Source organism: Pelobates fuscus, chromosome 1 (assembly GCF_036172605.1).
Source record: "Pelobates fuscus isolate aPelFus1 chromosome 1, aPelFus1.pri, whole genome shotgun sequence".
Lineage (NCBI taxonomy): Eukaryota > Metazoa > Chordata > Amphibia > Anura > Pelobatidae > Pelobates > Pelobates fuscus.
Window position 1 is genome coordinate 30,094,503 of NC_086317.1, and position 126,966 is coordinate 30,221,468.

Here is a 126,966-nt window from a genome sequence, read left to right on the forward strand (position 1 = left end):
CTTAAAGGACCAGTGAAGGTACCCAGACCACTGTATCTCAATGTAGTGGTCTGGGTGCAGTGGACCTGTTGTTCCAATTTTGTGGATATGACAATGCTTTCATTGCAGGGCTAAACACACCTCTTATGGCTGTTTTCATGACAGCCAATGGAAGGTGTTTTTTCTCCGAAGACCAAGTCAAACTTGGCTATGTGACGGTCGACATCCTCATGCATTGCATGAGAATGTCAAACTTCCTCAAATGCGTATTGAGAAGTGTTGTATTCAATGCTTCCCTATGAGAGGCATTGGATTGAACGAGAAGAGGAGTACGCCTGTGGGACAATGTCATCAGAGGCAAAGCAAGTGGCTGCACAGAGTGAGTTTCGTTTCTGGAGAAAAGGTATGTACAATATTTTTCTCCTTTCCTTTTTTTCATTTCATTTAGGGAGGCACTGAATCTAAATAGGGAGTTGAACAGTTGAGCGCTAGGAATACACGTTTATATGAACATAGCAGGGATTTCTGGGAATTGTCAGCCATTTGTCAGTTTTCTACTGGAGAAACTGAAGTCTTGACATTATAGCTTGCAATATTTGTGGAGAAAAATGGAAGCACTGCAATGTGGGAGAGAGGGATGGAAATGGGCAGCTGGAAATAAACTAATGATTATTTTTTACAAAATTTTGTAATCATTGAGGAAAACTGCAACCACCATAACCACTACAGATTAATGCAGTGGTGGCATCCTAAGGCATGCAGGCTGTCAGACCTAAACAGGCTTGCCTTTCAGATCAGCAGATCTCCCCAGAGAAAATCCAAAATAAGTCCCTCTAGGACCAATAGCCAAAGGGGAACTTGAATTGGGGGAGGGGGGATGCTATTGCGGCATTGAATACTGACAACTCAGTCACATTACACTAACAGAAACTCATCATATAAGCTTCCCATTAGCTCGTATGGGACTAAATGTAAATTTATGCTCAGGGATTAGCTCCTTCCACATTGTGCTGATGCTGCAGGGTGACAAATATGGACCTGCTCCACATTTGGTGGGGCTGTGCCCTTGTTGAGAGGTTTAGGAGGTTGGTTTATACCATCCTGGAAGGATTTCTGGACAACCCACAAGCCTTTGAACCTGTGGTTTTGCTTTTACATCACACACCATTGTCACTTGTAACATGCAAATGCTCAGTAGTCACAACTGCTCAACTCTGCAAAGACAGTGATCCCATTGTATTGGCATCAATCCTGCACACCATCAGTGGTCCATTGGGTAAGGTAGAAGATATTTGACAAACCAAGGACCTTGCAGCTATTACGGTTTGGGCTAGGGAACCACACACATGGAAATGGTTCTATTGGCTGGATTTCCTCTCCACCCCAGAAGCTGTCAGATAGCATGATGAACACTGCAATGGTTGTAGGGGTAGTGGGGATCAGACATGGGGTTGTCCACTTGGGGATGTGAGTGGAAGGCATTTTTTGGCAATGGGATTCTTCTTTACCTGCCCTCTTTATCCTTCCTCCCCCCTTTTTTCTCTTTTCTTCTCGTCTCCCCTCTCTTTTTCCTTTTGCTTCTCTCACTCATTTTTCTTTCTAATTCCTTCTTCTTCTTGTTTACACAAACACAATTTTCTGACTGTTCAATGGGCTATTCCTCAGCTTGTGTCTGAACTTGGTGGTTAGGTGTCATGATGGGTCTGTGGCCCAACACACAGAATCAAGTCAAACACGTGTATTACTGGGCCTTATAATGGCCAGATTTAACATAAAAAGAATAGTCAGTAACAAAGCGGACATCAGGGACACAGACAGAAGCATAAACGAGAAGACAAAGACAAAGGTATACCAGGATACCAGAAATATGGATTGTCAGGAACAAGCCAAGATCAAAACCCAGGTAGCAATAAACAGATTGTGCTCTCAGATACCCAAATTAGGTGGAAACCACAACAGGGCTCTGTTAACAAGCAGGTTTGGGTTTAAAGAACCCTAATACCCTGCTTATGTGACAGAATGGGTCCTATGACCCCAGAACATGTGTGCATTGAAAATGCAATGATACACGCACATTTATGTCATAAATGATGGTTTCTGGAGCTTTGCTATAAAGTAGCGTGGTACTGCAGCGGCCAGTGGCTTTTATAATGCAGGATACGGGGTGCTGCATCAGACATATCTCGGATGGAGAGGCTGCGTATTTGATGAGTAACCTCTCCCTTCTTCAGCGTGAGTGCACCGATTGGGTGTAAACACATGGCGGTGCTGATCAGGCACTGTAATAGTACCCACCGCACGAAGACCACCCACTAGGCAGTTAGAACCAGGTTTACCAGGGAACCGAGCATGGAAGGAGTGGAGAAGCCGACAAGCATTAACGTCTGCAGTAGGAACCCAGGAACATTTCTTATAACCCTTCCAGTCAACTAAATACTGAAAAAACCATGAGGAAACCTAAAATCCAAGATAGAACATGTTTCATATTACTCCTGATCTGCAATCACTAATGAAGGAGGAGGACTACAAGGAGAAGTGTATCTATTGCAGAGGAGAGGTTTGAGCAAAGATACATGGAAGCAGAGGCGTGACTAGAAACTACGGGGCCTTGGTGTGAAAATTTCCCTGGGCCCCCCCATATGTCTACCCCCCACCCCATACGTTCCCGCCTCCCATACATCTGCCCGCAACCCAATATGTCTCTGCCCCCCCACAAATGAAGACAAACAGATACACATGTTGACACACGCATACACACACAGTCACAGACACACACTTACATACAAACACACATACATACAGACACACAAACACACACTTACATACAGACACATATACACACAGCCACATACATACAAACACACACACATAGAGACCAATACATACAGACACACATATAGGAAACAGGGTTGACCTTACACACAACATGAAAGGACTTATATACCATGGGGCGAATTTCATAGGTGGCACCTTGAGTTTTATGTACCGTGTGGCAACCAAACCCTGTCACCTACTTGATAAGAAGGTGTAGTGCCACACCGCTTATCAGTCTGCAGTTTGTAACGTGAACATGCCTTCTCTAAGGTGTTATGAAGCTGATTCCAGGACCTACGCATGGTGGTCAGGTGTTCATGCAAGACAGGGATAGTGGTACCCGAGAACTCAGAAGGCAAGATAGTATGATGAAGACCATTAGTGACATAGAATGGACTAAAACCAGAAGAGTCATGTGTAGCATTGTTTCTAGCAAAGGGTAAGAGTTCTGACCAATTGCCTTGAGCACTATTGACAAAACATCTTATGTATACTTCCAGGGATTGATTGGCCCTTTCTGCAGCACTGTTCATTTGGTGATGGTATGAGGAAGAAAGAGACAATTCTATACCAAATTCTTTACAAAAAGATCTCCAGAACCAAGATACAAACTGTGTACCCTTGTCAGATACAATATTGTGAGGAACACCATGCAACCTGATCACCTCTTAAGTGAATATACGAGCAAGCTCAAGGGAGGATTGCAACTTTTTGAGTGGAATAAAGTGAGCCATTAGTGAGAATCATTCAACAACCATTAGAATCATATTATATCCATTGAACACAAGTATATCAACAATGAAGTCCATTGCTAAATGAGATCAAGGAATATGCAGCACAGGAAGAGGATGTAACAATCCATATTTGAGTTGGTGAGGAACCTTAAAAACAGCACACGTCTTGCAAGCGCTGACATACGCCACTATATCGTGCCACCAGAACCTTCTACAGACTGCAGAAAAGGTTTTGCATTTACCTGGATGCCCAGCAGTCATATTGTCATGGAAAATACTTAATATCAACTTTCTTTTGGATACTGGAATGGACAATGTTTCTAGAGATTTATTAATAGGTGCCTGAGCCTGAACTGCTATTATGACACCAAGAAGAGCTGAGGACAAAGCAAGAATCGTGGATGCAATGATACAACCAGGATTTCATACTTACCCATTCCGGAGCTCCCCGATCCGGCGACGGCTCAGACGCTGCACGCTCTGCATGTGCATCTATTTTTACTGAGTCACGCCAACGTCATAACTAGGGCCGGACTGGGAAAAAAATTCGGCCCGGGCATTTTTTTATCGCAGCGGCCCACTAAGAAGGGGGCGGGGCAGAGAGAGTGTGTTTTGTCATCATTAATGACAAACACGCCCCCTCTCAAAGTGAGCATGTTGGTTCAATGCTCTTCCAGGGCAGACCATGCGCAGAGCTCTGCTGAAGAGCTCTAGCATGAGAAAAAAGCCCTGTATTTGTTCTGCACAGCGCAAGCAAATTTAATAACATGCTTGCACTGTGTTTCTTTGCAACTTGTCTCTGGTGTCTCTATAAATGGATACCAGGAGACAAAAATGCCAGGAAAGAGTATTGTGCATGTTTTTGGAGCCTGCCATTGTGTGTGTGCAGAGTGAGCTGATTGTGGTGTGGTATTGTGTTATAAGGTCGGTTTTAGTCGTGTTGTGTTTGTGGTGTAATGTAATGCATATGTGGCTAGGGGCTGAAGAGAATGTGTGTATAGGGGATGTAGCAAGAGTGTGCATACAGGCTATAGTGTGTGTGTGTGTGTGTGTGTGTGTGTGTGTGTGTGTGTGTGTGTGAATATTTATATTTATATATATATATATATTATATAAATATGTTTGGAAGTATTGTGTATGTGTGTGTGGTGCAGTGTGTCGGGGGGGTTCTGTGTGTATGTGAGGGGTGCAGTATGTGTATGTGAGGTGTGATGTGTGTGAGGGTGCTGTGTGTGATTGATTTGTGTGAGGATGCTGTGTGATGTGTGTGAGGGTGCTGTGGGTGATTTGTGTGTGTGGGTGCTGTGTATGATGTGTGTGTGATGTGTGTGTGAGAGTGCTGTGTGTGATGTGTGTGTGGGAGTGCTGTGTGTGATGTGTATGTTAGAGTGCTGTGTGTGTGAGAGTGCTGTGGATGATGGGTGTGAGAGTGCTGTGTGTGTGAGAGTGCTGTGGATGATGGGTGTGAGAGTGCTGTGTATGTTAGAGTGCTGTGGATGACGGGTGTGAGAGTGCTGTGTGTGATGTATGTTAGAGTGCTGTGTGTGAGAGTGCTGTGGATGATGAGTGTGAGAGTGCTGTGTGTGATGTGTATGTTAGAGTGCTGTATGTGAGAGTGCTGTGTGTGATGTGTATGTTAGAGTGCTGTGTGTGAGAGTGCTGTGTGTGATGTGTATGTTAGAGTGCTGTGTGAGAGAGTGCTGTGTGTGAGAGTGCTGTGTGTGATGTGTATGTTAGAGTGCTGTGTGTGAGAGTCCTGTGGATGATGGGTGTGAGAGTGCTGTGTGTGATGTGTATGTTAGAGTGCTGTGTGTGAGAGTGCTGTGTGTGATGTGTATGTTAGAGTGCTGTGTGTGAGAGTGCTGTGGATGATGGGTGTGAGAGTGGTGTGTGTGTTTGCCATGGCAACGCGCCGGATCTCTTGAGAGGAACCCAGCGGAGCTGCAAGATAGAGCTCCGCCGGGTCCTCTCCCTCCCTCTCTCCCCGCTGGCGGCCGGAATACACTGTATGTGGGCCGGTGAGGGAGATCTTTGATCTCCCCACCGGCCTATCATTGAAAACAGCGGGGCCGGCGCTCGGATAGTGCCGGCCCTGCATAGACCGGCAGGGGAGATCCTGGGACTTCCCCTGCCGGCCTCGGCCCCACGGCCATCGCGGCCCACCGGGCATTTGCCCGGTGTGCCCGATGGCCAGTCCGGGCCTGGTCATAACAGTACGACTCAAAGTGCCGAACCAATCAGTTTGCATGAATTGAACTTCCAGAATTCGTCTTTCGGCCGAATTCAGGTGTTAAGTTGCTCTACAGTGATGCAGACCAATGGTCTGCATCACTGACCAGACAGGGTATAAACTCTTCCTTTAGGATGCATTGTACCGGGCAATAGAGCATAGAGCAATCATATGATCTATGCGGAGGTAGAGTATCGGGGTGTACCTTATTAAACACCTCCTTTACATCCATGTATTGGAGGGGAACCTTAGTAGAAAGCGGAGAAGTTGTAGGCACGCTGATGGTGCCCAATTGTTTGGTCAATGGCAAAAGGCATATGTTACTACACTCATCGCCCCAAGCCAATATTTCCCCTTTCCTCCAGTCAATACGAGGATCATGTTTGGCTACAATTGGACTCAAAGGGGAGGAAATAACCTGGAAGGTAATGAGTTCCTGATGTCAAGCACCTACCGACAATGAAATTGGGAAGGTCTCATGGGTTATAAGAGGCTTCGTAAGAGATCTATCATCTAGGTGTTCATCTCTCCTTTAGAGGAATAACATATACAGACATAAAGTGTGCATCAACAGTTCTCTTATTCTACCAAATCTATTAGAGCATCACAAGAAACCTCTAAGTTGTTAGACAAGAGGAAAACAGAAAGGAAGAGTCTATTAAGAGGCATAACCGGGGACATATGCAAAACACATAAGGCTGGTCACCGTACGTTCCCAAGGAGCATGAGTTTTCCGGGCGTACTGGACAGTTGTTTCTCAGTTTATGACTCATTTTGATAGGAATACATACAAAGACCCTCACTTCTCCTAAACTGTTTCTCTGCCTCAGACAATCTTAATACCACTAATTGCATGGGTTCTGCTACCACAGGAAGCTTTTGGAAAACAGGGTTAGGGAAACGTGGTGCAAGAGGTACGACAGTACGTCTTGCCTTATGTCTAATTCTCTCTCAGTCTGTTGTTGAATGGCTTGGTTTATCTGGTAAATCTCTGGCAGCTGTCTCATCAAGAATAGCATCGGACAATCCTTCTGAGAAGGCGTTAACCATGCAACTATTTGTCCAATCTACCTCTGAAGCGAGAGTACCGAACTCGATGGTGTAATCAGCTATTGTAGGACTGCCTTGCTTGATGCCCATTATCGCCTTAGCAGCATTCTTCTCGTTCCCTAATGGTTCAAATGTTAGTTTAAATTCGGCAAGGAATTCAGCGTAGTTATAGAGCATAGATTGACATGTTGCTCCCCCATAAAGGATTAGCCCAGGTCAGATCTTAGATCTGTCAGAAGGGAATGAGCAGTATATAGCTGCTGTACCCAGAGAAAATCAAAATACAAACTTTCCCTATTGTGCTGCTGACAGCTCCAAGCAGGGTTAAGTAATCGACAAAAATTATTTACAAGGACATAAAGTACAAACCTTTCGGGTTATCCCCTTTATCAATGTATGTCAGGAGATGCTTCGACGTGATATTCGATTTGGTTTGTAAATCCACAGCATTCCTGCGCATCACTTGCTCTGCATCAGATTCGTCTCAGAGTGAGAAGCACTGCATATTAGGAGAGTAACCTCTCTTTCCTGCAGCGTGGCCACACCGATCAGCAGTGCTGATTGGGCAACGTGCATTAGGTGGTGCCGAAATTAGTTATACATTCTTGTCACAATTGTCTAGCTTAGACGATAACACATATGGGCTTGGTATGGTTTGATGTTTTTTTCTCTGAAGTTGCCAAAAGGACTACCACTGATTTGTCAATTTACGATGTATACTCTTATCATGCCTGTCGTGTTCAGATAAGACTTTCTGTACTCTATCGGGTTCTCACTAAACTGCTATTTAAAACACTAACAGGTACTCATGCAGAGGAGTGGATGTGAACCCTAATTGCTTGTAGATCCAGCTGGTCTATATCTGCCCCAGGTTGTGCAGTGGAGCCTCCACTCTGTTTGCATCTGGTGCAGTTTTACAGGCAACACAGCCCTAATGCAGGACCTCTGCAAACTCAGGACAATGAAGCAAGCCCCCAACTGCATGACTGCCCCCACCGAACACTAGACTACTGAGAGATATGATTAGGTTCCAATCATATTCCTCCGAGGTGATCTGGGAGTATTTCACACCAGTCACAGCATTCTCTCAGGGTCTGTCTGGGATGTTGCAGGAAGAGGTAGCTGCTAGAGCTTCACAAGAGAACCTAAAGGAATTAAAACTTTCCTCTTACACATGAACAACAGACTTAGCGAGGCAAAATACAAAGGAAAACCTTAAATATCCTTTTATCAAGTTTGCATAAGTTATTTAATAATCATACTCTCCCCTTACTTGCTCCTGAGCCTGGGCAAATCAGAGGCAGATAAAAAGTACAACGAGAGGAAGGGTCTTTGTCTATATTGCTAGGGTACTAACAGTCACCTTGTTATGCCATACTACCCATTGTATTAAGCAGTGCCATTAATGATAATGTATAAATAAAAAATAGAAAGATAGCCAGGAGAAAATATTTAGGCTAAGCAAAGTTATAGACAGCACAGTCAATAGCAGTAAAAATCACATCAAAACCAATTGCAGCAGTTAAGGGACAGCTGTACACATACATACAGTATAAAGTATAAATAAAGATGCATGTCCTAAATGTGCTGCAGAATATTAGTAACCAGTAGTCACTCAAAGCTTTCGATTGAGAGCCTACGAAAACACTGGAGCTTATTTGTATTTTCATATTCCTTTATATGGTAATACTCAGGATCTTGTACTTTCCTGGATAAACGTTTAGTACCTTACAATTTAGCAAGGTCTGATTATTACAACAGCGCACATTGCTGTAACATTGCTGTAACACTATATGTTGCAACATTATTCAGATCAAAAGGCTACATTTATTTTATATAATTTTTTGCGGTTCTACTGAATACTAATATTCTGCAGTGTATTCTGGTCTTTCTTACTCTGGACATTTATATATATTTAATTGCACAAGAAGTATAGTGAGTCTCCTAGTTGTCACCAACACCCTGGTTAACTCCAAAAACCGTGATAAACACAAAAAAACAAACAAAATGGTGTGGTGTGCTACAATTACATGTGCGAGGATCACCAATGAGATAATATACATACACTGGTTATCGGTCTTGCTAAATATACTGGTAGTACTCCAGTTAGGAAATAATATTCCAGCTTTTAATCACATAAAAACATAAAACAAAACATAGTGTAAAACTGTTGGATTTAATGATAAAAGATAAGGTGATTGATGCACTCACAAGTGGTCCGCCACTAACAGTGGCCATCAAGGCACATCAGAAGGTCCAAAGACCTGCCACAAAGGGACTCCAAGGTGTTCTCAGTCAGCTCCTGAATACACCAAGGTTCCGGTTCCCAAGGGGTAAAAAATAGCGAGTTCTAGATAAGGATGTCCCAAATGGAGTGAATAGAGAGTTAAAGAGGCTCCACATGCATCCAAGTGCAATAATCACCTTATCTTTTATTATTGTATCCAACAGTTTTACACTATATTTTGTTTTATGTTTATGTTTTTTTTTTTAATTCTTTATTTTTGAGTGCATGAATGAAACAAGACAGCTTACCTCGCCACAATAGCGTTCGTAAGCATAAACAGATCATGTTGATATCACAATTGTGGCATTTAAACAGTGCACATTTTTTATGTATAGATGCATAAACAGATCTTGGATTAATATTGGTTACTCATTTCAATGGTACTTGCTGGCTTAATCTGCGCTTTTTGTGAAGGGTGTGCATGCTGGATTAGTACAGTGCTTGCAGGTGAACAGTGTGTAACAAGATGTGTGAACGCTGCTAAGTGTGCAAGGTTATGATATAGGCCACTGAAGTCTATTTCGCTGTGTTGCAGGTACCCAGCTAGGTCGGCTTTACAGATAAGCATAGCGCGAATTAAGTGCTCAATACAATTTAAGGCCGTTTTAAGTGGGTGACCTAGTGCAACATGAGAGGCTAAGGCATGCGGTCACTAGACAGGCTAATCCACACTATAAAAACATATAATAACATGAACGAGTGTTACATTGACAAAACGATTGACCAGGGTAATAGACATTTGAGAAATCATGCTTATTCTAAGTGTGCTAAGTTTCGTCTATCTCAGGGATGCATTGCTTGAAAGTATTGCGGGAAGTCCTCCGTGGCTGGATGGACGTGGTGGCGTGGCAGCAGTCCGGGCCGCCGTGCGGCAGTGAGAGTCAGTGGAAATCAGCCTATTCCTGTTATCGGCACTAGCAGGGCACATATCAGAAAATCCTGTGGGGCCTCTGTGTTGCGGAGCATGGACGTTGGAGGGGCTCTGTCGCTGCCATCCAGTCCTGCGTGAGTGCCTTGGGTGGTGAAGGTGTGTGCTCGGTGGTGTGTGAGTTTCTCTGCTCTCCGTGTTTTTTGGTGAGAGTGAGTCTCTGTATGCCCCCTCAAAGTAGCGGCACAGCTCTCCGGGGTGCTGTTTGCGGCAGTGTCTCGCTGCTTGTGGGTTGAGCGTTGGCAGGTTTTTTTGGCTTCGTCTGGTGTAGACTGGGCATAGGCCCCTCGAGTGCGCCATTTTAGTTTGTGGGGCGGCAGGTTGTGTATAGTAGCTCTACGAGTCCGTCGGTACCCGGGCTTGCGGTATCGGGTGCTTGGTCTGCGGCTGTTAGGGTTAAGTGAGGCTCTTGTTGCCTTCTGCTGCTTCATGTTGGTCGGTGGCATTGTTATGCGTTTCTGTGCCGGTACCCTTGCAGGGGAGGTGGCGGACAGTTGGGTGACCACTGTGGTTGCTCGATTTTGTGCCAGTATGGTTTGCCACCGTGTCCAGAAAAGGTTGAAGGCTGCCGCTATGCGGTCCTCTTGAGGGTGCCCGCTTGCCAGCTGCGTTGATAGAGGTTGGGCCGGTAGGGGCCTAGAGGCTCGGTCGGCAGCCGCCATCTTGGCCTCTGGGTACATGCTGTTGCAGTTTTGGAGGTTTGTGGGGCTCTGTATCCCTGTGAAGTCCGGACCAGGATAACCCCCGCTGGTCCATGGGGGGGGGGGGAACAGGGGCCCGCAGTTTTCATGGTGGCTAGTCGCGGCAGTGGTATACCGGTCGTCCCTCCTGTGCTCGCCACGTGAGTAGGCCTCACTTGCTCAATCGGTGAAAGTCGCTTGTAATGCCGTTTGTGGGGTATCATTCTATTCTGCTTAGTATCCCCTTACAGTCAGTGGCCTTTGTGGCCAGATTAGTCGCCTTTTGGAGCAGAAAAATTGCTTTTAAGTGTAGCTTTTGCAGGAGCTCTTGTGGTTCATGTCTTTCCAGCTCTGCTGTCAGGTCCCGCCCCCTATGTTTATGTTTTTAAATGATTAAAACCTGGAAAAGTATTTCCTAACTGGAGTACTACCAGAATATTTCGGGAGACCAATAACCAGTGTATGTATATTATCATTGGTCTCATTGGTGATCCTCACACATGCAATTGTAGCACACCACACCATTTATTTTGTTTTTTTGTATATATATTTGATTGATTTGTTTATACTCTATTTTTTATACACACTCACAATTGCATACAGTCATGGGAAAAAGAAAGTATACCCTGTTTGAATTCTATGGTTTTACATATCAGGACAATAATAATTGTATGTTCCTTAGCAGGTCTTGAAATTAGATAACTTCAATCTCAGATGAACAAAAACATCTAACATATTACACAGTGTCGTGATGTATTTAACAAAAATAAAGCCAAAATGGAGAAGCCATAAGTACACCTTATGATTCAATAGATTGTTGAACCACCTTTTGCAGCAGTAACTTGAAGTAACCATTTTCTGTATAACATTAACAGTCTCTCACATTGTTGTGGAGGAATTTTGGCCCACTCTCCTTTAAAATGTTGCTTCAGTTCATTGAGGAATGCTGGCATTTATTTATGGACAGCTCTCTTAAGGTCCCGGAACAGTATTTCAATCTGGTTGAGGTCTGGACTTTGACAGGGTCACTGCATTCTGGTCTTTCTGTTGTGGATTTGCTTGTGTGCTTGGGATCATTGTCCTGTTGTATGACCCAATTTCAGCCAAGCTTTAGCTGTCTGACAGATGGCCGCACATTTGACTCAACTCGTGTGGCTGCAAAACAAGTGAAATTATCACCCCTACATCACCATTCTTGACAGTTGATATGAGGGGGTTTGTGCTGATCAGCTATGTTCATTTTTCGCCAAACATGGTGCTGTGCATTATGGCCAAACATCTGCACTTTGGTCTGGTCTGTCCTAAGGACATTGTTCCAGAAGTCTTGTGGTTTGTTTAGATGCAACTTTGCAAACCTAAGCCTTGCTGCCATGTTCTTTTTAGAGAGAAGAAGATTTCTCCTGGCAACCCTCCAAACAAACCATATCTGTTCAGACCTTTTTTAATTGTACTGGCATGAACTTTAAAAGGAAACAATAGTGCAACTCAAAGACAAATTTGAAAGCCACAATAGAAGCCCTTGGCGTTTGAACGAAACACTGTTACACGACAAAACGTTCACAAAACACATAGAAAACATGCTCAAAAACTATTTTACGGAAAATACCACACTAGGGATCTCAGCAGAAAGCACCTGGCTAGCTCACAAGCCCGTCATATGAGGGGAACTGATAAAACGAGCCCACTACTTCAAACAGATGTCCCATACCCAACAGGTCACCTGGTACAAACAACTACATGACCTTAATAAGCTAAACCAAACAAACCCATCCCCGAAGTTGAAAAAACAAATCTCAGAAACATAGGATAAAATACAAACTTTGGCACTTACCAAAGTTGGCTACTCACTGAGGAAATTGAAAGCCACCCACTACTCTCAGGGTAATAACGCGAGCAAAGTACTAGCCCAAAGACTTCGAGACAGACAGGCCACGTCCAAAATAATGCATATACAGACACCAAATGGAGACAGACTAATGGCTCCGAAAGCTATAAGCGACAAATTCGCCACATACTATGAAACTTTATACAACCTTAAAAATGACCCACAAACACCCTCGATATCCCCCCTATCTATTGATGAATACTTACAGGATGCCAACCTGCCAACCCTTTCACAACAGCATAGAGAAGCCCTCTCGGCCCCTATCACCCGACAAGAAGTAAAGGACACAATAAAAACAGTCCCGGCAGGCAAAGCCCCAGGTCCTGACGGATTCGCGAACACATATTACCACCTCTTCGCTGACATCTTATCCCCTGCACTGACTACTTTATTCAATCACGCCATAGATAAACACTCAATACCCACAGAGCTCTTACAGGCACATATAACCACCCTCCCCAAAAGAGGGAAACCCCCAACCACATGCCTGAACTTCCGTCCAATCTCCCTTCTCAATACAGATGCCAAGCTATTTGCAAAACTGCAAGCAAACAGACTTAAAACTATCCTACCAGACCTAATACATGATGACCAAGTAGGGTTCGTAAGGGGATAATACTCGCAAAGTACTGGACCTCATGCATAGCTCTAGAAAACTAAGCATGGAGGGCCTCTTCGTGTCCCTTGACGCGGAGAAGGCCTTCGGTAGACTAAACTGGACATTTTTAAATAGAGTACTACACAAATTCAGTTTCCCTACGCAATTCATTGCAGCAGTAGATGCCTTATACAGCACGCCCTCTGCACAGGTCCTTTATGCAGGATTCCCCTCCCGGAAAATAAACATTTCCAATGGCTCCAGGCATGGATGTGCTGGCCTTGGAGCCACTGGCATCCAAAATGAGATCAGACCCGAAAATCCATGGTATTCTCTTGGGCGCTAAAGAATTCAAACTAAACATATTTGCAGATGACATCCTTCTCACTTTGACACAACCGTTCATAACCATGCCCAATTTAAATCGACAAATAGATCTGTTTGGCCACCACTCTTACTATAAATTGAATATTTCCAAAACACAGGCGCTAACGATAGGAGTGGCAAAGGAAGCAAGAAGCAGGCTAAAAGAGGCATATACTCTAGATTGGAGGTCAGACCACTTAACATACCTGGGAATCAAACTCACAAAAAAACCTGCAGGACTCTTCCATGCAAACTATGTAGGCCTCCTGAAGGACTTTGACACCACCCTGAAATCATGGGAGGGGAAATTCCTCTCATGGTTGGGGCGCATAGCAGCAATCAAACTGTCATTGCTACCAAAACTGCTGTACCTCTTTAGAACGCTACAAATACCCCTACCAAACACCTACCTCAAGTCGGTCACCTCATTATTTATGAAATTCACGTGGCAGCACAAAAAAAGCCCTATAGCCGCCAAAATCTTACACAGGCCAGTTGCGGAGGGTGGTCTGGGTGTCCCCAAACGGTATACATACCATGAAGCAGCACTATTGAGCACTATGCTAGCAGCACACGACTCACATTATATCCCACAATGGACAGGAATAGAGGCCTTCTGGCTCAAAATGAACCACATCGGCCCGATCTTTTGGATTGACAATACCCGGAGACCAAAACCATTTCCAGGCCTCCCAACTACTCGGTTGCTTGTAGACACCTGGGACGGGGTGAGGAAAACGCTGGTTAACCATCCAAAAATACCAATGGCAGCTCCCCTACAATCTATAAGCTTGATAATCCCCACTTTTAACTATAAGTTGTGGACCGAAAAAGGCATCACCCATATTCTCCACTTATACCTCAAAACCTTCCCATGCCTACAGGAACAATTTGATCTACCCACAAAATTCCTATTCCCTTACCTCCAAGTCAAATCTCTACTAGCAAACAACCCACCCACTAATCCCGAACCAGTGTCAAGCACACCAACCTCAAGGTTTGAAAATATATGCCTATCTAATAAGCCCATCATAAAACCTCTCTCCACATGCTACATAGAAACATAGAAACATAAAATGTGACGGCAGATAAGAACCATTCGGCCCATCTAGTCTGCCCAGTTTTCTAAATACTTTCATTAGTCCCTGGCCTTATATTATAGTTAGGATAGCCTTATGCCTATCCCACGCATGCTTAAACTCCTTTACTGTGTTAACCTCTACCACTTCAGCTGGAAGGCTATTCCATGCATCCTCTACCCTCTCAGTAAAGTAATACATCCTGATATTATTTATAAATCTTTGTCCCTCTAATTTAAGACTATGTCCTCTTGTTGTGGTAGTTTTTCTTCTTTTAAATATAGTCTCCTCCTTTACTGTGTTGATTCCCTTTATGTATTTGAATGTTTCTATCATATCCCCCCTGTCTCGTCTTTCCTCCAAGCTATACATGTTAAGATCCTTTAACCTTTCCTGGTAAGTTTTATCTTGCAATCCATGAACCAGTTTAGTAGCCCTTCTTTGGACTCTCTCTAAGGTATCAATATCCTTCTGAAGATATGGTCTTCAGTACTGTGTACAGTACTCCAAGTGAGGTCTCACCAGTGTTCTGTACAATGGCATGAGCACTTCCCTCTTTCTACTGCTAATACCTCTCTCTATACAACCAAGCATTCTGCTAGCATTTCCTGCTGCTCTATTACATTGTCTGCCTACCTTTAAGTCATCAGAAATTATCACCCCTAAATCCCTTTCCTCAGATGTTGAGGTTAGGACTCTATCAAATATTCTGTACTCTGCCCTTAGGTTTTTACGTCCAAGATGCATAATCTTGCACTTATCCACATTAAATGTCAGTTGCCACAACTCTGACCATTTTTCTAGTTTATCTAAATCATTTGCCATTTGGCTTATCCCTCCTGGAACATCAACCCTGTTACATATCTAAGTATCATCCTCAAAAAGAAACACCTTACCATCAAGACCTTCTGCAATATCACTAATAAAAATATTAAAGAGAATGGGTCCAAGTACAGATCCCCGAGGTACCCCACTGGTGACAAGCCCAGGCTTCGAATATACTCCATTGACTACAACCTTCTGTTGCCTGTCACTCAGCCACTGCCTAACCCATTCAACAATATTGGAATCCAAACTCAAAGATTGCAGTTTATTGATAAGCCTTCTATGTGCAACAGTGTCAAAAGCCTTACTGAAATCTAGGTAGGCAATGTCTACTGCACCACCCTGATCTATTATTTTAGTTACCCAATAAAAAAAAATCAATAAGATTAGTTTGGCATGATCTCCCTGAAGTAAACCCATGTTGTCTCTGATCTTGAAGTAAGGCTTACTGGCCTATAGTTGCCCGACTCCTCCCTATTACCTTTCTTGTGAATGGGCACAACATTCGCTAACTTCCAATCTTCTGGGACTACTCCTGTTAACAATGATTGGTTAAATAAATCTGTTAATGGTTTTGCTAGTACACCACTAAGCTCTTTTAATAGCTTTGGGTGTATTCCATCAGGTCCCATTGACTTATTTGTCTTTACTTTTGACAGTTGAAATAGAACCTCTTCCTCTCTAAACTCACGTGTAATAAATGACTCATTTATCCTTTTTCTTAACTGAGGTCCCTTTCCTTCATTTTCATCTGTAAATACTGAACAAAAATATTAATTGAGGCAGTCAGCTAGACCTTTATCCTCATCTACACACCTTCCTTCTTTTGTTTTTAATCTAACTAATCCTTGTTTTACTTTTCTTTTCTCATTTATGTATCTAAAAAAAGCTTTGTCCCCCTTTTTTACTGACTGTGCTATTTTCTCTTCTGTGTGTGATTTGGAAGCTCTTAGAACTTGCTTAGCCTCTTTCTGCCTAATCTTATAGGTCATTCTGTCTTCCTCACTCTGGTTTTTTTTATAATTACTAAATGCTAACTTTTAGTTTTTTACTATTTTGACCACATCTGTGGAGTACCACAGTGGTTTCTTGAATTGTTTGCTTTTACTGACAAGCCTAATGCAATTTTCTGTTGCCTTCCGTAGTGCAACTTTTAAATAATCCCATTTCTCTTGGACTCCATTTAAATTGCTCCAGTATGATAATGACTCCTTTACACATATTCTAATTTTAGAAAAGTCTGTTTTTCTAAAGTCTAAAACTTTTATTTTTGTGTGGTGTGACTCAGTCACTGTTCTTATATTAAACCACACTGACTGATCATCACTGGATGCTAAACTTTCACCTACAGTAATATCTGATACCAAATCTTCATTTGTTAACACTAAATCTAGTATGGCCTCTTTACGAGTTGGCTCCTCAACGACTTGTTTTAGAGACAATCCCAGTAGGGAGTTTAGAATATGTGTGCTCCTGGCACAAGTAGCTATTTTTGTTTTCCAATTCACATCAGGAAGATTAAAGACACCCATGATGATAACTTCCCCCTTCATTGTCATTTTAGCTATTTCTTCAACTAGTAGATTATCTAACTCTTCAATTTGTCCTGGGGGCCTATAAATCACACCTACACAAGTTACTGTGTGATTACCAAATTCTAACGTAACCCAAACGGACTCTATGTTCGCCTCACTATCCTTTATTAGGCTAGATTTTATGCTATCCTTCACATACAGGGCCACCCCTCCCCCTTTCTTGCCTTCCCTGTCTTTTCTATATAAAGAGTACCCTGGTATTGCTATGTCCCAGTCATTTTTCTTATTATACCATGTCTCAGTAACAGCGACTAAATCTACACTATCAGTTGCCATTATTGCCACAAGTTTATGGATCTTATTCCCTAAACTGCGAGCATTTGTAGACATGACTCTAAGCTTATCATTTTTTAACACACTTGCTACAGGCACCTTCTGTCCTTGTTTTGGGGGACAATTGGATTGATGTTTTATTACCCTTTTGCCCCCCCCCCCTCCTAGTTTAAATACATCCTAGCAAAACCTCTGAACTGCTCACTGAGAACATTTGTTCCCTTTTGAGAAAGATGAAAACCATCTTTTTTGTACAGTTTATTTCCATTCCAAACAGAGCTACCATGAGAAATAAAGCCAAACCTTGCTCCCGACATCATTCACCAAGCCACAAGTTAAAGTCCCTAATACGCATCCGCCTGTCATTCTGAGTGTTATGCACAGGCAGAACTTCAGAGAATGACAGTGTGGAAGCAACCTGCCGCATATCATTGTCAAAAACACTAAAAACTTCCGTAACCTCTGAAACCTCATTGCAAGCCAAGTCATTTGTCCCTAAATGGACAAGTACATCCAATTCCCCTTCCTGCTTTGCTTGCTTAACAATATTACAGATACGTCTCCTGTCTCTGTGAGCAGTAGCTCCGGGAAGACACCTCACAAGACCACCATTGCCCATCTCCACACCTCTTATGATGGAATCCCCCAACTACCACTTACTCCTTCACAGCCAGCCAATAACACTTGAGCACTACAAAAAAGCTTGGCACATAGATTTAGGCACCGAGTTAAGCACAGAGCAGTGCAAAAGAGCTTACACAGCACATAAAAGAATCACATCGTGCGCCCAACACTTAGAAATACAACGGAAAATATTATACCGTTGGTACTTAGTACTGGAAAAAATACACATCGCCGCCTACCTCCTTGTGCAGAAATGGATAAAAAAAAACTTCTGTAACTTACCTGATTGCAGCGTCGATGTCCCTCAGCTCTGGTTCAGGCTCTGACTTCGCTCCACCCCGGCCATCAGCCGTCGGGGAAGACCTCATGCACATGTGCGGCAATGGCCACACTTGCATTAGGACTTCCCCCATGGGAAAGCATTGTATAATGCTTTCCTATGGGGGTTTGGATGGCGCTGGATTTCCTCATGCATAGCATGAGGACGTCCAGCATCAGTTAGGTGACCAAAAGTCGCCTAACGTCCCGGGAACGCCCCTATTGTGGCTGTCTGGTAGTTTATAAAAAAAAACTGCAATAATTATCTGTGCAAGGTTACGGGACTTGGGACACTGCACCTAGACCACCTCAATGAGCTGAAGTGGTCTGAGTGCCTATAGTGACGCTTTAACATTTAATATACTGAGTTATGTAGAGTCTAAGATGTAACTTGGGTTTTTTTGCAATTTCTCTGAGGATTTTATGGTCTAACCTTGGGGTCAATTTGCTGGGACGTCCACTCCTGGGAAGACTGTCTTGAATGTTTTCCATTTTTGAATAATACTCTTACTGTAATGTAATATTGTTTGGAAATGGCCTTATAACCCTTCCCAGCTTGATGGGGAGCAGCAAACGCTTCTCTAAGAACATTGCTGATGTCTTTCTTCCTTGGCATTGTGTAAAAAACACATGAATGCACCAAAACAGCAAACTATTAAAACATCGGCTTTTGAAGAGGTGGTCACACTTGCTGCTGATCAATTAATCAAAGGCATTTGATTAGCAGCACCTGTCTGCTACTTAGACTCTTAATTCCTATGGAAGCAGTAAAGGGTGTACTTAGTTTTTTCACATATAACTTTTACACCTTGGCTTTATTTTTGTTAAATAAATCATGACACAGTGTAATATGTCATGTGCTGTTTTTCATCTGAGGTTTTAATTTCCCAATTTTAAGACCTGCTAAGGAACAGATGATCGTTATTATGTCCGGATATGTAAAACCATAGAAGTCAAAGAGGGTGTTATTTCTTTTTCCCATGACCGTATATATTTGTCATTTAACTTCTGCAATTTGTTTCGATGTGCTGTTTGCCCCTACTGACTGAAGTGTCTATACCAGTGGTAGTCAACCTTTTTCTAACTACCGCCCACTAATACATCTTTTTGGTTGAAAAATTTTCCTTACCGCCCACCAGTTTTCGCGCAAGTGCGGAATATTTTTTTCGAAAGGAGGGTGTTTTTAAAAAAAATAAATGTACGTTCATTTATCTTTTTATTTCCAATTAATGCATGTTTATAATGTTTTTAACTTTATAAAGTTTAATGAGAAAACAATAAAGTAAATTGAAATTACCTTTACTAGTGATTAATGAGATCCTTGAGGTTGATGCTGCAAGACTAAATATTTGATATCTGGTTCGATTTTCGTAAGGAACAAACAAAGGTCTCCTCTTTCGGTGATATTCAGACGACTTCTCTGTTTGCGCATAATAGGATTTCTCATCTGTGCGTCATCTCCCCTCTTCTCCCTCCTCAATTCCCCTCCCCACCTTTTTTTCCCCCCTTTTTTTAACCTTCCTTATAGCAATGCCCAGTAGGAAGGCTGAGCTAGGTATCCCACTATAACAGACTGGCACACGGGCGCCCGGGCCCCACGTGTATCAGCCGAACTGCCGCCGGTGCATCTCCACCGGGGCCCACACGCTTATGGGGCCCATCAGGTGGCCCAAGCATTTTGGGCCACCCAATGGGCCCTATTATCTTCAGGGGCCCGGTCAGCGCTGTAATAGCGCGACCGGGCCCCTTTAAAAAAATAAAAAATAAAATGCAGCCGGAAGCAAGTGCTGCTGGGAGGAAGTGACGTCCGGTCACTTCCTCCCAGTTTACTCCGTGCGGGAAGGAGGAGAGAAAGGCCGCGAGGAGAGGCAGCCGACTCACATCATCCCCAGCTACCCTCCTGCGACGAAATGGTAAGGAAGAGAGGAGGGTGGCTGAAAATGAGGTGTATGTGTGTATGCCAGTGTGTGTGTGTATGTGTGTATGTGTGTATGCCAGTGTATGTGTGTATGTGTGTATGCCAGTGTATGTGTGTATGTGTGTATGCCAGTGTGTGTGTATGCCAGTGTGTGTGTATGCCAGTGTGTGTGTATGCCTACGTGTGTATGTGTATATGTGTATGCCATTGTGTGTATGCCATTGTTTGTGCACTGTGTGTATGCCAGTGTGTATGCATGTGTGTATGTCTGTTTCAGTATTTGTATGTTAGTGTGTGTGTGTGTGTGTGTGTGTGTGTGTATTCCTGTGGGCAGGATTTGGAGGCGGGCCCTGTGGGCGGGCTTGAAGGGGGCCCAGACCTTGAGCTGTGCTAGGGGCCCAAAAATTTCTGATGGCGGCCCTGCTGGCACACATACATACACACATACATACATACAGACAGACAGGCACACATGCAGACACACACAAACAGACAGACAGGCACACATACATACACACATATATATATACAGACAGACACACACACACACACATATATATATATATATATATATATATATATATATACAAAGACACACACACACAAGACATACATACACACACAAGACACATACATAAGACACACATACACACACAAGACATACATACAAAGACACATACACAAACAAACACACATTATATTTAAGTCACCCTCCTGTTTCCTACCTTTAAGGTGCAGGAGAGTGACTTTCCCTGGGGTCCAGTGGTGGCTCAGGTGGATGGGAGTCAGAGTTCCCACTCTGACTCCCTCCTACTCCTTCCTCCCGCGCGGGCTCTCAGTATGCTGGGAGGAGTGACCGGGGAATCACTTCCTCCCAACGGAGATGATGTCATCAGAGGGGGCCGGTCGCGCTGTTAAAGTGCCCAGCGCTGACTGGGCCCTCTCACAATCCACATCCATCGGGTGGCCCTGACAGCATGGGCCACCCGATGGACCCCTCTATATGCGGCCCCGGCGGATTGCCGCCGGGGCCGCAAGTGGTGATGGCGGTACCCGGTCGCAGGGGTACCGCCGGCTCGCACCCGCCTGCTCACCCAATCTATAAAAAAATTTGAAAATCCCTACCGCCCACCTGGAATCCCGAAACGCCCACTAGTGGGCGGTAGGGACCAGGTTGACGACCCATGGTCTATACCTTTGCCTATCCTGAATATGTGCAAGTGGCTATCTTTCTATTTTTTTTAGTTTTACACTAAGTGGTGTGGTGTACGTACCGGTGTCCAGTGGGAGCACAATTCCCTACTTCCCCTATCTCTGAGGGCATTTCTTGTAGCTATACATTAGTTTATACTTTTCATTATGCAGTGTCATGCTACCTTGTGTTGTTCCAGCTTTGCCACACCACATTTGGTGATGCTGTGTCATTCCAGCATTTTTAATGATGCGGAGTGCTCTGTCTTTGCTCCCCTTATACAGAGAAAGACGCAGGCCCTGCATCATTCCTGTGATAGAGGTCATGTATGTTTTGGTGCTAGTTTTGCCCCTCTGGATCTTTGACTTTGGCTTGTCTTCCTGTATTATTGGTCTATTATCAAGATAAATAATGAGTGGAAGATAGCTGCTAACACGTGAACTAGGCAATACGAATACAATATAACACTGCTTGGTCTATTTAATGCTACCAGACTTCTTTTAGAATCTGTGTATTTAGACAAAATTCCAATACATTCACCAGTTCCTGAGATACCTCATATCCATGTGAGCATGAAGGTGCTGCAGAAAATCTTTGAAGTCGACTGTTTTGTAACAGAGGAGAAATGTTGACATGATCAATAACAGGTTACTTTCTAAAAGTGTCATCTATATAGTTTCAAATAGACCTCAATAAACTGCCCATTGTATTAAACTGCCCATTGGCATAAAGATTTACAGTCATAATGGTATTCATTGGCTTTGTCGATTATTACCAGTGTTTTATCAAAGGATTTTCCTCCATTATAGCACCCATAACAAATATGCCACAAAAGATAATAAAAAACAGATGTGGTCCACTGCAGTTGCGTAGACATTGGAAACATTGATAAAACGTCTTGTCACGTGTCTTGTCTTATTGCATACTGCTCCCAGTCATCCCCTCATTCTTAGAACTGATGCTTCAAAAATAGGATGGGAGCTGTATTCTGACAAACCGACCTCTACTTACGTGTGTGCTAAAATTCTAAAATACTAAGACAGAACAAAACTACGACAAAAGGAACAGAGAGCTGCTTGCCATGATTCTTGCATTCAAAAAGTGGAGACACCTCTTAAAGGGACAGTGCAGTAGAACCAAAATTATCTTCAACATTGAATGTTCTTAGCATGGACAATGATACCCGTCAATTTTAATTACAAAAATAAAATAAAAAGTTGCCAAATCCTAATAGTGTACAAGCAGGTGGACTAGTACTACAGACTCAATAGATAACTGTACAATAATGATGTTCCAGTGCAAGAGGAAAGAGTAAAAGGTGTTTGGGTTTTGTTGTTGTTTTTTCTTATTTATGAGTTAATTAGCATGGAACGTCTTGCAGTCTTCCATACATTTTGCATAATAGTAAAAAGTATGAAATGGCCCTTCAAAAAAAATACTGCCCTACTTGCCGACTACAGGGAATTTAATTCAGCCTTCAGTTAGGTGATTTTTTTTTTTTTTAAAACCGATATTACTAGCTGTTTTATACAAGCTATTATAATATGTACAATGTTGAGGTGTGCTGATAAAATTATGTATTGTACAGCAATGGAAGGGCCAAACAGATGTTGTAGAACAACTCCCACAATGCATTGCCATCCGTAGGAGAACTTAACGATTTACTGTGCATTCTAGTTGAACTAAGAAGGAAGATGGTTAGACATCGATGGAAGGTTGCATTATATTTTCCTTTATTGCATATAAAAACCCTCATTTCAAAAGTAATCCTACTATTTGAGAATATCCATGCACCAATTTATTTACCATTCACAAAAAAAACATGAATATAAAGCAATATTACTGATTTTCAAGAACAAAAAAATAGTACAGAAACAGAGTACATCATGCCTTGTGTTTTGTTTTGTGTTTTAATACAATTAAATTATATTTAAATAGTTCCTAATGTTCTGAAACCCTGCAAGCAATGGGTAAAGAAGCTGCTTGCAGTGTCATGCTTGGGTCCACATGCATACAGGTGTATTCAGATAGCAGCACTATGGAATGCCTTGTTAGCAGTCGGTCACTCGTCCTAGCTGATGGGATACAGCATTATAGCCACCACTTTGTTGCAAACTACCAGCCAACACGTTATTCCCACTCCACCTGGAATTGGAAATAAAAATAAAAAAAAGATATGTGAAAAGATCTTATGTGAATAGATACAATGATCAAAGATATATATCCTGAATGTTCTATGTGAGGACTCTTCGATATGACTTCTCTCGATTACGAAGGCATCCCATCGAGTTATTTACCCCACATGCCTTCACCGAGGAACTTAATAGGTCCACTTAAAAAAATACTTTATCTTCTGTTTGGAGATTGGTGGGAATAGTTTATAGCTATTTTAATGTTTTTTAGATACATTTGATCTTAGTTCGTAGTTGCTCTCATTGCCCACTAACCATTAGAAAACGTAACGTTAAAGGGACACTCCTAGCTCCTAGAATCTAGAGCACCTTAGCCTTTTTTTATTTTACAAGCAGTGCAGATTTCAATAGAAATTGGCACTTTTATAAATGAACCTTGCCTGTCATTCAGACAACGGGTCCTGTTACTTCCTGGTTGTTTGGCTCAGCAGAGCTAAAATCAAGACCCAGTAATTGTTAAGACTTCTCCTTGAGATGCATTGGGAAGTCTGTGATTAGACAGCCACAAAATTTCTAGGTGGGAAAAAAGAGTGCTATTTGCAATGAAATGTGATTTATTTTTGCACTTTGGCCAGGGAGTGTCCCTCTAAATGCTTTAAATGTCAAATTGAAAAGTTAATAAACGATGGCACAAAACAAGTCCACACACGTACTATGTTATTAATATTTATTTTTTTAAGATAAAACCAGTGTACACTATTGATAGTCAGAGACCAGGGCATTTTTAGGCTTCACAATGAAACCTCGATCCTTGACAGTGTATAAAATGGCATGCATCATAAAACATACATGTTACTTCCTAGGAAACAGGTGTAATCATTTAACTTTTGTAACAAATACATTTTGCAACTTTTCCCTGGCTTTAATTCATGCATTTAAGTTTAACCCCTTAAGGACACATGACATGTCTGACATGTCATGATTCCCTTTTATTCCAGAAGTTTGGTCCTTAAGGGGTTAAACTTTTTTTTATTGAGTAGAAAGTTATGATCACATGACACAGAATAACTCCAGCCTTACATTGTAAAACATATAAAGGAACAAAATAAAACACTACAAACACTACAAAGTTTGCCACAATCAGTCCAATGCAGAGTGGCTATGTTTCAGGTACTGCATTGCATTTAAACATTTAGAATCATTATGATACCACAAATATTACCTGCAATACCAGTAGGAAACGCTACGAGACGTTCCAACGGGGCAATCCATTTACTGGGTAACACGGTCACTGGCTCAGAGTAATATTTCCATATGAGGGAGATCATCAAGGCTGCCTGAGAACATCAAAGCACATGTTACGTGTGTGAAACAGTGAAATACAAATACAGCCTTAAAGGAACATGATAGGCACTCCGGCCACTTCATCTCATTGCAGAGCCCCGGTCCCCTTAACCCTGCAATGTTAATTATTGCCGTTTCTGAGAAACTGCAATAATTATACAGCAACATTAACTGCTCCTCTAGCGGCTGTCACCAGACAGCCAGTGGAGGTGCTTTATGTATTACATTAAAACAATGCATAATTAAATGAGATTTATTTTATTTGTATTTGTGGAGTGTAATTTTCTTTTAAATATAAAAATGAAAAGTTAATAAATTGTGGCACAAAACAGGTTAACACACTTGATTTGCTGCATATTAAATATCCATTAATTTAACTGCAGGTAATTAAATATATAAGCACAATAAGTACCATCTCATTTATGTTTATTTATTTTTTTAAGATAAAATCAGTGTGCACTATAATTTTAATCAGTGAAGTGAAACTGGACATCCTCACACTTTGATTACTGAAACCAGACATCTGACACTCTCAGCCAATTGCAGACAACCATTGCTGCTCAGATTAATGCTTTCTCATTAGCCCAAAACAGCACAGAGGGGATTGGTTGCTGGGGACTCTTGTTTTGCATTAAATCATTACAAATGGCTGAACACTAAACAGAAGGACAGCGTGAGTGGACTTCAGAAACTATAACTACTTCAATGACTGTAAGTTCGTTTGAGCAGGGTCCCCATCTACCTATTGTTTCTCTAACATTTTGTTATTATCTCATTTGTTAAATTCACCTTTAAATGTAAATCTTTGCAGATAATAATAATAAAATGAAGCAGGTACAATGCCTAGTGTCCCTTTAAGGCCACTAAGATGACAAAATGGTGGAATCCAAGTTCTGCAAGTTGAGAAGTCGGTGAGCTACAAATATGGTTTATGAGCTAGCTGTCTCAACACTTGTGATGTCAACCACCAGAGGGACCTTGGCGCTGGAATGGAGAGATTGTAAAAATGTTTTTTTAACCCTTTCATTTTCGGAGGGGATGAGCTACGAATGGTTGGGAAGAGGAACATTTTATTTATTTATTTTCCTTTTAACACTAAAGTGTTCCTTAAATAGGGAGCAATATGGGGCATACTGTTGTGTAGAATTTAAAAAGCAGACAAAACGCACATGAAAATTGCTCACAGACCTACATATTTACTAGCAATATCTCAGGTACTAGGTTACATTTTACGTCTTATCTAAAGAAGACCTTGTCTTTCATACCATCTGAAGATAACAGAGCTGCCTTTAATGCATGATTATCACTTGTGACTTAGTAAAAGACAACTATCTAGAACAATAAAACTGACTAGATAAGCATGGCCTGGGTATCTCTGCACTGTCAATACATTTCCATATATAAATGAAAGTGAAAAAAAAAAATCCACAGCAAAGATAAGTTATAGTACAGAAAATATGGGATACAGCTGAATACTTAGAATGAAAAATAACAAAATAATAGTGCTACACTGTATGATGATGTTAACAGTGCCCCCACCTAATATAGAACTCACAGACTCCCAAGTGATATAACGCCTTAAAGTTGCCTTCCCTTACAAGGGAGATTTGGATCCTCTATCGGCTTGTGGCTCTTTGGATAAAAATCAGGAGTCGGGTAGGTAAGTATAAAACTGATTTATTTGATATGTGAAAAACAAAATTCAGTTGCTAAAAATGTATAAAAGCAATAGTAGATCACCAGTTCTACACATTTTGTTTCCTTAGAGACTTCTTCAGGGACCAATTTTCATCCAATTACAATGAAAAAACACTATCAGTGACAATAAATCATCCTAACCATCCCCTAACCACATCTTCCTAAATAGGGCTGTTCTTGATTTCCTCCGGTGTGGGGGGAGTTCCCATCAATTCCGCCAATCAATTTCTCCATGGCTGTTTCGGTTTTTCAATTGCCGCTGTGTGTTCTTCCGCATTGTTAATCAACATCCGGCTTGCGTACCAACGCCTCCTTCCGTGCGTTCCAATTTCAAATCAAACTCTATTGTTTATGTAGTTCATGAGTTTACAAAAAAAAAATCACGTATTTACTTTCAACTCTTTAGTTTAGTGAAAAATTGAAGTTGTCTTAGTGAACAGTTATCATCTTCATATATTGGTCTTAAGATTTTTCCTTCTATATTTGGGTAAAGAATCAGTGCACTATAAATCAAAGTGCTAGGAATGTAAGCCCATTAATCATCACATACTTGTACTATATTAATTATCATCACCCTGTACGCACAAGCAACCACGCTCTGCAGAAAAGCCTAAGCAGAGACTGGACCCCCAATAACAGCATTAATTATCAACACCCAGTACGCACAAGCAACCAAGCCCTGCAGAAAAGCCTATGCAGAGATATCATCTCTGGAAGGCTGCCCACCCTCCCCATTGTCATTAGCATACTTATAGATAGTGCAGATCAGTTGATTTTCAAAATACACCAATTCACTAAACCTCTTCTCACCTGAAATCCCTCTGTTAACAAACTGCATCCTTAACAATGGTTTAAACACTCATAGTTATATATGTGTGTATATATAAGTCTATGATTATATATGTGCATATGTATAATCTTCATATCTATATAACAAAACACATTTTCTCTAAATATTAATTTCTCCCTCTCACCTCACTGCTCCTTCAAACCTCCACCACCACCTTGCTGTTATCTTTCTCAACCACATGTAGATCATGCCTTTCCTACCCTTCAGGTTTTCTCCCTGGCTACTGAACAAGAGGTGGCTGTGCTTCTCCTTTCCTCTCGCCCCACCACTTGCCTGCTCGATCCTGTCCCATTTCACCATATTAGATCTCTCTCCCCCTGTTTTGTGCCTTCATTAACACACATCTTCAACTGGTGCTGTCCCTGCTGACCTTAAACATGCCACTGTAGTACCTATCCTGAAAAAAACATCTCTTCACCCGTCCTCCCCCTCTAACTATCATCCCATATTTATGCTCCCTTTTTCCTCAAAGCTTCTGGAAAGACTTGTCTTTACCCGTTTGTCTCACTTCCTCGATTCCAACTCTCTCCTTGACCCTCTTCAATCTGTCTCGCGCTCTCCACTCTACTGAGACTGCTCTTATCAAAGTTACTAACGACCTAATCGCGGCTAAATCCAAAAGCCACTACTCCATACTAATTCTTCTTGACCTTTCTGCTGCCTTTGACACTGTTGATCATGCTCTCCTTCAAACTCTTCAATCACTCGGTCTCTGTGACACTGTCCTCTCGTGGTTTTCCCCTTTTCTCTCCCAACACTCAGTGTCTTCTTTTCTAATGATACCCCCAAGGCTCTGTCCTTGTTCCTCTTCCATTTTCTCTTTATACTGGCTCTCTTGGCAAATGTATTAACTCATTTGGATTCCACTACCACCTGTACCCAGATATATCTCTCCCCCCGGACCTCTTCCATGCCATCCTGCAACGTGTCACTGCTTGCGTTTCTTCCATCTCTGACTAGATGTCCTCCTGCTTTCAGAAACTCAATCTCTCTAAAACTGTTGGTGGCATACACATTTATTATGGGATTTTTTGAATTATAGAGGGTACCCAAGACGTATATCATTCCTCCTCCTTATACTGATCATCGTCTTTCCCTCTCCCTACAAGTCCATCCTTGCAAGCGCTCTGTCTTGGCGTCATACTTAATTCTGGCCTCACCTTTGAGCCTCACATCCAGTATGTTGCCAAATCCTGAGCCAGCATCCAGTGAGGAGGGGGAGCAAGCAGAGCCAGACCCCCAACTCCCAACTACCCCAGCCAGCACACTGCACCCCAGAGAAGGAAGCCTCTTGCAAAGGTAAGAAACTGAAGAGTGTCTGTCTGTGTGTGTGTGCCAGTATGTTTGTCTGTGTGCCAGTATGTCTGTGTGTGTGTGTCAGTATGTATGTCTATGTGTCAGTATGTATGTCTGTGTGTCAGTATGTATGTCTGTGTGTGTGTCAGTATGTATGTGTGTGTGTGTGTCAGTATGTATGTGTGTGTGTGTGTCAGTATGTATGTCTGTATGTCTGGTGTGTCAGTATGTATGTCTGGTGTGTGTCACTATGTATGTCTGTGTGTCAGTAGGTCTGTGTGTGTGTCAGTATGTCTGTGTGTGTTGAATGCAACACCGCCACTGTCACCCCACACTGCCACTGTCACAACTCACCGCCACTGTCACCCCACAATGTAACTGTCACCCCACACTGCCACAGTTTCACATAAAGTAAAACATAAGGGGAGTTGGAGGCTTTCCATGTTAATGCATTCTTTGCTATGTTATAAATGGTTTGTTTTTCTGACAATCAGATGAGAAACACGGATTTACCAAACCAGGAAACTGTGGAAACTGAGAATAAATTGCAAAGTTTAGGCTGAAATACCCAGACCGCATAAAAATTCTATATCTCAGTTACATAATTGAGTGTGTCAGTATGTATGTCTCAGTATGTATGTCTGTGTGTATGTCAGTATGTCTGTGTGTGTCAGTTTGTGTGTCTGTATGTATGTCGGTGTGCCAGTCAGTATGTCTGTGTATGTGTCAGTATGTATGTCTGTCACAGTGTCTGTGTGTGTCAGTATATCTTTTTGTGTGTGTGTCAGTGTGTACCTGTATGTTGTCAGTATGTATGTATCTGTGTGTGTGCCAGTGTGTATACCTGTGCATGTATCTGTATGTAGCCAATGTGTGTATCTGCATGTGTGTCAGTGTTTGTATCTGCATTTGTCAGGTTATGTATTTGTGTGTCTGTATGTTGTCATTGTGAGTGTCTGTGTATCTGTATGTTGTCAGTGTTTCTGCATGTGTGTCAGTGTGTCTGCATGTGTGCCAGGTTGTGTGTCTGTATGTGTATGTGTCAGTGTGTGTAAATGTGTCTGTATAGCTGCATCTGTATGATTGTGTATATCTGTGTATTTGCAAGTGTTTCTGTGCGTGTATGTGTATCACAGTGTGTGTGTGTGTGTGTTTGTGACAGTGCATGCCTTAGGGCGCACCGGCCCTGGGGGCGCAAAATCAGGCTGACTGGAAGGAGGGAAGCGCACTGCGCTCCCCTCCAACCGACGACCTATTGTAGCGTGGCCGAGCGTCCGGTTCTGCGGGCGCGCGAGGGAGCACTCTCCCATGTGTGCTTCCTCTTCAGCTCCCTCGCGCGCCGCATACTGATACCGGAGCCGAAAGTTGACGTCATCTTCCGGTGCCGGCATCCCTACGCGGTGCGCGAGGGAGCTGAAGAGGAAGCACACATGGGAGAGTGCTCCCTCGCACGCGCGTGCCCCGCCCGCCAGCCAGCCTGCCTACCCCCCCGCCCAGGAGCCCAGTAGCACCACTGGACCCCAGGGAATCCCTTCAGCACTCCAAAAGGTAAGGAGGCTGGGGGATTAAATTAAAAAAAAAAACATGAGTTAGTGTGAGTGTTAGTGTGTGTGTGTGTCTGCTAGTGAGTGTCAGTGAGTGTGTCTGCTAGTGTCAGTGTGTGTGTGTCTGCTAGTGAGTGTCAGTGTGTGTGTCTGCTAGTGTGTCTGCTAGTGAGTGTCAGTGAGTGTGTTACTGTGTGTCTCTTACTGAGTGTGTTTGTGTGTGTATTAGTGAGTCTGTTTGATGTCTGTTAGTGAGTGTGTGTTTGTCAGTGAGAGTGTATGTTTAGTAAGTGAGTGTGTATGTATGTCTGTCGCTGAGTGTGTCTGTCAGTAAATGTGTGTGTCTGTTAGCTGGTGTGTATGCATCTGTTCGTGAGAGTGTGTGTGTGTCTTCAGCACTTACCTTTCTCTAGCGCCGGACTCCCTTGGCGCTGGGGATCCCTCCTCCACCTCTCAGCTCCGAATGCTCTTGCCGCGCACGCATTCAAACCGCCCATAGGAAAGCATTACTCAATGCTTTCCTATGGACGTTCAGTGTTTTAGAATAAGCTCCTCTAGCGGCTGTCAGTGAGACATCCACTAGAGGCTGGATTAACCCTCGTGAAACATAGCAGTTTCTCTGAAACTGCTATGTTTTCAGCTGCAGGGTTAAAACTAGAGGGACCTGACACCCAAACCACTTCATTGAGCTGATGTGATCTGGGTGTCTGTAGTGGTCCTTTAAGTGTGTGTGCATCTGCATGCACTGCGTACATACCGCGGTCGTAGGGGTCACAGCCCTGCAACCCCTGCGACCAGGTGCCCGCCGCCATGTGTTGCGGCTCCGGCACGCGCAGAGTAAGCGCGAGAGGGGGGCGGGAGGCACGGATCAATTTGCGCACTGGGGCCCCATGGGTCATGTGTACGCCACTGCACCTACCCTGGTGTCTGCCGCAGGCTGTGTGGAGGGGGCGAGGATATGAATGACATCATATACCTGCTCCCTGTGTACCACACAGCGCGGCTGGCGCCCTGTGATGGGGCTGGGCTGCAGGACAGGACTCCAAGGAGCCAGACAGCATGCATCCAGGGGACAAGATTGAACTGATGTAAGTATGTAATTGTGTATGTCTCTGTATGTATGTATGTATGTATGTCTCTGTATGTATGTATGTATGTATGTATGTATGTAGGTCTCTGTATGCCTGTATGTCTTTGTATGTATGTTTCTGTATGCCTGTATGTCTCTGTATGCCTGTATGTCTCTGTACAAAATGTATGTGTCTGTATGTTTCTGTATGCCTGTATGTCTCTGTATGTACAAATGTATGTGTCCGTATGCCTGTATGTCTCTGTATGTACAAATGTATGTGTCTGTATGTCTTTGTACGTATGTGTCTGTATGCCTGTATGTCTCTGTATACCTGTATATATGTATGTGTCTGTATGACGGTATGTCTCTGTATGCGTGTATGTCTTTGTATGCCTGTATGTATGTATGTGTCTGTATGCCTGGATGTCTCTGTATGTTTCTGTATGTATGTATGTATGTATGTATGTATGTGTCTGTATGACGGTATGTATGCCTGCATGTCTCTGTATGCATGTATGTCTCTGTCTGTGTCTGTCTGTCTCTGTATGATTATTTCTGTGTTTGTATGAACCTTATTTTAAACGAGGGTGGGGGGCACCAAAATGCATCTTCGCCTGTGTAACTAAAAATCCTAGCACCGGTCCTGAGTGCATGTGTATTTGTGCATACATCTCAGCATTCAACACTACATATAAACACACCTCTTTTTTTAAACAACAAAATTATATATAAACACACCAGTGTATTCATAAAAAAAAACACTACACATAAATGCATACTTGCATTTAAATGCCATAAAAAATAGGCTTAAAGAGGGGCTTGGTTAAACATTGGCCTATCCTCTTACAAAACGCTGTGTTGAGTACCATATTACCCCCAAAAAACACAGTAATTGAAAAAAACTAATTGTTTTGGCTACCAGTTATGTAAAAGGTATACAAACCACCAGTCAATAAAAAGATCCTGGAGAACCAGGTTTTAAAGGTTGTGGGAAGTTTAAAAATTGCTAAAAAACTACTACTGTCAGGATTACAGAATGATCCAGCACTTAGAATTGTGTAACACGGGGCGGGGCCTGACAGCTAAGATGGCCAGTCGCACATTTTAAGAGCTCCTGCAACACCGGGCCAAAAAGCGATGCTACCGACTGTCATAATGGCACAAGCGGCAAACGGTGACCGGGAGCAGGCGCAGAACAGCATCCTGCATACAACGATACACACCCGGCACGGATGCTCCGAGGAAAAACTTCAACTGGCCATGCGGCCTAAACTAGTGCAGAACCTGAGGCCCGGGGGAGACGGCCGACTTCCCGGCACGGGACACGCTCCTACGCAACAGCCCATCGCAGCCCTGCTTCCCCCCCTATGGACCAGTGGGGACATCCCGGTCCTCGCTGGGGACGATTACCCCCATACTCACGCCTGAACAAGCAACAAAATCGCCAACCAAGCGAAACTCACAAGGCCCGGCCAAGATGGCGGCGAGGCCTAAGACCAAGCACCCACGCATCGCACCACCGAAGCACACAAGGGACTTCATAGACCTGCTACGCACTCATCGCTGTGCAAAGCTTAAAGCTTGGAGAAAACCCTACCGGCTGGCGATGAGAGAGGTGGCGGCGTGGATCCACCCGACCACCCGGCGCACCCTGCAATGGACTCCCCCTCACAACTCCAGGGTGGCCTCCAAACTGAATCGAAGCCCAAAAAGGTGGGAAATGGCGCCGGACCCCTTGAACACTGAAACTCCTGATTCCCCATCACAGAAGAAGACCCGACCTACCCCACACTCAGTGGTCCCACCAAAAAACGATAAGCAACACACCAACCTGCACACTGCCACCCACAAAGCCCGCCGTGACGCTGATCGAGGCGCAAAGAGGCTAGATCCCGGGGGACGACACGGGCACAGGAAGCGCATCATCCCAGTTGAAGCGACATCACAAGCAGCCACACGACTGCACAACACGGGGGGAACAGTTGAAGGGACTGATAAGTACAGCACATGGGACTTACCAATGCAAGGTATAGGCTGAAGCGCCTACCACGTTGCCTCACAGGTATTTCTGGCCTGAACTGTTCAAAAATCTTGCAACAGCGGAATACCCGGACTCAGGCGGCTACATAGGGCCAAAGGCGGACTATACCCCCATGCCATCGCAGATTTGATGTCTAGTTACCCATCAATGAAAACATAATGCAATTATGTTTAGACAACGTAGTAATGTTACACTACACTGTAGGCAAGACATAGCAAAGTTACTTTTTTTTATTTTTTATTATTATTTTTTTATTATTTTTTTTTTATTATTGCATCACAGCCTGCATGAGAATAGCACAACCTGTAGACACGTCACACAAGACCCAGCTACTGTTACATTGCAAACCATAAGGCCAGACTATAACTACAGTAGCAAAGCTATCCTAGCACCGTTAAGCGTTGACCACCTCACTGTTTAGTCAAGCCTGTTATAACTATAAAAATGTGCAATTGTTCATGCCACTGTCAAACTTATGTGCATCTTCAAACACGCTGTTGTGGCGTATGTCAATAATATGTATCAAACCGCACAACAACAAAAAAAGAATTAAAAAAGAATTGTGTAACACAGAGGACTGATAGGTAACGTATACCGGACCTTAGAATGGCCGGACTAACGTACCAAAGAATAGTCAGGAATAGCTGAGGTCATGGGATACAGAAAGAGACACAACGATAAGGAAAAGCCAGGAGTCAGCCATGCCAGAAAAGTCAAAAACAATGCCAAAGTCAAATAACCAGAATAACCAAAATCAATAACACGCTCTCGGACAACCACAAGGGAAACCACAACAGGGCACTGAGCAGGATGAGAACTGGGCCTAAATATCCCTCCTCTAGATCTGATAGGCTGTAACCGGCCTTTGACCCCAAAGGCAGTTACCAGGTTTCCATTTGCATAATTGCTGCTCAGCATTAACCCTTCTGTGGATTTGGTTGCTGCTCGGCACAACTTTTCATGTGTGGACAGTAAATGTCATTAACCACATTTATATAAGCGGATGAATACGTGACAACTACATTTAAAAGTACCACAACAGGAGAGACGTTTTCCATCAAGACACAGATTGATTGCCGCACGGACTCATTTTTGATAAAAAATTTCACATTTTTAAAAATATTTTTATATTTTTTTAATGTATATATTTTTTAACATATATATTTTTTTGTGATTGACATTTTTAGTGACACATGGCACACATATTCTCATGTGGTTGACAGTAATTTTGGCTTGTCAGGTGGGTCAACTCATATAATTATTAATATAGTAAAAATGTGTGATGAGTAATGGGGCTTACATTCACAGCACTTTGATTTATAGTGCACTTATTCTTCACCCAAATATATAAGGAACCCAGACTGATAATTGATTTATCAGCACCACATTCCTCCACTGTCCCCAGTCTTAACTCTCTAATACCCTCCGAAGAATTTTCACTTCACTACGCCACTATCGATAATGCCATAGGGGCCATTCTTCAAGCTGGCAAAGGGGCATGGCTAAGTTAAACCGACGTGGTAAACGCTTTTAAATTACTACCCATGCATCCTTCCCTATGGCATCTACACGGCATTAAATGGCAGGTGATGTATTATTTCTTCACCCGTCTAACATTTGGTTCCAAGAGTAGCCCACGTATTTTTGACACGTTTGCAGAAGCTTTATGTTGGTTGTTACTTAATGTGTGTAAATATCCTTCGGTTATGCACTATCTGGACGATTTCCTCACGATTGAGAATAACACACTCCCACCAAGTAGTTTGAAACACATGTTGGCTTTGTTTAAATCCCTCACTATTCCTGTCTCACCTCACAAAACTTTGGGTCCAGATACCAACATGCAATTTTTGGGGATCCAACTAGACACGATACACATGCAAGCTAGTCTCCCTCAGGACAAGATTGAACGTACCCTGAAAAGTATTGAACATTACCTGCTACAAGGTTATTGCAATCGCAAGGAACTTCAATCACTGCTAGGATCATGAGGATCATACCCCAAGGTAGATCCTTTATATCCCACCTGCTATCTTTGTTTCCACTATTCACCTCAGACACCTCACTTATCACATTAGATGTACACGCAACCTCAGACTTACGCATGTGGGGGCATTTTTTCACCTCTTGGAACGGGCGGACTATGTTTATACCACCCCCTTCCGACACTTCACCTACACTTTGGACAGATGCCGCAGCTAACACAGGTTTTGCGGCCATCTGGGGTGATCAATGGCTTTGGGGCCCTTGGCCGACTGAAGTCAAGACACTACCCAAATTCTCTGATACCTTGGCCTTATTCGAGTTGTACCCCATCGTGGCGGCAGCCATTGCTTGGGGACCATATTGGTCGGGCCACACGGTCAGGTGCTTCTCAGATAATATGGCCACATGCCATATTGTCAATAAAGGCCGATCGGCATCAATGGTCATCATGAGACTACTAAGACGACTCACATGGGTAGCGGCCACTAGTCAATTCTTCATAACATGTATACACATCCCTGGGCACACAAACACCTCGGCTGATCACTTGTCTCGGTTTCGTTTCCAGGCTTTCTTCTCAACACTACCCAGACGAGCGACACCTGCACCTCTATTCCAAGACATGATCATGGATTAAAGACTTTGTTAAATCACGCACGTCACATTTCTCATCTGGCTCTTTCAGTAAACACCAGGAACACTTATGATAGGGCTTTTCACGTTTTCACAAAATTTATCACCGAGTTCCACATCCACGACATGTTTGCGCTAGAAACTATATTAGGTTTTACCTCTTTTTGCCACATTAACCTCAAACTATCCTTTAATACCATTAAATTGTACCTTACCAGAATTCAGCACCATATGCTTATCCAACAACCTAACACTACGGGTTTCTTGACATCATATCAAATCAAAACATTACTTAAAGGCATTAAAAATTAGATACACATGTCCCCACCCAACGACTACCCATAGACAACAACATATTCCACTCTCTATCCAACTTATTAGATTCATCTCCTTTTGAACCTATGACCAATAATATAATAAAAACAGCCCTATATCTCGCTTTTTACGGGTTCCTACGTCCCAGTGAATTTACAACAATGACCATCATCGCCCACGACTACCTAAGAATTAAGGATTTACAAAGACATACCAACCATTACATTCTCTCCTTAAGAGAATCTAAAACCAGCACAGAAGGACATACTATTCAAATTCCGCTATACCCTACTCACAACAAATGGTGTCCAGTTAAAGTTTTGGATATGTATACCCTTTCAGTCCAAAAACAACCACAACAGCCTTTGTTTGAACTACATGGACACACACTGACCACAGCTAAATTCATGTTTTACATACGATTACTGTTAACCAGGCTCTGCCTAAACCCAAATCAATTTTCAGGCCACTCTTTCCGTATAGGGGCAGCATCTTCGGCTTCCGCTAACCACATACCCGCTCATATCATTAAGGCTATGGGACGCTGGAAATCCTCCGCCTACACGCTTTACATACCTAATCCCGTTAAAGAATTAAGACAAGCGTTTTGTGACTTATCTCAATAAATGAAGTTGTTAACGATTTACGTTTCCTGGTAATTTCTTTTTGCCCACTTTTATTACAGGCCTACTGCTTTGTCGGTTCCGGCACACCACAACCGACTGGTGCTAACTTATGGTTTATGTTTATAATATGCTAAGATTTCTCTGTTCGGCTATATTGCCCCGACTACAAATTTGAAGGCTTGGCCTGTAGTTGTGGGAGGGGCTTGGTTCCCCTTTAAAAGGGCTGCCAATCCACTCCCACCTTACCGTTGCTGGTCTGGCGAGTCAACCCTCCCACCACTCCCTCTATTCACAACACCATCTAAGGTGGACCCACTTTTATTACAGGCCTACTGCTTTGTCGGTTCCGGCACACCACAACCGACTGGTGCTAACTTATGGTTTATGTTTATAATATAATTTATAAGATTTCTCTGTTCGGGTATATTGCCCCGACTACAAATATATATATATATACTTTAAATAAATCATTTTACTTACCTACCCGATCCCTGATTTTGATCGGGAGAGCTTCAACCCGATAGAGGATCCAAACCTCCCTTGTAAGGGAAGGCAACTTTAAGGCATTATATCACTTGGAGTCTGTGAGTTCTATATTAAGTGGGGGCACTGTTAACATCATCATAAAGTGTTGCACTATTATTTTGTTATTTTTCATTCTAGGTATTCAGCTGTATCCCATATTTTCTTTACTATATCTTGATTATGTGAGGTCACCAGGAAAGGGACCTTGGGAAGCTGTACATATAAGCTAAGTAGCTTTTTTCCATATATTTCACTTTTGGTGTTTAGTGGGTATTTTGTGATTGTATGTAACAAAGATAAGTGTCTGTAACTATCCCATGTAACAAGCATTCAGATATAAAAACATGTATTCCTAACGCTATGGTGTCCTGCTACTTAGCTATGTTTTTTCTGAGAAAACAAGAGTATAATGTACACACTAAAAAGGTAGAATATTTCCTGTGTGAGAGTTTGAAAGGTGAGTATTACTTACCTTTTATCCCATGCCACATTGCTTTCCTCGCTGCTGCTATGCCTTTTAAGCTGAGATCATCATTTTGATGATCTAGGGCTCCAATGCTTCCCTATAGAGTAGTCGTAGGAGGCTAGTGCGCATGCACTGCACTGTAAGCAGCACTGCAATTCATTGTCTCCACCCTCTGCATGCAGACACTGAACTTTCCTCATAGAGATGCATTGATTTAATACATCTCTATGAGGAGATGCTGATTGACCAGGGCTGTGTTTAACTTGTGCTGGCTCTGCCCCTGATCTGCCTCCCTGACAGTCTCAGCGAAGATTTGTGATTGGCTCAGAACAACACTTCTGATGGTGTCAATCAAGGATGCATCTGAGAGGCAGAGCCAGCAGCTGCAGATTTGAACAAAAGTAAGATTGTACTATATTTAGGGGGAAATGAGGGTGAGGGGCTAGATGGTGGCTTTAACACTATAAGGTCAGGGATACATGTTTGTGTTCCAGACCCTATAGTGTTCCTTTAACTTTATTGTAGCAAACGGCACCATAATCTAGTTCAGACAAGGACATTTTGCAAATAAAGAGGAGAAATAGAAGTGGTATTTCCTTTCTCCTATTCTCTGTATGCTTTCGCTAAGATTTCTCTTCTGTTCACTAACATTGCATTTTGCTAATTGATCAAATTAAACTATTAACATTTCAATTTTTGAAAGCATTCTTACTTTACGGCATTTTTGCACACATGCCTGAAACATATGGATAGTAGTGAATATTATACAGTCAATGAAAAACGGTTGCTTGGAGCAACTAAACTTGTTTCTTTAACAATCTAAAGTTGCCGTGACTTAAAGGCTATGGCAGAAAGAAGCTGCTGTAAAGAGCTGCGTAAACAAAAATCTGAGTTATAATACCGATCTGTTAGTTCAAACATTGCTCTACAATCCATGGTTATAAAAAGTTAGTTACCGTGAAAATAACACACCTGACAGAAACCAAAAGATCTTGTCACTGTTTACACTAATAAATAGTACACTGCAAAGGAGTGTATAAAAACACATAACACTTCATTACCAAAAAGCCACACTTTCACCAGAACAGTTTGAATTGTTTGCAATATGGAGCCAAAAAAGTGCTGAATATTTTTGGGGATTTTTAAAACTTGCTAGATTTTTAAATTTGCACTTTTTGTTCTCACTCATTTCACTCTGTAAGCTGGAGATCTTGTAATGCACAGTCTTCATGTGTAAACTGAATCACTTTCATATTTGCAGAAGCAATTTGTAATTTAATTTTAGCTTGAAGGGTCATTATAGCCCCCAAAACTACTACAGCTTTTTTTAGTTGTACTGGTGAGTATAGTGAGTCCCGGCAGGCAGTTTTGTTGTAAACACTGTCTTTTCAGAGAAAAGACAATGTTTACATTACAGCCTAAGGCCACCTCCAGCGGCCACTACTTAGACAGCCACTAAAGGTGCTTCCTGGGACAGTGCTCCACACAGTGCAGCACTGATATTCAGTGTCTCCAAGTTCTGCATGGAGACACTGAACTTTCCTCATAGAGATGCATTGATATAACGCATCTCTATAAGGAGTTGCTGATTGGCCAGGGCAGTATTTGGCTCTGCCCCTGGCCAGCCTCCATGTCTAAGATCATCAATATTGACTATCTCAGCCAATCGAATACTTTCTATGAGAAAGCATTGTGATTGGCTGAGATCATAAAATTCTGATGATGTCAGCCAAGGAGGCAGATCAGGGCTGGAGCCTGTGCTGGCAGACTGGAATAAGATTTCATTATATTTTGGAAGGCAGGGGGATGTGCGGGGGCTAGATATTGATTTTAGGTCAGGAATACATGTTTGTGTTCCTGGCCCTATAGTTTTACTTTAATGAAGTGGTTTTAATGAATAAATCATGACCCTATAGTCTCACTGCTCAATTCTCTGCCATTTAGGAGTTAAATCACTTTGTTTCTACAGCACTAGTCCTGTCTCCATGCATGTGACTTACACAGCCTTCCCAAACACTTCCTGCAAAGAGAGGTCTAATTTTTAAACTTCCTTTATTGTACATTTTGTATAATTTAGAATTTATCTTGTGCTATGTTAATAGCCTTCTAGACCCTGCAGGAGCTTTGTTAGTTTAACAGCTGTAAGTAAATGACTGGTAACGTTTTAACCTCTGAGTGGTCTCAGATAAAGTAAAGATATAATCTTTAGAATCTGATGAGATGTGATCAATAGAAGAAATAGACAACCTTTGGCACACCAGATGTTGTGGACTACAGTGATGGAAAAGGAATTTGATCCCCTGCTGATTTTGAACATTGCCCATTGACAAAGAAATTATCAATCCATAATTTTAATGGTAGGTGTATTTTAACAGTGAGAGACAGAATAACAAAAACCAAAAAATCCAGAAAAACACATGTCAAAAAAGTTAGAAATTGATTTGCATGTCAATGAGTGAAATAAATATTTGACACCTTAGACTTAGTACTTGGTGGCAAAACCCTTGTTGGCAATCACAGAGGTCAGAGGTTTCTTGTAGTTGGCCACCAGGTTTGCACACATCTCAGGAGGGTTTTTTTTCCACTCCTCTTTGCAGATCCACTCCAAGTCATTAAGGTTTTGAGGCTGACGTTTGGCAACTCGAACCTTCAGCTACCTCCACAGATTTTCTATGGGCTTAAGGTCTGGAGACTGGCTAGGCCACTCCAAGACCTTAATGTGCTTCTTCTTGAGCCACTCCTTTGTTGCCTTGGCTGTGTGTTTTAGGTCTTTGTCATGCTAGAATAGTCATCCATTTTCAATGCCCTGGCTGAGGGAAGGAGGTTCTCACCCAAGGTTTGACGGTACATGGCCCCATCCATCGTTCCTTTGATGCGGTGCAGTTGTCCTGTCACCTAGCAGAAAAACACCCCCAAAGCATAATGTTTACACCTCCATGTCTGATGGTGGAGATGGTGTTCTTGGGGTCATAGGCAGCATTCCTCCTCCTCCTCCAAACATGGAGATGATGCCAAAGAGCTTGATTTTGGTCTCATCTTACCACTACACTTTCACCCAGTTATCCTCTGAATCATTCAGATGTTCATTGGCAAATTTCAGATGGGCCTGCATATGTGCTTTCTTGATCAGGGGGACCTTGCGGGCGCTGCAGGATTTCAGTCCTTCATGGCATAGTGTGTTACCAATTGTTTTCTTGGGGACTATGGTTCCAGGTGGCTTGAGATCATAAACAAGATCTTCCCGTGTAGTTCTGGGCTAATTCCTCACCGTTCTCATGATCACTGAAACTCCATGAGGCGAGATCTGGCATGGAGCACCAGACCGAAGGAGGCTAACAGTTTCTTTGTGCGAATAATAGCACTAACTGTTGTCACCTTCTCACCAAGCTGCTTGGCGATGGTCTTGTAGCCGATTCCAGCCTTGTGTAGGTCTACAATCTTGTCCCTGACATCCTTGGACAGTTTTTTGGTCTTGGCCATGGTGGAGAGTTTGGAACGTGACTGAGAACTTCGGTGAACAGGTGTCTTTTATACAGGTAACGAGCTGAGATTAGGAGCACTCCCTTTAAGAGAGTGCTCCTAATTTCAGCTTGTTACCTGTATAAAAGACACCTGGGAGCCAGAAATCTTGCTGATTGATAGGGGATCAAATACTTATTTCACTCATTGACATGCAAATCAATTTATAACTTTTTTGACATGCGTTTTTTTTTTTTTTTTGTTATTCTGTCTCTCACTGTTAAAATACACCTACTATTAAAATTATTGACTGATAATTTCTTTGTCAGTGGGCAAACGTTCAAAATCAGCAGGGGATCAAATACTTTTTTCCCTCACTGTATATCTCCCCTAATGCTTTGCCACAATTATGCAAAACATCTGGAGTGCCAAAGATTGCCAACCTCTGCATAAAAACATCTCTGGCAGAAGCCACTAGTAACACATTTAATGGATGCATTATTTTCAAATGCAGACAGACATCCTTCTTCTTATTATTATTGGCATTTATATTGCGTCAACTTATTCTGCAGCGCTTTACAATATTATGAATGGGGAAATTTAACAATAAATGAGAAAATTACAAAATGTTACAGGAACGATAGGTTGATGAGGACCCTGCTTACAAGAGTTTACAATCTAGTGGTTCTTCTTTATATTCTGTTGCAATTTTCAGCAAGCTGTACTGCTAGTAATGCCTCAGGATTCATACAAATACCTATAAACATATAATACCTTGGAACATTTTTATTTATTTTTGTCACACCTACTTCATGTGAGAAAAGTGTTTTTTTTTATTTTATTTTTTTTTTATAATTTTATACCATGTGCTAAATATTGTACATGGTCTATAGCTTTTCATTCCCCATAAAATTCTTTAAGGGATTAACAAATAAGTTAAAAATGAATCTAAAAGCTTGATTGTTAGGCTGATCAAATAAGCAAACTATATACAAAGATGCTGTTTTTATATATATATATATATATATATATATATACTTATGTGCTGACTATCAACTACCATTTCAAAGAAATGCTATACTTAACCCCTTAAGGACTGGACTTTTTTTGCGATGTTGTACATTTGCGACCAGGCATTTTTTTTACACTTTTGTGGTGTTTCTGTTTAGCTGTAATTTTCCGCTCTCTCATTTACTGTTCCCATACAAATTATATATTGTTTTTTTCAGGACAAAAGGGGCTTTCTTTACATACCATTATTTATATAACCTCATCTAATTTAATTTAAAAAAAATGAAAAAATATGATGAAAAATTGAAAAAAATACACGTTTTTTGAATTTTATGTGAAAAATCTTTTACTCATCTACAAAAGCGAATGAAAAAAACTGCTAAATAGATTAAAAATGTTGTCCTGAGTTCAAAAATACCCAGTGTTTACATGCTTTTTGCTTTTTTTTTGCATGTTATAGGGCTATAAGTACAAGTAGGATATTGCGGTTTCAAAACATACATTTTTAAAATGTATCAATAGTGACATTGTAACACTGTTATCTGTCATAAATTGCTAAATAACACCCCACATGTACATATTTTTTTTAAAGTAGACAACCTAGGGTATTCAATATGGGGTATGTCCAGACTTTTTTAGTAGCCACTTAGTCGCAAACACTGGCCAAAGTTAGCGTTCATATTTGTTTGTGTGTGAAAAAAGTAAAAAACTAAATTGAACGCTAATTTTGGCCAGTGTTTGTGACTAAGTGGTTACTAAAAACGACTGGACTTACCCCATTTGCAATACCTTGGGTTGTCTTCTTTTGCAAATGGTATGCCATCATGGGGGTAATTCTCATTCCTGGGCTACCATACGCTCTCAAAGGCAACGTAACCAACCTGGCCATTTTCAATGTAAAAATATTTGACCTATATATTTGACCCTGTAACTTTCAAAAACGCTATAAAACCTGTACATGGGGGGTCCTGTTCTACTCAGGAGACTTTGCTGAACACAAATATTAGTGTTTCAAAACTGGAAAATGTATCACAACAATTATATCATCAGTAAAAGTGCTGTTTGTGTGTGAAAAATGCAAAAAAAGTCACTTTCACTGACAATATCATCGCTGTGATATGTTTTACTGTTTTGAATCACTAATATTTGTGTTCAGCGAAGTCTCCCGAGTAAAACAGTACCCCCCATGTACATGTTTTAGGGTGTCGTAGAACGTTACAGGGTAAAATACAGTGATAGCAAATTAAATTCTCTGGTCTTTCGGCCTGGGTTGGCAGGCAGGTCCCTTAAATTGCAATCAATAAAATAACTTAATTATGTAAAAATATTACCTAAATATGCACGTAGAATTTAAATATATATGCATATTTATATATTTGAAGTCTACGTGTATATTTATATAATTATTTATGTAATTTTGTATATCGACATATGAATAGTTCGCATTCTTTTTATTTATTTAAATATACATAGATATATATACAATTTCATTCTAAGTGTATTTTGATATAAATATATATATATTAATATCAAAATACAGTTAGAATAAAATTTCGTATAGATATATAATTTTTTTGCAATTTTTTATTATTATTTTTAATTTTTTTAATTTAATTTAAATTATTTATTATTCGTATTTTATAATAATATATATATACAATATATATAGTTATTATATATATTATATATATACGTGTGCAAATTAATTATAAGTGTATTTTTATATTAATATATGTACATATTAATATAAAAATACACTTAGCATGACATTATATATATGATATATAGACATATATTATATAGGTATAATATATGTCTATATATCATATATATACACATATATAATAATATATATTTTTTTTATTAACTATAACTTTATTTTTTTTTATGATTTTACACATGCAGGGAGACTGCCTGTCAGCACAGACAGTCCCCCTGCAGGCAGATACTTGGACACCTATTGTGACCATGTGGTCGCCCTGTTGGGCGATCACATGGCCCCAGGGGTCCTAAACCGCCATGGGGAGACTGTCTGGGCTGCAGGCAGTCTCCCCACACCGGGAGCACCGCCGATCGCCGCCGGGGGAACGACGGCGATCGGGTAAGTACATTTTAAATTTAGGACGGTTCAGGACCGTCGTCGGTCGGCAACGCAAAAATGCCGATGACGGTCCTGAACCGTCCTGCGTCCTCAAGGGGTTAAAGTTTTCAAACTTGGTATGACAGGGTTAAACTGTAAAATATTTATGTAATAGAAATACTGTAGGTGATGCGTTTTAATGTGGTTTCTTTTTTGTATACATTTTTTAAAAGGATTAAATAAAGTTGGCGTTAAAAAAAAAATCTATTTTTTTTATGATCATTTTAAAATGGCTGCCAAACCACATAATATTGACCGCCCCCTAAACCAATCTGAATAAAGGTCGTAACTTCACATAGAGTTCCACATCTGTGACAAGATTTGTATAGTTTTTGAAAGACGTGCATAAAATCCAAAAGATCCACCACACGATATGAACTATAACCTACGTGTATCATGTACAACTTCTCACTGCAGACCTCTACAGTTGCCCAAGGTTTTATGAAATTTAAAAGGCTTTTACATTTAAAATGGCTGCTGACCTTTGACTGCATATAACGTTTCGCAATTATGTTGGTGCCATCTTGATATTAATATTGACTAGTATTGACCAACCCTGGAAGAGAACCTAGCAATTGACATGTACGACAAATTTCTCATTGTTCTGACCGTTTCAGAGAAGGAGATGGTCAAATATGTCAGCACTGTTCAAAATAGCTTTAAAACCATGTGACCAATTGACACTTCTATAAATGTTATCTAGGTCTCAATATACCTGGACAAAGCATGTTGTAGATCTGAAACATGAGTCGTTCTAGAGAAGAAGATTTTTATTTTATTTTTAATATTGAGCAAAACTACTAGCAAAAAAAAGGCTGCTAGACCCAGTGACCTATATCATTCATGATAATTAAGTTGTGGAACAACACAGGTCTACTCTTTCTACCATTCAACGTTGTAAACATGAAATTAATTTAAAATAAAAATAACTGAAAACAAACACACAATGCTGTAGTTACAACACAAGTCAAAGCCCACGCAGGAATAATACCATGTTTTAGGTCATAAAATAAATTTTCCTTAGGCTGTCCTTTATGAATTGGGGACGTCACTGTTTCTTTTAAAGGGATACTCCGGGCACCCAGACCACTTCTGCCCATTGGAGTGGTCTGGGTGCCAACTCCCACTACCCTTAACCCTGCAAGTGTAATTATTGCAGTGTTTACAAACTGCAATAATTACCTTGCCGGGTTTAGTCCTCCTCTTAGGGACTTCCGTGTTCTTAAAACACGAAAAGTGTTTTAAATGACGCTGGACGTCCTCACGCTATGCACGTTGGGTCTCCACCGCCGGCTGCCGGCTGATGGGGAGGAGCGTGGGCGGAGCCTGACCCAGCGCCGAGAGACATCAGCGCTGGATTCAGGAAAGTCACTGAATGGGTTTTAACCCCATTCAGCAACATGGGATGGGGGAGTGTAAGGGAGGGGGCACTGCAGGGGTTTGGAGACACTGGAGAGTTCCTTTAACCCCTTAAGGACACATGACATGTGTGACATGTCATGATTCCCTTTTATTCCAGAAGTTTGGTCCTTAAGGGGTTAAAGATTCTAAGGATTGTCTTTAGAAATTTTTTGCACATGATTTTCAAGTATTAGCCACATCGTTTTGCTTTCTGCATGTTAAATCATGCTTTCTGCATGTTAAATCAAATCAAATAAATAAGTGACATATGACATAATATTTGGGGGAAACTGTGTAAATCAGAGATTGTACCACTAAATTGTTCCCTATGTTTGGTAGTGGTTAATAAATTGTGGCCAACCAACACTTCGTCAAGAAGTGAGAACCATGGCTGCCTAAACAGAAGAAAGCCTTCTAATACTTACACTAATTGGTAATTGCAGATGAGACTGGAAGGATCCCTCTTGCTGAGAAGAGTAAGGAAGGAATGGGAGGATTTTACAAATTGCTGCAAAATCTGTCACCATAAAAAGGCAAACAGGGACAAGGGACTCCATTGCTCTATTACCTATGCAAAAAGCATACGTTTTTATGGTGTGGTTAATAGGGCAGCCCAAAATCTGATCTGCCTGTTATAACTTATTTCCAGATGTGGTCATTGGACAGCTCTGCAAATTTAAGGACCACTATAGCTTAATGAAGTGGTCTGGGTGCCAGGTCCATCTAGGGTTAACCCTGCAGCTGTAAACATAGCAGTTTCAGAGAAACTGCTATGTTTACATATAGGTTAATCCAGCCTCTAGTGGCCGTCTCATTGACAGCCGCTAGAGGCGTGAGAAGACCCAGCGTCCATAGGAAAGCATTGAGAATGCTTTCCTATAGATAGACTGACTAAATGCGCGCGCGGCTCTTGCCGCGCATGCGCATTCAGCTGATGACGTCAGAAGGAGGAGGAGAGTCCCCAGTGCCGGCGCTGGAGAAAGGTAAGATTTTAACCCCTTCCTCCCCCTTCAGCCAGGCGGGAGGGGACTCTGAGGGTGGGGGGGAACCTATTGACACTATAGTGCCAGGAAAACGAGTTTGTTTTCCTGGCACTATAGTGGTCCTTTAAATGTGAACTGGCTGTTTATAATTGATATTATTGGTGTAGAAACAAAGGGATGGGCTTCACACACAGTGGGATAGTACTTGGGATAGTACATGGCAATCTGCTAGACCCAATAGAAAATGTAAATATAATCATAGTATAAGCTACACAATGTATATGCAATATAAAGAGAAGACTATTGGGCTGAAATGTGATATTATTGGTGCTACGAATTTATAGAGCATTTCTACTAATCGTGTAATGAGTGAAACTGCTTAATCGGTGATAAACAACTAATCCTATAAACATCTGATGAAGAGGGGTTTATAGGGTAAGATCTGACCCCAAACACAAGAACGAGAGGCAGCTGATTGGTGAGCCTCTGCTTGAAGCTGCAGTCAGCTTATCTAAAGTTTGAGGATCCGAGAAGGGATATTATTTTTGCATTTCTTTTTTCAATTTTTTTTTTTTATTCTTTTCACATTTTTAAATATTATCCATATAAATGTATTCAAAAATAGGGGTTGGTTCCTACTTTTGCCTCTCGCTAATTGCTCTGCTAAATGCACTCTCATAATTATCTAGTCTTTCTGACTGTGCCGATATATGCACCAATGATTATCTGTTCTTTTTTGCTAATATTATTTGTTCTTGTGATTTATGGGTTTTGTGTTGTTCTTTCCTGTTCATCCATAACGCAGCATGTTTTTGTGACTTGCATTGCATATCTGTAAAACGCAATAAAATAAAAAACTAAAAATGGGGGATGGGGCCCTTTTTACGCAATGCTTCCATTAAAAACACAACGAAAACTAAGACAATTGGAGAGGTTACTTGTTGCTGAATCAGTATGGTCGCACTGTATAGCGCTATTGCATGTTGAGAATGAGTACATAATCTGCTTTCTTTAGAGTATAAACTATTTTGCATCAGTTTTACCTTTCCGTGCAGCTATGTGTGTTTCCTACAGCAGTACATCTCACACTGAGAAACTAGTTTAGTCTTATCTTCCTTAATATTAATTTACAGCTGTGATTAGATTTTTGTCTAGCGCCTAAAACTATTTATCCTAATTCTACATTTTTGGAAAAATGTTTAAATATTTTGTTTTTGCATTATAGGTGAAAGCACAAGTTTACACATGACCCAACCCACATGTGCCATAAACTGGTCCTGCTTTTGCCCAGGGGTTTGTAATGCAAATCCATCGAAGAATGTAAAGAGGAGCTAAGTTATTCAACATACTCATTGAAAAAAATTAAAAAAACATAAAATCCAAGTATATTTTCATGGGTTACATAACTACAACGCTATATAGGTTTTTAAGAAAAAAAAAAAGATTTAATATTCTAAGCACCATCACAACTTATCATATTTGCAAAGTTGATTGTCGAAAGAATCACTCTCAGCTCTGAAAGTGGCTTAGAATTGTTGTGACTTCTTCAAATCATTGTATCTATAAGTAAATCAGTTGGAATGTTTATTTCCAGGATCATGTGATCAGTTTTGTCCTGCTTGAGCATTTAGAAAGAGCCTATTTAGTTTACTAAATAGTGAACCAGGTTATGTATACATAGGTCACTGTTATCACTTTAGAGAACTGTTCCACTATCCTATGAGCCGAACTGCTCTAAATTTGACTGGCACAAAATGGGTGATGTTAAAAGAAGAGATAAAACTTTCTCCAACTGTTCGACACCCCAAGACACAGGTTCCTATCCTGTATGGTCCAGAGAGGACTGCACTATGCTTAGAGATTTTATTTGGAACTATGGAGACTTTCAACGAGGAAGTGGAGTCAAGTAAATAGTGAATGTTTCAACAAGAGCAAGAAGACCACTTAAAGCATGCGTACAATTATCAGTATGATGGGAACAGAGGAAGGATGCTATCAAATCATGTCAATGCAAGTTTACAGAGAAGGCAGCAATGTCCTCTTCTATTTTTAGGATTGGATCAGGACTCTTAAGAAGAGATCACAAAAAGTGGATGTCAAAGGCATAAAGCAAACAGAAACCACCGCTGAGGGTAGCACTGTCCAAATAAAGGAGTATAGTCAACATTTTGACTCTCAAGGACTTTTCCCTTGCAATAAAGTGAAAAAAATCTTGATTTAGAAATTGGTTCACGTTTCATAGAAAATTACTGATAATTGTTTTGGTTTTTTTTTATAAGGGGGATGATATATCAGAGGTTACCAATATACAATATATGCAATATGTCCAAAAAGAAACTTCTGGGAAGAATGTTTTCAAACATGTCATTTCGTCACATAAAGCAGATTATGCAGTAGAAATATACGTGACTTTGATTAATAGAAACATACTACAACATTGTGAACATGATCATTCTACCAGGTGCTCCATCAATATGACATAAGAGGAATGTGATGCCTTGTCAGGCTTAAAGCATAAATAAAGCAATTACTATAAAGCCAGCAGGCAAAGGTGAGCACCGATTGTGTTGAATTTACCTGATTATATGGCAGCAGTGTTACACCCTTCAACTGAGAGGTGCAACTGAAGATATGCAAGCTAAGATTGCACATGGGGTGGATTGGGCATTAACAGCTGGCATTATTGATGGAGATTAAAAACCACATCTAACTAAAAAAAAATCCAATAATCTCCAACATTTACAATTTACCAAAGACTCATAAACACATGACATATAGCGACATAGAAATATAGAATGTGACGGCAGAGAGGAAATATTCAGCCCACCTAGTCTTCCCAAATTTTCTAAATAAAATATCCACCTGGAAGACTGATAGAGGCAGGAATTCCTGAATACATTTTAGATAAAGGTTGTATTTTTTTTTTCTTTTTCTATAATCTTATTTAGTATATTAAAAATGTACATTTGCCACATTTATGTGTCATAACCGCCCATCACAATATGGCTGTTTTTTTTTTTTATATGTATTTTTAATAAAAGATGATTACAAGGAGCCAAAATAATTATAATAAAATATATTCACAAAATCTAAACGTAATGCGAAAGAGTATCTGTGCACAATCATGCAATTTAAACTACGGGTATGGCGGTAAATTGTAAGCTCCACTGCCAAAACAAAGAATTAGATGCAAATAATAGAACTGAAATTTAAGATGCGGGTGTGCAGATTCATCAATGGGGATCTCAAAAAAAAAAAAACTCAACATGAAATGCTTGAAACATGTGAATAACAAGAAGAAGAGGTTTTAAAAAAAAACAAAAAAAAATCTGAAATGTTGTTTTGTAAGTCATATCTTGCCACAGGCAAAAATTTCAACCGTCCCAATGCCTTTTATGCATGAATTCTTTAACATTAGGGAGGGGCAGATGTCTGGGCATAGGCTTCAGCGGAGGAATATGTGTTTTACCCACCCGCTATAAAGAGTGTACTGGGTGTGGCAGGAGTGTAGAGTCCAGGAATGAGTACGGTACAGATCAAGTTACCTGTTCCATTTTTTTTTTACACTCTGATTCAAATATCTATAGGCAGACTACCAGTTGATTTTCATACACGCTCATTTACAAAACATACAATGCTGATGAAATTGTATGAAAAGAAAAAAGGATGAGTGAAATGTTTATAGTGCAGGAAAAGGAAAAATGTGTAGACTATGATATAAAAGGATATAATGAGAATTCTACCTGGGTGAGAGGAGCATAGATACTATAAAAGTAAGCTTTGCTAGTAAGTTGCACTGGGCTGATTTCTGACTCACTAATGTAAACTAGTTCCAGTTAAATTGTCAGAGCTCTTTGATGGTGGGAATGATATTGTTGTTGGTGGCATGTTTTACACTTGTGGTTTCCGGATCGCAGAGTTTTGTCTGTACGCACCAGGCAGCGGTTAAGCACCTTTATTTATCACAGAGGTGTATTTGGAATGCGTAGGCATCTCAATATACTTCTCAACAGCAGGCTGAAACAATAATCAGTTTAACAATAAAAAAAAAGACTGAACAGGAACTGCCACTTGCACTTGTGGGATTTTTGTTTTTGCTAGGAGAACTCTAGGCACCCTTCTGTTTTGGAAGGGTCTAAACGAACACTAAAGTATTAGGAATACATAAGAGTATTGTTAACGCTTTAGTATCCCTGTCCCTATTTAAACATGTCCTCCCTCTTTGCCATATAAAATGAATGATTTTACTTTTTTTTTTTCACAGAGCCGAGGCACAGAGTAAGCTGTAATACCAGTCCACTATTACGATATAACCCAAAGCAATGACTGACTGTGAGTGTGAGTGAGTTTGTACTCTCAGCCTTTTAAGACAGCCCATGCCTGGAGTGTTTTGGTATGATTAACGTGGAGTTACACTCTGCCATAACTAAGCCTCCAGCGGGGAGCCGAACCACAGACGCCCACATGGGACCCTGATTTTAGTGTCAAACCATTTGGAAATGGCTTACCAATAAACAATGGAATGGTGCCAAGAGACTCCAGGCAATGAGATGAAGTGATTATATAAGTAAGACGTTTCACAAACTCAGTAGTTATGTCCAGACAGTGTATATTCACTCTAGATATCACCTGGGAACTTGTATTTGGAGTGCACAGGTTATAATACATATATTTGCAGTAAAAAAGCTACGGTATTTCCTCTTATAAGAATAAATTACATTTCACCTTCATTCTATTCAATACAGTTTATGTTATGTTTATATAAACATATTACATCAGAGGTGTGTTCACGCCCCAACATACTGGCTACGACTGACGGTTGTTACAATTACTTTCCATAACAACCACGTGCATTGAAAATATTACCAGCAATGTTATGTGGAAAGAGGTGTGTGCAGATACAAATACAGTCCTCAATAAAGAGAGTAGCAAATGCTTTACTCTGCAACAAACTGTCTCTTCCTTACATGCAAAAAAAATGTAATCCTTGATCTGTAAGTGGAGAGTAAATCATGTTTTTACATTTTTCCCATAAGGCTTCGTTATTCCCTTGCTCCCTGTTGTAACAGTCTCCACTCTGGGGAGGCATTACAGATGTAGAAAAATATATATATATATATATATTTTTTCAGTATAAATTGTCTTTTATTACATCTTCCTGTTTCATATTAAAATCAAAACAAAATAAATATTTGTATGGTCCATGCTTAGTGCAAGATGACGATGAAGTTCCAGAAACTGTTGCCATATAGATGGGAGCACATAATTATCAAGAATGTTATTAGTTCATCACCCTGAAGACAAAGGCTCTTCAAACAAGATTTCGGTGGGCAACGTATGAAATGTACTTTAAAGGATCACTACAGGGCCAGGAAAACAAACATGTATTCCTGATCCTATAGTGCTAAACCAACCATTTAGGTGGTTTGCCCCTCCCTCCCCTTACCCCCCTATAAAAGTTTAAAACTCAACTTATTTCCAGCACTGGCTCCGCCCCCTTTGTGACATCATCAAAATGGGCGATTTTTAGCCAATTCAATGCTTTCCCATAGGGAAAACGTTGGATTGGCTAAAATCGGCATGGGGCAGGGCCAAATGCCGTTTTCGCCAATCAGGACCTCGTGATAGAGATGCATTGAATCTCTATGAGGAAAATTCAGCGTCTCCATGCAGAGCGTGGGGACGCTGAACGGCAGGGCTGGTTACTGTGCAGTCCTGAGCCAGGGAGCCCCTCCAGTGGAGATCTAAGGAGTGGCCACATGGAGGTGTAAACACTGCCTTTTTTTCTGGAAAGGCAGTGTTTACATGAAAAGGCAGTGTTTACATGAAAATGCCTGAAGGGAGCTATTATATTCACCAGAACAACTACATTAAGCTGTAGTTGTTCTGGTGACTAATAGTGTCCCTTTAAGGAACACAAAGCTGTATCCCTAACAATACAGTGTCTCCCTGCCTCCGTGGCTGCTCCCTGGGGAATCAAAGGGTTAAAAAACATTTTAAATACTTACCTGATTCCAGCGCCGATTCGTGTCATCTCTGTTTCATGGAGACACCGTGAAACAGCAGGAAGCACCTCTAGTGCCTGTCTGGCAATTTTACCACAGCAATGAAAACCTTGCACTTTCTCTATAACAGCAATGTATTCAGCTGCAGGGTTAGGGGGACAGGGAGAGTGCCCTTAGTGGTCTGGGTGACTATAGTGTCTGTTTTAGAGATTTATTTTTATAAGTTAGAACATCAGGTAGGCAGGGTGCTTAGGTAAGTTGGTGGCTAGGAGTTTAGGGATTCCTGTTATCTGGTGGGGAGTTGGGGTTAACACTTTTGAACTAGGAGACTAGTCCTCCATAAAGGAAAGTGGGTAGAGGTTTTATAAGGCCTGGAAACTATTAGGACTGACAATTTGTAATTGCCCAATGTCAGGATTACTAATTGATCCTGCACATAGAACTGTATCACACCTAGGACTAGAAGGTAACGTCTTACCGCGCCTTAGAATGGCCGGACTTAACGTACCAAAGAAAAGAAAAGAATACTTGCTGAGGTCAGGGACACAGAATGGGACACAACGATAAGAGAGAGACAAAAGTCAGGGATACCAGAATACAGGGAAGCCAAACGAAGTCAAAGTCAAAATCCAAAAATAAACGCTCAGGAACACACTCTCGGACAACCACTAATGGAAACCACGACAGGGCAATGAGTAAAAGGAAAAAGAAGTTTAAATAAGCCTCCTTCAGATCCGATTGGCCGTACCCGGCCTTTGACCCCAGAACGTGCGTACGCGTCCTTTACGTGACGTCACATGCACGTTGACGTTTTCAGTAGCGTGGCCGGACGTGGGGCTACATCTTAGTGTGGATCCGCAGCGGCCAGCAGCCACCAAGATGTCGCAGGAGTCAGAGATATTGCCGCATGACCGCTGAACGGCACTTCCGTATTCATCAGAAAGCAACTACTGCTAATACCGCAAGGTGAGGCTGAACATGTTACACCCAATGAGTGGAAGAAGAGCAGTGTATTTTCCAGGCCCATATTCATTTATAAATTATCCACCACCCTAACACTAGCCCATACCTTCCCTCTACCCCACTGAACACAGAATGGAAGGAGAGGGCCTCCCATGATTAATTAAAGAATTTAAAACAATCCAATTTACTATTTTTATTATTTATTTATGTGTGAGAGAACCGTGCTGGGGTCTTTTTTTTTTCACCATTATTTTTTTCAGCAGTTTTATAATTACTTTTTACATGTAATGTAGCTTGACTTGTATTGTACTTCTACACAGACCATAGGAATACGTTTTATCACATAATCTCCCCCTGTTACTCCCAAATAAATGTCTGTTGACAAACAGCCACTCCATATTTTAAAGATAAAATTATGTCTCAGATTCTATTGTTTCCTATTGAGCATATTTTGATATTGGCACCAGTGAATAAATTGTCAAGACAGCAATTAAAAAAAACAACATCATCAGGCTATAATACATTTAACATTGTACACTAAATGGCTCACCCTGTATATTTTTTAAATACATTTTCAATGTTGTTAAGCCAGCTTTGAGGGATCCTTAGACTCATACTGAAATAAATTGCTTTATATTTTACATTTCATTCTAGATTTACATTTTATTTACCATCATAGCATACCTTCCATCACAGATGTGAGATCTAACCAGACCAGGAACTGACCAAGACAATTATGGTGTTCCAGCAGCTCTCTGTGACAGATGTTAGCATACCCCACAGCTATCAAGAATTGTATTGAAACCAGGGGAGGGATTCTTTTAAGACCGGCCGCGGTGGGCTGGTCCTAATGCTGCAGCCGCCTGAGCGCTCTGTAAAGAGCCTCAGGCGGCTGCAGTTGCTTCTCCCCTCCCCTCCCCTGTAGCGTGGCCGAGCTCCTGTCCGGTCCGCAGTGCCCGGCCTGGAGTGATAGGAAGATGCACACTCAGTGTGCACTTCCTGTCAGTCCGGCCGGTTACAGGAAACAGAAACTCCTGTTCCGCGCGGAGTTTCTGTTTCCTGTAACCGGCCGGACTGACAGGGGAGGAGGAGCTCGGCCATGCTACAGGGGAGGGGGTAAGAAGAAGGGAAGGGGGGAGTAAGAAGAGGGGAGGGAGGGAATAAGAAGAGGAGGGGGAGTAAGAGGGGAGGGGGGAATAAGAGGAGGGGGAGTAAGGGGAGGGGGGAATAAGAGGAGGGGGAGTAAGAGGAGGGGGAATAAGAAGAGGTGGGAGTAAGAAGGGAGGGGAGAGTAAGAAGAAGGGGGAGTAAGAAGAGGGGGGGAGTAAGAAGAGGGGAGGGGGGAGTAAGAGGGGAGGGTGGGGAGTAAGAAGAGGGGGGGAGAGTAAGAAGGAGAGATCAGAAAAAGAGGGGGGAAGAAGAGGGGGAGGGGGAGTAAGGAGAGGGGGAATAAGAAGAGGGGGAGGGGGGAGTAAGAAGGAGAGGAGATAAGAAAAAGAGGGGGGTAAGAAGAAGAAGAGTGGTGAGTAAGAAGAAGAAGAAGGGGTAAGAAGAAGAGGGGGGAGTAAGAAGAAGAAGGGGGAGTAAGAAGAAGAGGGAGTAGTAAGAAGAAGAAGGGGGAGTAAGAAGAAGGGGGAGTAAGAAGAAGGGGGGGTAAGAAGAAGAAGGGGGAGTAAGAAGAAGAGGGGGTAAGAAGAAGAGGGTGGAGTAAGAAGAAGAAGGGGTATTAAGAAGAAGAGGGAGTAGTAAGAAGAAGAAGGGGGAGTAAGAAGAAGGGGGAGTAAGAAGAAGGGGGGGTAAGAAGAAGAAGATGGGGTAAGAAGAAGAAGGGGGAGTAAGAAGAAGTAGGAGGGTTAAGAAGAAGAAGGGGGGAGTAAGAAGAAGAAGAGGGGGGTAAGAAGAAGGGGGAGCAATAAGAAGAAGGGGTAGCAATAAGAAGAAGGGGTAAGAAGAAGGGGGAGTAATAATAAGAAGGGGGTAAGAAGAACAGGTGAGTGAGTAAGAAGAACAAGGGGGGAGTAAGAAAAACAAGGGTGGGAAGTAAGAAGAACACAGGGAGGAGGGGGGTAAGAAGAACACAGGGGGGGTGAGGAGAACACATAGAGGGAGGAGTGAGAAGAACACAGGGAGGGTGGAGGGGGGATGAGAATAGCATAGGAAGGGTGGAGGGGGAAGTAAGAATAACACAGGGGGGTGAGGAGAACACATGGAGGGGGGAGTGAGAAGAACACAGGGAGGGTGGAGGGGGGATGAGAAGAGCACAGGGGTGGTGAGGAGAACACATGGAGGGGGGGAGTGAGAATAACACAGGGAGGGTGGAGGGGGGGATGAGAAGAGCACAGGGAGGGTGTGTGAGTGTGAGAAGAGACTGCTAGGGGAGGGTGGGGGAGAGGAGAGACCACTAAGGGGCAGGGGAGAGCTCTAAGGGACAGAAGGGACAGCTCTATAAGACAGGGGGCAAGACAGGGAGCTGTTTCACACTACGCACCAATGCATCCCTTACACACAGAGAAACACACAATGCATCCATTACACACACTCACAATGCAACCCTTACACACAAAGACAATGCATCCTTTGCACACATACACAGAAACAGACAATGCAAACCCTTACACACACATGCAAACACAGACACTGCTTTTCTTACATACACACACACACACACACAATGCATCTCTTACACTCAATGCACACACATACAGACACACACCTTGCATCCCTTATGCATACAAACACAGATTCACACAATGCATCCCTTACACACAACCAGAAACACATAATACATCCCTTATACACAAATACACACTGCTTCCACTACACACAAACACACTGCATCACCTGCACAAACTGGTATCCCTATACACTACATACCATAAGCACACATATTAGATCCTCTACAATAACACATAACACATCCCCTACACACTCCACTCCCTGTGAGCGAACTCATGGGTGGGTGGAACATATAAGTGGACTTATGAGTGTACCTTATGGGCATACTCACCGTCAGGCACTGGGGCCCAGACCTTGAGCTGTGTAAGGGGCCCCCCAAAAATGGAGCTGCTTCCAATTCTACCAGAACATTGAATTTTGTGACCACAGTTGCAAACAGCCTCCAGAGATCCTGTTCTACACCAGACCAGTGGAGCCAAACTGCAGCCCATCATCATCCTTATCTGGTTGTAAGTAGGCAATCTAGTATATTATTAGTGACACTAATTTATAATTTTCCTCACATTAAAGGGACACTATAGCTTAATGAAGTGGTTCTGGTGTCTATAGCTGGTCCCTGCAGGCTTTTTAATGTAAACACACACGGTGTGCAGCACTGGCGTTAGTTCATATGGCAGATCATATGGGTGGGGCATTGTGATGTCACATGGGGGGGCGGCAAATTTATATTTTGTCTAGGCCTGCAAAAATCCTTGCACCGGCTCTGATCCTGGGCAGGTGCACCAGTCTACTGGTGACCCACAGGAGGGGAGAGCACTAATTGCACTGCACTCTCCTCCTGCCCAGACCCGTCTTTACCGCAGTGCAAGTGCCCTCAGCCCTCTGCCCCTAATTTACAGTGGCTCACACTCAAAACAAGCAGTGCCTGGAGCCCTTTGCAGAGACGGGAACAAAGAGGTTCTGCGGCAGCTGGCCGTCCTGCAAGCATTACATTAAACAGCTGTTCCCCATGCAGCCACAGGTGGTGCTGTGCTGGGAGGATGTGATTACTCTTCACTTCCTCCCAGCCTACAGAGCAGCACATGAGAGAGGGAGAGAGAGAGGAGGAGGCATGATTAAGCAAACCTTTATACATTTGGGGGGATCAGCTCTGTTTCCACAGTTTATTGGTGTTTACTCTGATGTCTGTATTAATATTGAGGGATGTCTAAGTAGTAACGTCAGTGTGTGTCAGCAGGGCCAGCCGTTGGGGTGTGCAAGCTGTGCGGTCATGCAGGGTGCCATGACAACAGAGGCACCCGGCAGCCAACACAGCTCACAAGTTGGGTACACCAGCATATTCAATTTAAACGATTCGCTGGTGGTCCACTGGTGCGCACCAGCAGTAGGTGCAGTCAGATCATATCCTCTCCCTCGTGGTTCCGGCGCTCAGTTAGTGAGTCAGAGCACAGGCTCAGAGATTCTCAGCCTGCGCTCTGACAACATTGAAAGTCAGAGCCGTGAAGGAATGGTATGGCAAAGAGCTACTGATTAGCATAACATCAATATCTGTTATAAAACCAGAAAAAGGTGGGCATGGATGGTGAACTGATTTGGTGGTGCAATGGGCCACTTGACTGTTTTTTCCCCCCAGGCCTAAGGCTGCCAGCCCTCCCCTGATTGAAACCCAGTATTAACTGCATTCATTCATGTAAACCATTAATTAAACTATTTGTAAACAAATGCTGCTTCTCTAGCACAAAAAAAATCCATCACTTATGAATGGAGGTTATCTTGGTAACGTATCTGGACAAGATCTGGGAAACAAAATTATGAGAGAGTTTATGCTGCCACTTACTACAATACAATCGCGCCTCCCTCTTCCTGGATTCCACGACCATTCAGGAGATCCTACAGGGAAGGTGAGACTAGGCATGCCTCACCCATCCCATGCCCAAAAAGTGTAGCGGAAGCAAACCATTTGACACACTTGCTCTCAGTTTGTCGGTGTGCCAATACCATGAAGGCGTATATGAGGTTTGCATCAATCTCTAGGTAGGTGGTATGTGTCAAAGTAACATTCACATGAATGCCAGGACCCAAGGGTTCCCAGGAGAACATTGACCCATAACATTGCCTCCGCCAGCCTGCCTTTTTTCCTTGGTAAATGAGACACACGCATCTGGCCGTCTGCCTTATCAAAAAGAAAACGTGATTCGTCAGACCAGGCAACCTTATTGCTGCATGGTCCAGTTCTGGCGCTCACGTCCACATTGAAGACACTTTTGGTGGTGGACAGAATTCAACATGGGCACTCTTACTGCTCTGCAGCTACACAGCCCTATACACATTAACCTGCGATGCACTGTGTGTTACGACACCTTCCTATTATGGACACTATTATACAGCAATTTGAGCTACAGTACCTCTTCTCTGTGATCAGATCAGACCAGCCAGCCTTTGCTCTACACGTGCATTAATAAACCTTGGGCGTCCCTGACCCTGGTTCATCATTTTTGCTTCCATGTCCCACTTTTGGTAGATCCTAAACCGCATACCAGGAACACGCCGTAAGACTTTCTGCTTTGAAGATGCTTTGACTCAGTCATCTAGCTATCACTATCTGACCCTTGTCAAAGTCACTCAGATCTATTTGCTTGCCCATTTTTTCTGCTTCCAACACATAGAATTCAAGAACTGACTTTTCAGTCATATATATTCCACCTCTTGACAGGTGCCATTGTAACATTAGAATCAGTCTTATTCACATCACCTGTCAGTGGCTGCTCATATATCCACCAACATCCACCATCTTGCACATGCCCACATTCCAAACCCTTCATGTCGCATACAGTGACTTGGTTATCAGAGTTGAGACACAGGTATAGAAGACTCTGGATCACTAACCGCCAATACTGAATAGCATTAACAGCAGCAATAACGTGTTGCGGAACTCCCTAACACTGAGAGGATAAAATAAGTCTCATTAACCTGACAAAATTCAGCTATTTTATTCCTCCACATATGACACACAATATCTCCCAGCATTTTAAATGGACAAAGAGGGACACTAACATTTTAAAAGTGTGTTCTGAGCGGAGCTGTTCTCAGAAGTGTTAGGTGACTTTCCACTAACAATTTGTTCAACTAAAATGTCATTTACAACAAGAACATTGTGTCTTATTTGCACAAACAGGTTTCTAAATACATTTATTGTAATTTAAAGACACATTATTGCATTATTGCTGTGAAGCTCTGTTATACATTCAGACACACCAAGAATACTTTGTTACTAAAAAAGAGTGACATTAGGATAGAAAAGAGGGATATGGGCCCAGACTAGGGACTTTACCTCGGATATTGGGACACTTGGTTGGTAAGTAAGAGGGATAATCTAGTACAGATGTTGTGGACTACATCTCCCTTGATGCTTTGCCAGCATTATGGCTGTGAGAGCATTATGGGAGATGTAGTCCAAAACACCTGGAGTGCCAAAGGTTGCCTTCCCCTGATCTAGAAGCAGGGGGAAGCCTAAAAATATTACAATTTGGTTCATCTTGACAAATATTTAATTACCTTATATTTCACTGTAAAACAAAAGTGTTTCGGCAACAAGCATTGAACAAGCTGATGACCAGCTCCCCCAGCTGAGCTATTATGAGATAGCTTCTCTTCAAGCTACTGTTAATTCTTACCGTGCCCTTAAATGCTTGTTTTGATTCATACAATATTAACCTCTTAAAGGCTGAAGCTTAGGCAATGAATGGCATGTCATTGGTACTTGGAGGGGATAAATAATAAATACATACATCCTGCGCGCAAACAGACATTGTTCTTCTTAAAATGGACATTGGTTTTCACTTCAAATGCAATAACGTTTTCTTAAGTCTTGGGTATAACAGCAATGTGATCATAAATAATTATTAATGGTAAGAGACAGAATTTAAGAGACATCATATATACAGGCTCACTCTTGAGAGCGCTGAGCTCTCACAGTGATTTGCTGCATAACTGGTGTGACACACACATACGCACGCACCTTCAACATAGTATCCCATATAATATTGACCGGGGCTATGCCTAAACATGCATTTGTGACTGAAGCTTTTTTGGCAATTTTGCTACATGTTCATTCCACCACAATATGAAGCGTTCTCTTACAGTTCACTCATGCATAATATAGTTTTTAAAAGTAGCTTTTGAGGGGGCGGGGCTGGACAACCAAGATGGCTGGACGTGTTCTGTGAAGACTCCGGCACAATACAGCTCTATACAAGCCTGTTTTGCTCAATTCTGCTTGGGAGGCAACTTCCCACAACTATAATCCAGCCTGGCTCTGAGCAGGAACACGCAGGTACCTGAGTTGACCCGTAAAATCAAGTCTTTGTGACGTCCAGCTATGAGGCCTAGTTTGGTATGCAGCCTGGTGCCTGGGGGAGGCGGCCGATCTCCTGACATGGGGCATGCTTCCAACAACACTCGTAGGGCAGCCCCGCAACCCCCCCCCCCCCCCTGGACCGGTGGGGGATATCCCGGTCCCCGCTGGGGAAACTCACCTATTCACTGCAGCAGAATCCCCTGCAGTGCCACCAACCGCATGGCGGTCTCAAGATGGCTGCCGCATCACAGCACTCCCATCCCCAAGAGATCATACCTAATATGACATGGAGGGAGCGCTTCAACACTCAATTTGACAAAATATGCGAGGAGTTTTGGGAACGTATCTCCAACAGATCTCCCACCACTGCACAGCGTGATATGCCCAAAAAACATGATGCCGTGCCGGTCCATCGATCTCGCGCTCAGCTGAGGGCCCGCATGGGGGCAGGCTTAATCAGGCGCCCACGACCCCGACGCGTCCCCAGATATCGGAGGAACCACATAACCCGGGACCCTGACAGGAGAAGATGGAGTGCCTACAGAAACGCAGCAATGAAGACCCACCGAGTCAGGGCATCACAAGTTTACCTGAGGAGGAAAACCCCAGACCACATGGCTGCTGAGCACCATGCCCCTCGGGAGAAGAGGAGAGGGGACCCCATACACAGAAGACCGCACACAGCACCCCGGCTGGGACGGCAGGACAGCATTGAGACAGCAATGAACCCAAGCAGCTCCCGCTATCCCCACAACATGCCGGACTGTTTCCTACCCTCTGAAGGCATTGGTTAGGGTGGGAACTGTGAATGGACTCACTGGGACTCACTGTCCCTTATTTTGTCCCCTCCTGGCATCCATTAGAAACGGACAGCAGTCATCTTTATATCTCCAAACAGAGTTTATTTTAAATATGTTTATTTTAATATATGTTTTCACTTTGTCTTTGCCTACTCAAAGCACAGTTACCATGGGGTGGCCTGCTGAGCAGTTACAACTGTTAGCCACTCGACTGTTTTATTTAGCATGTTTATGTTCAGCAGGTAACTTCATACTTACTGCTTTAAATCAGCTTGTAATAATTTTCATGAAAGCCAGGTTTCAGCATTTTTGTTTCTCATTATAGAAACCTACCACACATGGCTAGCTGGTATTTCTTGATTATTATTTTATCATTCAAAGTCTTAACTAGACATTCAGAGATCTAACCAATGTTTTGTAATAGCTTATTTTGTTTCACACCAAATGTCACTGTCTAAAAGCTAACGCCCCTCGCTTAGCAAACAATAGTTTTATGACTTACGCTGGTTTAACTTTAGATCAAAAATCGTTCATTTTTATTTTCTTATTTTTATTAATTCCCAACATGTAACACGCATAGAGAGGCACCTTAGGCTCTCTAGCCCATCACCTCGGTAGCAAGCATTAATTTAGACTGCAATCCTCTATAACGTTGCAATATTGCCATAAGTATACTCATCTCCCCCCTTGCAAATGTAATGTTACTTATCATACCAGATGCTTAAACGTAACTGACGTCATCATATGAATCTTTAACTTAGCATGTATACTACACACTACTGATGCCTCATAACTTGTTCTTTTCATGTTAAACAAAAAAAAATGTGCTGTTTTAACTTGCCACACTTTGCAATGATATGAAAATGCTTGCAGCTGCTGTTGTGGCTCTGCACGCTTGTTGTTCCTTTACGCACAAATAAAATAAAGAATTTAAAAGAAAAAAAAAAAGTAGCTTTTGAGCTTTTTTCAGATACATTGTATGAATCTAGAACACAATATTCCGTATTAAAAAATAGAGGTGAAAAAACGTGTTTTCATTTCTTTGCAAGTACAACTAAAGAAAAATAACTCAAAAAAACAGATTGGATTATTAGTTCTGATTAGACATGTGAAATTTGTTTCAGTCCGAATGTGAATTCGGACAACTTTCGGGCAATTCGAACATTTGGATGCTTCCGAATGTCCGAAGTGCCGAATTTCCGAAGTGCCGAAAAGTGGCAAAACAAGAGAGGGAGGGAAAATTACGTGAATGATGACAGGGGTAGGGTAGGGTTAGGGTAGGGTTAGGGTAGGTTTGGGAGTAGGGTTATGGTCAGGGAAATGCTAAAGTCCCAAGTTGCCAAAGTCCCGAAGCGAACCGAAGTGCCGACCCGAACCAAATGTTTTGCCCATGCACCTCCCTAGGTCTGATTGATAATTCCAAATATGTCTAGGATGTTAATTAATATTTTAAGGTATACTGCAAGGAGTGAATTACAGTTTTAAACCTATCACCCCCAACTCTCCCCTTGATGATAGTCCAGTAACAGTTAATCTCGTCACACATTGCTGCAGCCAGGGATAATCGGTCACTAATGGTACAGCCAGTCAAGCAGTACTAAGGAGTCTCACTGACATATAAAGCTGTTACTGGAAGCCTCAATTATAAGGCTGCCAGGAACAGAATGGTACATGCCGCTATTATAGTTATATCTGGAGATGCCGACTATAGCTGCCCGTAAAAGTCATGCTATCGCAAAGGTTGGCTGTTCAGTATTCGCATGCCTGTGGGGACCTCCAGCCTGCTGTTGCTGCAATATATCCAGAAGAGAAATAGGGTGGACTTGTTGATTTCAGCAAAACCATCTTCTTTATAGAACTTTTTAGCGACAATGTGATGTAGGGTTATTTACTAAAGCAAGAATTCAAAGTGAATTCAAACAGAATTTCACATATAGAGGGTTAAAACTTTAGTATTTTTATAGCACCTGGAATCATTGCTGTTGAACAGTGGCCTGGTCGGGTGCCACAGCCTTTTAAGACCGCGGCTGGATCCTGTAGTGTCGGCAGGCTAGGAGGAAGTGACAGCTTGTCACTTCCTCCCATCTTCATGCAGGGAGACAGCGGGAGGGAGGGGAGGCAGCTACAGAGGCAGCATGAGGGGAGAGGAGCACAAAGACCCCTCAATCCCTTCAGCCAGCAGCAGGACCAGACTCCAATCAAGCCACCCAAGTTAAGCTAACAGGAGGGTGGCTGCAGATATAAAAAACATCACCTGCATTTGTTTATGTCAGATTGTGAGTGTGTGTGTGCATGTGTGTGTGTGTGTGTGTGTGTGTGTGTATATATGTCAGTTTGCTTCTGTGTATTATCTGTGTGAGCACACATATGTGTGTCAGGATGTGCATCTCTGTATGTGCATCTGTGTATTAGAGTGTGCATCAGTGTGTCAGGGTGTGTGGTTTTATGTAAGTGTGTGTATCTGTGTCATGGTGAGTGCATGTGTCAGTGTTTTTATGTCAGTGTGTGTATCTGTGTCATCATATGTGCATGTGTCAGTGTTTGTGTGTGTCAGGGTGCATGTATCTGTGTGTCTGGGTATGCATTTCTGTGTGTATATGTCGATGTATGTGTGTGTTAAGGTGTGTGTGTATGTGCCAGTTGGTGTGTGTATTTATGTGTGTGTGTATGTGTCCCTGTCTATATGAATTTGTGGGTATGTGTTGGTGTATATATATGTATCTGTGTGTTAATGTGCATGTATATCTGTGTAAGTATGTATGTATGTGGTAGTGTATGTGCATACATCCAAGCAGTCAAACACCAGAACAACATACAAACACACTCCTGCAATCTAACACAAATTACATGCAAACCCACCCATGCATTCAAACTCCAAAATGATATACAAGCACACCCTTGCACTCAAATACAAATACTTCACACAAATGCACATCCACATTTAAAAGTGAACATTACACTTAAACACACCTCTGCAATCAAACGCAAACATTACAAACATTACATATTAAAACACTAAAACTGTATAAAAGCACCCCTTCAAACACCATACATTATAGCACCAGCATATGCCGCAGCGCTGTACAGATATACGACCTAGAAATTTTGACTTGGGGTGCCTTGGAAAAATAATGAAATATTAAGGGCACCTTGAACCTAAAAAGTTGGCTATCTTTACTGAGGATCCAGTGGTCTTGCAGGATCCTCTAGTGATGTACTCAAAGCACAGGAGGATGCGACAGATCAAGATGGTGGCCCTCACGTAGGAAAGGTTTAGGGAAGTAAATCTCGCCTTCCACTGTCCCATCCCGCTCCTCCCCAGGAGTAAAATCACCATCGGGGGCTTTGCAAATGGGAAACGGGAGACCTGTATAAAATTAGGGAGAGGGGTACTATACGCTATAGTGTTCCTTTAATACACAGCTCCCTCTGATACTGTTAATTTTAATTTTACTAGATTTACTTTTCAGCATATTTCTCTATGCTGTAAAGCCAGTTGCTTTTACATTTTACATTCACGAGATCTGTAAACACATTGCTAAGATGTAGGCTGTTTCAAGAGCCATGTTATATCACCCATGAAACAAAATGTTAGAATTGCTCAATTTGATTTCACACATATTTTGTTAGTGCAACATTTCAACACTTTAATGCTGTCTGATGTGTTTGTTTTCGTTTACAAATCTTATTAGCATAGCAGTTATCACCCAACCTGTTGTTGTAGCATGCAGCTTAAAACAAACTACCGGTACACTATATAGAGCACATGTTTTACAACTTAAAAAATTCTTGTGTCTAGAAAATCTTTTATGTTTTCATGAAAAATGGTCATTAGAAATTTGTATATCGTCTTACTGTTTTTTAACTAACTAAGATTTTTTTTAACACCACAGCTGCTTTGCACTTGACAATTAACATAGCAAAGGAAAGAACTTCTATAGCAAATACATGCTGCTAAAATAGGTTCTAAATGAACACTTTTTTTTAGGAAGTGTATATGGAGGCTGTGTGAGTCAAAGCCAGGGGAGGTGTGCCTAGGGCTGCAGAAATAAAGTGATTTATCCCTAAATAGCAAATAATTGAGCAATGAATGATCTATGCACACAAAAAAACAAAAACACAATTAAGCTAAAGTGGTTTTGATGGTTAGAAGTTATATGACATAAAACCAGACTGTAAGCTCTTGTGAACAGGGTCCTAATCAACATACTACCTATTGTTCCTGTAACATTTTGTAATTGTCTCATTTATTGTTAGATTTCTTATTTATAATATTGTAAAGCACTATGGCATAAGTTGGTAGTATATCAATGCCAATAATAATAATAGAAACCACATTAGTAACACACAAGATGTTTGTTACACCCGAAAGGATGAAATACATAAGTTTAGTATAGTATTTGTTCCACGCTATCCAGTGATAGGGTCCTTATTTTAATGGGGGGCACTGAGCTGCAGCATACAAATAAATTGTATTTATGTTTCCAGATATAAAGGAAATAAATGAAGCACATTACTACAAAGCAAGAGTATTATACCTCGGAGCATCAGAGGCACAGATCATGCTTTCTATTCCAGGATAGGAAATCCAAAGAAAAAGAGATAGCACCGGCCCCGTAATAGGAAGGCACAGGGTTTAATATAAGCAGAGTCTGGAAATGGACAGGGGAATAAGAAACCTGGAGTGAGGCTAAACACATACTCACATTCTGTCCCCTTTCAAGTCAGAAGTTCGGTGTAGGTCAAATCTACACATTGACATACTTGCTAATAACACCATGTGTGCATACCATACAGCATCCATATACTCTCAGCTAGTAGTGGTACCTTTCTGTTACTTAACTACAATACCCGTAATCCCCAGCTAACATGTGCACAGCCAAACGGTAGCTGAAGATCATGTAAGTCAGCAACAACTGGACAGATACATATTGGTTATCGCTGGGCTAATTAGAAAGGGATATGCTAAGTAAGTAATTGATCTGCCCATTTACTGACAAGTTAAGGCTTGATTGTATATGATAAAAACGTAATAACAATAAATATGTTTGCATAAAAAGTATTACAGAGTTATTACCAATATATAACAAAAACAATGCAAAATTCACTTACCTGTATTACATAGAATACAATGCTAACAACCCACTTGATTTTTGCTAGCTGTGCACTTCTGGCTTTTACTGTTAAGAAAAACATACAAAGTATATATCAGTAAATGAAACTATAAATTGAGCAATAACACATCCATTGCAAATAACCAAACTAACTACCGTATATACTCGAGTATAAGCCGACCCGAATATAAGCCGAGGCCCCTAATTTTACCCCAAAAAACTGGGAAAACTTATTGACTCGAGTATAAGACTAGGGTGGAAAATGCAGCAGCTACTGGTAAATTTCTAAATAAAATTAGATCCTAAAAAAATTATATTAATTTAATATTTATTTACAGTGTGTGTATATAATGAATGCAGTGTGTGTGTGTGTATGAATGCAGTGTGTATATGAATGCTGTGTGTGTATGCAGTGTGTATATAATGAATGGAGTGCAGTGTGTGTATGAGTGCAGTGTGTGTATAATGAATGCAGTGCAGTGTGTGTGTAGTGTGTATATAATGAATGCAGTGCAGTGTGTGTATATGAGTGCAGTGTGTGTATATGAGTGCAGTGTGTGAGTGCAGTGTGTATATAATGAATGCAGTGTGTATGTATGAGTGCAGTGTGTGTATGAATGCAGTGTGTATATAATGAATGGAGTGTCGTGTGTGTATATGAGTGCAGTGTGTGTGTATCAGTGCAGTGTGTATGCAGTGTGTATATAATGAATGCAGTGCAGTGTGTGTATATGAGTGCAGTGTGTATATAATGAATGCAGTGCGTGTATGAGTGCAGTGTGAATGCAGTGTGTATGCAGTGTGTGTATATAATGAATGCAGTGCAGTGTGTGTGTATGTATGAGTGCAGTGTGAATGCAGTGTGTGTATGTGTGTATGTATGAATGCAGTGTGTATGCAGTGTGTGTATATAATGAATGCAGTGCAGTGTGTGTATGAGTGTGTGTATGAATGCAGTGTGTGTATATAATGAATGCAGTGCAGTGTGTGTATGAGTGTGTGTGAGTGCAGTGTGTGTGTGTGTGTGTGTGTGAGTGCAGAGCATTGGTGGGGGGTGGGCATTTTATTAATTATTATTATTTTATTATTATTGTGATATATTTTTTTTTTAATGTTATTATTTTTTGTATTATTATTATTATTTTTTTATTATTATTTTTTTTTATTATTATTTTTTTTATTTGTTTTTTCGTCCCCCCTCCCTGCTTGTTAGCTGGCCAGGGAGGGGGGCTCTCACTCCCTGGTGGTCCAGTGGATGGGCTGTAGGAGGGGGGCTGTCAGGAAGCTGTAACTTACCTTCACCGCAGCTCCTGTCAGCTCCCTTCTCTCTCCTCCGTCCGTGCAGCTCATAACAGCAAAAGGGTGCTCTACTAAGTACTAAAGATGCTTGCCATGAAGGAGTTGAATATTGTTGAGACTGGAGAAGTCATTATTAGTTGCATTTTCAGTTGAATTTGATTAAACCACTTGAAGCATTTGTTGTGTTGAGCTATTTCAATTGCTTTTGTTTGATTTGTTCATTGCAAACAGCTGAAAGTCTGTACATTTTTACAACAAATCTGATTTTCCATGGGGTTTAACAAGTTTGATTACAACTGTACACAACCCAGGGTATTAAAAGTGCACCTTTTCCCTGGTTCTAGGGTTAATACTTACTTGTAGCAGTTTCAGCTGCTATTTGAAGGGACACACTCATTGAAATGGTCTGGGTGCACTGTTCCTGTCCCCCTTAGTCCTGCTATGTCAAACATTGCAGTTTTTGAGAAACTGCAATGTTTACATTACAGAACTAAGTCTGCCTCTAGTGACTTTCTTCCAGTCAGCCACTAGAGGTGCCTCCGGGTGTTTACCAGGATCTGTGTCACCCAAACAACGCTGGACGTCCTCACGCTCTGCATGAGGACATCCAGTGTCAGTGAAATCCCAATAGGAAAGCATTAAAGTAATGCTTTTCAATAGGGTGTATCGGTACTTACCCTCTGCAGGAGCCAGGCGAGGTCCTCCTTCTCCGCCGCCCGCCGCCCTGCATCTGAAGGGGAGGCGTGCACGGACCGCGAGAAGCGGCCACGTGACGTGCCTGGTACTGGGAACGCGCCACGCATAGCGGGCGCGCATTTAAAGGGACAGTGGGAGCTAAAAATAAAAAAGGTCTCCCATTGGCCCATGTCATTGCACATTCCCAATACTCTCACGTATTGGGGGCATGGATATGACACTCACCTTTCCCTTAGCTCCCTGCCCTATCGTGGTTTCTGGTTCAGTTCCCTTTAGTGCTTGTATCGTTCAGTTGTGGTTTTTGGTGCTTGACCTTGGCTTTGTTCCTGACTCCGTTTTCTCTTTATCCCTGCTTTGACTTGTTTGCCGGTTTTCTCTCCTGTGTACCAGTCCTTGGCTTGTTCTAGTTTACGCTGTCTCTCTGTCCCCTTGACCTCGGCTCATTCTGGACTCTGTCTTTTCCTGTCCTCGTCAAGTCCAGCCATTCTAAGGCCCGGTAAGAAATATCTTGCTTTCTTGCCTCTAGACTATCTGGACTATTCTTGCGTGTTGGGGTATTATTACCGTGACATAGGGACAGTCTAATGCGCTTGGATGACTTTGTAGGAGGCGGAGCACCGAGGGACATCAGCGGTGGAATCAGGTAAATGAAAAAAGGGTTTTTAACCCTTTATTGGCCAGGGGCTGTGAGTGATGGGTGAGGCAGAGAGCACCATAGTGTTAGGAATACAGATTTGTATTCCTAACAATATAGTATCACTTTAAAGGACCACTATAGGCACCCAGACCACTTCAGCTCAATGAAGTGGTCTGGGTGCCAGGTCCCCCAGGTTTCTCACTGACAGCCGCTAGAGGCGCTTCCGCGCTTCTCACTGTGAAAATCACAGTGAGAAGACACTGGACGTCCATAGGAAAGCATTGAGAAATGCTTTCCTATAGACTGTCTGAATGCGCACGCAGCTCTTGCTGCGCATGCGCATTGAGCACTGACGTCGGGAGGAGGATGAGAGTTCCCCAGAGCCAAGGGAGCCCGGTGCTGGAGTAAGGTAAGTGTTTATCCCCTTCAGCCCCCTTGAGCCTAGCGAGAGTGGGACCCTGAGGGTGGGAGGGAACCTAAAGACCCTATAGTGCCAGGAAAATGAGTTTGTTTTCCTGGCACTATAGTGGTCCTTTAATTAACACAGCCCAGTCCAATTTAGCCTGCTGAGATTTTCTCACTAGACTGCTGATCACAGACATAGAGTGTTAAAGCCTTAGTGGTAAGAAAAACGTCATGCTGTTCAATCATTGTTTTGTGACTGGTAACCAGCTTAGTTGGCCAGTACAGTTAGAAATGAAATACCTCTGTTTAGTAAGTCTCCTAAAAGGAGTAGGTTTCTGTTAGCTTTTTGATTTATGCCTTAAGGGGAAAAAGGACCCTGGATGATAAAAACGGTTGGTTTGACTGTTATCACAGTATTTTGGGCCCTAACAATCATTTCTGAATATATGCAATTTTTCTAGCAGTGGCAACCGATTTATCAATCTTTCCGCCATTTTTTCTGACAGAAACGTGTTCTGCTTCATTGCTCTATTTTCTGCCACGCTACATTTTGGCTTTCTGAACTGGTGATCTCTTGGAATACAAGCGAAATGTACTATGAAGAATATGTTATTGAAAAAAATTAAAATAAAAATAATGACAGAATTTAATAGTCACTTGTCAGAACACTGTAGGGCTGTAAGAGATGGAATACAAGTCCTTACAATTAGTTTGTTTTTCTTTTGTTGTTTTTTTTTCTTTCTTCAATAATTGGCAGCATTAAAATTGGGATTCCCATCAGGTAATTAAAATTAATAAGTCAGTTTTCGATGCATATCTGAAGTAAGGCTTCAAGAAAATGTTGCATTCATTAGCTGCTGATAAATGTAAAAAGAAAAAAAAAATAGAGGAGGTTTGCCATGAAAACGGTTGTCTTGTCAAAATGTGCCGTGGTCAAAATGTTTTAGTAACTACTGATGTACTGGACCCAAGCATGTGCCTGCATTCTATTGTGTCTTCTCGTTGTGTGAAGGCCATTTCTACATGGAGGCAATGTTATTTAGTTGTGCACAACACAAACAAGACCGCGCTACTTGCAACATGACAATTCGTGGCAGTATTTGTTGGCAACCACACAAGGCCATTGTCCTCAGACTTACCTTTTAAATTCCACGATGACAACACTGACTCTCTATGGAAGCCGTCTTGCGTAATTTTTGGATCCAATGTAGTTAGGGCCCTTATGAAGGCTTGACAACAATTTCCAAGATCAATTTAACAAACTTCCTTCAAACCCAGACATGCTCCCAAACATTCCTTGAGTGTTCAGGAATTAAACCGGCAACTTAGCATACTTGCTAGACAAGTCTGCATTGCACCCCTACATCTTGTACAGGGCTACCCTTAGTGCTTTTTTTTTCTCCCCATCTGGGTAGGGAAAACCCCTAATCCTTGTAAGTCTATCACAAATGGTGTTTCTCTCTTTGTTGAGTTACATCCTTTTATTTTACTGTATTTTGTCCAGTGTCATCTCCCCTTTATCTCCACCTTTCCTCTCTCTCTTCTCCTTCCTCTACTTTTTCCCACTGCTTAAATTGACCTTTATTGAAATACTGTGTCCTACAATCCCCATACAACTCTTTGATTATGGCAGTAGTTGACTTGATACATTTGTACTATTTTCCTCCAGGCAAAACCTTTATAAGGAATGTTTAAAACATGCTGCTTGCACTGTTCATTCATAGCTTATGACCAACATAAGCTGACATTTATTATAAGATTCTTTATGTAGAGTACTACTCGAAACTGTAAATTGGTCTTGGATTTTCAAATATTTAACGTTTATAATATGCACATTTTTAATATTTCTAAATCTATAGGCATATCCTTTAACTACCCAACAAAAAAAAAATATATAAAAAGTAAAGACAAACCTCATTGAACATAAAGTAGAAAAATGATAGCTAATGCTAATATAAGTTCTTGGGAACCCTTAATTTATTCTTCTACAATAAGTTAATATAGTAAAGTTTGAACTCAAGTCAATCAAATTCACACGTTGCAGTATTTTTAGAAGAGTTGTTTGAAATGATCAGCTACATTTTAAGGGTACCTCGGGTATGCCTAGAGTGACTAAATAGTTACCGTGACCTATTCATAATGATATATATACTACATACAACTCACATAAAAAAAAATTTAATCACTGATCACTTGCTTTCCAGAGCTGTCTCAAGTTGTGTCCACAACCCTTCAATGGAATTTCAGCCTGAAAAAGGCTATAGGTACGGGTCTAGCATAAGTAGGTTTGTGAGTCTATGTGCCAAAATCTGTTTGCCTCTCATAATATAGAAATAAAACTAAATACACAGACCCAGTTTCGCAACAGAGACTATAAAGTCTGTATTAGCAGCCCATAGAGTGGCTGGGTTTAAAGTCACCAGAATAACTACAGCTTATTGCAGAAAATGCAGTGTTTACATTACAGCCTAGGGATACCTCCACTGGCACCTCCTCAGATTGCTGCTAGAGGTGCTTCCTGGGGCAGTGCTGCACAGTGGGCTGCACAGCCATTTAGAATCTACACCCTCTGCATGGAGACACTGAACTTTCCTCATAGCGATACATTGAATTAATGCATCTCTATAAGGAGATGCTGATTGGCCAGGGCTGTGTTTGACTTGGGCTGGCTCTGCCCCTGATCTGCCTCCTAGAAGACAGATGAGGGGCAGAAGCAGCAGCTTGAATAAAAGTAAGATTTTACTATATTTAGGGAGGCAATGGGAGGGGTAGATGCTGGTTTTAACACTATATGGTCAGGAATACATGTTTGTGTTCCTGACCCTATAGTGTTCCTTTAATGTAACTATAGGACATAAGATATTGTAAATGGTAGACAAGCCAAATATCTGGAGTATAGAGAAGAGAATATTTGAGTAACAAGCCAATGTCAATGCAAGGAAATCAGCAATATCATAAACACACTATTGGGCTATACAAGAAGCAGAGAAAGGGTGATCAGGCAAAACCGGAGTTTAAATAATGGGTGCATCAATACTATTGAGCCACATCATCAAAGAGCACCAAAAGACACAAGAACGGAGCAATGCCGAATTCGGGGCATGTATGATGTCATCAGTGCTTACCCAATGGGTAAACAGACATGAGTCATTCGAATGTGAGTGTGATCAAGTATAAATAGACATGCACTGGCCTGACCACACTGGAGCAATGTGGAAGAGCCCTAGAATCGGTTTGCGTGACTGTGTCTAAGATACATACACTGAAAAGTAAACCTGTTAAACTGACCAATGACAACAGCCCAATGGTAATACAGCTGTAAAATTTATTTTGCTGTTGATAATAGAACAGTGACAATTAAATAGTTGTAAGTGTGTAGGATGCACTAGCTTAACAAAAGCTCTCTCTCAATTGGCTTATTGTGAACCACTGACATAAAAGTAAGCCTTCCCACAGCTTTTAAATGCAATTGAGATTCTGGAAAACAAGGTGGTCTATCTGAAAACCACCTCAATAGGAACAAGAATTGGAGTCTCTGAAGCTTTCCTTAGACATTCAATTCTATTAGAAAACGCCCATCCCTGTTTTAATAAGCTCCATGGAATAACAAAAGACTTGTAGGGATACACGGATTAAACAATCACAAATGTAATTTTAGCAGTTAATCAAGCTTTTAATTGGGGAAAGTAGTAAGGCATTCCCAATCCAAAATCGTGGACTTCATGCACAGTGATGAACTGTTGCAGACAAAATTGGTGTTTTGCTAGACATTTGTAGTCTAGGCCAGTGGTTCCCAGACAGGTTCACAAAGACCTCCAACAGTCCAACTTTTATTGGAATCTCAATTGGAAAAAAACTGGGGAACATACATCCTAAATCCTAGGTCACTAGAGGAGTTTTGGAAAAGGTTTGACAATAACCAGAGTTTGTGTACCCATAACCTAACAGTACCTATTGCAACTACAACAAACTGTACTGACTATTGTGATTAGATATTCCCTTTAATAAATAGATTTATGGACTGCAGATAAAATGTATATTTTGAATACATAAAGCATCCAAATTAGAATGGTAATGAGGTGTGTTCACAGTGTATTAAAGGTGTATAAAAAACAAATATAATAAAACAAATATACCCAAAAAGTGAGCACACAATAAGTAATACTTGTATATACATATATATATATATATATATATATATATATATATATATATATATATATATTTGTTAGTAGAGTAAATATTGTCTGCAGAGCACTTAAAGAATTAAAAACAAACATACACAGTGCACTCTGTATGAAACTTATGAAAAATTTAATAAAAAACAAAAACAAATCTCTATGGAGTGAAAAGCAAGCATCTGGCAAGCATCCAAAAACACTGCTTAGGTTCAGTACTTCAAACACTAGCAGACATGTTTCGACTATGTCCTTTAGTGTTCTTCTTCAGTGCTGATAAATCCCTGGGTGATTCCCCTTTAAATATCCCGCCAAATGTGCTGATCTGGCACATGTGTCTTGATTCTTTTACATCATATCTGGGTTATTTGCAGTACAGGACTTAAGCAGTGTTTTTGTACGCTTGCTTTTTACGGCATCGTATTTATTGTAGTCCGTGTTTATTTAGTGTTATTTATTTTTACTATTCAATAAATGTGTTTTTCATCCTGGCAATTCCTGCATCCCTGGTGTTTCTGGATATCCAAGCCTGAATAGGCAACTTGGGACACATTCTATAGAGCCTGATCCGGCTCTACACTTGTGAGTTTTATTCCTTTTATTCAATTTTTCATAAGTTCCATACAGAGTGCACTAGGTCTGTCTGTTTTTAATCCATTTTAGATCATGTCTACTCTACCATATGTGCGTATACATATATTTTACTTATTTTGTGCTCACATTTTAAATAAGAAATAAGAATGATGAATTTTAACGAAGGTGTTAAACTAAACAAGGTCCTGGCTCCGAATTGCTGGTGCCGAGATAATCAGTAGGATTTAACTGATTATCAACTCTATTATTGTGCTAATATATCCCTTGGCCTCTTTGTTTGCCCTTTTGTCTCTTTAAAATCTGGGAGGAACCAAGTGTACTTGGCTTTTAAGGAGAATTCTGGCACTAAATTTGAAAGCAGGCATAATGTTGGAAGATGTGGAATAAGCATAAATTGTTTTCCATGCTAGAAAAGCATATATTTTTTTCCAATATTTTTACTACTTCCCAAGCCTACTATAACTTTTGCTTTGTTCAGTTTCTTACATTACTAACTCGGCACGTGTAATATTGCATTGTCTTCATATTTAGGCATTTTAGGAAGCCCATACAACAAAGAACCAATAATGGGGTGCTGGAATACCAAAATGAAAGGAACACCCCAGACCCCTAAAGCACTTAAGCTCTATTAAGTCTTTTTTTGTGTTCAAAGTGTGTCCTCTTTTTTCATTTTATAAAGAGTGCAGATTTTATAAACTAACCTTTACACCCCCGTGACTGTCAATCATACAACCTGTCATATTACTTCCTTGTTTGGTCAGCTCACTGGAGCTTAACTCAAGAGGAAGCAGTGCCTAGAGCAGTGTTTCCCAACCCAGTCCTCAAGGCACACCTACCAGTCCAGGATTTAAGGATTACCCAGTTTTGTCTAAGGTGTTTTTAGAAAAAAAAGAAAAAACACCTTAGACAAAACTGGGTAATCCTTAAATCCTGGACTGGTAGGTGTGCCTTGAGGACTGGGTTGGGAAACACTGGCCTAGAGCACCTGCCTAGTAAAGACTACTCATTGAGTTGCATTGGGAGGTCTGTAATTGGACAGCCACAGATATTCTGGGCCGTGTTAGAAGGGGAGGGCTTGCAAAGGCTGCAGACAAGAAATCTGCCCTTTATCAAGATTTGTCAAGGTGGGATTTTACCTTAAGACAAAGAATTCAACTTCTTTGTCTTATGCTTTATTTTAACTGTGTTGGAATAAAAATTTTGACCGTAATGGGATAATCTAAGCACCACACCTATAACAGTTTATCATTTTTGTGATGACGGAGTGTTGGGTGGCATCCCCCCAAGTTCTGTCAAATTTGTTTCAAGCACAAGAATTGGGATTCTTTCAGCGCCAGAGTTATTCCCTATTGCAGTGGATAAAAATCTGTTTTTTAAATTATTTATTTAAAAAATGTTTTATTTAAATTGGATTTTTTATAAAATGCTTTTGGAGGAAAAATCTACCTAAATATATTTAATATACATTATAGACCAAAAGCATTCAGCATGAAATGGTGAAATGGTGATTAGTTATGTAGCATGATGCTGTATGTTTATGCTAACTTTTTGGTAAATTAATTCCATTAATCCAAGTTAATTGAACTTGTGCCTGCAGAGATATCATGCACTTTTTTACAGCACAATAATGGTGTAAAATAAACAAAGTTCAGAAAAAGACCTTAATTCCATTGTTTGCCCTGCAAATCTATGTACACACCATGAACACCTTTAATTTAAGTTGTTCTCCAAACTTGATTGATTAACCTGTTAAACTGGATATAGTTTACTCAGCAATGGTTTTATCATTATCTATATATTTCTAATGGTAGATAACAAAATCAGTTCCAATATACCGGTAACTGTCAAACTAATCTAAAAAAAAATATTATTCTAATCATAAGATCTTCTAATAGTTGCAAATAGTAACAAATAAAACAACCAGCAAGAATAAGTCTTTATGTTTAAAAATCATGATTTAAATTAAGTCTTATGAACTAGTGATTTAAATAAAATCCACTCTGCGGGACAATAATTTTTTTCCCCTTAAACAGCTCACAAATAGTTTGACAGAAAACAATTTACACCATAACCACTACAATGGCATGGTGCCTGGTGGTCCCCTTTAAAGAGACACTCATCTTTTGTTTTATTAGTTTGCTTACGTGATGGAGGTAAAAATTAGGAGATTATTCGTAAAACTTGGATTGTAGTGAATTGAAAATTGAATTTCAAAAAATTTGGCAAAAAATGACAATCTGGTAAAATTCTACAACTGAAGTTTACTCACAGCTAGGCTATTTGAGTCTTATTATTTTGCAATTAGGTTTTCAATTTGGTACAATTCCTGGTTTAGAAAATAAATGTGTTTAAATAAAAAATGCCGGGGGGCGGAGCTGGGCTTACAAGCGGAGCAGACGTGCCAAGCCTGAGCTCCACAGAGTTTATCTGTTTTAGGGGTGATATCTCCCCATAAACAACAAGCGACTTACATGAAAAGGCATTCTCTGAGCTGGGGGACAAATACTGACCACGCCGACCTTCAAATCAAGTTCATACCCCACCGGAGACCGGGGCTCTCAGTTGCGGCCTACTAGGCAGGGGAAACGCGGCCGATCTCCTCGCTCCTTAGACACCGGAGCAGCTCTGCGGCACTCGCACTCCTACCCCCCCCCCCCTGACCAGCGGGGGATATCCTGGTCACCTCTAGACGTCCAGGTACTGACTACCGTACAGGCAGAGGGCCCCACACGGCAAACGGCCAAAGCACGGTCCACACCACACACCCAAGATGGCGTCTGCTCCACCATCAGACAAGCACAACCAACATGCGCCCCAGAGGCCATGCAGCATCGGCACAGAACTCACCCTAAGGCGCCTGGATGCAATCTTCCAAAACTTCTGGCGGAGGCTCAGGGAACGCACCCAAGCTACTGTGGCAGAGCAGCAGAGGGTTGCAGACAGCGGCAAACCGCCAAAAAAGAATGCACCTCCTCCGGGCGATACCGCTACACAAGCTCCAAACCCTAGAGGCTCCTACACCAAGCGCCCATCGTTGCCGCGACTGACCACTCACCGACGACGGCGAAGCACAGCCAGACGCATTGCTAACCCCACAGGCAGGGCAGTCCGGATCCCGAAGCAGGCCCTGATCCCAGCACAAGGGGCACCAGCGATCGCACGGACCGGGGAAGATAAGCACAGCCTGACTCGCAGCACTAAGGCTCACTGGGACTCCCCAGAGGTCGCCCTGCTCCTACAGACACCCCTTCCAGCTATCACACCTCTGCCCAAGCGGGGTACCGGCTGACACGGCTACACCATCAACGCACCAGCCCTCCTCCACGAGATGCAGGCAGGTCGGACGACTGGCGCACAAGCCCTACATACTCACACTACGGGACTCTCTCCGGCAGAAAACATCGATCTGACTTTACCTAGTACGCACCCCTAAAATGTATTTGTGCAGCATTTTATTATGTGTAAATTGTTTAGCACTCACAATATTCTTCCCACACTCGCACTATGCATTGCAGTACGCATAGGCCATGATCCTAATTAGCCTGCTGCCTGCCTGGCAACTTACATGTTCAACTCTTACGTCTGTTCCTTCCTCTTCTTGCTTTATGTGCATAATCTGTGATGCCCAGACTAGTTTAAACACTGTTAAATTAATTAACGTGCAACACAACTCTCACAACTTGAAAGTTTAAGCTACCAATATTTGCCTTGTAAAGTTACAGAATGTTCTACCTAGCTTGACTCCTCTTGTTTTAAAAAAAAACACAAATGTGCTGATAATGATTGCCATGATTATTGATAACCTTGTTTTATTCCTTCAGCCTGTATTTGCTGTTGTGGCAATATAAGCTTGTTTTGTTATTCTAAGCACAATAAAAATAAAGAATTAAAAAAAAAAAAAAAAAAATGCCACCTAATTAGTGCACAAATGGTACATATCTTTAAAGGACAAATGTAATCACGCACATCACTTCATCTCTGGGTGCAGTGGCCCTGCCGTTTTTTTTCCAACAAATTGGAAACATTGCTGTTTTAAAGATATGGCAATGTTTATATTGTGGGATTAAACACACGTCTAGTGGCTTCCAGATAAACAACAGAGTGAGACTCGGTTCTGTGACGTTTGATGTCCTCTAGCATTGCATGAGGACATCAAAAGTCCTCTAATGCCCTTAATGGAGAAGTAGTGGATTCAATGCTTTACTGTGAGAAGTATTTAATTGGAGCGTCATGTGCCCTTTGTCCGCAATACTTCACTATGAGAAGCCAAGGATTGGAGGAAATGACCGGTGACATCAGGGAGATAGACTGGGCTGCTCAGAAGGGTCTGTCTCTGGCTGGTTTGCAGGTGAGTAAAGCGTTGTATTAATTGTTTTGGTTTTTAAAATAAAAATGGGGGGCCCTTGAATCTAAGTCACCATACCCTGCTATTTGAGTTACAATGAACCTTTTAAGTTAAGGGACTGTTGTAATCCTTTAAAGATACACATTGGTTAACAGTGTCCAGCACAGCTGGGGCAAGGCAGGTGTGGCGCAATGGTGTTCTTTAGATTAAATCTGGGAACAGATCATCTATTGATTAATTGTGAAAAATATGTATCTCACTGCAGGAGGCAGTGAGTATCCATACATGTATTGGGATATCATTGTATTAGAGGCCATACAAGAAAAGAGGCTACCTAGGAGGAGATAATCAGAATACAATTTAAAGAGTGTGTGTTTTCTCATAATAAGAGCATTTTTATTGCATGCATGCCAAGTGTGCAGTGCGTCAAAAAACATAATTCCATAATTATTAGACATAATTTGCACAGATTTTTCATAAAAAAGTACATAATACCTCCCTCAGTGCACACCCTGATGAAACGCACTCTGAGTCTATGTTAACTACAGAAATCTGCAATTTTTCTCCAGTTCTTTCTCACAGTCTATTGATAAAACCGCATAACGAGCGTGGATTTACATTAGATGTCCTGGTGTGTTGCCCATCCCTATTGATAGTCTTTTACCATACCTTCCCAAATGTCCATTTACATGATCAATGAGAGAATAGAGTGCAGCCGAGTAGATTCATATGGGTAAATTAGTGTGGTCCTCTTCATGCAAACACATTCAAAATAAATCCTTTGTGTTTCTTACTTAACAAATCAAGATTTCAATAACCCAACTGTATTTCCTGCCAAGCAACATCTTGTAAGAGGACCATAGAACATCTATGTTAAACTCATTAACAGCTACTAAATAGCCTAGAGGTAGCTTCACACTGTGCGAACAAAAGAGAGGCTCCTCAGCCCACCCTACAGGGATACATGTATTAATGCACAAACCTTTATAAAGTTTACCCTATTCCATTAAAATAACTTTTAAACTGGAAAACCCTAAGCTATTTTATAATGCTGTCCTAGATCCTTGCAGGAATATTTATTGATTGCACAGTGAAGAAGTGTTTAGTTTAAATAACCCAGATAATGCATAGTACAGCCAGATGTAATCTCATCAGACCAGAGGCCTTTGCAATCGCTTGTATCTGTCAATATTGTTTTGTTTGTTCTGTTATCCAAATATTCCAAATAATGTATTTTATAGGCCCTTAGAGTTTTAAGCAGACCCCAAGAAACACTCACAGAGAAAGGATGAAAGCTTAATTAGCCTGTACTACAGTTGGTTACCACCAATGATCGCATACAGATGTTGGCTCATTTTTTGACACAAAGCTGGCCCTCTGCAAATGGATGTCTCTCCTGCCCAAGAAATAATGCAAACCCAGATGGTCATTTGTGCATCTCGTAGATCTTGGCATAGAGGTATTGCTGGTAACATTGTGGAAAAGTTAATAAGAGGTCCATGTTTAGAATACTAAGAACTCAGAGATACCAGTTTCCAACTGAGATAAGCTAAAAACTTAAAATTCCACTGAAAACAGAACTAACTCCCCACGGTGTCAGTGATTTTGACGGAGCAGCTAAAATTCAGGACTTAACGGACAGAAACCACAGCACAGGATCCATCACAAAGGACACAATCAAAGTAGCCACTCCTACAGTTGTTTTGGGTGCCAGACCATTTTCAAGGTCTGGTCCTTTCTACTGTTTTTTTAAGAGAAAACAAGCTGCTGAGAACATTGTAGTGGTGTGATTCTGGGGCTAATGACGCAGAGGGGGCAAATATGAACTCATAAATGAGCCAAAGGAGTGTACTCATTGAAGAGACTGAGAAGGGATAGTTAGCGGAAACCAAGGAAAAAAAATTAGAGAGTACCATGGAGGGAGTGTACTGATAGAATAAACAGAGGAGAGGACTCGTAGTGGATTAGGAAGCATACACATAGAAGACACTGGTTAGTGGACTGAAAGAGTTAGATGAAGAGAACACTAATTAAGTGGACTGCCTGACTCCAGATGCCAGCACACCTCCTAAGATCTACCCTGATCAAAGGACATAGCAACCGCCTAACCCCCCCACCCCCCCACCCCGAATGCTCAAGGGTTATTAAGTGTAATTTAACAGTTAACACCCCCGACTGACCCCATTACTGTTTTTTCTCCACAACACAATTACTGCTTCTTTATTTAAGACCCATAGGGCTGGGTCCCCCTCCTAGTTTCGTGGGCTCAGCAAAAATATCAAGCCCTACATATCTATCATATGTAGATATATCAAGCATGTCATTTAAATTTTATTTGTGTGTCTTGCTACCCTGCCAGTACACCTCAGCCTGATGCGTCTAACATGTGTATTCCCTTGTTTACTGGCGGAACGTTCAATGTCTTATAACTTAAAAATGTGCACTACTAATCTATGTTTGGAAGTTAGGCACACGTGAGCTGTTGTGGCTTTGTGTGCAAGATTGTCAAGAAAAATAAAGAATAAAAAAAAAAAAAAGTGGACTGTGTTGGGAATTTTGGAAATGAGACTGATATATGGAAGTGGGAGTACCATCATTGGGACAGTTAGCAGTGACGTTGCAGAAGACTCAGAAAGATACTAACAAAGCACAAAGTGGACTCTAAATACACAGAGATCTTGAGACACTTTATTGAGGCTTTGAATGCTGTGTAATGATGCCTGGTGCAAACTTGATGTCACTTCATCATTAACAGGGTGTACATGACTTCAAAATTTAAGCATGTAAAAAGTCACAGAATCATGCTGTGCAAAACAGCTGCTGCCTCAACTCAATTACAGGACTTCCCGAGGTAAAAGGGTGCATTGACACCTAAAATGATGAGGACAATGAAACACTAAATGTGTTTCATTGTCCTTGTACATTGCACAGTGATAATAAAGTTGAATCAGAGATTGTTCAATCTTTTATCAGCCCATGCCTGGACCTAAAAGGCTGCCTTACTTCATCCCCTAGGCCAGGGATAGGCAACCTTCGGCACTCCTAATGTTGTGGACTACATAACCCCATAATGCTCTAACACCCATAATGTTGGCAAAGCATCATGGGAGGTGTAGTCCAAAACATCTGGAGTGCCGAAGGTTGCCTATGCCTGCACTAGGCCCTAGCAGGTGCTTAGTTTCTCTTGTGGATATTCTGGGACTGATGGCCTGGTGTCTGTCAGCTGCTAACAAAATAATAAAGTTGCAAGTCATGTCACTGTGTCCAAACACACACTTGCTTATACAAAATAAAAAGAAAACAAGGGGCTCTGTACAACAAAGAAAGTTGTGAGGGACAGCAGTAAATCTCACAAGGGATCTCAACACCTTGAGACTTACACACAAAATGCAGTATAAATGATGTATTTTGGTATCTGTCACAACCCAAATAAAGAATAAAAAAAAAAAAAAAAAATAATGCAATGGATGCTTCACGTTACTTGGCTGAGAGCTTCAGTTGACCGCTCTCAACCAATAATAGCAGTTTCCCCCCCTCTCATAATATTGTAAAGCGGTAGGAAATCTGTTGGCGCTATATAAATGGCGATAATAATAATAATAATTCTGTACATGGTAAAATCTAGTTCCGGGCTGGCTTATTACCTCCCAATGATGCCGCCAAATGTGAAGTTACATCTCCAGCAGCAAAGGGGGTTAAACTTTCATACTGAAACATAGCACATACAGACTCCAAGCACCATTACCCCTTCTGGGATTTGAAGTGTTCATGGTGCCTGCAGTCTGTATGAGTAGAGTTTCAGCATTTTGGATGTCTGGAGAAACCCTTTAATGGGATCTGCTTGTGAATGTACTTTGTGTGAATACTTTAAATTATTTTTTCAAATTAATCAAATGCTACTCAGGCTTCCTTCTGCACGAACGGGCAAAGCATCTTTGTATTTGCCAAATGGGACAAGCATCACTTTGAGACAACTGTCTAAGTCAAAAACTTTAGCTTCACTGACAATATACATGCGTGTGTTTCCTATTTTTAGGCATATTTTTCCCTTTTTTGCCAGCTTCTGGTGAACACATCCCAAGTAGCTATAGTGTAAGCAGAGCATTTGGCTCATGCTGTTGTGCAGAAGCAGAATGTCTGGTGTTTTGTCACACAACATTTTAGCATAAGACATGTGCAACTGCCGTTTCTTGCATTAACTAAAGCACAACTCGAGGTGCTAGCATCCATAGTTCCCACCAGTTTTCCTCCTCATTGTGGCTGCTGGTGAGCGTGAAGTCCCATTTACTTGCGAGATATAGAATGGAAATTTTAAACCACGTGAACTGTATATATGTATACACGTGTGACCTGAACACGGTGCACGCATATGTTTCTACTGATGTTGCTCGTTATCCGCAGGGACTGCTGGCTGTGCATACAAGGTTATGCATATAAATTGACGGAGCTCGTACTAGGAATTGCACAATGTCACTGATGACGTCGACAGCCACACATGCGCAATGCACTTTTCCATAGGACACGAATTAGCTAGATCAGTGACCCTCTAGGTTTGGGGCATGGAAACTGCAAGGACAAAGAAACGGGTAAATATGATAAAAATCATATTCACCTGCTTTGTCAGCAAACAGAATGAGATAACTGTCTCATTTAAAGCTAAAGGATTTTGGATTTCGGCTCTGCAGGAGCTGGATGCATCTCACAGCCACAGAGCAGACTCGACGCTGGGCAGGATTACTGAAAAGTACGACTTTTAGCACCATAACCACCACAGGGGGTTGTAGTGATTACAATGCTTGGAGTAACCCTTTAAAATTACTTTTCAAACAACAATAATATGTGGCTACTAAAACATAATATTATTACCGTGGGTTTTTAGTTTGTCGGTCATTTTGTTGATTTTTCTTTCCAATCTGGCATATTTGGCAAACTCGTCCATCATACTGATAGCAGAGAGTTCTTGTCTCATAGTCTGAATTTCAGATCTCATCTGGTATTCCTGCTCTGCATCTTTCTGCAGGAAGCGTGATAGCTGGAAGGAAATAATGGCATCTTAGACGGTATGGATTCACAGTATGTACCACAGAGATCAAAGAATGGTGAATATTACATTTTATGTTATATATGAGAATATACCAGATGAAAAAGAAAATCAAACATTTACATTTTTAAGCATATGTACATAACAAATAAAAAAAACAAAAAACAAAAAAAAACAGTTCACTTTTGGCATTAAAGCAGCCCTGTCACTTTAAAGGATTCGATTTTAAATTACTCCTTTTTTTATACCTCTATTTCAGGTTGTTTTTTTTTTATTATTTATTTTAATTAGTTATACAAAAAAAAAGTAGAGACTACTTTTTCTCATAAGAAGCGTGATCTTTGGCAAATGTTTGCAATGGGCGGAGCTTAAGAAAAGTTTAATTTCAGTTGCAAAGGTAATTTACCCACAGTGCATCAGTCAAACTGCTGAAATCACGGACAGAAGAGAACAAAATGGAGGCACCCAGGTATTAGGATTCGGCACAAGCAACAAAAGGATAATGAATGTAAATAAAGACAAGTGGCACAGAGAGGAGTATAATCAGTATCATTCTAGGGGCATGAGGAAAGGAAAGACTGAAAGAAAAAAACAAAAATCCACAGAGCAGTTCCAACACATTTTCTTGAAAAACACTTGAAGGTTTATTCATTAAACTGTGAATCAAGTTGGACTAACAAGTGAATTGCAAAATGTTAGTAAACATTTAAAATGCACTTTTGATGTTAATCGTAAAATATTTGCCATTCAACTACCAGTACTCCACAATTTGCTTTTATTGAATGAACTCCTCAAGCCCCGTAGCTTTTCAAGCCAGCTGTAGTAGTTATGGTGCCAGGAATGCTCCCCCACCCCCATCTCCTATTAAAGTAGTAATTTAGTTACCGTGGTAAGTAAACTGCCTTCCTTGCTGCCAAGGGGTTCCAGTTTGCCCCACTGAGGTAAGCCTTGAGTCAGCTGTGCCCTCTCTGTGCCAATTTGTTTGGCCCTGCAGAGTTGGACTTAGCTCAGTGGTAGGACTTCCTGTTGGGAGGGGAGGCTGCATTAGAGGGCCTGTGGGACCAACGTAAGTTATCAAACCAAGCTTAAATGATTTGACTACTTACTCTGGAAGGATGCTAGGGCACTTCTGGTACCAGAATCACTTCCACATGTTGTAGTACCTGCTGTCTTTTTTTTTAACAGAGTTCAGTAAGTGCAAGTATTTTCTTTTTTTACTGTCTTTGCACTTGAATGTACAGACATTCACTGGGTTAAAAGGGGTTACTCCAACCACCATAACCACTTCTGTTTTTAGAGGGTATTATGGTTGTAGGAACCTGTATGTGCAGCTGTTTTGCTTGAAGACATTTGCATTTATGTGCCAGGGGCTAGTTACACACCCGCCACACGTGATATGCAAAAAAAAAATGTCTGTTGTCAACATGCACTGCACTGAAGCTCTCCCCACCTATTATTATTATATTTAATTTTTTTCGAGCCTCATTCCCTCATATCCCTCTATAAGAATGTGTGCATGCGCTCTAAGCTGGTTAAATGGTCAAGTCAAAAGTTTCTCTACGAGAAGCCTTCGATTGGACGTTGCAATGGCTGCCATGATGTCAGACATGGGAGTGCTGAGCAGCTCCACAAGCTTCTTATGTTATTATTTATTTTAGCGTTTATAGGGAAGACGGTTGGTGCCTGAACAAGCTCAATAGACTATTAGGACCTAATGTGTGTAAAAATATAGAGTTGGAGTAATTATCATTTTTTTAAATTTTAAACATCAGATTTTATCTAATTAAATAAAAAATTCAACAACAGTTATAGTCACAGCTACACTACTTTCGCCTAAATTTGAGTTGTTAAAATTCAGAATTGAGTGAATAAATCTGTTATTCTGCTTAATTCACTAAACTGGGAATTGTTAAGAACTGACCGTGAATTGTCAAATGACAGATCTGGAAAATTGCTGATATATTTTTTTTTTTAGTAGTTATTGTATCCTAAAGATTCAAAATACCTGCTTAATTTTCCGTGTAGTGAATAAGCCCTAACAGTCATCAAGGTGTGAATTGCACATTTTAGGTCCCAATTTCCCACTTGGAGAGATTTTCAAGACATGTGTGTCACTCATTAAACATACAAATATAAAACATCAGATGCCATGTCTAAATGTAATTTACTTTGTAACCCTGTACAGCCTTTTACAATTTAAATATGAATAACCGGAATTGTGCAAGCTGCATTGGAAATCAGTGTAGTTACTTGTATCCATTTGTTGGATAAAAGTTAGTGCACACAGGTCCTTTTACATTGGGGGAGGGCCTGTCGCTGTTGCAATTTTTTTTTTTTTTATACTTATCTCCAGTTCATGTTGCAGTAACACACCAATAACAAAATATGTGCAATAAAAAAGCACTATGTAATTATACGTTACTTGTTTTAATATCAACAGACAAGTATGTATATTTAACGTTCAAGACTGATGTTCATTCCTCAGACAAAATGAAAAAAACAACAAACGTGTCCAATATCCGATTTGTACAAGGATGGCACAATGGTGGCATGCAGGTCTTGTGATGTCTAAAACCCACCATAGGCACTGTAATGAAGCACATGGATCGTGCACCATGCTTGTTTGTTGCAGAGGATAATGGTACTTGGGCGCTCATGGACCCTTCCTGAACCTTTCCAGATGGCCACCCATGTACTGTTAGTAAGGGGATTAGAGCTGCACGTATTATTATTCTTATTTCTTATGCAGGGTTTATTTTTTTTTTTCTCTCTTAAACCACAACAGTGATGTTCAGATTTGTAGTGTGTTTTCCTTTTCCGTGCTGCACGTGAAGAGGTTAAATAAGGTGAAAACATGACTAAAAGAAAATGGCAGTAATTATATTAAAATAGCAAAGCACAACCGTGGTTTTATGGAGTCTATTGGAATGGTTTAATCCTACCCCTCACAAGAATTTATAGGAATCTGTGTTTTCCATGTCTGTCTTGTACATTGTGACTTGTAAACAATGAATTGGAGATTACAACACACCAACACCTATCACTAACATTGAATTTTAACATACATTTCCAGAACATTTTTATAGCTTGTTATGCGTCCTGGATCCCTCCTTTTCTACATGGAGGACATGCTCGTATGTGGTTTATTTAGGTTATTTAAATACAGGCATCGTCTGTCTGCTTACTTACTATTGAGGAAAAAGAAGGAAGCAGGATTTTAAAGAGATTGCACAAAAACACAGTGCTCAGCACTAACAGCCACGCACAGCTCTCCGCCATGTTTCCCCAGCTTTCCATCACATCACACAGACACACAATAGCAATCATCAAACCCCACCCCTCGGGGGGGCCCTGGGGTAAGCTCGGGGAATGTTAAAACCCTAGGTCCGGGGAAGAGCAAGCCGCCTTAACGCTATAGTTTAATATTTTCGTTAAAAATATATATTTCTTTCTGCACCAGCATGGTGGCCACATTAGAGCGCCCCACCCCCCTCCATTTAGAACATCAGGGCATGGGATGGAACGTTGGGACATATGTTTGGAACGTTGTGGATCGTGACGTTCCATCCAGAAGGGTTGGCTCTGGCCAATCAGCGCGCGACGTTCTATTTACCACCAGCGATTCAAACAAACGTGAAAAAAAGACTCCCTGATGGAGGGAAAAAAAATACCTAAAGCCGATTTACTATGCAACCCCCCCTACCCCCACCCCCTTATCACCCCCCCATTGAAGAGAAAGGGGGGGAGTGACTGACAAGCTAACCTAACCAGACAGGTGCCCGTGTTTTGGTTTGAAAGGCTCTGTGGAGAAGCTGAGCCAATCCCCGGGGTAGGTGGGCGGGATAGAGGTAAGTTCTCCTCCTTCCAGCCCCCCAGCAGGTCGTAGCGGTGAATAGATAAGAGGCGGAGGGATCCTATCCGGTTTGAACTAGTTCTGTGGCTGGCATATTAACCGCTTGCAGACGCTGGGGATCGAGGTATTCTTTGTGAGGACTCCATCTGCAGGAGGGAAAGAAGGGATTTGCTACGCTCTCTGCCGTGCACTCAGGCGTCCATTAGTGCTGGAGGCTGCAGCGGGTGCAGGATTACCACTCTCTCGATAATAAAACAAAAAGCACAAACTCCTCGCCATGCCCAAGAGAAAGGTAAGCCCCCCCCGGCATGCATGGCGCTGCGCGGGGTTATCAGCCCTCCTACTCCCGCTTACTATCGGCGAGGGCGAGCTGCGTGGATGCCGCGGCGGAGGAGCTCGTAGGAGGTTTGGCGCCCACGGCGGGTTCTCCTCGGGATCCCAGACGGCGCGGAGTCCGCGAGCCGAGCTTCCCGCGGCGGGTTTACCTCAGCATCGCGCAGTCCGGTGACCCGATTTCCTCCGGATTTCGATGGCGCGCAGTCCGGTGACCCGATCCTCTTCTCCTCAGGATCCCGATGGCGCGCAGTGACCCGGTCTTCTCGCGGCGGGTTCACCTCGGTGACCGAGCTCCCGGACACCGGGTTTTCTTCACCCGGTTCCTTCGGCTTATTTTTTTTTTTTTTTGCCGCCAAATTTCTCCCGAGCGAACTCTATTGTTCGCAGCTCCCGGTCCATTGTGTCCGCTCCGCTATCACGGCGCGCGGTGTGTTTGTGGTTTTTAAAAGACATTTTACCTCAGGATTGTTTTAAATTCAGTTTTTATTACAATTTCGCTTATTTTTGGTGTTTGCGGATTCAGACCGGGTGACATTCGGTGTATTTATACGGTTTATTTATTTTTTCCCCTCCTGTGTGGAGCTAAGCCAGGATGGCGGGAGTTGGAGGCGATGGATTTATCTCATTATCCAATGAGGAGGGGGGGGGGGTTGGTGTAAGCGAAGAGCAATGGCGCGGACTCTGCTCGGGATGAGCTGCTCTGGCTGTCTCCCTCCTCCTTTCCTCTCCCCCCTTGGTCGCTCGTGCTCCCCCCGGTGGCGGGTTCTCCTCTGAGATCTCCCGCGCTCACTGGCCAGCGCGCGGCGGGGAGGTCCGCCGTTCTAGAACGTTCCGGGTGGCCGCGGCCAATGGGCGCGCGAGGATGCTCTGACGTCACGGCCTATCGAGTCCGTCTCACACACCCCCCCCCTCCCTCGCTCTTATTTTTTTTTTGTCTCTGTGATGGTTGACCCTGCCTGGGATCATCGTCTTGTTATCCAGTACAGGGAGGGCATGATCCATCTCTTTTAACCAGAGGGGGGTGTGGTGACCAGACTCGTGCCCGCGCGCTGGGTGTCTTGTTTGTTTATGAGGCGACTTGCATTCTTCCAACGCGCACACCCTCCCCCTTTTTTGTTTTTTTTAATACTTGGTCTCTACCATAGAAGTAGTAGTAGTGTACTCGGGCAGGGGGCAGCGCCATCTGCTGGCTCGCAGTCAGTGGAGGACCGTTCAACTTTTTGCACTAGGCTGTGTTGACTTGCCCAAGGTCAGGTTTATTTATTTAATATTGTTTTAGGGTTGATGTAGTCTGTCATATGCATTAAATATTTGCTTATTTTTAATTTTTTAATATTTTTTTCTTCTCACAATTAGGTCAATGCAGCTGATGCTGGAGATGCAAAAGATGAGGTAAATACATTTTTATGTATTTAAAAAAAAAAAACATGTGTTTAGATATTTGGTTGTGGCATCTGTGTTTTGTTTGTTTGTTTTTTTTATTTTAATTTTGCTGATTTGTGTTTGTGTTTTTTTTTTTTTTTTTTTTTTTCTAGCCCAAGAGGAGATCGGCACGGTTGTCGGCTGTAAGTAACCTTCTCCTTGCTATAGAATATATGCAATGTGTCCTTGGTGACTTGGTTACAATCTCTAAATGTATCATATGGATTTTGTCTTGTAGAAACCAGCACCACCAAAAGCTGAACCAAAGGCGAAGAAAGAGAAAGCCGTAGTAAAGGTAAATTATTAAATAGTTTTGTAGCCTTTGAAAGGGTGCAACATAGGACTGTAGTTAATAGGTGTACTAAATAGCAAAGTTCGTTGTCTCACCCATTTCTAATGGGGTTCTTCAGTAAAGTGAGAATTTAAAGTCAAATTTAAGGCCACTTTAGTGGAAGACACAGTATATGTACTAGTAATAATTGGACAAAGTTTTTAAAGTGTCATGGGCACCATGGAAGCGTATGTTAACCCCTTAAGGACACAACTTCTTAAATAAAAGGGAATCATGACAGAATATTTCCATCATGTGTCCTTAAGGGGTTAAAGGAGCACTATAGTGCCAGGAAAACTAACTCATTTGTCTGGCACTATAGGGTTAATAGGTCGTCATCGTCCCCCTGCGTGCATTCAAATCATCCATAGGAAAGCATTAGTCAATGCTTTCCTGTGGACGTCCAGCGTGTCCTCCATGTGAATTTCTCATTGAGGATTGTGGAAACGTCCTCTAGTCGCTGTCAGGGAGACAGCCACTAAAGGCTGGATTAACTCTCAATGTAAACATGGCAGTTTCAGAGAAACTGCTATGTTTACAGCTGCAGGGTTAAAACTAGGGGGGCAAGGCACCCAGACCACTTCATTGAGCTGTAGTGGTCTGGGTGCCTATAGTGGTCCTTTAATCTTCCTGCGTCACCAAAACGAGTTTCTCACACAAACTCCAATGGTGTCCCTTAGTTTACATCCATTACAGCTACACTATCAATGACTGTTTGTCGCTGTTGTGTGTGTGTGTGTATATAAATCTGTTATAAGGTTTTGTCCCTTGTGCATGCTGTCTATATGAACTTGCTTTATTTGCAAACCTTGTTGTGAACTTGGCTTGGTAGTTGACTATCACTTCTATTGGTCACATGCTTCAGTGTCAGAGCAGGTTTAGTTGATTAAAAGGCTTTTCTCTTGCATTGGACCATAAAATGTAATACAGCTCTTGATATGCTTTGATGGTTTTTAGTCAATGAATCAAACGAGTTGTGGATCTACCGGTTTGCTTTCCCTCCTTTTTAGCTGTAACTGTTAAAGGTTGTGTTTTAGCGACTGGCATTGCCACTTTATGTTCCTGTTAAGACACATTGCAGGATTTAGTTTTTTTTATTTGATCCCCAGTATCGAGTTGTATCAGTAAAGTAGTACTCTGCAGAGTACAATTAAACTGATGCATACCTGAGGAATAGCCTTGAAAGTTTGAGCTGTTTGCTATTGGAAATAGTCTACTCTTGTATCGCCCTTTACAAGTTTTGTCATACAAGGTTTGCTATGTTAGATGGGAAAACAAGTTTTCTAATTTTTTTATTTTATTTATTTTAAGGAGAAGTCAGAGGACAAAAAAGTCCCAGCAAAAGGAAAGAAGGGAGCCAAAGGCAAACAGACTGAGGAAGCTAACAAAGAGGAAGCCAAGGAAGATCTGCCATCTGAAAACGGAGAGACAAAAAGTGATGAGGTTGGTTAATTTTGGAGTGTATTTATCTGTCAAAGTAATCCTGCAATCTAGTGGTAGCGTGGTTTCTGAATGCTATTGGTAAAGCAAATATTTCATGATGCATGCTCCATATTGTCAATGATTTATACTTATGCCTAGATGTGACCGCTTTAAAATCTGTTCCATATAGCTTTCATCCTATATAGCTGATGCTAAAAAGTAGAACATACCCTTACACAAATGTGAAGGCAAACTGGACATGTTGGTCCTTAAGGGCATAGTTAAACATTCAAAAGAAAATTAAAATGTATATCTTGTGAACTGATGGAGCAATGATCTAAATCTTGTAAGCATCGTGTCTTATCTTTCCCATGGGGCTCTGCAGCAGGGTCCTCACATCTAGACATACACCAGCCTGGTGTATAGCCTCTGGCTCTCAAGTCAAATGGGAAGTGGTTGGAAGGGGCCATGATTCTACGTAGAGCCACATGGGAGGCCTAGTTTAAAATGGATTGCAGCTGTTTCTATGTTTTATTACTACCTGCATTCCTTGTCAGCAGTCTCTTTTAGAGAGCATGACCTCCTTTTTTATACAGGCCAAATACTAATTGAAATTGCTAAAATGGTTTTGTGGTTTTTTTTTTTTTGTTTGTTTTTTGAGCAGTCTCCTAATCTGCTGATCTTTCCTGTCAAAATTTTATGATGGTCTCTAAATTCCACCCATTTATAGCTGTAAAAATGTACAGTGCTGCAGAATAAGGTGTGTGTGTGTGTGTGTGTGTATATAACTCTTTTGAGATGTCTTGTGTCTTTTAACTTTCTCCAGTAAGCAATACCTAAACATCTTTCTCTTTTTACTCTAGGCCCCAGCTTCTGATGGAGGAGACAAGGAATCAAAGTCTGAATAACTTTCATCTTGTAACAAGTCTTTTATCAGTGGTTCCTGTACCTCCCTTGTACAATTCAGAGGAATATTTTTATCAACTATTTTGTAAATGCAAGTTTTTTAGTAGTTTAATTCTAGAAAACACATTTTTAAAATAGGGAATCCCACCACAGATTTTATTTTAAATTTTTTATTTTATTTTTTTGTTCTGTTTTTATTTGGATGTAATTATTGCATTTCCTAAGAACAGGTTAGCAGTCAGTACCAGTTTTCAGCTGTCTGGGGGGTGTTACATGTTTTTACTCTGGGGAGTGCGTCTCAGGCTGATATTCAGACGCCTGTGATAATGACTGTTTGAAACCCGCCTTTTGCGCGGGTTGCTTGTAAAACTGACTGCTGTCACTGGTACTCAAAACGGTTCAATTTTTATTTTTAATGTCTTAACATTTTAACTGTTCTGTACCCCTTGTCTTGCGTACAATTTTACAACTTAATAAACTCCCCTGGTGACGGATATCCCTCTAAGAATTGTGTACTATCTGTGACAATGTTATTCATTTTTTATTTTTCTGGGTAGTGGTATTTTATTTTCAGTAACTTTGTAAAAGTGCTGTGAATCTTCGGGGAAAACCTCCTTTGCGTGTGTAGTGAGTTTGATGTGAAGTACTGGCAAGCAAAGCATGACGGATCCAATGTCGACCCCTATCTTCTAAACTTATTTTCTTATTTAATTTTTTTTCTCCTATGGTGGCTGAAAAATTACAGTTGGCCTCCTTGGGAGAGAATGATTTGTACTTAAAGCATCTTAGATGCTGGTACGAGGGGTGCTAGTTTATTTTCTACAAATCGGCTTTTGTTTTAACTGAAAGCTGGAAAAGCCGCTACAATATGGATTCAAATACATTAAACTACATGTTTTTATTCTAGATTTCCAATTCTAACTAGAGTTTTAAGAAGAAAAACAAATTGTACAGCTTGTTCATAGTGTCTGTGTACTTATCACCAAACCAATAAAACCTGGTTGAAATGTTTTTGTTGGACTGTAATTGTCGAAGCATGGTGTCAAAAGTTTTTATAACAAAAAAAAGTTTACCATTTTAATATAAGGCTGAATAGCTGTCAATTCTTCAGTTAAAAAAAAAACAAAAAAATTTTAGTGGTGTAAGTGTCTGTTTGTGATATGTCTTCTAGAAGTGCCTAAATTAACTATTTCCTGTAGAGTAAATGGGGAATTCGTAAGATTGGTTGCAAATGTACATACCGTATATACTCTAGTATAAGCAGAGTTTTTCAGCACATTTTTTGTGCTGAAAAACCCCAACTCTGCTTATACTCGAGTCAATTGTCTGTATTATGGCAATTTACATTGCCATAATACAGACTGGGGGCTGGCAGTGAGCGCTTACCTCTCCGTCAGCTCCCTACTCCTCCGCGCCGGTCCATTCAGCACCTCGGTCAGCTCCCAGTGTAAGTCTCGTGAGAGCCGCGGGGTCATAGTGGCGAGACTTACACTGGCGCGGAGGAGGAGGGAGCTGCAGAAGAGGTAAGTAAACTCTCAGCCAGCCTCCCTTCTCCCCCCACTGGACCACCAGGGAGTGAGAGCCCCCCTCCCTGCCATGTATCAAGCAGGGAGGGGGGGTGGAAAAAATAAATACATAATAATAATATAACAAAACAAATTAAAATAATGAATACAATAAATAATATAACAATTATTAAAATAATTAATAAAATAACAAATCAAAATGCCCACCCCCACCAACACATGCGCTCTCACACTGCGAATAAATATTCAATTAATATATATATTTTTTTTTTTTTTTAGTAATGTACCAGTATTTCCCACCCTAGTCTTATACTCGAGTCAATAAGTTTTCCCAGTTTTTTGGGGTAAAATTAGGGGCCTCGGCTTATATTCGGGTCGGCTTATACTCTGGTATGTATGGTAGCTTATAAACTACTGGCCTAATGTTTAGATGGTACATAATATAAAGGTTTTCATTCATAATGGTGATTGTGGCTTTGCAGGCAGGTTTAAGGTAATAATATAGCATTGCCAGTGGTGTATTCTGGTTTTGTGACACAATTTGGCATCTCCCTACCCCCTTCCAAATTTTTCTCCTGACGAGACACCCTCACATACTGTCATTGTCACACAATTTAACGTACACATTCACTGATGCTATCACACATATTTTTTTCATATTTTAACCCCTTAAGGACACAGGACGGTTCAGGACCGTCATCGGCATTTTTCCATTGCCGACCGCTGGCGGTCCTGAACCGTCCTAACTTTAAGATTTACTTACCCGATCGCCGTCGTTCCCCCGGCGGCGATCGGCGGTGCTCCCGTTGTGGGGAGACTGCCTGCAGCCCAGACAGTCTCCCCATAGCAGATTAGGACCCCTGTGGCCATGTGATCGCTCAACAGGGCGACCACATGGTCACAATAGGTGTCCATGTGTCTGCCTGCAGGGGGACTGTCTGTGCTGACAGGCAGTCTCCCTGCTAGTGTAAAATCTGAAAAAAAATTAAAGTTAATAAAAAATATATATTATGTGTGTGTGTGTATATATATATATATATATATATAGAAATATATTATACCTATATAATATATGTCTATATATCTATGTCATACTAAGTGTATTTTTATATTAATATGTACATATATTAATATAAAAATACACTTATAATTAAATTACACATGTATATATCGTGTGTGTGTATATATATATAACTATATATAGTATATATATTATTATAAAATACAAATAATAAGTAATTTAAATTAAACATGTAAAAATAATAATGTAAAAAATTATATCTATACGAAATTTTATTCTAACTGTATCTTGAATATAATATATTTATATCAAAATACACTTAGAATGAAATTGTGTATATATATATCTATGTGTGTATATATAAATAGCACTATTCATATGTCCATATACAAAATTACATAAATAATTATATAAATATACACGTAGACTTCAAATATATAAATATGCATATATATATAAATTCTACGTGCGTATCTATGTAATATTTTTACATAATTAAGTTATTTTATTGATTGCAATTTAAGGGACCTTCCTGCCAAACCAGGCCGAAAGTCCAGAGAATGTAATTTGCTATCACTGTACTTTACCCTGTAACGTTCTACGACACCCTAAAACCTGTACATGGGGGGTACTGTTTTACTCGGGAGACTTCGCTGAACACATATTAGTGATTCAAAACAGTAAAACATATCACAGCGATGATATTGTCAGTGAAAGTGACTTTTTTGCATTTTTCACACACAAACAGCACTTTTACTGATGATATAATTGTGATACATTTTCCAGTTTTGAAACACTAATATTTGTGTTCAGCAAAGTCTCCTGAGTATAACAGTACCCCCCCATGTACAGGTTTTATAGCGTTTTTGAAAGTTACAGGGTCAAATATATGGGTCAAATATTTTGACATTGAAAATGGCCAGGTTGGTTACGTTGCCTTTGAGAGCGTATGGTAGCCCTGGAATGAGAATTACCCCCATGATGGCATACCATTTGCAAAAGATAACCCAAGGTATTGCAAATGGGGTATGTCCAGTCTTTTTTAGTAACCAATTAGTCACACTAAGCCACACTGGCCAAAATTAGCGTTCAATTTAGTTTTTTACTTTTTTTTTTTTTTTTTCCACACAAACAAATATGAACGCTAACTTTGGCCAGTGTTTGCGACTAAATGGCTACTAAAAAAGTCTGGACATACCCCATATTGAATACCCTGGGTTGTCTACTTTAAAAAAAATGTACATGTGGGGTGTTATTCAGCGATTTATGACAGATAATAGTGTTACAATGTCACTATTGATACATTTTAAAAATGTATGTTTTGAAACCGCAATATCCTACTTGTACTTATAGCCCTATAACATGCAAAAAAATAGCAAAAAGCATGTAAACACTGGGTATTTTTAAACTCAGGACAACATTTTGAATCTATTTAGCAGGTTTTTTTTCATTCGCTTTTGTAGATGAATAAAAGATTTTTCACAAAGTCAAAAAACATGTATTTTTCATCATTTTTTCATTTTTAAAAAAATTAATTACATGAGATTATATAAATAATGGTATGTAAAGAAAGCCCCTTTTGTCCTGAAAAAAACAATATATAATTTGTATGGGAACAGTAAATGAGAGAGCGGAAAATTACAGCTAAACAGAAACACCACAAAAGTGTAAAAAGAGGCCTGGTCTCAAATGTACAACATCTCAAAAACAGTCCGGTCCTAAGGGGTTAAAGAGAAATCCATCAAATGATTCTAGAAGAGGAAACTAGGAGACACTTGAATGTAACTTCCATGCTCTGTCCTAGAGACCTACAAAAGTTTGAAACTTTTATTTTTGAGAATTGCTGACACCTAGTTTTTCATTGAGTAGTGCAACAATTTGTATTGAGGGTGGGGGGATCTTTTATTTAATTTTTATATATATATATATATATATATATATATATAAAACTTTTATTTTGTGCACGTTTTTCTCCAATCTACACTTTCTTGCAAATCTGTTAGCACTGTGTGGTTGATGGGGGAGAAATAAAAAAACTTTTATAGAATCTTTAACCAAATTTAAAATGCACATGGTAAGTATCCTGTTTAGTCTACAAACGTGGTGTAGAAGTTTCAGCTGTAAGGGGTACACTGCTACTGTAACTTTTAACTTCTTCCCTTGCTGCTCACCAACATGTTGCTCTATTCTGCTTTCAAAGCTGAAAGACCTTTAATATCTGACCAATCTAGTAGAGATACACATGGCATTGGATGAGGAGTGACCTGCTTCTCTTCAAAAACAAAAAAAATCTTTAAATATAGACACAATTTAAATTCCTCTCTTTGCATTACAAAAAAAAAATACAATTGAAGTGTATAGCCCGTCAACTGATGTTTCTTAGACATGTGTTAAAGTAATATAGTCTCTGTATGGCTTTTGAAGACGAGGCCCTGTTTACCAAATGAATAAAGCAGACAACATATTGTGTATATGTAAAAGACACTTTACAAATCAGCCTCTCTAGATGTCAGATTTGAACATTAATGTCAAATTACATTGTGTCATTCCTACCACCTGTAACTTATAAAGTTAATCTGCTGGTCCAAACATGATTGACTGACTTGTTTTGGCCAGTAGTATTGTACTCTATCCAATGTGTTGGCAAGAGCTTTTACTGTAAAGGTTGAAATGAAAGATGATTGCCAATAGAATCTGACCCCATAGTTTGCGCCTATAATTTGAGTACACATGAGACTGCCGTATTGGTGCCAGAGAAGGTGTTCTCGCTCCGTCTTGTATGAGAGACCAATAGTGTTCTTGTCACTGCGTTTAAAACACAACCTATACAGCAGGTTTGTAAAATGTCAGTCTCGTAAATGCTGGATTAAAACTCCCATAATTCTGTCCTTTTATTTTTGGGAGATCGACCGGCGCAGGACCATTTACTAAACTCAGATTTGCAAAGCGAAGTTCAAAATGAGTGGTTTATAAAAAAAAAAATTCCAATTTGGTTGTAGCTACACCTTCACTATGAAGATTGTTTAACATTTTAATTTGTTACAATTCTGCACTAGTGAATTTTAAATAAACACCTTTTTAGTGTTCTAAAAACATATGCCCAATACTATATAGTTCTGGAATAAATGTTTAGGCATCCAGTCCTACACAGAGTGAAACGGTGATTTCACTGATATGTTCTCCATAGCTGGTCCTGCCTCAGTGTCTGAAATCATCAATACAATGCTTTCATATAAGAAAGCTTCGGGAGGCTACTGTGCATGCACGGCAAAACACCACGCTGCGCCAATCTGCATTTGATCAATGCATCAACATCGTTCGGCATCTTCATTAAGAGTGGAGATACCGAGTGTAGATGCTGCACACTGCCTTTCAGTGTTAATTTTGTTGACTAAATTTTAGCCAAATTTTAATCAATTTAAAATTTTGAGATTTGGTTGACTAAAACAATTCAGATGACTAAAATGGCCTTTTAGGCAAAAGACTATAAATATAAATTTGCCACCAAAATTGGCACTGCACAGAGGGACTGTAGAAGAGGCAAAATAGACAGACCAGGCATGGGAGAGACACCTAGAGGGGCTGGGAGAAGCAAAAGAGACAGAGGCTTTAACTAAACCCATTAGATTTTTGTCATGTCGACTAAAACAATTCAAATGACTAAAATGTCCTTTTAGTCAAAAGTCTATGACTGAAACTTAATTGAAATTGCTGCCAAGATTAACACCGTCATTTAAATAAAAATACACGTTTCACTTTATGAACAATAACATTTCGAATTAACTGGAACATTCTAAACATTTTTAATGGTAGAGAGCTTTTTTTTTTTTTTTAATGTTTGAATATTAGGCGCCCACTTCTTAAAATCACACTTACTGCAAAAAGCAGTAAGACTTTCATGGCACCCTGCTCCTACCTCGGTGAGATTATCAAACTTGATGGTCTGTGGACTAGTTATATTGTCCAAGTAGAGGAACAAAGGCATGACATCCACTACATTAAAGGAGAACTATACATTAGGAATTCTGAACAATATCGTCCCTAACTTATTAGGTCCCCCACATCTCCGCTCAAAACCGCTGGCTGGAACCTAATGTCCAACACCATGCACGCATTAGAGCTTGCCCATAAGAAAGCATTGAATCAGTATTTTCCTATATTGAATTTGAAGATGTCCTCATGCAAAGCTTAAAGATGTCCAATGTCATTTCATGGAGTAAAACTCTGTTAACCCCTTAAGGACCAAGTGTCTGGAATAAAAGGGAATCATGACATGTCACACATGTCATGTATCCTTAAGGGGTTAAGGGGCCAGGAACCGCCTCTAGGGGTTGTCTGAACCTTCAATGTAAACATTGCAGTTTCTCTTAAACTGCTATGTTTTACATTGCAGGGATAAAGGTACAGGGGCACTGCACCCAGATCACTTCAATGAGATGAAGTGGTCTTGTTGCCTAAAGTGTCCCTTAAGGATGAAGAGTGTCAAATTAAAGCGACTCTGTCATGTGCTGACCTTTTTTCAATGTGCTGACATTTTGAAGAACCTGGCAGTGACTATTTTCCTTGTTCTTGTGCGCCCATACTCTGCAAAGAGGTCCATGCATGTCCAGCAGCAGGAAGCAGAGACGTTTTACTGAGCAGCATTTGGGGAAGCAGAGAGTAGGAATTGTTCAAATACAGGCAGGTGAGCATTATGAAAACATAGAATTTGACAAAGAAAGTAATGCTTGCCTTAAACTCCACTCTTTGTCGAGTGTAGTAAAATACAGAAGGCGAAGTAGTCCCTATTTTGTCTTATGCATTTTAAGTGAAGGGGATCAGAGAAGAAAGTTATGAAGTCCACAGTCCAATAAGCAGAAGCCTTGTTTGTTATAATGCATGTTGTTAGGGATATTTATTGGGAAATTCACATCCCATTGCGCGCAGACTGTCGGCCAAAGCTGCGACAAAAGGTGGATGGAAAGAAGAATCTTATTGCAGCGATCAAACTCCAACACCAAATGCATTATTTTTAACTTTTGCAGAAATGGCAAAATACACTAGAAAATAACTAGTTGTACCCTGGAGACAAATTTCAGTTACTGCAATTCAGTCGTTAAAGGGACACTCCAGGCACCCAGACCACTTCTGCCCATTGGAGTGGTTTGGGTGCCAACTCCCACCACCCTTAACCCTGCAAGTGTAATTATTGCAGTTTTTATAAATTCTCACTTTAGATAGAAAGGTAAGTACCACTCATTCCACTCACTGCTAGCTGTGCACTCCATGTTCAACCTCTGCTGTGGTCACACCACACTACGGAACAGTGAAGAGCTGTCACCCAGGGCAGACACACCTTAGTAAGCATCTGCCAAAGATGACATGACTTGAAGACCCGTTTTTTTATCCTGATCAAGTAGTTAATGACTGCTGATCTTTATAGATATTGGGTGCAGCATTCCGTAACTGGTTGATGGATAACAACATACCTCCAAAGTGTCCCTGTTTAGGAGGGACAGTTCCAATTTTAGGCCAAAATCCCACTGTCCCCCTTTTCTCTCCTAATGTCCCTCTTTTCTAAGAGCTCCATGTTGTTGGTGTGTCTGAGTGTATAACAGAGCTCCACAACAATAACACTACCAGTAACGTGTCTTTAAACTACAAAATAATCTGATTTTGTAAATAAGATACATTGGTCTTGTTCTAATTTACATTTTAGTTGCATAAATTGCAATAGGTAACTCACCTAAAATGTCTTAGAACAACCTGTTTCCTGCCCACACCTCTACTCACACCCTTAAAATTAAAGTGTCCCTCTTTGTCTGTTTAAAATGTTTGGAGGTTTGAAACACTCAGGCAATGCATGTGCATTACTTGTAATTTATAGCATATCAGATGGCACAAAAAGAAAGTACAAAAAAACAAAAACAAGAACATAATTTTTGACACCACAATGCATAGATGAAAGTGTCGTAAAGATAAACATTTATTCATATTTTTATTTTTTTTATTTTGTTAAATCACCTCTATAATATTACATGACAATAAAAATATAAATTACAAACAGATAAATAACTAATATAATTCTGTTAAAATGCATTCAAGGAACACCATAGTGTTAAAAGCACATTTTAGGATGCCAGTCTCCCCTTGCCCCCCTGTAAGGTATAAAACTTACCTTAATTTCAGTGCCACGCGGGTGTCCATGCGGTTGGCTCTGCCTCCACAGCTAAGATCATCACAATTAACGATCTCAGCCAATCCAATGTTTCCCATAGGAAAGCATTGAGAGGCTATTGTGCATGAAACAGTGCATCTCTATGTCGAATGTTTAGCTTCTCCATGCAAAGTGTGGAGACGCTGAATGTCAGTGCTGTACACTGTGCAGCATTGACACAGAATGCACCTCTAGTGGCCATCTGAGTGACTGCCTCTGGGGATGTCCCTATGCCAGGAATAGGCAACCTTCAGCACCCCAGATGTTGTGGACTACATCTCCCTTGATGCTTTGCCTACATTGTGGCTGTAAGATGGGAGATGTAGTCCAAAACATCTGGAATGCCAAAGTTGCCTACCCCTGCCCTAGGCAGTAATGTAAACACTTTTTCTCAGAAAAGACAGTGTTTACATTAAAAGGGCTGCAGGAACATACTGTATACAGCTGTATACTATTAAGCTGTAGTTGTTCTAGTGACTACACTGTCCCTTTAAATACATGCTAACCTCTTATCTATGTGGCATTAGCTTAGCTCCAGGATTATAGGATGCCCAGTTTTAATGTCACTCCAGAACTGAACTGGTTAAGTAGGTAAGCTGTGTAGACTTAGTTCATCTTACAACCATTTGAGAGGGATTACGTGGTATTTCTGGATTGATTAACGTAAAGTGACTTCTCCGTGGCCCAAGGAAACACCTTTTTATTTCCTTTTTTTAGGACTACCTAATAAAACAACATTATGTTCTTATCATTACATGTTAAACTGCTAAGTAGTTGTTTATGAAAAGGAACAATTGAGGGGCAATTCCATTGGATATGAGAAGAATATTAGAAGGGATTACCTAAACAACCTCAGTGCAAGATCCAGCATCGTGATTAGAGTTATCACAATTTTTGTATCATTTTTATTATTTTAGTGCCAAATTACAGATACTTGCAGACACTAAAAAATAACTACCTTGTAAAATAGCGCCACAACAATCGTCAATCGTCTTCCAAGTGGAAGAGAAGAACAAGATACAAAGGGGAAATTTTTCAAAGTTTTCTGTTGGGGCAAAATTATAAAAGAGAAGTGATCCCCAATGGAATGTGCTCAGGGCCGCCACCAGAAATTTTGGGGCCCCTAACTCAGCTCAGAGACTTGGGCCCGCCTCCAATCCCACCCACAGGGTCCGCCTCCAAATCCCACCCACATGAATACACACACAGACACAAACACACACACTGATACAAAAGGACACATATACACACACACACAGATACATACTAACAGACACACATACTGAAACAGACATGCACGTATATAGGCCAATGGCGGATCCAGAGCCTGATCTTGGGAGGTGCACTTGTAGATTATTTAAATAAATAATCCAGGCACAATAACCACTACAGCTCAGTGTAGTAGTTATGGTGCCAGTAGTGCCAGGATCCCACCCCAGAGTAAGTAGTCATACCTTTTAAGAACAGTTTGACAACTTACCTGGGGTCTGCTGGGATATAGGGCATAGGAGCAGTGGTGTGTGTTAGGGGTGAAGTGTGTGAACGGTGAAGTGTGTGTGTTAGGGGGCAGTGTATATGTGGGGCAGTGTGTGTGTGTGTGTGAGGGTGGCAGTGTGTGTATGGGGGGACTGTATGTGTTTTTGGGGCAGTGTGTGTATGGGAGCAGTGTGTGTATGGGGAGCACTGTATGTATGAGGGGTCACTGTATGTATGAGGGGGCACTGTATGTATGGGGGGCACTGTATGTATGTGTGGGGCAGTGTGTGTATTGGGGGGTACTCTGTGTATGTGGGGTCGTCGTGTGTGTGGGGCAACGTGTGTATGGGGGCAGCAGTGCGTGTAGGGCACTGTACGTGTCTGTGTGTGAATGGTTGTGCAGTGTGTGTATGGGGGGCAGTGTTTGTCGGGCAGTGTGTGTATGGGTGTGCAGTGTGTGTATGTGGGGCAGTGTGTGTATGGGTGTGCAGTGTATGTATGGGGACAGTGTTTGTGGGGCAGTGTGTGTAGTGTGTGTGTGTATGGGGGCAGTGTGTGTATGGGGACAGTGTGTGTATGGGGACAGAGTTTGTGGGGCAGTGTGTGTATGGGGACAGTGTTTCTGGGGCAGTGTGTGTAGTGTGTTTATGGGGACAGTGTTTGTGGGGCAGTGTGTGTATGGGGACAGTGTTTGTGGGGCACTGTGTGTAGTGTGTGTATGGGGGGCAGTGTGTGTATGGGGACAGTGTTTTTGGGGCAGTGTGTGTATGGGGACAGTGTTTCTGGGGCAGTGTGTGTAGTGTGTGTATGGGGGCAGTGTGTGTATGGGCACAGTGTTTGTGGGTCAGTGTGGGTCAGTGTGTGTAGTGTGTGTATGGGGGCAGTGTGTGTATGGGGACAGTGTTTGTAGGACAGTGTGTGTAGTGTGTGTATGGGGGGCAGTGTGTGTATGGGGACAGTGTTTGTGGGGCAGTGTGTGTAGTGTGTGTATGGGGGGGCAGTGTGTGTTTGGGGACAGTGTTTGTGGGGCAGTGTGTATGGGGGCAGTGATTGTATGGGGGGAAGGAGGGTAAGGAGACTTTTTAATAATAAAAAAAAATGTATTTATTAAAATATATATATTTTTGTCCCCCCTCCCTTCTTACCTTTACTGGTAGGAGGGGGGACATATTTCGTTCCCTGGTGGTCCAGTGGGATTCCCTGGTGGTCCGGTGGGGAATCCCTGGTGGTCCCAGTGGTGGTGAGGTGAACTCTAGCCCACAGCTCCAGGGCTAGAGTTCACTCTCGCGAGATTTGGAGCTTTGCCGTGGTAACCGCGGCAACGCTCCAAATCTCGCGAGAGGAGGACCCGGAGGAGCTGCAGGCTGAGCTCCCGGGTCCTCTCTCCTCCCTCTCCCTCTCCCGACGACTGCCAGCACGGTGCCTGCGGACCAGGGAGGGAGATCTCTGCTCTCCCTCCCCGGTCCGCAGGCACATAGCAGGGCTGGCACTTGGACAATGCCAGCCCTGCATTAGCCGGCAGGGCAGAATCTCGGGAGGGCAATTGCCCCGTTGCCCCCCCCCTGGATCCGCCAATGATATAGTATGATATACAAACATACTGAGACATACACACATATACAGACACACAGGCATACATAGTGACAGACAGACACATACTAACAGACATACAGACACATACATACACACTGACATACATACAGACAACAACATACATACACACATTCATACGTACACACAGACATACATTCATAATGACATACAGACATACATACATTCATACTGACATACATACATACATACAGACAGACATACAGACACTGACATCCATACCCATACACACATACATACATACACAGACATACATTCATAATGGCATACAGACATACATACATACATACATTCATACTGACATTCATGCATATATACAGACATACTGACAGACATACATACATACATACATGCATACTGACATCCATACACACAGACATACGTTCATAATGACATGCAGACATACTGACATACAGACAGAAATAATGACATACAGATATACATTGATACTGGCATACATATATACAGATATACATTCATAATGACATACATATACAGGGAGTGCAGAATTATTAGGCAAATGAGTATTTTGACCACATCATCCATGTTGTCTTACTCCAAGCTGTATAGGCTCGAAAGCCTACTACCAATTAAGCATATTAGGTGATGTGCATCTCTGTAATGAGAAGGGGTGTGGTCTAATGACATCAACACCCTATATCAGGTGTGCATAATTATTAGGCAACTTCCTTTCCTTTGGCAAAATGGGTCAAAAAAAGGACTTGACAGGCTCAGAAAAGTCAAAAATAGTGAGATATCTTGCAGAGGGATGCAGCACTCTTAAAATTGCAAAGCTTCTGAAGCGTGATCATCGAACAATCAAGCGTTTCATTCAAAATAGTCAACAGGGTCGCAAGAAGCGTGTGGAAACACCAAGGCGCAAAATAACTGCCCATGAACTGAGAAAAGTCAAGCGTGCAGCTGCCAAGATGCCACTTGCCACCAGTTTGGCCATATTTCATAGCTGCAACATCACTGGAGTGCCCAAAAGCACAAGGTGTGCAATACTCAGAGACATGGCCAAGGTAAGAAAGGCTGAAAGACGACCACCACTGAACAAGACACACAAGCTGAAACGTCAAGACTGGGCCAAGAAATATCTCAAGACTGATTTTTCTAAGGTTTTATGGACTGATGAAATGAGAGTGAGTCTTGATGGGCAAGATGGATGGGCCCGTGGCTGGATTGGTAAAGGGCAGAGGGCTCCAGTCCGACTCAGACGCCAGCAAGGTGGAGGTGGAGTACTGGTTTGGGCTGGTATCATCAAAGATGAGCTTGTGGGGCCTTTTCGGGTTGAGGATGGAGTCAAGCTCAACTCCCAGTCCTACTGCCAGTTTCTGGAAGACACCTTCTTCAAGCAGTGGTACAGGAAGAAGTCTGCATCCTTCAAGAAAAACATGATTTTCATGCAGGACAATGCTCCATCACACGCGTCCAAGTACTCCACAGCGTGGCTGGCAAGAAAGGGTATAAAAGAAGAAAATCTAATGACATGGCCTCCTTGTTCACCTGATCTGAACCCCATTGAGAACCTGTGGTCCATCATCAAATGTGAGATTCACAAGGAGGGAAAACAGTACACCTCTCTGAACAGTGTCTGGGAGGCTGTGGTTGCTTCTGCACGCAATGTTGATGGTGAACAGATCAAAACACTGACAGAATCCATGGATGGCAGGCTTTTGAGTGTCCTTGCAAAGAAAGGTGGCTATATTGGTCACTGATTTGTTTTTGTTTTGTTTTTGAATGTCAGAAATGTATATTTGTGAATGTTGAGATGTTATATTGGTTTCACTGGTAAAAATAAATCATTGAAATGGGTATATATTTGTTTTTTGTTAAGTTGCCTAATAATTATGCACAGTAATAGTCACCTGCACACACAGATATCCCCCTAAAATAGCTAAAACTAAAAACAAACTAAAAACTACTTCCAAAAATATTCAGCTTTGATATTAATGAGTTTTTTGGGTTCATTGAGAACATGGTTGTTGTTCAATAATAAGATTAATCCTCAAAAATACAACTTGCCTAATAATTCTGCACTCCCTGTATACATACAAAGACACACACAGCTCATTTTTCAGCCACCCTACTGTTTCTTACCTTTTTTTGCAGGAGGGTGGCTGGGGCTGATGGGAGTCGGCACGGCTCCCTCTTCACTGGCGCGCTCTCCTCCCACGCGGAGTGAGCTGGGAGGAAGTGACCAACAGCACTTGCTGCGGCTGCGTTTTTTTTTTTTTTTTTTAAAGGGGCCGGTCACGCTATTACGCGGTTACAGCGCTGACCGGGCCCCTAAAGATATAGGGACCATCGGGTGGCCATAAGTGCATGGGCCACCCGATAGGCCCCATCAGCGTGAGGGCCCCGGTGCAACTGCACCGGCAGCAGTTCCGCCGCTACACGTGGGGCCCGGGCAGCCGGGCCGTGACAACCGTCATGGTTGTCACCACCTGATGGCGGCCCTGAATGTGCTCGTTGGTTCCACTGGTTTCCTTGGTAATTTCCCCACTTTAGTACTTCAAAAAAAGCCATATTTTTCCTAGAGATGATAGCTTTTATCGCTTCCACATCTTTACTGTAGGAGACAAAGTTATTCAGTAATTCGTGCATTGTCAGGATTCCACCAGGGTATTTCAAATATCAGTCTGAATTGCCAAACTCGAAATATTCCAATATTTTTTTTTTTTTTTTTTTTTTTAATTCTTTATTTTTGTAGTGCGTATATTAGTCACATGCATACATATGGTACCCCAACGGCATTCCATATGCAGGTTTCAAGACATTAGTTACAGTAGGGGGTAATATTCCAATATTTTAACCTAAATTTTTGAAATGTCATCTATCTATCGATCTGTCTGTCTATCTATCTATCGATCTAACTCTTACGTTAGAGCTAGAGATCAAACAGATTCATATTTAAAGTATGAAAAGTACCAGCTCTTAAACACTTAATTACATAAACAGGGGCGGACTGAGAACCCTCAGGGCCCCCGGGCAAAATAAATCAAGGGCCCCCTTACAGGCCCCACCTATACTCCGCAGCAAGCGCCACCCATGTCCCGCCTCCATGCACCGCCTCCAGCCACACCCTACACAATCTTTAGACACAAGGAACAAAAGTGCAATAATCCCTTCAAGGCCCCAGTAGAGACTACAATTGAGGGCTAATGGGCCATGGAGGGGGGTCTTTCTAGCAGAGGCTATCTCGGTGTCCTTTAGAGAGTGTGTTAGAAAGAATCCCCTCCAGGCCCTATTAGAGACTACAATGGAGTCTAATAGGCTTGGAAGGGGGTCTTTCTAACAGAGGCCATCTCAGTGTCCCTGCTGGAAACAGTCGCCTCCACGCCCCAGTAGAGACTACAATTGAGGGCTAATGGGCCATGGAGGGGGGGGGGTGCATTCTAGCAGAGGCTATCTCAGTGTCCTTTAGAGAGTGTGTTAGAAAGAATTTCCTCCAGGTCCCATTAGAGACTACAATGGAGTCTAATGGGGCCTGGAGGGGGGTCTCCAACACTCTGGTTCCTATTCACAATATAGCAACACAACATAGCTCGCTGATACCTAGGCCAAGTTGGCTCCTCTTACCTTAATTACTGTTGCTGGCTGGCAGTCTGTGGGCTTGCTGGAAGGCTGTGGGCTTACTGGCTGCGGCTGGCAGGCTGTGGGCTTGCTGGCTACTGCCGGCAGGCTGTGGGCTTGCTGGCTGCGACTGGCAGGCTGTGGGCTTGCTGGCTGCGGCTGGCAGGCTGTGGGCTTGCTGGCTGTGGCTTGCTGGCGGGCAGGCTGTGGCTTGCTGGCTGCGGTTGGCAGGCTGTGGGCTTGCTGGCTGTAAGCCTAACTGGTGGCCTGTGGGCTGGCTGGCTGGCTACTGGCCAGCCTGTGGGCTGGCTGGCTGGCTGGCTGGCCGGCCTGTGGGCTGGCTGGCTTGCTGGCTACTGGGGCACTTGTAGATTATTTAAATAAATAATCCATGCACAATAACCACTACTGCTCTCTGTAGTCGTTATGGTGCCAGGAGGGCCGGGCCCCCCTCCCAGAGTAAGTAGTCAAACCGTTTAAGAACAGTTTGACAACTTACCTGGGGTCTGCTGGGATATGAGGCTGTAGTAGGGTATAGGAGCAGTGGTGCAATGTGTAAGGGGTGCAGTGTGTGTGAAAGGTTCAGTGTGTGTGAGTGGGTGTAGTGTGTGAATGTGTAGGGTGTGTGGGGCAATGTGTGTATGAGGGGGCTGTGTATGTGTGTGGCAATGTTAGTATGGGGGGCTGTGTGTGTATGGGTGGGCAGTGTATGTGTGTGTGTGAGGCAATGTGTGTAAATGTGTATGGCGTGTGTGGGGGCAGTGTGTGTGTGTATGGGGGGCAGTGTGTGAATGTGTATGGTGTGTGGGGGCAGTGTGTTTATGGGGCTAGAGTTCACTCTCACCACTGCGACCACCAGGAATCCCTGGTGGTCACAGTGTTGAGAGTAAACTCTAGCCCGTAGCTCCAGGGCTAGAGTTTACTCTCGCAAGAGCCATAACGTTGCCGTGGTAACCGCGGCAACGATCTGTGCTCGCGCAAGAAGGACCCAGAGGAGCTGCAGGCTGAGCTCCCGGGTCCTCTCTTCCTCCCTCCCCTGCCGGCTGCCCGCACGGTGCCTGCGGACAGGGGAGGGGGCAATTGCCCTCCTCTTACTCCCCCCTCCCCCTCTTCTTACCCCCCTCCCCCTCTTCTTACCCCCCTTCTTACTCCCACCCTCTTCTTACTCACTCTCTTCTTAGCCCCCTTCTTACTCTCCCCCTCTTCTTACTCCCCCTCCCCCTCTTCTTACTCCCACCTCTTCTAACTCCTCCCCCTTCTTACTCCCCCTCTTCTTACCCCCCTCCCCCTCTTCTTACCCCCTCTTCTTACCCCGCTCCCCACTCTTCTTACTCCCCCTTCCTCTTTTTACTCCCCCCTCCCCCTCTTCTTACTCCCCCCTCCCCCTCTTCTTACCCCCTTCTTACTCCCCCCTCTCTTATTACCCCCCTCCCCCCTCTTCTTACTCCCCCCTCCTTCTCTTCTTACTCCCCCCTCCCTCTCTTCTTACTCCCCCCTCTTCTTACTCTTCTCTCCCCCTCTTCTTACCCCCTTCTTACTCCCCCCCTCTCTTCTTACCCCCTCCCCACTCTTCTTACTCCCCCTCCCTCTCTTCTTACTCCCCCTCCCTCTCTTTTTACCCCCCCTCCCTCTCTCTTCTTACCCCCCTCCCTCTCTTCTTACCCACCCTCCCTCTCTTCTTACCCCTCCCTCTCTCTTCTTACCCCCCTCCCTCTCTATTTTTACCCCCTCTCTCTTTTTACCCCCCTCTCTCTCTTTTTACCCCCCTCCCTCTCTCTTTTTACCCCTCCCTCTTTACCCCCACCCCACTCTCTTTTTAACCCCCCCTCCCACTTTCTTTTTAAACCCCCCCTCCCACTCTCTTTTTAAACCCCCTCCCACTCTCTTTTTAACACCCCCCCTCCCCCCACTCTTTTTTTAACACCCCCCCTCCCACTCTCTTTTTACCCCCTCCCCTGTAGCGTGGCCGAGCTGCTGTGCGGTCCGCGGTGCCCGGCCGGAGTGATAGGAAGGTGCACACTGAGTGTGCACCTTCCTGTCAGTCCGGCCGGGTACAGGAAACAGAAACTCCTGTTCCACGCGGAACAGAAGTTTCTGTTTCCTGTACCCGGCCGGACTGACAGGAAGGTGCACACTGAGCACCTTCCTATCAGTCCGGCCGGGCACCGCGGACCGCACAGCTACAGGGGAGGGGAGGTGAGAAGCTGCAGCCGCCTGAGGCTCTTAAGAGAGCGCTCAGGCGGCTGCAGCATTTAAAGGGGCGGCCGGGCCCCATGATGGCGGGCCCCCCTCCCGGCCGGGCCCTCGGACCATGTCCGAAGTGCCCGACCGGTCAGTCCGCCCCTGTACATAAAACATATTAAAAGAGTCCAAGGAATACTATGAGCTCAATTTAGCTGCCTCTATTATTATTTATTAATATTAATGGTATTTATATAGCTCTTACTTATTCTGCAGCACTTTACAATATTATAAAGGGGAAAAATTAACAATAAATTAGACAATTACAAAATGTTACAGGAACAATATGTAAATGAGGACCCTGCTCATAATTAGAGGATAAAAAAAGAACTATTGGGGCGGTCGCACGGAACTTGGTCTCCCCGCATACTTCGCTCTAAAACCAAATAACCGACCGTTACTGACCTGCAACTGACTTCGCTACATACCTGGGAACACTGAGAAAGCAGCAGGCACAAGCTGGTGCAATCTTGATTCATACTGCGGCAGATCACAGGTCCAGAGTGACTGAGGCCTAGCGCGGTCCTGGTTGGGAGTAGCGGCCGAGTACCTTCCCCCCTAGGACCATTGGAGGTCATCTAGGTTCACACAACCCACTGCTGCTGTCCCTTATCTGCACTTTTCAAGCCATACTGGTCTCCAAATAAGCCTGCACATAAGGGGGCGAACAAGATGGTGGAGGCACGCATCAAGGAGCCACGAGGTCGAGCATCACTGGGTCTCACAACAACATCGTGGACCAACTAGAAGCGATCTTTAACCGCTTTTGGGCTGCATTGGAGGAAAGGAGGAGGTTGTATGCGGTGGACACTGTACCCCTGCCTGAAACACCGCAACACCGTGAGGTGAGATTTCTAGGGCCCCACACAGGCAAAATAACCCTAAAGGCACCTACCTCCCCTAAGCCAAACCCTCCCAAACGAGGGTCGACCCCAGGGCACCGAACATGCAGGCGGAAAAGAGCAACCGCAGGACCTTATGCACCAGCCCGACGGGAAAGACCTCGACCTCCAGTAGATACCAAGTTTGCGGCAGCGTGGTGCAGGTCCCATCTCAGGCCGTAAGCAGGAGAGTCACCTCACACCGATTCTACAAGGCCGCCCTCATAAACTGTACCCACGCGAACGTTCTGAACCCATCCAGGGTATTGGATGACTGCCTTCCAGGCAGATTGGAACAGCCAGTCTGACATGCAAGCGTGCCTCCTCAGAACACTAACGACACAGCGATATATATGACACTGTGCCCCCCATGCATCTTTTGTTTGTTTAATAATTATGATTTACAGCAGTGCAACACTTCTTGAATTAAGGCAGCAGGGGCTATCTATACCTAACAAGTCTCTAACTACTCCTTAATTACCATGGCTTATATTCTTGATAGCAGACGTGTCTAGCTAGTTAGGTCATGTTTGAATGCCTCTAATTACTCTTGCGCACTTAAGAATCACTACATGTTCACTGTCTCAAGCTTGATGATCCCAATGTGACCCACCACAATAGACATACATAGTTAGCCTGTATTTAGCTTGTCTTATAAATTTTATAAAATTGTGCTTTTTCTCTGAATGCTTGTTTTCAAACTGCCTGTAAATGCTGTCGTGACATTGCAAGCATGCTTCTGTTATCTCATACACAGCAAAAAATAAAGAACAGTGTAAAAAACTATTTTACACTGTTGGGATCTCTTACCTTTTGAATTCGAATTCAGGTCTGTAGCGGACCACAGGTAACCCGACTGGTCACCTCCGCCAATTCCCTTCTGTCAGTCGGTCAGGAACCGTTTAGAATACACAGAGACCCATTCCCCCCTCCCCCCCGTAACTGGACGACACACAGTCCTGGAGGTACAACAACGCTTTGTTGGCCGCACACTGCATTTATGCATAATCCCGTGCAAGGGGTTTCCCACACAGACATACAAGGTCACATCCCAAGACCCTCCCCCTCCCTGGGACCCTAGCGCGGGAAGGGACTTGGTTCTCTATGTCCCCAAATCCCACCACTGAAAACACAGGGTTTTTCCACACTAGCAGCCAGGGGGTCTTCTTCCCAGGAGCTTCTGTGCCTGGGAGTCCAGGCACAGGAAAAAGGGACTGTCTGCCTGCGGGAAAAGAGTTGGTCTCTTTGTCCCTGCAGGCACCGACAAGCCCGCCAACCTAGCCAGTGCTCCAGAAGTGTCCACACCAACCCCAGGGACCCTCGCAGTGGTATCTTCCTTCGCCCAGTCTCCGCTCGCGAGGTCCCTGGGTGAAACCCTGCAAGAAAAGCGTCTCTTTTCGGGATACCAATGCTCCCCCTGGATGGTGTCTATACGAATTGGTGGCAACTCAGGGGAGTACCCATTAATTACTTACCTTGCAGTTTCACACTTATGCTGCGAGTGTGAACGTTCTGATCAATTGGTGTGAACGTTCTAATGGAGCACTGGGGAGGGGAGACGAACAAGTCGGGAAACAATTCATGAATGCTCCCCCTGGCTGACGTTCATTTGTACGAATGGCGGCTACCCAGAGAAGCACTCATTAATAGTGATGTACCGAACTGTTCGCTGGCGAATAATTCCCGGCGAACATAGCGTGTTCGTGTTCGCCACGGCGGGCGAAACACATGCGCGGTTCGATCCGCCCTCTATTCGTCATCATTGAGTAAACTTTGACCCTGTGCCTCACAGTCAGCAGACACATTCCAGCCAATCAGCAGCAGACCCTCCCTTCCAGACCCTCCCACCTCCTGTACAGCATCCATTTTAGATTCATTTTGAAGCTGCATTCTTAGATAGAGGAGGGAAAGTGTAGCTGCTGCTCATTAGGGATAGGAAAATGTATAGCTAGGCTAGTGTATTCAGTGTCCACTACAGTCCTGAAGGACTAATCTGATCTCTGCTGTAAGGACAGCACCCCAAAAAGCCCTTTTTAGGGCTAGAACATTAGTCTGCTTTTTTTTCCTGTGTAATCTAATTGCAGTTGCCTGCCTGCCAGCTTCTGTGTCAGGCTCACAGTGGATACTGTGCCCACTTGCTCAGTGCCACCACTCAAATCTGGTGTCACAATGGCTTGCATTTAAAAACAAAAACATTTTTTTCACTGTAATAGATTGAATAGCAGTTAGTTGTCTGCAAGCGTCTGTGTGTCAGGCCTACAGCTTGTACTCTGCCAACCTCTGCCAGTGCACAGTGCCACTCATATCTGGTGTCACAATAGCGTGCATTTAAAAACAAATTTTTTTTTTTCACTGTTATAGATTGAATAGCAGTTAGTTGTCTGCAAGCGTCTGTGTGTCAGGCGAACAGCGTGTACTCTGCAAACCACTGCCAGTTCACAGTGCCCCTCATATCTGGTGTCACAATAGCATGCATTTAAAACCCAAAAACTTTTTTCACTGTTATAGATTGAAAAGCAGTTAGTTGTCTTCATGCGGGTGTGTCAGGTATACAGCGTGTACTCTGCCAACCTCTGCCAGTGCACATTGCCACTCTTATCTGGTGTCGCAATAGATTGCATTTAAAAACCCAAAAACTTTTTTCACTGTTATAGATTGAATAGCAGTTAGTTGTCTGCAAGCGGGTGTCAGGCCTACAGCGTGTACTCTGCCAACCTCTGCCAGTGCACATTGCCACTCATATCTGGTGTCACAATAGCGTGCATTTAAAACCAAAAAAACTTTTTTCACTGTTATAGATTGAATAGCAGTTAGTTGTCTGCAAGCGGGTGTCAGGCCTACAGCGTGTACTCTGCCAACCTCTGCCAGTGCACATTGCCACTCATATGTGGTGTCACAATAGCGTGCATTTAAAAACCCCAAAACTTTTTTTTCACTGTAATAGATTGAATAGCAGTTAGTTGTCTGCAAGAGTCTGTGTGTCAGGCCAACAGCGTGTACTCTACCAACCTCTGCCAGTGCACATTGCCACTCAAATCTGGTGTCACAATAGCGTGCATTTAAAAACCAAAAAAACTTTTTTCACTGTTATAGATTGAATAGCAGTTAGTTGTCTGCAAGCGGGTGTCAGGCCTACAGCGTGTACTCTGCCAACCTCTGCCAGTGCACATTGCCACTCATATCTGGTGTCACAATAGCGTGCATTTAAAACCCAAAAACTTTTTTCACTGTTATAGATTGAATAGCAGTTAGTTGTCTTCAAGTGGGTGTTAGGTCTACAGCGTGCACTCTGCCAACCTCTGCCAGTGCACATTGCCACTCATATCTGGTGTCACAATAGCGTGCATTTAAAACCAAAAAACTTTTTTCACTGTTATAGATTGAATAGCAGTTAGTTGTCTTCAAGCGGGTGTCAGGCCTACAGCGTGTACTCTGCCAAACTCTACCAGTGCACATTGCCACTCATATCTGGTGTCACAATAGCATGCATTTAAAACCCAAAAACTGTTTTCACTGTTATAGATTGAATAGCAGTTAGTTGTCTTCAAGCGGGTGTCAGGTCTACAGCGTGTACTCTGCCAACCTCTGCCAGTGCACATTGCCACTCATATCTGGTGTCACAATAGCGTGCATTTAAAACCAAAAAACTTTTTTCACTGTTATAGATTGAATAGCAGTTAGTTGTCTTCAAGCGGGAGTGTCAGGCCTACAGCGTGTACTCTGCCAACCTCTGCCAGTGCACATTGCCACTCATATCTGGTGTCGCAATAGATTGCATTTAAAAACCAAAAAACTTTTTTCACTGGTATAGATTGAATAGCAGTTAGTTGTCTGCAAGCGGGTGTCAGGCCTACAGCGTGTACTCTGCCAACCTCTGCCAGTGCACATTGCCACTCATATCTGGGTCACAATAGCGTGCATTTAAAACCAAAAAACTTTTTTCACTGGTATAGATTGAATAGCAGTTAGTTGTCTTCAAGCAGGTGTCAGGCCTACAGCGTGTACTTTGCCAACCTCTGCCAGTGCACATTGCCACTCATATCTGGTGTCACAATAGCGTGCATTTAAAACCAAAAAACTTTTTTCACTGTTATAGATTGAATAGCAGTTAGTTGTCTTCAAGCGGGTGTCAGGCCAACAGCGTGTACTCTGCCAACCTCTGCCAGTGCACATTGCCACTCATATCTGGTGTCACAATAGCGTGCATTTAAAACAAAAAAACTTTTTTCACTGTTATAGATTGAATAGCAGTTAGTTGTCTTCAAGCGGGAGTGTCAGGCCTTCAGCGTGTACTGTGCCAACCTCTGCCAGTGCACATCGCCACTCATATCTGGTGTCGCAATAGATTGCATTTAAAAACAAAAAAACTTTTTTCACTGGTATAGATTGAATAGCAGTTAGTTGTCTGCAAGCGGGTGTCAGGCCTACAGCGTGTACTCTGCCAACCTCTGCCACTGCACCGTGCCACTCATATCTGGTCTCATAGTAGCTTGCACGCATAGTACCACTAATCCAAAAAAAAATGACAGGCAGAGGCAGGCCACCCCGCAGGGGCCGTCGTGGTCGTGGTGCTGTGATTCCCTTTTGCCCTAGAATAATGCCCAATTTTCAGAGGCCACATACCCTGAACTTGAAAAGTTCTGAGGACATAGTTGACTGGCTAACACAGGACACCCAATCTTCTACAGCTTCCGCTCGGAACCTTGACGCACCATTCTCCTCCAGCTTAGCTTCGGGCACCTCTCAAGATACCACTCACCCGCCTGCCGCCACCACCAACACTAGCACCACATCCACTTCACTTTATCTGTCAGAGGAGTTATTTACACATCCGTTTGAAGAAATGAGTGATGCGCAACCATTATTGCCAGAGGATGTAGATAACAGGCATATGTCTCAGTCAGGCAGCATTACACACATGGATGTACGGTGTGATGATGATGATGTTGTACCCGCTGCTACTTCCTTTGCTGAGTTGTCAGAGACAAGTGAAGCGGTTGATGATGACGATGCTTCCATGGATGTCACGTGGGTACCCGCTCGGCAAGAAGAAGAACAGGGCGAAAGTTCAGATGGGGAGACAGAGAGGAGGAGGAGACAAGTTGGAAGCAGGGGGAGGTCGTCGCAAGGAGCTAGTGGCATAGTCAGACAGCATGCATCGGCACCCGGGTACAGCCCGACAGCACACCAATCAACGCATGTTGTGTCCACCACCAGAATGCCGTCATTGCAGAGCTCAGCAGTGTGGCATTTTTTTTGTGTGTCTGCCTCTGACAACAGCAATGCCATTTGCAACCTGTGCCAAAAGAAACTGAGTCGTGGGAAGTCCAACACCCACCTAGGTACAACTGCTTTGCGTAGGCACATGATCGCACATCACAAACGCCTATGGGATCAACACATGAGTACAAGCAGCACACAAACTCTAAGCCGCCATCCTCCTCCTGGTCCAGCATCTTCAGACACGTCAACCACTGCTGTCCTCCTTGCCCCCTCTCAACCATCCGCCACTCCGTCTCTCGCCTTGAGCAGTTCCCGCTCATCTGCCCACAGTCAGGTGTCTGTCAAGGACATGTTTGAGCGTAAGAAGCCAATGTCAGAAAGTCACCCCCTTGCCCAGCGTCTGACAGCTGGCTTGTCTGAACTATTAGCCCGCAAGCTTTTCCCATACAAGCTGGTGGAGTCTGAGGCGTTCAAAAATTTTTAGCTATTGGGACACCGCAGTGGAAGGTACCCGGACGAAATTTCTTTTCACAAAAGGCAATCCCCAACCTGTACTCGATTGTGCAAAAGGAAGTAATGGCATGTCTGGCACACAGTGTTGGGGCAAGGGTCCATCTGACCACTGATACCTGGTCTGCAAAGCATGGTCAGGGCAGGTATATCACCTACACTGCGCATTGGGTAAACCTGCTGACGGCTGCCAAGCATGGAATGCATGGCTCTGCAGAGGAGTTGGTGACACCGCCACGACTTGCAGCCAGGCCTGCTGCCACCTCCTCTACTCCTCCTACTCCATCCTCTTCCATAACCTCCTTGGCTGAGTCCTCTTCTGCTGCTGCGTCTTGCTCCACATCAACGGCACCCCCCGAGCTCCCCAGGTACTATTCCACCTCCCGGATACGGCAGTGTCACGCCGTCTTGGGTTTGACTTGCTTGAAAGCAGAGAGTCACACCAGACAAGCACTCCTGTCCGCCCTGAACGCACAGGTGGAAAAGTGGCTGACTCCGCAGCAACTGGATATCGGCAAAGTGGTTTGTGACAACGGAACAAATTTGTTGGCGGCATTGAAGTTGGGCAAGTTGACACATGTGCCGTGCATGGCACATGTGTGTAATATGATCGTACAACGCTTTGTGCATAAGTACACAGGCTTACAGGACGTCCTGAAGCAGGCTCGGGAGATTCCGGGCGGCGGCTAAGTGACGCTCACGTGGGTTCGTGACGACACTTCCGCCAACCGACCGGACGCCTGAAAATTACTTCCGCCAACCACCACTGCCCACCAATGATAATACAACAAATAAAGGCGCCGAACACCTTTACCTATTAAAGGCACACACACATATCTCCCTATATAGGGAGATTGTTAACTTGATTGTGATTGGACAAGATGCATGTAATTCATTAAAGGGGAAGACCTTTAAAAATGAAGATTTAGAGGACCAACATTACAGCTGACTGAAGAAGCTCTATTTTGAGAGTGAAACGCGTATTGGCCATTTTAAAGGACTTTTATTGAGGACTTTTAAGACATATTAATTTTGTTTTTATTTTCAATAAATTTGTTACTTCTTTTAAATCCTACTCAAGTCCTTTTTTGTTGCCTCCAATGAATCTTCATAGGGGTAGTGCCATCCCCATTTGAATTGTTACAATATTTATATACCTAGAGCCGGGACCCAGGGCCGGCCTTAGGTGTTCAGGCACCCTGTGCGAAACAATCTTGTGGCGCCCCCCCCCCCCCCCACCCTCACCCGTCTCTGCTTGGACCCCTTCAAACTATTTTAGGAGCATTCACAATCTGTCACCTCCACCCCCTTCTACAAAACCCCTGCACCTCTTAACCAAAACCCCTGGCCAGATCTTCACCAAGCCCCTGGCCACCCCTTCCCCTTCATCAATGCCCTGGCCATCCCTTCATCAAACTCCTAGCCACCCCTTGCCCTTCATCAATCCCCTCCCACCCTATCAATTCCTGCCACCCCTTCATCAGTCCCCTGCCCCTCTCATCAATTCCCTCCCACCCTTTTCTCAGCCCTCTGCCCCTATTCATCAGCCCCCTGACCCCCTCATCAATCCCCTCCCACCCCTTTAACAGCCATCTGCCCCATTCATCAGTCCCCTGACCCCCTCATAAATCCCCTCCCACCCCTTTAACAGCCCTCTGCCCCATTCATCAGTCCCCTGACTCCCCCCTTTTATCAGCCCTCTGCCCCCATTCATCAGCCCCCTGACCCCCTCATAAATCCCCTCCCACCCCTTTAACAGCCCTCTGCCCCATTCATCAGTCCCCTGACTCCCCCCTTTTATCAGCCCTCTGCCCCCATTCATCAGCCCCCTGACCCCCTCATAAATCCCCTCCCACCCCTTTAACAGCCCTCTGCCCCATTCATAAGTCCCCTGACTCCCCCCTTTTATCAGCCCTCTGCCCCCATTCATCAGCCCCCTGACCCCCTCATCAATCCCCTCCCACCCATTTATCACCCACCTGCCCCCCTTTAATCAGCCCCATGCCCCCCTTTTCAATTTTCTGCCACCCTTTATGAATCCCCTGCCAATTAATCCAATCCATGCCACCCCTTCATCAATCCCCTGCCCCCCTTAATTAAATTCCTGCACGCCTTCAACAAAACCTATTTAATACAAAAGAAAAAAAAAAAGAACAGTCACTCACAGTAAAGGCTGCTGCTCCCTGGACTGAGCTGTCTCCGCCGATTGAAGAGCACCGGGCGCCGCCTTCACTCACTGAATTGGATCCTTCCGCGGCTCCCTCTGATGACAGAGCACGTCGACGTCACGCAAGTACGCGGCGTAACGCCCCCACGCTCCTCCTCCACACTCCACACAGAAGTGGATTCCCGGCCGCTGCTCTCTGCTCATAATTTGCAAGTCAAGTGCAAAGCAGCATTTTGCACTTGACTTGCTCTTCACTTGAAATACATAACTCGGCCGGCCTGCGAGCTGTGTTGGCCGCCCGGCGCCCCTGTTGCCATGGCGCCCTGTGCGACCGCACAGCTCGCACACCCCTAAGGCCGGCCCTGCCGGGACCCATAGGCTCAGGACCAGTTGAGCACCACATTTATTAACTCATACCTGTGTTCTTCCACTGCTAAATCTACACATTGGCCCATTCTCTTTTATGTCTTTGAGAATCATCCCAAGCCGAAGTAGAAGGGTGGTGCTACCATAATAAGCACACAAGCTGTAATACGGCTAAGCCAGTGTTTCCATATACAGGCTCCTTAAAATGTGAGTGTACAAGTTCACTACGATATCACTGCTATAATTGCACTGCCACTTTATATACCATCTGCACTATCTTTTTTTTTGTGTTTTTTGACATGTACTTCCTACTGCACTATTGAATGGAATAACGTTTGGTAAGCCATATATATATTTGAGCGCTCCACTTATAGGTGTAGGTCTTTGTCACTTACACCGCACTATAACCTGTATGATAATATAATATAGACTGTATGTCAGTCTGTATATATATATATATATATATATATATATATATATATATATAAAATGTATGATAATATAGACTGTATAATAGTATAATATAGACTGTATGATAGTATAATATAGACTGTATGTCAGTCAGTATATAATATAGACTGTAAAGCAGTCAGTATATAATATAGACTGTATGATAGTATAATATAGACTATGTCAGTCAGTATATAATATAGACTGTATGTCAGTATAATACAGACTGTATGTCAGTATAATATAGACTGTATGATAGTATAATATAGACTGTATGATAGTATAATATAGACTGTATGTCAGTCAGTATATAATATAGACTGTATAATAGTATAATATAGACTGTAAAGCAGTCAGTATATAATATAGACTGTATGATAGTATAATATAGACTATGTCAGTCAGTATATAATATAGACTGTATGTCAGTATAATACAGACTGTATGTCAGTATAATATAGACTGTATGATAGTATAATATAGACTGTATGTCAGTCAGTATATAATATAGACTGTATGATAGTATAATATAGACTGTATGATAGTATAATATAGACTGTAAAGCAGTCAGTATATAATATAGACTGCATGATAGTATTATATAGACTGTCAGTCAGTATATAATATAGACTGTATGTCAGTATAATACAGACTGTATGTCAGTATAATATAGACTGTATGATAGTATAATATAGACTGTATGATAATATAATATAGACTATGTCAGTCAGTATATAATATAGACTGCATTATAATATAATGTAGACTGTATGGCAGTCAGTATATAATATAGACTGTATAATAGTATAATATAGACTATGTCAGTCAGTATATAATATAGACTGTATGTCAGTATAATACAGACTGTATGTCAGTATAATATAGACTGTATGATAGTATAATATAGACTGTATGATAATATAATATAGACTATGTCAGTCAGTATATAATATAGACTGTATGTCAGTATAATACAGACTGTATAGACTGTATGTCAGTCAGTATATATATATATATATATATATATATATAATGTATGATAATATAGACTGAATGATAGTATAATATAGACTGTATGTCAGTCAGTAGAAAGAGACACGTCAGTCCTGGCTCCTGCCCTCACTCTGCCCTTAGTGAGGTCATATCCGCCCATATATCGTGTCAATTCGAGATCTACTTCTACCACGCTCATCCTATCCTAAGACATGCTGTCTTCCTTAATTCCCATATATTATGAACAAAAAGTTACAATTACTAAAATAATCCTACTATTAGTTTCCCTATATCAGGAAAGTGTCTGTGACAAGTAATGATTAATATGTAGATAGAATATATATGTCTATCGATTCACGTATAAGTAACAAGTGTGTTTTAACTTTGTGTACAAAGATTGATAACATGCTGAAAGAAGGGTTATCTTAAAGAACATTTACTAAAAGAAAGTTCTAATAAACCAAGATTTCTTGAACAAATGGTGATACAATTAAGGATTGAAAAAAAAAATGTCTTGATCTAATTGAAAAGGAACCAGTTAACATTATAAGCATAACTATTAACAAATGAATAAGGTGGGAGTGTGTTCCAATCTGTTTTTTACTGGATAATGTTTGCCTCCAAGATTAAAAGACTGACTAACATAATTTTTGTTGTAAGCCCAGATATTTTATTATTGCATATGCATAGGAATTGAGACTTTGGGCATTATAGTGTATTAATTCTAGATCTGTTACTAGCAGCAAGTGCTTAGCCTTATGCCTATCCCACGCATGCTTAAACACTTCTACTGAGTTAACCTCTACCACTCCAGTTGGAAGGCTATTCCATGCATCCACTACCCTCTCAGTAATGTAATGCTTCCTGATATTATTTTTAAACCTTTGTCCCTCTATTTTTGAGACTATGTCCTCTTGTTATGGTAGTTTTCCTTCTTTTAAATATAGTCTCCACTTTTACTGTGTTGTTTCCCTTTATGTATTTAAAATGCTTTTATCATATTTCCCCTGTCTCGTCTTTTCACCAAGCTATACCTGTTAAGATCCTTTAACCTTTCCTGGTGAATTTTATCCTGCAATCCATGAACCAGTTTAGTAGCCCTTCTTTGAACTCTCTCTAAGGTATTCATATCCTTCTGAAGATAGGGTCTCCAGTACTGTATCCAGTACTCTAAGTGAGGTCTCACCAGTGTTCTGTACAATGGCATGAGCATTTCCCTCTTCCTACTGCTAATACCTCTCCCTATGCAACCAAGCATTCTGCTAGCATTTTCTGCTGCTCTATTACATTGTACATTGTCATTAACAGCCAGAAACTGGAGAACAAGAAATGTGAATTAATGTATAGCTGTTTAACAATGCTTAACAAAATCTCCATTATCTTTTTCATTTATTTTGCAGAAGACAATGTTATTTGTCTATTTTGTATGTTTGAAAAAAAAAAAATAGTAATAATACATTATCAGTGAAAAGTAGAATAAGTTTTATCCAATTTGCAAGACATAAAATTGTGATAATGTATATTTGTGATATTAATAAAATAAAGAACGAGAGTCAGGGATAGCGTCTGTCTCCACGGGCACAAGTCTGGTGTGGGAGATGTGGTGGGCTAGCCACTGCGGGACACCCACGGAGTGAAACGTTCGAGGCTTGTGGAGACAAGATGAGCATGTTAGCCTTTTATTATTTTTCTCTAGGGAAAGCATAGGGCCAGTTAATAGTTGTTGTACATGGGCTATTCGCAGCCTCCATTGCATTTCTACCTAGTCTTGATTTCTGATGTATCCTCCATTGCTACATCACCTGTCTGCTCCCTTACCTGCCCACCCCCGCTTACTCCTTCCACCGATCCCTCCCCTTCATCTACAGTCTTCCACTTTCTCCTCCTACTCCTCCCTCTACTCCACCTTCTCCTCTCTCCTCCTACTTCTCCTCTACTCCTCCTCCTACTCCTCCCTCTACTCCACCTTCTCCTCTCTCCTCCTACTTCTCCTCTACTCCTCCTACTCCTTCCTCCTGCTCTTACTCCTCCCTCCTCTTCCTACTCCTCCCTCTATTTCTCCTTTTCCTCCTCCTACTCCTCCCTCTACTCCACTTTCTCCTTCCACTCCACCTTCTCCTTTCTCCTCCTACTTCTCATCTATTCCTCCTTCTCCTCCTCCTCCCTCTACTCCACCTTCTCCTCCTCCTACTCCTTCTTCCTGCTCTTACTCCTCTCTCCTCTTTCTACTCCTCCCTCTACTCCACCTTCTCATCCTCCTACTCCACCTCTCGCTCTATCCACTACTCATTCCTCCACCTCCCCACTACCACATCTATATCCTTTATATGCTTCCTCCCTTCTTATTCCTTACCAATTTCCTCCGCTCATAGACAACTCTGCCTCTACCTGACAACATTATATTTTGAAGAAAAGTTGCTCTGGCCACTCTTCCGCCACTTCCCAGGGGGGAGTACCACACTAATGAAAAATTATTCAGACTGGTGGAGGTGCACTTCATCATGAAAGAACTGTTTTGGGCACTCTCAAGGAAATAGTGCGGTCCTGACCCAGATTCCCATGGAAGTAAGACACCTGTAAGGGAGGTGGCTGTCCCTCATGTTTTTTCTTCACTAAGTCCCCAGAAATCTCATGAAAGGAACCTGACTCATTAGAACAAAACATGAACATTCAATTTACAAATCTCTACAGAGGGGGGTCAGCAAGAGAACTGTGAATAGAAAGACAAATACCCCCCAATCTCACACAGAAATAGGTGAGGAAACCTCTTCTACTGCTCCTCATGGTTGCTTTGAACAGATGAAAGAAGAAACAAGACACCTTTCAACAGAGCATGCAGTAGCTTTACCAGATCCTGACTCCACTCTGTTTGCGGATAAAGAGGAAAGGTACCATACTGGATTTGCTGTTGCTACAGAAGATCAGGTACGTCAAGCATCTTCACTTTCCTCACCCACATCTGCTCAAGACGCTGAATTGACAGCCTTCTCAGTGGCATACAAAATGCCTGAAGGAAGACATGCCAATATCTACACTGACTCAAGATATGCCCTGGGTGCAGCACATTATTTTGGATCAATCTGGAAGATAAGAAGCACCACTCAGCTGACCAAAAGCTGCCAACCAAGCCACAAGTGCACCAAGGGAAGTGGACAGAAGGGTGTCCGCTAAAGAAACTTCTATACTCACCATGTAGATCCTACCTACAGATCTCAAGCTTCTGAAAGAATGACAAGCAGCTGCTGACCCTGAAGAAATACAAAGCTGGAAAAACAGAAAGGGGCAACCCTTGAAGACGGGCTGTACTCCAACACTCTCAAGCTCTGTTTACCCAAAAACATGTACTGGGCAGTGAGCCCATGGAACTTTATACCTATCCAAGACCCTCATGAACTCTTTGATCTCTAAATACTCGAAAGCACCTAGAACTACTCCTCTAATCATCAGTTACTGCCGATCCTGTGTTATTTGTGCCAAGGACAGCTCAGGCAGAAGAGGAGGAGAATCCTAAGCACCTAGCTAACTCTCACTATCCCTTTCAAGAACCCAGGTGACAAAGAGCTGCTGGGTCAAATATGCACTAGTTATAATAGACATTTTGTCAGGATGGCCAGAAGCCTAGCCGGTCATCAATGTGACAACCAAGACCATATACCCAATAGTGCATTGTGAAAGTTGCAGAGATCACTCAGTGGATTCATTGTTCCAGATTCAAGACTCTTTCTCTCTCTGCAACATGAGAAGTAACATTTGTCGATTTTGACACACTTTTGACTCTAAAGGAAAAATGACTTGTTAAAAAAAAAAAAAAAAAAAAAAAAAGATACCAACAAGTAGGTGTTTGATGGCCATAATAATGCCTGACCACCTGCCATCGATGGAAAGCCGAGGACCCCAAAAGGAGACCTCGTGAAGCTAAAAAGATCCAAACGCCAAGCTTCCTCAGGATTATTTGCCCATCCTGAGTTTGTGGTGATATTAATATTGACTAAATGATCCGAGTCCACCTACGCTGATGTAGCGTGGGACAGGTTTAATACTACAATGCATAAGCAAATGTGCCCTAGCCAAGGTTATTATGTCCATACACATAATACATGACAAGGTACTCTTGACACACCACATTCATGCTTCAGAACACAAAGAGGAGCACCCCTCTAAAGGGAAAGTTTGACATATATATTGATGCCATAGGTGTGCCAAGGGGGGTACCAGATGATTTTGCAGTAAAAGGAAAGTTTGAGTCCATTTTCCCAACCGTCACTGCTAATAATAATAATTTGATTTGCATTTATTATATCTATCGCAACCAACAATGTTTACCTGTCACCATGACTTGTTGTGCCTATACTCCAGATAACACAGGTCCATATGGTAATGTAAGCTTGTCTATTTATGATGTCCCTCTGAAGAACTAAGAAGACTTTAAGAACCGTTACTTCATAGGGTTTTGTGCCTTTGGGCTAACCTGTCTTCTGAAACTAACCAATAAAGTTTATCTCTTAGAATTTAACATTTCATAGGGGGGACTGATCTTTATTGAACTTGTATTGAATTATTGTACTAACTCCATTTTAACCTTACACTGTGACAGACCCTCCATTTTGTCCTCATTACCTGACAGATCCTCCATCTTAAACTACATTACATGACAGAATTTCCCAGCAACATTCAATACAATGAACAGACATAGCTGACTGCGGAATTATTGAATCTCCTGTAACATGCAACAAAGTATAACCAAGGCCAGAGCCAAGGCCATGAGAACACTGTACTAATGAAATGTTCTATTCATAAGAGAACCTTGCACCTGACCACAAGACCTGACATCACTGACTGTGTAAAATGACGCTCAAGCCCCCCTTTCCACCGAGTAAACCTCATGCTGGGAAAGATGGCGCTTGAGCCTTCTGTCCACACCCGTGTCCAGAACAATACCACCTCCCGGTGGGAGGACACCTAGCTAGTCACTCAAATCCCGGAGCCAATTAATAATATTGATGGGTGGACACTGATATAGTCACTTAACATTTAATCCAATTAATTATGTTTATTTGTTATTATCTGATATTCAATGATGATGTCATTTTGCCTTTAAAAGGGTCTGCATACTCGTTTTCTAACCAGATGCCATTAAATTTTCTGAAGTGCTTTTAACCTGAACTCCATGTGTCAGTGTGAACTTACTTCTGCGTATACGCAATTTAATCATCTCAGATTTGGACAGGAACAGATAGACATTTAAACATATTTGTTTATTTCTAAATTAATCTACATCAGTATAATATAGACTGTCAGTCAGTATATAATATAGACTGTATGTCAGTATAATACAGACTGTATAGACAGTATGTCAGTCAGTATATATATATATATATATATATATATACATATAATGTATGATAATATAGACTGTATGATAGTATAATATAGACTGTATAATAATATAATATAGACTGTATGATAGTATAATATAGACTGTCAGTCAGTATATAATATAGACTGTATGATAGTATAATATAGACTATGTCAGTCAGTGTATAATATAGACTGTATGTCAGTATAATACAGACTGTATGTCAGTATAATATAGACTGTATGATAGTATAATATAGACTATGTCAGTCAGTATATAATATAGACTGTATGATAGTATAATATGGACTATGTCAGTCAGTATATAATATAGACTGTATGTCAGTATAATATAGACTGTATAATAATATAATATAGACTGTATGATAGTATAATATAGACTGTCAGTCAGTATATAATATAGACTGTATGATAGTATAATATAGACTATGTCAGTCAGTGTATAATATAGATTGTATGTCAGTATAATATAGACTGCATGATAATATAATATAGACTGTATGATAGTATAATATGGACTATGTCAGTCAGTATATAATATAGACTGTATGATAGTATAATATAGACTGTATAATAATATAATATAGACTGTATGATAGTATAATATAGACTGTCAGTCAGTATATAATATAGACTGTATGATAGTATAATATAGACTATGTCAGTCAGTGTATAATATAGACTGTATGTCAGTATAATACAGACTGTATGTCAGTATAATATAGACTGTATGATAGTATAATATAGACTATGTCAGTCAGTATATAATATAGACTGTATGATAGTATAATATAGACTGTATGATAGTATAATATAGACTATGTCAGTCAGTGTATAATATAGACTGTATGATAGTATAATATAGACTATGTCAGTCAGTGTATAATATAGATTGTATGTCAGTATAATATAGACTGCATGATAATATAATATAGACTGTATGATAGTATAATATAGACTATGTCAGTCAGTGTATAATATAGACTGTATGTCAGTATAATACAGACTGTATGTCAGTGAATACAATGTGAACACAAGCTGCTCTGAAGATTCTAAATCTATGAAAACAGCAA

General features: G+C 42.0%; 2 protein-coding genes across 2 annotated transcripts; one reads left to right on the forward strand and one right to left on the reverse strand.

Moving 5' to 3' along the window:
* Window positions 1–23,161: 23,161 nt before the first annotated feature.
* On the reverse strand, window positions 23,162–87,318 carry GET1 (guided entry of tail-anchored proteins factor 1). The gene is made up of 5 exons (XM_063447191.1): window positions 87,197–87,318; window positions 83,833–83,998; window positions 66,811–66,878; window positions 24,730–24,844; window positions 23,162–23,520 (listed from the first exon to the last, which is right to left on the reverse strand). The coding sequence occupies exons 1-5, from the start codon at window positions 87,302–87,304 to the stop codon at window positions 23,447–23,449; spliced, it is 531 nt and encodes a 176-aa protein (XP_063303261.1). The 5' UTR covers window positions 87,305–87,318; the 3' UTR covers window positions 23,162–23,446.
* A 556-nt stretch (window positions 87,319–87,874) lies between these two features.
* On the forward strand, window positions 87,875–93,288 carry HMGN1 (high mobility group nucleosome binding domain 1). The gene is made up of 6 exons (XM_063447224.1): window positions 87,875–88,152; window positions 89,553–89,588; window positions 89,732–89,761; window positions 89,857–89,913; window positions 91,261–91,392; window positions 92,235–93,288. The coding sequence occupies exons 1-6, from the start codon at window positions 88,138–88,140 to the stop codon at window positions 92,277–92,279; spliced, it is 315 nt and encodes a 104-aa protein (XP_063303294.1). The 5' UTR covers window positions 87,875–88,137; the 3' UTR covers window positions 92,280–93,288.
* Window positions 93,289–126,966: the final 33,678 nt, after the last annotated feature.

What these genes read in the sequence shown, in the direction of transcription:
- GET1 (XM_063447191.1), bottom strand. Translation starts at nt 87,304, where the DNA reads ATGGAAAGCTGGGGAAACATGGCGGAGAGCTGTGCGTGGCTGTTAGTG. An exon ending in CGACAAACTAAAAACCCACG is followed by an intron (nt 66,879 to 83,832) that starts GTAATAATATTA and finishes TTTTCTTAACAG; the next exon opens with TAAAAGCCAGAAGTGCACAG. An exon ending in TTGTATTCTATGTAATACAG is followed by an intron (nt 24,845 to 66,810) that starts GTAAGTGAATTT and finishes TGATGTTCTCAG; the next exon opens with GCAGCCTTGATGATCTCCCT.
- HMGN1 (XM_063447224.1), top strand. An exon ending in CTGGAGATGCAAAAGATGAG is followed by an intron (nt 89,589 to 89,731) that starts GTAAATACATTT and finishes TTTTTTTTCTAG; the next exon opens with CCCAAGAGGAGATCGGCACG. An exon ending in AAGAGAAAGCCGTAGTAAAG is followed by an intron (nt 89,914 to 91,260) that starts GTAAATTATTAA and finishes ATTTATTTTAAG; the next exon opens with GAGAAGTCAGAGGACAAAAA.